This window comes from Salvelinus namaycush, chromosome 5, assembly GCF_016432855.1.
Source record: "Salvelinus namaycush isolate Seneca chromosome 5, SaNama_1.0, whole genome shotgun sequence".
Taxonomy (NCBI): Eukaryota; Metazoa; Chordata; class Actinopteri; order Salmoniformes; family Salmonidae; genus Salvelinus; species Salvelinus namaycush.
The window spans coordinates 32,658,716-32,802,894 of record NC_052311.1 but is presented as its reverse complement, the minus strand read 5'-3'; the positions used below and the strand labels follow the sequence as shown (position 1 = coordinate 32,802,894).

General features: G+C 44.6%; 4 protein-coding genes across 8 annotated transcripts; all 4 read right to left on the bottom strand.

The window, feature by feature from the left end:
• Nucleotides 1-49,888: 49,888 nt before the first annotated feature.
• Nucleotides 49,889-73,575, bottom strand: LOC120048213 (receptor expression-enhancing protein 2-like). Its single transcript, XM_038993998.1, has 8 exons — nucleotides 73,387-73,575; nucleotides 67,987-68,059; nucleotides 62,051-62,127; nucleotides 61,611-61,731; nucleotides 61,247-61,360; nucleotides 60,820-61,006; nucleotides 55,515-55,687; nucleotides 49,889-54,173 (listed from the first exon to the last, which is right to left on the bottom strand). The coding sequence occupies exons 1-8, from the start codon at nucleotides 73,416-73,418 to the stop codon at nucleotides 54,075-54,077; spliced, it is 876 nt and encodes a 291-aa protein (XP_038849926.1). The 5' UTR covers nucleotides 73,419-73,575; the 3' UTR covers nucleotides 49,889-54,074.
• Nucleotides 73,576-74,632: 1,057 nt separating this feature from the next.
• On the bottom strand, nucleotides 74,633-97,226 carry LOC120048212 (lysine-specific demethylase 3B-like). Of its 3 annotated transcripts, none has more exons than XM_038993995.1 (24): nucleotides 96,680-97,226; nucleotides 89,512-89,688; nucleotides 88,272-88,385; nucleotides 88,073-88,178; nucleotides 87,680-87,804; nucleotides 87,491-87,559; nucleotides 86,662-87,378; nucleotides 85,194-86,550; nucleotides 84,695-84,902; nucleotides 84,262-84,476; nucleotides 84,017-84,169; nucleotides 83,411-83,518; nucleotides 82,955-83,082; nucleotides 82,490-82,811; nucleotides 82,082-82,347; nucleotides 81,548-81,814; nucleotides 81,147-81,318; nucleotides 80,836-81,057; nucleotides 80,496-80,615; nucleotides 78,111-78,134; nucleotides 76,584-76,723; nucleotides 76,093-76,269; nucleotides 75,739-75,873; nucleotides 74,633-75,506 (listed from the first exon to the last, which is right to left on the bottom strand). In XM_038993995.1, the coding sequence occupies exons 1-24, from the start codon at nucleotides 96,890-96,892 to the stop codon at nucleotides 75,426-75,428; spliced, it is 5,616 nt and encodes a 1,871-aa protein (XP_038849923.1). In that variant the 5' UTR covers nucleotides 96,893-97,226; the 3' UTR covers nucleotides 74,633-75,425. The 3 variants fall into 3 exon arrangements, with proteins under 3 accessions (XP_038849923.1, XP_038849924.1, XP_038849925.1); XM_038993996.1 differs by having other exon boundaries at nucleotides 82,490-82,808; XM_038993997.1 differs by lacking the exon at nucleotides 78,111-78,134.
• Nucleotides 97,227-98,139: 913 nt separating this feature from the next.
• On the bottom strand, nucleotides 98,140-110,344 carry LOC120047504 (spondin-2-like). Its single transcript, XM_038993035.1, has 6 exons — nucleotides 110,100-110,344; nucleotides 105,554-105,778; nucleotides 103,212-103,432; nucleotides 100,320-100,511; nucleotides 99,779-99,950; nucleotides 98,140-99,637 (listed from the first exon to the last, which is right to left on the bottom strand). The coding sequence occupies exons 2-6, from the start codon at nucleotides 105,768-105,770 to the stop codon at nucleotides 99,450-99,452; spliced, it is 990 nt and encodes a 329-aa protein (XP_038848963.1). The 5' UTR covers nucleotides 105,771-105,778; nucleotides 110,100-110,344; the 3' UTR covers nucleotides 98,140-99,449.
• A 6,530-nt stretch (nucleotides 110,345-116,874) lies between these two features.
• On the bottom strand, nucleotides 116,875-136,359 carry LOC120048211 (C-terminal-binding protein 2-like). 3 transcript variants are annotated; one of them, XM_038993991.1, is made up of 11 exons: nucleotides 136,216-136,359; nucleotides 134,753-134,793; nucleotides 133,818-133,984; nucleotides 128,285-128,439; nucleotides 127,299-127,443; nucleotides 126,865-127,071; nucleotides 126,440-126,654; nucleotides 123,737-123,867; nucleotides 121,724-121,851; nucleotides 121,208-121,328; nucleotides 116,875-120,996 (listed from the first exon to the last, which is right to left on the bottom strand). In XM_038993991.1, exons 3-11 carry the CDS (start codon nucleotides 133,873-133,875, stop codon nucleotides 120,828-120,830), a joined length of 1,329 nt encoding a protein of 442 aa, XP_038849919.1. In that variant the 5' UTR covers nucleotides 133,876-133,984; nucleotides 134,753-134,793; nucleotides 136,216-136,359; the 3' UTR covers nucleotides 116,875-120,827. The 3 variants fall into 3 exon arrangements, with proteins under 3 accessions (XP_038849919.1, XP_038849920.1, XP_038849922.1); XM_038993994.1 differs by having other exon boundaries at nucleotides 120,895-120,996; nucleotides 121,187-121,328; XM_038993992.1 differs by lacking the exons at nucleotides 133,818-133,984; nucleotides 134,753-134,793; nucleotides 136,216-136,359 and adding an exon at nucleotides 130,809-130,918.
• Between the last annotated feature and the right edge of the window lie 7,820 nt (nucleotides 136,360-144,179).

Here is a 144,179-nt window from a genome sequence, read left to right as displayed (position 1 = left end):
CCCTAACACACACTGCCCCCCCCCCACATCCTCCTAACACACACTCTAAACCCCCACCCCCCTAACACACACACACTGCCCCCCCCCCACACCCTCCTAACACACACTCTAAACCCCTACCCCCCTAACACACACACACTGCCCCCCCCCCACACCCTCCTAACACACACTCTAAACCCCCAGCCCCCTAACACACACACGCTGCCCCCCCCCCCCCCCACCCACTCTCCTAACCCACACTCTGACCACCCCACCCCCCCAAAACACACACTCAGGCGCTCACAGTGATTAATTCATTAGGTTGGGATGGGTGGGGGGGGGGGCTCAGTACTGTAGATCATGAGAGGTGACAGGATCTGTCATCATCAGGCTTTGGGTTTACCAATGTGCTGCTGTTACTATGACACTATTAACCTAACTCCCTGGGCTGTCAAGGTTTTTTTTTTTTTCTCTACATGTTGTGTAGCTATGACACTATAGCCTGTGTCTTGGTCCGCAGCACTCTTTGTACCATTCCACACAAGAAATTCCCTCGCGGGTACAATAAAGTTATTTGAATGTGATTAGAATTGAGTTTAAATGTGCCCCGTGGAGTGTTGTGTTGTTACTTTAAAGCTTTTGTCTGGGTCCACGCTGTTCCGTTTGTGTTATTGTTGTTTTGCGTGAGGAGTAACTTTTTTGTTGTTGTATTTCCACCATGGGACTTGTAGCGAGGAATCATTCGGGGATTGTACTCTCCCCTTAGCTATAAGTATGGAACCCAGTTCATACTTATATTTTTACTATTTTACAAGTACCATTACCATTTCAAAGAGATTTTGGGGGGGAGAATTTGGATGACAGAATCATGTCCAGCAGCTTTGCAGTCTTCGTTATGGAGTCTCTGAGTCCAGTTCTGATGGAGCTCACCTCAGAGATAGCACAGTGTGTCCAACATGAGGAGGGAGGCCCGGTTATCTGGGAGTAGGCTCCGGTCCAGACCTCACAGAGAGGGAACCACCCTAGCCATCTGTGGGTCTCCACATCCACCTGGCACCTACCTCACCCTCCTACCCCATTCACAGAGTGAGTGAGCAAGAGTGAGAGAGAGAGAGAAAGAGAGAGAGTGCAAGACAGAGAGAGAGAGACAGAGAGAGACAGAGAGAGAGAGAGAGAGAGAGAGAGAGAGACAGAGAGATACAGAGAGACAGAGAGAGAGACAGAGAGAGACAGAGAGAGACAGAGAGATACAGAGAGAGACAGAGAGAGACAGAGAGAGATACAGAGAGAGACAGAGGAAGACAGAGAGATACAGAGAGATACAGAGAGACAGAGGAAGAAAGAGAAAGACAGAGAGATACAGAGAGAGACAGAGGAAGAAAGAGAGATACAGAGAGAGACAGAGGAAGAAAGAGAGAGAGGGGATATTTGCACATTGTTACAACACTGTACATAGGCATCATATGACATTTGAAGTGTCTCTATTCCTTTGAAACGTCTGTGAGTGTGATGTTACCTGTTCATTTCTGATTGTTAATTGAACTTTTGTTTATTATCTATTTCACCTGCTCTGGAAATGTAAACATATGGTTCCCATGCCAATAAAGCCCTTTGAATTGAATTGAGAGAGAGAGGCAGCGAGAGAGAGGCAGAGAGAGAGAGAGAGAGGCAGAGAGAGGGAGGCAGTGTGTACGTTTGTGTAATTGTGTGTGTACGTTACAAGGACGGGAGAGATGTGAGGGAGTGCATGTGTATGTTCGTAGCGAAACGTTTATGTCAATATTTGTGAATGTTTATCTGTTGTTTACGTGAATGAGAAAGCCTTTCTGTTTGGGTGTAGTTCTCCATCCATCCGGCCCTCTCTCTCTCCATCTCTCTCTCTCTCTGTCTCTGTCTCTGTCTCTGTCTCTGTCTCTCTCTCTCTTGCTCTCCCTCTCTCTCTCTCTCTCTCTCTCTCTCTCGTTCGCTGTGTCTCTCTTTCACTCTCTCTCATTGTCTCTCTCTCTCTCTCTTTCACTCCCTCTCTCATTGTCTCTCTCTCTCTCTCTCTTGGTTGTGGTCTGGCAGCCAGTAGTCCTGGGTGGTGCAGTCGGTCAAGTCGACCTTCTAAAGGGAAGGGCAGGAGGAGACCCCGCACCCCGGCCCAGCCCTGCAGAGAGGCCATCTGGATGGGGGAAACACACGCAGAGCACCTGGCCAGACTTCGAGCACTGACTCACACACACACACATAAACACTGAACCAGTGCCTCGTTGAGCTCATTCATTGCGCTCTCTTACCTTCACATACCCTCTCACCCACACACCCACACATATTTGCCTTGGCATACGCAACTCTCCTCCTCACCCTCATCACATGCATCATAATAACCAACGCCATAACCCGTATTTCACATACATATACACACACCCTCTACCCTAGTTACCCCAAACCCTCACCCTGTAAGACCAACAAACACCCGATTATAACATGCACACACACACACACACACCTACACACACCTCACACACTGTCTGATCTGTTCAACCGTTTTCTATCTGCTTCAATGTGAGTGCTGAGCTCTGATAACTCTGCATGAACCAGCCTAGGTTGGAGAGCTCCAGCTACATTTGGTTAAAAGCCATTATTATGGTAATGTGAGGATGCTTGAGATAATGGCAAGATAAGAGCCACTGTCTCTGACATCATAATCCCTCTCTTTCTCTCCATCCATCTTTTCGGCTTTTTCTATATCTATCTATCTCTCCCTCCATCTCTTCCTTTATCCCTCTCTTTATTCGTCCCCCCCCCCCCCCCCCCCCCTGTAACATTGAGGGGTAACAGGCGTCAACCCGGGGGAATCTAAACGGGTGAGTCCACGGAGAGACTTGAAGAGGGGGGGAGGGGGGGAAGGGGGGAGGAGAGAGAAAAATAGAGAGAGAGAGAGAGAGAGAGAGAGAGAGAGAGAGAGAGAAGGAAGGAAACTAGATGAATCATAGGAAATAGTTTTCAGGTAACTAAACACCAAAAAAAAGACAAAAAGGGAGAGAGGGACAGACAGATATAGAAAGAATGTGTGGGAGGGAGGGAGAGAGGGAGGGAGAGATTGAGAGAAATGTAATGCCATGCACATCGAATTTCCCCTAATATGATTTTGTGTTCTGTGTCTATTCAAGTCAGCTCTGATTTGGTTGTGTGTTGTAATCGCATCAGAGCAGGGATTTGCACTGGCTTTTTGACTGTTGTTGTGCCTCCTTCCTCTTACTGATGCTGGCATCAGCCTACATGACACAAATCCCCTCTGATAAATTTAAAATGATTGATTCGGAGTCAAAGATGGAAACTGCACCGTGGGGAGTGTGTTGATTTTTGTGTGTGTGTGTGTGTGTGTGTGTTCATGCGGGCGGGCGCGTATGTGCGAGCGCATGCATGCAGGGTGCATGTTTGCATGTATGTACGTGCATGTGGGTGTGCATGTGGCCGTATATGTGCGTGCATGTGTCTGTTGGGGAGGGGGATCTTTGCGGAGGGATTTATCACACACTAAAGAAATTAGTGGAGAGGAGATATCCAATGGTTAAATGGAGTAGCAACATCGAGAGCTACATTGGCTTCATTGTGCTATAGTATAGCTGCATACAAGGACTTAGATGAATAATGCTTCTGTCACGTCAGTGCCTGGGCAAGTACTCGTACCTTTAATCTGACAACACCAGTGGCGACCCGTCATTCAGGGCAGGTGGGGCAAAAAAAAAACGAAAACATGTATAAAATCCTTGAGTTAATAAAGCCGTATCCAAACATGGTCTCTTGAATAAGGCAGGTCCAAAATGCAGGCGTTTCAGCCCAACTCCAAGCCTTCTGTGGTGCAGGGGCAGCCAGCGAAAGCACAGAGGGTAGGAGTTGGTCACTTTCTTTAGTTGCGCCGTGATTGGCTCAGTGTTCTGTCACTCACGGGGACATTACATCACCGCAGAGTCTTCAGGGAGAGGTAGTCAGTTCAAGCCCCCTTGGGTGCTGCCACAGATTTACATTAGAAGTGCCTGTCCACGAAGGCTCAAGGTCATTGGCCACAGATAAAATGACGTCAAATCACGTCATATCTACCGCAGCTTTGATTGGACTGGGCCAATGGCCAAATAACAAGTATCCTGTTTCAGGCACAATGTATAGACAAATTCCTCCCATGTCTCTGACCCATTGATCATTAATTCCCTCTTGACCTTTAGTCCTCTGCGTTGTGTATTATCTTAGAATCTTCTTACACAAGCTAGCTAGCTAGACAAGCAGTCATCATCATGTTTTGTGTTGACAATCTCCTGGCAAATCCTTTTCAAACCTTGTCATATAAAGAGAAACTATAGATAAAGCGTATTGGTGCTCGGCCATTGAACATAAATGTTACACAACAAGTCAGAAATCTCAAATTCAACAACGGAAGGAAGGAATCAGTCACTAACTGCGATGCAAAGCAATCACTATTTTGCTTCCCCTGCTTGCAATTCGGTGGAGAGGGTGTGTGGTACAAGTCTGGGTTTAAGGATTTAAAACATCTGTCTGAAAGGGTTTCTTTTCCAAGCTTAAAAGCATAAACATTCACACGCAACACCATGAGCCAGAAAAGGTTGAATACATTGGCCATGCTGTCTATCAAGCATGACTTCAGCCGGGTTCAAAACGACTAGGAACTCAGAACTCTCCGACTTCGGTGCATTCAAGACAACTGGGAACTCTGAAATAAACAAGCTCCAACTGGGAAAATAAGTTTTGAACAGTCATCCAACTCAGAATTCCAAGTCAGGAACTCGAGTTTCTTTCTAGAGCACCGACTTTCCGACCTGAAGATCACTGACGTCATGATTCAACCAACATTTTTTCTGAGTTCCCAGTTGTCTTGAAAGCACCACAAATCCAGAGAATGCCAGACTTTGATGGCAAAGCTTGATGACACCACGCCACCTTCCTGTGCAAGTGGGCACAGCACAACAACTGTGAGTCCAAAAATAGGCCTATGTCTTGTATGCTGATGATGTAACATACCAGGGATATGTATGTACTGTATACTGTAGCTAAGAAAATAATACTAAGTTCATGTTGTAGCCCATGTGTCTCACCCAAAGAATTTGGTCCCTCTCCCCCTATGGTGGTGCACATGTAGCCTATAGCCACCTATGGTGGGGCACATGTAGCCAGTTTTAGAGAAATGTCATCATTGAATAATGTAAAAGCTTTCATTGTCTGCTTATAAGCCCCCGTTATTTATCCTATTTTTCTGACTTGGTGTACAGGGAGAATACTGTAAAAATGGCCCATGTTCTGAATTCTGGTGCTGTCCATTTCAAAAGTGCTGAACAAATAGGCATATCGTCCGTCTGAGCTCGCTAATTAATGTCTTCATCGAAATGACGTCTTGCCTCTTCTCCACTTATCGTTCCCTTATGCCATAGTTTGTACATCTCAAGTGTTATATTGCTTATATAGATCTATCTCATTAGTATCTTATTCATCATTTTAGGCAATATTGGAATGATGCATTTCTTGTTTTGCTTACTTTGTGTATTATAATTAGCTTGTGACTTTCTCCACAAAGAGAAGATGCTATAATGTTGTTAGGTCTGTAACCATGTTTGTCAGTGAAAGTTCAGTAAAATACCCATGTAATTCCAGTTGATATTGCAAGGGTTGTTTGCGCAATGCACTGTCTGTGCTTCGGTATAGGCCTATTGTCTATAAAAGTGGATCCTTGTGATTGCATTTTCCTACAATTTTTAGACCACATAGGCCTAATAAAATACTTTGAAATGGTAGGCTCCGCCGTCAGGACAGCTTTATGTAGGCCTAACTGTCATTATGATCTAAAAGGCTAAACTGATCTTAGATCAGCACTCCTACTCTGAGAAAGTGTGAAAACGTATTCAATACACTGGGATCTTGATGAGCATAGCTACCACATGGTCACTGTAGCCTACTCAAAGGCTTTCTGCACGGAAAAACAAGCAAGCATTTACTTATACATTATGCACACATACACAAAATATACCCTACAACACACACACAAACATATACACATCACACACAGGTCATACGACCTTACACACATGCCGTGCATGCACAGTGTGTAAACGCATGCACTTACACACAATCTCACATGCTCTCTCGCACGCACATATGTATGCACGCGCACACACTTTCTCTCTCTCTCTCTCTCTCTCGCAAGCAAGCATGCATGCACGCACACGCACACACACACACATGTTGCGGGCTCTCGCTCCCCCAATTAGTGTTGTGGAGCGTCGTGTCGGGGGATTATGCTTTCTTCTCCACTGTCAGGTCCCATCACAAAGACTACTGCTGCTCATTAGTGTCAACCTCAGCTGTGCCACCACTCTCTGCCTCCCTCTCTCGCCCTCTATCGCTCTCTCCCTCTCTCTCTCTCACTTTACATCGCTCTCTCTGGAACACCCTCCATCTCACTCTCTCTGTACCTCTCTTTCTCGATCCATCTCTCACTCTCTCTCTCTCTATATATATATATATATATACACACACCTCTCTCTCAACCTCTATACAGTGCATTTGGAAAGTATTCAGACACATTTGATATGTTTCAGCCTTATTCTAAAAAGGATTACATTGTTTTTCCCCTTCATCAATCTACACACAATACCCCATAATGACAAACAAAAAAAGGTTTTTAGATATTTTTGCAAATGTATTAAAGATAAAAAACAGAAACACCGTATTTACTTAAGTGTTCAGACCCTTTGCTATGAGACTCGAAATTGAACTCAGGTGCATCCTGTTTCCATTGATCATCCTTGAGATGTTTCTACAACTTGATTGGAGTCCACTTGTGGTAAATTCAATTGATTGGACATGATTTGGAAAGGCACACACCTGTCTATATAAGGTCCTACAGTGTATGTAAAAGCAAAAACCAAGCCATGAGGTCGAAGGAATTGTCTGTAGAGCTCCGAGACAGGATTGTGTTGAAGCACAGATGTGGGTAAGGGTACCAAAATGTTTCTGCAGCATTGAAGGTTCCCAAGAACACAGTGGCCTCCATCATTCTTAAATGGAAGAAGTTTGGAACCACTAAGACTTTTCCTAGAGCTGGCCGCCCGACTAAACTGAGGAATCGGGGGAGAAGGGCCTTGGTAAGGGAGGTTACTCAGAACCCGATGGTCACTCTGACAGAGCTCCAGAGTTCCTCTGTGGAGATGGGAGAAACTTCCAGAAGGACAACCATCTCTGCAGCACACTCCAGCAATCAGGCCTTTATTGTAGAGGGGTCAGACGGAAGCCACTCCTCAGTAAAAGGCACATTGTAGCCCTCTTGGGGAGGACTCTCAGACCATGAGAAACAAGATTGTATGGCCTGAATGCCAAGCGTCACATCTGGAGGAAAACAGGCACCGCTTATCTCCTGTTCAATACCATCCCTACGGTGAAGTGTGGTGGTGGCAGCATCATGCTGTGAGGATGTTTTTCATCGTCAGGGACTAGGAGACTAGTCACAATCGAGGGAAAGATGAACGGAGCAAAGTACAGAGATATCCTTGATAAAAACCAGCTCCAGAGTGCTCAGGACCTCAGACTGGGGCGAAGGTTCACCTTCCAACAGGACACCGACCGTAAGCACACAGCCAAGACAGCAGAGGAGTGGCTCGGGACAAGTCTCTGAATGTCGGCAGGTAGCCTAGTGGTTAGAGTGTTGGGCCAGTAAACGAAAGGTTGCTGAATCGAATCCCTGAGCTGACAAGGTAAAAATCTGTCGTTCTGCCACTGAACAAGGCAGTTAACCCACTGTTCCCCGGTAGGGCGTCATTGTAAATAAGAATTTGTTCTTAACTGACTTGCCTAGTTAAATAAAGGTTAAATTAATAAATGTCCTTGAGTGGCCCAGCCAGAGCCCGGACTTCAACCTGATCAAACATCTCTGGAGAGACCTAAAAATAGCTGTACATTGACTCTCCCAATCAAACCTGACAGAGCTTGAGAGGATATACAGAGAATAAATGGAGAAACTCCCTAAATACAGGTGTGCCAAGCTTGTAGCATCATACCCAAGAAGACTTGAGTCTGTAATTGCTGCCAAAGGTCCTGAGTACGGGGTCTGTATACTTATGTAATTTTTCATTTTTATTTTATTTTAAGTAACTGTTTTTGCTTTGTCATTATGGCGTATTGTATGTAGATTGATGATTGAAAAAAACAGTTTAATCCATTTTTAAATAAGTTTATAACATAATACAATGTGGAAAAAGTGAAGGGGTATAAATACTTTCCGAATGCACTCTATATCTCTCCCTCTGTACCTCTCTCTATCCCTCTCAGTCTCTCTCTACCTCCGTCTATCTCTCTCACTCTCTCTACCTCTTTCTTTCTACTCTCTCGCCACCCTCTCGCTCCTCTGCTCGTCATCACGCTCTCCATCTTAAGCCCTCTTCTTCTCTCTTCACATCTTCTCCTCTCTTCCTCCATTGCCCCACACTTCATCACCTTCCCTATATCTCTCGTCTCTCTCTCTCTCCAAAGCGCATCGTTCTCCCTCTCGATCTTCATCTGTATTTTGCTTTACCCTGCTTCATCTTTCTTCCTCGCCTCCTCCATCTCAACCCATCTCCTTTTCTTTCTCCCTTCATTGCTATGTACATCCAATTTTCTCTCCTCCCCCACTTCCTCTTTCTTGATCTCGCTGCCTCTCTGTGTCCTAAAGTGTTTGTACAGTACAGCTGAAGTGAACACCAAAGCTTGCAACAGGTTACTGTATCCAACTGACAAGGCCATACGCTACCCTTAGCCTGGCCCACTGGAGTACTCCACTGCGCATTTTCTATTTTACTTACAAGTGTTTGTGCAACTACTGTCAATCAATATTTCCACGCTAACTCTCATGGGGAAAGACAAGAAATGTCAATAGCCCTATTTTAATGACAGGCATAATCAGCTACTTAGACCAAAACAACAGTAGAAACAAACCTGAAGAGCAACATGTTCATAGGAAGCCGAGATCATTAGAAAAACTCACAGAGGAATTCCACGAGGAAAGAGCAAAGAGTGAAAAGATGATGAAGGATGGCTTTTGTTTGTTGTTGAGTTCCGTTCCTCCTAATCAACACATAACCCCCTACCCCCTTATCCCCTTGGTCCCTGCTCTCCAGGCACTCTGCTACTCTCTAACAGCAGATCTTCACATTAAAAGAAGATCTTTGATTTGAACTGAGGAGGTCTCGTCTCCGGATGCAGTGTTGGGAAGCAGAACAGAGAAAGTTAGGTCTTTCGCTTTAGTGATGATGATCCGCTCCCCAATTCTCAGATTCCCCTAACTGAGAATGGATGGGGAGCCCTTATCTCTCTCTCTCTGCTCACTTTAGTATCAAAGACATGATAATTAGCCTCAACAGAGGGTTCAACTCATTTCTATTGTATTCCTCTTTAATTAAAAGTGTGTATAATAATGACAGAGAATATTTCTTAGCACACAGAACTTTAAACCAAATTCTGAAACACTGTACAGATAAAAGGCAGTGAGTGTCAAAAGCTCGCAAACTTTCTCTCCATCTCTCTCCCCCTTCCTTTCCTCTTCTCCCCTCCCCGCTCTCCTTTCCTCTGACTCCTCTCTTCTCTCCTTGCATGCTTCTTTTCATACCATTTGTAGCCAGCTAATGAGGACATTTCTGTCATGAGACTCAATCACAGGCACAGCTGCCAGCCCGCGGTACCAGTCCCAGGTATCTAAAAGTCCCCACACATCACACTTTCCCCTAGATAAAGAACAACAAATAAACAAATAAAAGCACATTTTATTCAGTGAGATGGTGGGGGAGAAAAGGGGGTGGGTATATAAGAGGGGAAGACTTAAAAGGCGACACGGCGCGAACAGAACTAGGCTGAATCCGGTAATCTCTAAGGAGGCATGAAGTGAACATGCCAACCACCTTGAGCTCACAGAGGAGAATTGAATTCCATTGGTTTGGCAATATTAAATAGGATTTAAGATAGGATGACATAGCAGTGTGTGTGTGTGTGTGTGTGTGTGTGTGTGTGTGTGTGTGTGTGTGTGTGTGTGTGTGTGTGTGTGTGTGTGTGTGTGTGTGTGTGTGTGTGTGTGTGTGTGTGTGTGTGTGTGTGTGTGTGTGTGTGTGTGATACATGTATGTTTGCGTGTGTGCGTTCAATGGTTCTATACAAGTATAAATGCGTGAAAGACATCCCTCCAACTACCCCAGAATCCTTTGCTGTGCACTCCTGTTGACTTATCTCCCAGAAACAAAGATGGGCTGTCAGAACGCTTATTAAAACATGTTCACAGACCCAGCTGCCACTCCACAGAAGGAAATGGCTTTCTGGGCTGAGGGAGATTGACAGACCACTGAAAAGAAAATAACATCCTCATTTAGCCTCAGTATACCGGACATGATTGCTTGTTTTAAAGCCGGGTGTTCTTAGCGTCACTTTTTAATTGTTGAGCGGCTTCTTGTAAAAGCTTAAAGCCTCATATTCACCGGCCCAGGCAGTGAACACTGCCGTTTCAATCCGTAATTACTCTCCACGCTCGTCCCCTCATTTCAAACAATCGCACGATTAAATGCATCTACAGAACACGTTTACCAAAGCCCACAATGGCTCTTTCTCAAACACCTCTAAAAGACGTTCAGTTCTCATTTGTTAGTGAGGGTTTTGTTTTCTTTTTTACTGTTGAACATTTTCATGCAGGGCTACACAAACCAGTTAATACACTACAACCCCGACAACTGGGGGTCTGAACGCACTCTAACCACTATCACAGTATCACAGAGACTGAATCATTTCAATAGATAGCGCCTCGCATCAACACACACTGTATACCTTTCAGCTCCACACCACCAGCGGATGAAACTCTGGCATCTTAAAGACATCCACCAACCAGTGTTTCTATTTCTATCTGAGATGTAGACAATGACAGGGGGAGCGAGAGAGAGGAGAGGAGGAGAGGAGAGGCTTGGCAGCTCATCCTGTTTCTCCTCCCTGCGCTGGGAGATAAGCCTTGTTTTATGAGCCAGTCACAGCACATGATACGGTCGAGTGTCGACAGCTGGAACACGGGAGGGTGAAGAGTGAAGAGGGGGAGTTTTGTTCACTGATTTATGATTTATGTTTTTAATAACTAGAGGAACTAGCTAGAACAGAACAGAAAAGGTGTGTTATTACTGTATAATCTTCTCGCTTTGGATCTTCGCAACTGCTTTGAACTGATCGTTAGTAGTTGCCTGCTGGTGTGAACTTATGATCTTCACTGGATTTCTCCTTAATGAAAGAAATGTTCAAACTAGCCGACGCTCTTAGGCTCGGCATGTTTTCTCGAGCCTGTCCTGAGAAAGCAGTGTGGTGGTAGCACGTGGACCGCGGTCCCACACATATGCAGTAGTCTGAGCGAAGCTGCAAATGACATTACGCAACGGAATATTCCCCATCTCTCTCTCTCTCTTTCAAAGTTTCTCTCACACTTTCAGATGGTGGCCAGCAAAGGTAAGTAGGCTTTGAAGGCCTGGCTACAGCAAAACTAGTCCCTCTCCCTCTCTCTCTCCTTCTCATTCTCTTGTTCTGTGAAGTTGTGCCAGAGTGATAGAGATAATCTCCAAGAGAGGAAGAGAGGAGTGGAGGAGTGTGGTGAAGAAGGGATGAAGAGAGAGACTGCCAACCCATCAGCTCAGTGATTGGTTACGTAAAGATTCCTCCCAGGTTTCCCTTTTCTCAGATGTTCCAGAGGCTGAAGTGACATTAATGGGACTTTTAGACAGCAACGCCAGCCCAAACATACACACACACGCATGCGCACACACACAAACAAACTCACACACACACATATTTATCTGGGAGAAAGGGGTTGGAACAGAGTTGTGGGAAAGCAACCAATTTAGCACAACTAACAAATTCCAATACAACCTTTGCCTCCCTCCTTGTTTCCTTGCCTGCCTGCTTGTATAAGGCAGGCGAGGTGAGCACAGATGAATCCCTGGGCTCTGGGAGGCAGATCAATTGATCACAGAGCGTCTGATCGATGGAGGCTCCATCCAAGCAGCAGGCTAATGAAGCTGTCTGGGAGGGACTCCTGACATTCTTACCCAGCCTAAAACACCCGACCGACACACCTCAACCACTCCCCGCTGTATATGAATATGTATAGGACTATGTGTATCAGGCCTATGAGCCTATGGTTCTGCAGTCAACTTGAGTTAGGTCTATGGCTGTATTAACATGTTGATAGGGTTCTGCTGTCAAATCATTCGGATTGGTGAAGGATTCATGTCTCACACACATACAGTATACACACACACACACACACACACACACACACACACACACACACACACACACACACACACACACACACACACACACACACACACACACACACACACACACACACAGTCCTGTCATTAATCATAGCTGTCAGTATCGAACACGGCGCTATCTTTAGTGTGAAACAGGGATCATCAACTAGCCGGGGGGCGATTTTTTCTTGAGCGATGACTAGATAGTTGTTATTGTTGACAGGGGCCGGAGCATAACAAAAAAAAATGTCGACTACAAATTGGCCGCAAGAAGCCAAAACAGATATAATATTTGACTAAAACATAATCATGTAAAACCTTGCTTACATTTGTATACGATCACATACAGTATCTCTCTCTATTGTGCGAGGGAATACATTGAAACAGATTTCCAAAATGAAAATCACTTGGAGCTAATTTGCTAGTGTTATAAAATGAAATGAGAAATTGCTCAGAAAACTTGGGGGGGCCAGTTGGGGAACCTTGGTCGAAATGAATAGCATGTTTACCCCAAACAGCTTGTCTCTCTGTGTCTCTAAGGATAGAAAAGCTGTGGTCTGTTTCCTGCCACTGATGCCTGCCAGAGGGGACAGCAGCTCTATACAGCTGCCCTACCCTGTGCCCTCTGGATTCCCACCCTGCCCACTACTCTGCCCGCTCGTGTGGACATCTGCCATTCTGACCGGTGTCAACACGCCTCGCATCCCTCCGTCTAACGCTAGCTGACACAGTCACCCCGAGCAGCGCTCCGATGAGCGGCAGCATCTCGTTTGTGGTGGAATTAGAAACCGTCAAGACACGTTGACCTACTCTTTTAGCTTTGGCATCAATGTCAGGCCCTATCGAGCGACAGTCCGCACCACCACGCTCGCTGCCTTCGACCGCCGAACACCTCCAGATAACCCAACTTGACCGTCCTCGCCAAACATCAAAGAGAGGAATATAAACAGCTCCGCTCACTAACACACCCCTGGCAGAAGGACCGGGAGTTAACACTTACAACAGAGCACCAGTGGGACAACATCAAACGTGGCCAGGGGGTATGCTTTAGTTTAGCATGTTGCTAGGAAAATGTTAGCTAGCCCAACACTAGGCTACTCTCTGTCACCGACTGCCTGCCTACAGTAGTTGCTATAGTGACAGATGAAAAGCTGAGGAATGTAGAGAAGAAAGAGAAGAGAGAGATGGTCACTGGTGATGGCTTGGTGGAGGTTTGTTTGACAAGGATAATTGTTTACCTCAATATTTGATGTAACCCTGGCACAGACACTGTCTTTATGTTTGACAGACAGTTGGGTCCAGAATTATTGGATCCCTTGATAAAGATGAGCAAAAAACACTGTATAAAATAAATAATACAAATACTGAGCTATATTGTATTTTAATTTTTTTACAGAACATTTGTACTATTGTATACTAACACAATACAGTGAATGTATTCTAGCACCTCCCATATTCCATTCCTCTTCATATTGGGTTTAATTTTCGTTTGACTTCGGTTTGACTTCCAGCCCATCACGATGCGTCGTTAACTCAGGGAGGGAGGAGATGTCGCTAAAAATATTGATCAAATTTGTTGAAACACCTAAATGACATTCACATCATTTTTTAAGCTCCATCAAAGCGTTGGGAAATTGGAAGAACATTTTGGTGTGGATACTTTGGATCAGATGGCATGGCTGTATTCTGTAAAAGGAGGCACCTGCCGCCGGCCTATTGCTGTGCTCTACAACATTTGACCTGGCTGCTATCAACGCACGTGTGTTCAAGCAGTGCATGAACAACACCATGCCCGGGAGAGACTTCATTATGAGTCTGGCATACGGGCTACTTGAGAGACATATGAGGTCCAAGGCAGCAGCAAAGATTCCAGGCGAGCGTTTGCGCGAGCCAAATTGCGCACAGCTCCCGGGGAAGAGACAGTGCCAGGTGGCCAGATGCACAAATAACAGAACCCAAGACACCTGTGTCACTTGCACGCGACGTGTTTGTGGGAAGTGTGTCAAGCAAGTGTAAGTGGTGAAGATTTGTGTCTACTGTTTGACAAGGGATACCCGCTAAATGAAATCCAACTGATGCCATTGCGCAAAAACGTACAACATGCCTGCTGTCAAATCGACACTTATATTCATTAAATGCCATTATTGCTTTTGTGATGATTTTCACTATTTTCTCAAGCACACTTGGCGATTGTAAAGATGTTTGGGCTACAGTTTTTATAATATGAACGCACGTTTTTCTGTCTTTGTGGTTGGGGTGTTTTGTAAAAAAAAATATGTTATAAATATGTTACCGTCTTCCAACAAATATGGTTTCTGTTTCGTAGTGGTAAAAAAGTCACTCCCAGAATAAAATTGATTGAACAGTTGAATGTGTTTTATTTTATTTTAACATATAGCCTACAGCAATGTAAACTAATGAAAATGCAATTTTGTTAAAATCGTATTTTAACCTAATACCTTCATGAACACAACCAAATGATTATTTCAGTGAAAGCCTATATGAAATGTATTAATTACACTGTTAGAATGTTGCCGTCAGAATGACTGCTCGTTAGCTTGAAGGGAGGTCCCTCAAGGCCCAGCGGTTCTAGTGTTAACGTGTGTTTCCACATCATTACCGCTAACGTAAACTCACTCACTTTTGTACATCGCCTTAGTCCGTACAATTTACCTTATTTTAGCGCCCCAAAAACGTAATACTTCCAGATCAACTGTAATGTCAATACCATTGTAAAGCACAATTTCTCCCCTTTCCAACAGAATCAATTACATGACCCCCAGGCTGCCAGTTTCTGCATGATTCAAGAAGGCAATGAGCCCCATCGGGTCTTTTTAAAAATGGCGGGTGGGGAAGCGAAACTAATGCATGATAGTGAGAAGAAGAGATGTTGTGTGGGAAAATTGCTTTTTTTCACTCGATCTGTCCAACTTATCACCTTATCGCCTCTAAAATATAAAGAAAACACTATAAAGAGTTTATATAATGTGTGATTACATACCTATTTGAAGGTTTGCGTCAAATTTGAATTGGGTTTTTAGGGCGGTGCTAAAGTGATCTTAGAAGTAAACAGCGGCTTTGAGAATGATGATCGCATGCAGTGATGACGCAAAAAAAGACTAGGTATCCCCCCTTACCCCCGTCACTGTCCATTTCTTGTTTTAAAAGGATGAGAGAAGTGCTACACCTGGTGGAGAGAGATTGTAAGACAGTAATAGTTGCTTTATGCGTGCTGTACGTTACGGCATGACACGTCACGATGTAACGGAGGGTCAGTTTTTTTCAACTTTTCTCCAATACTATAGAGCCATTACCCTGTCGATCAACGCTTGAATAGAAACGTAGTTCACACCCCTGATTTTGAAGTCAACACAGTCGCTACTGTACCATTTCTTTGTAGCCTCGTTTGAATGTTGCGGTTGCGCACATTTGTACGGAATGGGGTGAGTTTACGTTACAAAGCTGACGCTAGCTAGCTAGCTTATTTTTTATTTATATAACATGGCTGGTTAGCTAGCTAGCATTAGAGCCTCATGGCTAGCCTGTAACTTATGGTTGTTATTACGTTGTGTAAATGAGCAAAAGGTCTATGTACTTGGTTGAGACTAACATTAGTTTAAGTTGGCTAGCTAGCAAATGTTTTTAGGAGAACAGGCTAGCTCCCTTTACAATCTAGACAAGACTGGATGGGGAAGAAGATCAACTGTGCAGTTGCTTCTGAATGGCTGTTGCGGTGCCCAGACGAGGTGAGAGCAAACTGCTACAGAGATAAAAGGGTAAGATCTCTCAGATTCTATCTTGATTATCTATGTTTCAATGTTGAACCAATCAAAAGATAGACATTTTATTGCCTTCCCAAATGAACTGCTTTTCCTGAAAATGTCTATCTGATAAAGCTAGCTAGCTGTTTGTTGTTCTGATGCAATGTCCATGAAACGTTACAGACACAACATCATAAGCAAGTAGTCAAGCATCTGCAGACCAGCGAGGAGGAAAGCCTATATAGAGAGCAATAACAACTATCTAGTTATTTTTTTACATTGGCATTTCAGAAATTTAGGGTTAAATGCCTTGCTCAAGGACCCATCAACAGAATTTTCTCCTAGTCAGCTCTGGCATTCGAACCAGCGACCTTTCGGTTACTGGTCCAACACTCTTGACCGCTAGGCTACCTTTGTGCCCCCGTTATATCAGATAGACATTTTCAGGAAAACCAGGGATAGAGCAAGCTATTAGTAGTAACATTATTAATTGAAACCATCACATGCTATATCTGTATTATATTCCATATTTTGTTTAAATCTACAGTTGAAGTCGGAGGTTTACATACACTTAGGTTGGAGTCATTAAAATGTGTTTTTCAACCGCTCCACAAATTTCTTGTTGACAAACAATAGTTTTGGCAAGTCGGTTAGGACATCTACTTTGTGCATGACAAGTAATTTTTCCAACAATTGTTTACAGACAGATTATTTCACTTATAATTCACTGTATTACAATTGCAGTGGGTCAGACTTTGCATACACTAAGTTGTCTGTGCTTTTAAACAGCTTGGAAAATTCCAGAAAACGATGTCATGGCTTTAGAAGTTCTGATAGGCTAATTGACATCATTTGAGTCAATTGGAGGTGTACATGTGGATGTATTTCAAGGCCTACCTTCAAACTCAGTGCCTCTTTGCTTGACATCATGGGAAAATCAAAAGAAATCAGCCAAGACCTCAGAAAAAAAAGAATTTGGACCTCCACAAGTCTGGTTCATCCTTGGGAGCAATTCCCAAATGCCTGAAGGTACCACGTTCATCTGTACAAACAATAGTATGCAAGTATAAACACCATGGGACCACGCAGCCGTCATACCGCTCAGGAAGGAGACGCGTTCTGTCTCCTAGAGATGAACGTACTCTGGTGCGAAAGTGCAAATCCATCCCAGAACAACAGCAAAGGACCTTGTGAAGATGCTGGAGGAATCAGGTACAAAAGTATCTATATCCACAGTAAAACGAGTCCTATATCGACATAACCTGAAAGGCCGCTCAGCAAGGAAGAAGCCACTGCTCCCAAACCGCCATAAAAAAGCCAGACTACAGTTTGCAACTGCACATGGGGACAAAGATTGTACTTTTTGGAGAAATGTCCTCTGGTCTGATAAAACAAAAATAGAACTGTTTGGCCATAATGACTATCGTTATGTTTGGAGGAAAAAGGGGGATGCTTGCAAGCTGAAGAACACCATCCCAACCGTGAAGCACAGGGGTGGCAGCATCATGTTGTGGGGGTGCTTTTCTGCAGGAGGGTCTGGTGCACTTCACAAAATAGATGGCATCACATGAGGACGGAAATGTGGATATATTGAAACAACATCTCAAGACATCAGTCAGGAAGTTAAAGCTTGGTCGCAAATAGGTCTTCCAAATGGACAATGATCCCAAGCATACTTCCAAATTTGTGGCAAAATGGCTTAATTAAGGACAATAAAGTGAAGGTATTGGAGTGGCCATTTCAAACCCTGACCTCAATCCTATAGAAAATCTGTTGGCAGAACTGAAAAAGCGTGTGCGAGCAAGGAGGCATACAAACCTGACTCAGTTACACCAGCTCTGTCAGGAGGAATGGGCCAAAATTCACCCAACTTATTGTGGGAAGCTTGTGAAAGGCTACCTGTAATGTTTGACCCAAGTTAAACAATTTAAAGGCAATGCTACCAAATACTAATTGAGTGGATGTAAACTTCTGACCCACTGGGAAAGTGATTTACTAATGTTTATTGCACCATATACAGCAGTATTGTTCTTTTCCATACAAGATATACGGTTGGGTAACCTCCTCTCTGTCTCCCAACCCCTGTGTCTCGATCCCCTGTAATTATGCTGCAATAGCTTATGTGCCGGGGGCTAGGGTCAGCATTTCTTATCTGGTGTAGTGTCTGTTCTTAGTCATGCTCCCACTAATCCCCCTCTCTGTGTCAACCCTCCCGGACGACCTGAGCCCCTGGTCGTGCTGCTGGTCCAACTGCAGCTGCTGACCCCTAGCCTGATTTCTCCGGACGCACTACCTTGTCCCGGACCCCTGCTGATTGAGCTCTGCCAGGTAGTAACTGTGATTCTGCCTCTGCATTCCTTGCTCTTTGTTTGTTTTTTGTTTTTTGACTGGGTATTTGTAATGCAATTTGTGACAACTGCTGATGTAAAACAAAGGGCTTTATAAAAATACATTTGATTGATTAATAATGAAACCCCTTCATTGGCTAAAACGAGTTCGCAAAACATTTCCACCGTTTTCAGGCCTATGTACCACATGCACCTGTCTTGATTAATGGGAGTTCCACTTCTCTCTTTTGTTGCAGCTTGGTGAGGGGCCCAGTAGCTTTTCTCTGTGCACAATGGTACCTGTATGAGCTGCCCACATCTTGCCAGCCCATATCCGTGTGTGAGTACCTACCACCATGTGTTTATTCAAGTGTCACCGTGAAACGATCACAATAGTCATATGCATTTGTAACAAGAACAGTGAGTGTTATGTTGGGGTTGTATATCCTTATTTTGCAAATGTAAATGTTTAGCTGATCTGGACGTCATTCTAATGTAAAAGATTCTCTTGGATGACTTAACATCCCTCATTATCAATAACTACCATCCACATGCAATCCACCACCTGTTTCCTAATGAACATTCCTCCTCAATCAGCATTTGTACACATGGATCAACAAAGTTTTCTACCTATTTCCGATGAATATTTCCTTTTGTCAATAACCGCTTCTATACATCATGGCAACATGCTTGATTGAAAATCTTGAAACATGTCTGTGGACTTTATGGAGGTTATGGGGGTGATGCTGTTGTCTATCAGATTACATATATTATGCCAATAGGTAAAAGTTCTCAATTGGGAAGATGTTGCTGTTCAGAATGACATGTCCATGACTGTGGGTGTTCACAGAACTCTCCAAATGCTGTGTTGAACTAGCACCACGGATGAAGGGGGAGAAAAACAGCAAGTCATCCAATGTTTGCTTCATGAACAATTGTTGCATCCAAAATAAATACATCATTCATTTTGTTTATTTTGTTTCTAATGTTTTTTTTTATGCTAGATGCGAGTAATTTAGCAGTTATATAATCAAATCAAACTTTATTTGTCACATGCGCCGAATACAACAGGTTTCCTTACCGTGAAATGCTTACCTACAAGCCCTTAACCAACAGTGCAGTTCAAGAAAGAGTTAAGAATTTAAAAAAAATATTATAAAAAAGTAACACAGTAAAATAACAATAACGAAGCTATATACAAGGGGTACCGGTACCGAGTCAATGTGCGGGGATACAGGTTAGTTGAGGTATTTTGTACAAGTAGGTAGGGGTGAAGTGACTATGCATAGATAATAAACAGCGAGTAGCAGCAGTGTAAAAAAAATGGGGGGAGGGGGTCAATGTAAATAGTCCAGGTGGCCATTTGATTAATTGTTCAGCAGTCTTATTGCTTGGGGGTAAAAGCTGTTAAGGAGTCTTTGCCTCAGTGACGTACTGGGCCGTTCGCACTACCCTCTGTACCGCCTTACGGTCAGATGTCGAGCAGTTGCCATACCAGGAGGTGATGTAACCGGTCAGGATGCTCTTGGTGATGCAGCTGTAGAACTTTTTAAGGATCTGGGGACCCATGACAAATCTTTTCAGTCTCCTTCACGGCTGTCTTGGTGTGTTTGGACCATGATAGTTCGTTGGTGATGTGGACACCAAGGAACTTGAAACTCTCGACCCGCTCCACTACAGCCCTGTAAATGTTAATGGGGTCTGTTAGGCTCACCTTTTCCTGTAGCCCTCAATGCAATTGGATGAATCCTGGAACATATTCCAGTCTATGGTAGCAAAACAATCCTGTAGTGTAGCATCTGCGTCATCTGACCACTTCCATATTAGCGAGTCACTGGTACTTCCTGCTTTATTTTTTGCTTGTACGCAGGAATAAGGAGGATAGAATTATGGCCAGATTTGCCAAATGGAGGGCGAGGGAGAGCTTTGTATGCATCTCTGTGTGTGGAGTAAAGGTCGTCTCAAGTTTTTTTTCCCTCTGGGTGCATATGTGACATGCTGGTATAAATGAGGTAAAACGGATTTAAGTTTGCCTGCATTAAAGTCCCCGGCCACTAGGAGCGCTGCTTCTGGACGAGCATTTACTTGTTTGCTTATGGCCTTATACAGCTGGTTGAGTGTTGTCTTAGTGCCATCATCAGTTTGTGATGGTAAATAGTCGGCTACAAATAATATAGATGAGAACTCTCTTCGTAGATAGTGTGGTCGACAGCTTATCATACAGTACTCTACCTCAGGCGAGCAATACCTCGAGACTTCTTTAATATTAGACAATGCACACCGTTTGTTATTGACAAATAGACACACACCCCCGCCCCTCGTCTTACCAGACGTATCATCTCTGTCCTACAATATAATGTATTGGTTTGAAATGTTTATAAAAAATATATTCAGTGACAAGTCACTTGCATTATTTTATGTTGCCTTTTAGAATGTTTGCTAAAATTATGTATTGTTACTTTGTAGACGCTGAAACCCTTTTAAAAATGTTGTTGAGTGAAATTAGCACTGCTTCTATTCGTTTTTTTGCTACTGTCTGGTGAGGAAGTGGGCAATATGGAATACATCAGAGGAAGGGAGAATTAATGAGTAATCAGGTTATGGATTTATAAATGGAGGGCATCAAATAAAAGACATGAACAATGTCAGGGAACATGCAGAGAAATAACATTACTTAGGATGGCATATTTATCTAATATCTAATTGTATGTACTGGACAGGGGGCTAGCAAGCTGTTTTCAAAACATTAGACCAACTTGAGGAACAAGATCTCAGTTTGCTAGAAAGCAAGGTCAAACAATCAGCAAGCAATCGTTTTGTAAGCGACATAGTACATAGACCTATTTCTCTGTAAAACAACGTTAGATCCAGTCTATGATATTAGCCAGAAGGCTGTGACGCTAGCTAGCTAACCAGTCAAGTCTATGGAAGAGGATCAGCTTTGTAGTGGTTATACTATGTTGAAACACTTATTTTCAAATGATCTTACATTTCTCTCACAAGCAGATTAATGTAGCTTTTAAATTCTGTGAATGTCATTTAGTAATTTTAACAAATTGTATCCATATTTAAACGGGATCTTCTTCCTGTTGGCAATGCCTGACAACGCACCGGAAACGGCTCCCCCAATATGAAGAAGGCTTGGAACGTTCGCGTGTGGAATATTGCTCAGAGAAAGAGATTTTTGTTTAACAAGTAATACAAACAAATCTAGATTATTGGATCCCCCTGTTTTCAATACTTCAGCACCACGAGGATAATGACACAACCTTTTTCTCAAATGTTTTATGAGATTGGATAACACATTGGGAGGGATCTTAGACCATTATTGTCTTGTTGGAAGATTCACTTGCGGCCAAGTTTCAGCCTCCTGGCAGAGACAACCAGGATCTTGGCTATGGTCAAATGACACGAAAATACAGGTCTTGGGCCGCACACACAAGCGGTGGTTTTGGCCTTCGAAAGAACAAGGCATATGCAGAAAATACCTAATCCCTACTATAAAATATGGTGGTGGATCTTTGATGTTATGGGGCTTTTTTGTTTCCACTGGTCCTGGGGCCCTTAAGGTCAACGGCATCATGAACTTTACCAAGTACCAGGACATTTTAGCCCAAAACCTGGTTGCTTCTGGGCCGCAAGTGGATCTTCCAGTAAGACAATAAGCCCAAGCACACATCAAAATCCACAAAGAAAGTGTTAATTGACAACAAAATCAACATTTCGCAATGGCCGCAGCCTCTGGACTTGAACCCCATTGAAAACCTTTGTTTTGATTTGAAAAGGGCATTCCATAAGCGCAGACGTAGGATTTCAGGGATCTGGAAAAATTCTGTATGGTGGAATGGTCTAAGAACCCTCCCAATGTGTTATCCAATCTCATAAAACATTTTAGAAAAATGCTGTGTCATTATCCTCGCACGGGAAGGTTGTTGGAGTATTGAAAACAGGGGATCCAATATCATTACACAAAATCTCTTTCTCTGAGCAATTGTATTAGTATAAAATAGTATTATATTTTTTGAGCATACAACCTACCACAGCATTTGAATGATTATTTCTATAGTATTTTTTCCTCATCTTTATCAAGGGATCCAATGATTCCAGACCCCATTGTATGTCAGTTAGCAACTTTACATTGACCTTTTTGGGTGTACATTTGCAGCGCCTACAGGCAAAAAGTGACTATGGTTGCAACATTTCTGGTCATTTACCCCCAAATTACCAGGTTTTCCCAGAAATGCCAGTTGGAATATTCTCAGAATTAGGAGGGAATAAGCAGGAAATCTGGAATCCTCAAAGCAGGATTTCTGTAAAACATTTTGGGAAAGTTACCCGAATTCTGCAACCCTGGTCCGGCAAGAGCAGAAGTAATATGCAGAAGAGTTCATTGTGGTTTCACAGACAAGCAGACTATGCTACTGGAACCCATCAGTAGCCTTGTAATAATAGATCCCAGTGTTCATGAGCAGCATTGTTCCTGGCCTTTGCTCTAGTTCTACGCCTATTTTACTGTCAAGAGTATGTCGTAGGCGTTAGCCCGAGGGCAGCTCACACACTCCTCTCTATCTCTCCTCACTGACATCTCTCTGTATATTCTCTTTCTCTTATAGTCTTTGAACCCTAAGAGCTTCCCTTGTTCTTGCACAAACAGACTACAAATGACCACTGGTTAGTGCGTACACTCTCTCTCTCTCTCTCTCTCGTAGTGGTAGTGTTGCCGGCATATGAGAGTTTATAGTCATAATTGCCACTTTGACCTGTCCAAGTCTCCGGTATGCAGTATTACTTTATTAGTCCCAGGTCCAGCAGGTAATGTCTGTCTATTTAGACTCGAATTGTATTCTCAGCATCATAAACTGTGTACATTGTGAGACTCAGGCGCTCTCCTGCCATTTAGATGTAATATGATCTACCCCCCCCCCCCCCCCCCCCAGAGAGAGAGGAAGAGGGGAGGGAGGTGACAGAAGAAGGGAGCTAGGTGTAAGAGTGCACAGCGGAAGATGAGTGAACACAGAGTGGCCTCAGAGGCTTGGGACTGTGGGAGTCTTATAGGAGATTACTTCCTTATTGCTCTGAGACTCTCTTCTCTGACATAAGCTGTGTTTCCATAAGATTGCCTGACCCTACTCACACACACACACACACACACACACACACACACACACACACACACACACACACACACACACACACACACACACACACACACACACACACACACACACACACACACACACACACACACACACACACACACACACACACATTCACGCAAGCACACAGACATACACATTCATGAATGTACGCAAGCACACAGACACGTGCACACATTCAGACACTCAAGCACAGACCCACACGTAAGCATACTGGATGTCTTCACGGATCAACCTGTACCCGAATACCCAAGACCCAATAGTAGTATCAGGTGTGTGTAATTCTAGACAGAGAGCAAAGAGGTACATCTCATAATTTATGCTGCTGCTGCTCTTGCTTTTCACAAGAGTGGGGCGTGGTGCGTTTAGCTTGTTGATGTTGTAGGCCAATCATAAGTCCTCAAAACCGCAATAGGCTACAGTCATAGAGCCTCTGTGTGTGGCAAAAGATAGGGGATATCTAATCAATGGAAGATTTCATTCCGTTCATTCCGTCAAGGAGAGGCTACAACAACCAAGAGCCAAAGGGTAGGCTGCTACTTAATATTCTGAATGAAGTTGTTGTTATTTGTAACTGTAGGATGAGAAAGCGCATTCACTGCAGCCTCAACTAGCCTAGCTAGCTAACGTTAGCTAGCTTAACTAGCTTCTCCCAGTTTGGTGCAGTCAAGACTGGTACTGCGTAATCATATTTGATGATAAATAACCTAGCTATGGCAGCTATTAGTCTACTATAGCATGAGTCGGCTTGGTTGGTTGCTGTTCTCTCATCTCTCCCTCCCTCCCTCCTCCCAATGTCGCATACTCACAGTACGGTCCCTCCCCCACCTGCTAGAGCTGCACCTCTCTCTCCATCCTCTCGCTCTTTATCAGCTCCGGTTAATAAAGTAGCTTAACAAATTACTTTTCTGCTGCTTCCCTCACTCGGATCAGACTGGGTCTGGGACTAAACAAGTCTACACTGAACAGGTCTAGTTGTCCTCGGGTCCGTTCAGAAAGGGTTTCTATATTTTTTTAAATTATGCATATCAGGTCCGGGTTGGAAAGCCCCGGGTCCATTTCAGAACGGGTATAACTTATGGCACCCGTGAATACCTCTAAAGCACACGGATAAACACACACACACACCCACACACACTACAGTACAAAATCCTACCACACACTGTGTACTGGAACACACCTACACCCATACACACAGAGCACATTCCCTGAGAGGCAACAATAAATTGGTTCAAAAGATCGAGCACAAGTGGCAAAGAAAGAATAGCAGGAAGTTTGAGGAAGAAAATAATAAAGAAAGGGAAAACACACTGGAACAGGGAGACAGTGAAGAAACAAGAAAAGAAGCAACAGCAAGAAAAATCAGAGGGAAGCAGAGAAGATCAAAGCTGAAAGACTAAGAGGATGGATACAGCGAGAGCGCTTCGTATGTGTTCCTTGTGCTATGTGTGGGATCGGTGTAAGGCGTTAAGGAGGGGTGAGGAAGCGAGTGGGCATTGAGGTTTGGGGAGAGAACGGGAGCTCTGAGCAGCCCGGTGGGTGGAGGCGGCGGAGAAGAAAGGCCTTTCCCTCAACCACCGAGGAGAGTCACCGGAAACCTCCGTCAGAGAGAGAGAGAGAGAGAAAGTGAGAGAGAAGGGAGGGAGAGAAATAAATAAAAAGAGGTAGTCCCATCGCCCCCTCTAACAGTCAGAGAGAGAAGGAGAGAGACAGGAAGAGAGAAAAAGAGAGACGGAGAGAAAGAGGTAGCCCCATCGCCCCCTCAGACAGACATAGAGAGAGAGAGAGAGAGAGAGAGGTAGTGCCATCACCCCCTCAGACAGAGACAGCGAGAAAGAGAGAGAGCGAGAGAGAGGTAGCGCCATCGCCCCCTCAGAAGACAGAGGGAGAGAGAGAAAGAGAGAGAAAGACACAAAAAGAGAGAGAGGTAGGCCCACGTACCGCCCCCCTCAGCGAACAGCATCAGGGCAGGAGAGCCTGCGTAACTAGCCACCCACAGAGCAACAGTAACCAGGAGAACCCTGCTTCTATCCTCTCACTCTGCTGCTGCCAATACCATCACCATCCCATCCCTCCTACAGCAAATCAAACGAATCAAATCAAATTGTATTGGTCACATACACGTGATTAGCAGATGTTATTGCGGGTGTGGCACTAAGGACTGTAGGACTAAGATACAGTAGAATAGTATAGAATACAGTATATACATATGAGATGAGTAATGCCAGATATGTAAACATTACTAAGTGAATGAGATACCGTAGAATAGTATAGAATACAGTATATACATATGAGATGAGTAATGGCAGATATGTAAACATTATTCATGTGACTAGTGTTCCATTTATTAAAGTGTCCAGTGATTGGGTCTCAATGTAGGCAGCAGCCTCTACTGTGCTAGTGATGGCTGTTTAACAGTCTGATGGCCTTGAGATAGAAGCTGTTTTTCAGTCTCTCGGTCCCAGCTTTGATGCACCTGTACTGACCTCGCCTTCTGGATGATAGCGGGGTGAACAGGCAGTGGCTCGGGTGATTGTTGTCCTTGATGATCTTTTTGGCCTTCCTGTGACATCGGGTGTTGTAGGTGTCCTGGAGGGTGGGAAGTTTGCCCCCGGTGATGCGTTGGGCAGACCGCACCACCCTCTGGAGAGCCTTACGGTTGTGGGCGGAGCAGTTGCCGTACCAGGCGGTGATACAGCCTGACAGGATGCTTTCAATTGTGCATCTCAACACAACAGACACAGTTTCAAAACAGTACACCTTCTGCTTTCTACACAAACCCACATTAGATAACGGTTCCTTCATACAGGCATTTGTTTTAAGGTGGGACGGGTATAGCATGAGTACTGTACTTTTCACAACGATGCATGCTCATTTTTAACCCATAGACATACCCTCTAACTCATAGACAGCTACAAGTTCAGTGTTTATCATCATTGGGTACTGGTGAATTGGGCTTTCTGCCATAACAGAGATACATTACCTCGCTGTAGCCAGACAACAGACTCCAACGTGTTACCTTTGCCCTTGGATTAAAGATCACAATACATAGAGAGAGGAAGATAAGGAAACATAAAACTGATATTGACTGGGAAAAGAGAGACATCAACAGATCTTACGTCTGAAGTGTGCTAGTGAGGACACACACACACACACACACACAGACACACAGACACACACACACACACACACACACACAAAGGGCTTCCCCCAGCAGTAACAGCTGGGGGCACCTGCTATCACGCAAAGCTATCAGAAGAAACCTCAATAGCAGACCTCTATGTTTTTATGTTTGTGGTCATGGAGAGGCGAAGATGAGGAGGAGTAGAATCAAATCAAATCTATTTATATAGCCCTTCTTACATCAGCTGATATCTCAAAGTGCTGTACAGAAACCCAGCCTAAAACCTTAAACAGCAAGCAATGCAGGTGTAGAAGCACGGTGGCTAGGAAAAACTCCCATAGAAAGGAGAGGATAGGAGCGCCAGGTTGGATAACAAAGGGGGTGGGGGGCATTAAGGTCATGGACTATTTATGAAGTCTGATCAAGAGATTCTTGTCAAATGAGTTACAGGTGGAAGGGGGGCAAGGGGGTTGCATGGAGGAGGGAAAGGGCAAGGGCTGATGAGGGGGAAGGTAAATCACTTCTGGTGATAATAGATTGCTGTAGAGCTGAGGGTGGGTTGAGAAGGGCTTCCCCGACTGACAATGTGCATGCGTTACATAAACTAGGGTTTCACACACCCACACACTGACAAACAGACACACATACTCAATCACACTCACACACACCTACACACTGATACACACACCTAAATAACAAAAGATGAATCTAAAGCACACCCACATAGAGAACCGTTATATAAACACAAAACAGGCATACAGTAACTTATGCACACTACCAGTGAAAGGTTTGGACACACCTACTCATTCAGCGGTTTTTCTTTGTTTTTAATATTTTCTACATTGCAGAATAATAGTGAAGACATCAAAACGATGAAATAACACCTATGGAATCATCTAGTAACCAAAAAAGTGTTAAACAAATCAAAATATATTGGTTGAGAGAATGAGCGTGCAAAGCTGTCATCAAGGCAAAGGGTGGCTACTTTGAAGAATCGCAACTATAAAATGTATTTTGATTTGTTCAACACTTCTTTTGGTTACTACATGATTCCATATGTGTCATTTCATAGTTTTGATGTCTTCACTATTATTCTAGTAAAAATAAATCACACACACACACACACACACACACACACACACACACACACACACACACACACACACACACACACACACACACACACACACACAAACACAGGGTTAATAGCAGTGTTTGCTTGCTGTGTCTCTATGGGCCCTGCAGCTGGGGGTGGCATTCTCAGTTCGTTCTCTCTTCCTCCAACTTTGCTCTCCTTTATTATTGATGAACACTGCAGCCCCTGGTTCCTCTAGTCCTGGTAAAACACTGTGTGTGTGTGTGTGTGTGTGTGTGTGTGTGTGTGTGTGTGTGTGTGTGTGTGTGTGTGTGTGTGTGTGTGTGTGTGTGTGTGTGTGTGTGTGTGTGTGTGTGTGTGTGTGTGTGCGCGTTGGGGGCTGGGTAAAGATCAACGTGTGTTCATTGCTCTGGAATGAGGAAACAAATTGGTTTGATTTCACTCCTCCGCTCTGTACCCTGTGAGATCTTCGAAGCAACTGTCAGAATGCAGCTGTGTCACTCACACACCCTTAAGCAAGCATCCCTCGTGTGTGTGTGTGTGTGTGTGTGTGTGTGTGTGTGTGTGTGTGTGTGTGTGTGTGTGTGTGTGTGTGTGTGTGTGTGTGTGTGTGTGTGTGTGTGTGTGTGTGTGTGTTTGAGAGAGAGAGGTATGCTGGACTCTAACTAAGAGTATTAATCTCCCAGACCACAGCGGGCAATGAGGAACGTCTGACACGACCTACAGAGAGAGGAAGAGAGCGATGGGGAGAGGAGAGTTGATAGGAAAAGGTGATACATTTGGGAATCCCACCTACATTCTCAGTAAATAAGTGAGGCCAGATCTGTGAGGCTGTGTCCAGTCAGAACAGTAGGTTAAAGTCTACAGTAGCCTCCAGATTTCCTCTCTCTGCAACACCTTATATCTAGCCTCTTTATGTGACGCTCTAAAGGGTTTTTTACTACCAGCTATTGACATCGTATAGGTTTGTGCTTTGATTTAGCCTGTGTAATTATTGTTATAGGATCAAGCGGAAACCTTTACCCTTTCCAGGCTTTTCCGTTCTCCTGCACGTGTTCCCATAGTGCTCAGCTCCTAGCCACAACATGGGGGAAACCTAGGTCTGCCCTCATTCCCAACCTCCCCTAGTATGCGCACACACACAAACACTCCCCCTCCCACCCCTCCCTGTTTATCTGTGTCAGTTATGTAAAAAGCAGCGGTGAGGAGTATGGGAATGGTCCCTGGAGACGGACGTTGTCATCATACATTAAACAGCACCCCGGGTCTGACTAAACAACCGCTCATTAATAAACAATGAAGAGCTGTTAAAAATAGATCTTGCCCCCTCCCTCTCCATCACATATGGAAAGCAGAGGCCACTTCAGCACCCTGGAGAGCGTCAGTGTAAGGGGTGAGAGAGGGTAGAGCGCAGCCGCACAGCACGGCCCAACTGGAAGCTTACACGTGCGTGTGCGCCCGCCCGCGCGCGTGTGTGTGTGATGGCAGTACGCCAGGTGTCCTCTTAGTATGAGTTCCACAGTCAACATAGTGAGAACGGTCAACACAGCGGCTGATGGCGGCAAGGACGTCAAACCCACAGCTGACCTCATCTCCTCTAAACACTCTCTCGTTCTCTCCATCCCATCTGCCTCTCCCTCTATCTTTCCATCCCCTCTTCCATCATTCACTTGATCTATCCTCTCCTTCAGAGAACTTTTCCTCACAATCTCCCCATCCATATTCCCCACCCTCTCTCATGCCTCCCTTCTCTCTCATCCTCCATCACGCTCTCCCTTGCTCTTTCCATCCCACTTCCTCGTTACTCTTTCCCCCTTTTCTCTTCAACCATATCATGAACGGTAGCACTCCATCACTCTCTCCATCCTCTTCTCTACTAAACGTTCTTACATTTTCTCTCTCAACTCTGTCCTTTCCTGAAATACCGGTCTCTCTCCATCACCTCCCTTTCCTTTCCCCTGGTCTTCTATCCATCCACCCCTCTCTCTGCAGCATTGTTTCTCCTCTCCTTCCTAAAGGGCAAATAGATCTCTTTTCATGAGACCAGAGAGAGAGGGGAGGGCAGAGAGATAGAGGGAGAGAGAATCTGAGACAGAGTTAGGAGGAGAGAAAGTGGAGGGATGGGAAAGATGGAGAGACGGATGCAGAGATGAGGTAATAAGGGAGCCAGGTAGACATAGACAACAGACGAATTGACAGATTGAGAATTGGATTGACAGACAAATATATAGCGAGATTAATGGACATACACTATTCCAGAGGCGCAACTTTGGTATTAGAAGTGGGGGCATAATTGTTGTTAATAAAAAAAAATATCCGGTCGGATAAACACTCCAAACAACCTACCAGGCCATTCAAAGGTGCCCGCATGGTCCTAAAGCACACCTTGCCTCGTTTTGTATCATATTCCAATGATAAAGACAAAAATGCAATTTCAGAATGTGGGGGGGAATTTTCCCCACGGTCCCCAGTGAAAGTTGCACCCCTGCACTATTCTCTACAGTTATGTGAAGGTAAGGACACAGTAGATAAGGACACAGTGCACAAGGACACAGTGCATTCTAAGACTGGGTCTCTATGTCAGGATTATCTCTCCATCCATCTGACCAGATGCTGCTGAGAACACCTACAGACTGTCAAGGTCAAAGCTCCACCACTGGGTGGCAGCCAGCTGTCTATCTGGCCAATCAGGTGGGTGGATGGGCCACGTTGTGTTCTATCTTTACAGTCAGGGATTCATAGAGATAAGATATAAGTAAGTATAGAGAAAGTAGAAGGCTGAAGAAGGGTGTAAGAGATGGATAGGGGAGAGGGGGTGGGGTAAGGGGTAGAGGTGGAGGTATAGGCGCAGGGATGAGGAGGGAGAGAGGAACTGGGGAGAGGGAGAGGGTGGAGGCGGGGGCGGAGAGGAGGGAAGCCAATCGTCTCGCTCACTTGACCCGTCCAATTACCACGGTGACGGTTAACTAGCATGGAGGTAAGGTCTAGTAATTACAGAATTGTGTCTCGGACAAGAGGTCACACACACGCACGCGAACATGCACGCACACACATACTCGCAGCTCGCACACATGTTGCTATGGATACCTGCAATCCACTCTGCGTTGGCACTGGAAGACAGAAAGCGAGAGAGAGAGAGGGGAGAAGATAAAGAGATGAGAGGAGAGAGGAAAGCAAAACCAAAGCGTACAAAGGCGAGTGCGATGGAAACAACCAACATAAGCCTACATTAGCGGCGTGGTGTGTCTTTGGACATAGTGTCAGACACTTAAGAAGACAAACTTAAAATCTCTCCCTAAAAACAACATCTCTAAGGTTAGGGGGAAAACACGGTGAACTAACCATCAGACATGAAAACAGTATGCTGTAACAGCTTTTAACTGTTAATCCATAGCTATAATTTGCATTATATTGAAGGTTGGGTTTGGATTACAATTACGTCAACAATTCATGCCCCCTTTTACCAAGCGCCACTCGACTCCTATGAAAAGGACACGCCATCATGAGGCCTCTGATAGCGACCCGAGTTACTGCCCGGTTGACACAGACGGCTTCATCAACAATAACAGGTAATACATGTTATGTCAAATGTGAAAAGTTGTCAACAAAAAAAAAATACCCAGCTTGATAGACTAGTAAGCTAATTCCCCAGCCAAGCAGATACGACTAGTAGAGTAATTTTGGTTGTGAAGTGCATTAGCAAAAAACTTGGTCCTTACTTTAGAACAAAATGCAATTGACCACTTGGCTATCTATTATATCACCCTGTCACAGGCCCTCCCAGTCAACACCACCTCGTAAGATTGTCTGCTGCAGTTGTTCGAGAGATGTCCAGTTTGCAGCCGAACATGCAGCATAGAGAATACCAGCAAGGGGACCCTCATCAGCATCATGCAGACATGCCCTCGCTGTAAGCATTCCTATAAACGGAACAGTCAGCCACATGCTTGCAAGCATCCAGCCAGCAACCTTCACGTGTCAGCAGCAACAGCTTTCACAGGCTCATAACTTGTACACATTTTTTTATTTAACCTTTATTTAACTAGGCAAGTCAGTTAAGAACAAATTCTTATTTACAATGATGGCCTACCAGGGAACAGCGGGCTAACTGCCTCGTTCAGGGGCAGAACGACAGATTTTTACCTCGTCAGCTCAGGGATTCGACACAGCAACCTTTCGGTTACTGGCCCGACGCTTTAACCACTAGGCTACCTGCCACCCCAAATACAGAAGGACACCCCAAATACAGAAGGCCACCCCAAATACAGACGGTAACCCATTAATTTATGTAAACTGACATATTTTTTTATTTTTTTTCAACTTTTTTGATGCATACAGATGTCGGATCTTAACTTGATACCTTCATTGTCGCAGAGAATTTCACTGCTGCATCAGGAAATTCAAATGAGCCTCGTGAGTGGCTGAAATTGAGCAGTTCTCTTTCTGTACCTACGGGGGCAGTAGAGTCATTGGGATCAGAGCTTGCTATCAAAATGATGTTCTAGGTCGTACTACTGCAACATTCAAATGTACAAAAATGTATCTGAAATGCAGCCATAGACATCAACAACCGTTGTTTTCTATACACTATACTGTATATACAAACATATGTGGACACCCCTTGAAATTAGTGGATTCAGCTCTTTCAGCCACACCCGTTGCTGACACGTTGCAACACCAGCACAATAACTGTTCGTCGGGAGTTTCATGAAATGGGTTTCCATGGCCGAGCAGCCGCACACAAGCCTAAGATCACCATACGCAATGCCAAGCGTCGGTCTAAGTAGTGTAAAGCTCGCCACCATTGGACTCTGAAGCAGGGGAAATGCGTTCTCTGGAGTTAAAAAATCACGCTTCACCACCTGGCAGTCCGACGGACGACTCTGGTTTTGGCGGATGCCTGGAGAGTGCTACCTGCCCCAATGCATAGTGCAAACTGGGTCATGGTTCGGGCTAGGCCCCTTAGTCCCAGTGAAGGGAAATCTTAACACTACAGGATACAATGACATTCTAGACGATTCTGTGTTTCCAAATTTGTGGCAACAGTTTTGGGAAGTTTATTTTGCCACCATGCACAAAGCGAGGACCAAACAGAAACGGTTTGTCGAGATCGGTGTGGAAGAACTTGACTGACCTGCACAGAGCCCTAACTTCAACCCCATCGAATACCTTTGGGTTGAATTGGACCGCCGACTGCTAGCCAGGCCTAATCGCCCAACATCAGTGCCTGACCTCACTAATGCTCTTTTGGCTGAATGGAAGCAAGTCCCCGCAGAAATCTTCCAACATCTAATGAAAGCCTTCCCAGAAAAGTGGAGGCTGTTATCGCAGTAAAGGGGGGACCAACTCCATATTAAAGCCCATGATTTTGGAACCAGATGTTTGACAAGCAGGTGTCCACATACTTTTGGTCATGTAGTATAGTTTAATAATACAAGATAGATATTGGTTTCCACTAGGCTATGACATACAAGTGTCAAGGGTATGGTAAGGTCAACATTGAGTTCAATTGTGGCCTGGGGTCGTCTAGCAGTTAGGGCCACTATATTCAGCGTGAACATATAGGCCTAACACGTTGGCGTGAGTTTCATTCCGCCCCACGCCCTTCTGGCACAAATAACTCAATCCCCCCGATTGACAAGATTAATTACACATTTTTCTCATGTTGACAGTCCAGGGATATTTTACCCCTGATCTTGATAAGAAATGACCATACCAGACACTTTTAGATAGCATACATAGGAAATGAATAAAATAATAACAATAGGCTACGCCAACATTAGTTTCCATTCATATAAATTGTCAGGTAAGATGCCACAGTATACTTTATTTATATTGCACGAAATGATTGTCGCATAGATAAATCACCCTTAGTCTGTTCAAAAAGGACAATTCCCCCAACCCCTCTTTTACGCTGCTGCTACTCTCTGTTTGATCATCTATGCATAGTCACTAATTAGACCTACATGTACATATTACCTTAAATAGCCCAACTAACCGGTGCACCCACACATTGACTCTGTACCACCTGTATATAGCCTCGCTACTGTTATTTTTTACAGTTTTTTATTTTTATTTCTTTACTTATCTATTGTTTACCTAATACCTATTTTTTCTACAAAAAACTGCACTGTTGGTTAAGTGCCACATTTCACTGTAAGGTCTACAACTGTTGTATTCGGCGCACGTGACAAATAAACTTTAATTAGATTTTTTTGTTCCAATTTCGATACCAAACAGACGGCGAACATATCTTGAAAGACTTTGGTTGCAAGCAGGACTAAAGTTAAGGTAACACCAATATCATCTTTTAGGGAACGGTAATGAGGTGACCAATAATGGTTGCTATTGAGATCAGCTGTGCGGGTGAATTTAGCATGTATCGATGGTTTAACAAGACCAGCTGGAGATAATCAAGTGCCATCGCTGTTTGCAATAGGCTTCACCTTTGTTATTTGATTAGATTCCAATCCGTTAGCCTATCCATTGTCACTGTTTGTGTTTCCCTGGCTGAGTTGATGAGCTGATTTGGCCCATCAGATTGACAGATGTAGGCCTACTGTAGAACGATCAACTTTCCTCCAGTGTGGATGCTCGCCAAAGGTTTTATAGTTAAAGCTATGTATAATTTGTCAATATAGTTATGGTCTTTAGTCGCAATTGAAAGCGTGTATTGTGTGACTTTAATATTTTACCTCATAAAGCTGTCAAGATGTTTATGCCTTGGAGCCTATCCAAAGACGATTTCGTCGAGCTAAGACACTTCTTTGATATGTAAATGGTCAGACTATTCGTTTTACTTCTTGAAAGCGTTTAAATAAACGTAATTAACCATCGGGCCTAATGTAGGTTCAGGCTGGTCACTAGATTCGGAGCCGGAGCGCACTGCTTAGACCACCGCGAGCACTACAAATACTAGGATACATTTTTTTAAGCCTTCCCCAAACCATATCCCTAACCTTAAGCACTCGGAATGAATGCCTAAGCTGTTAACCTTTGAGTTGTTTCTGTCTTAACCTTGTCACCACAAGGAATTAATAGACATTCATCCATGAGTCAAAGGGCAGTGGGGTGGATTCAACCCATGCCGTCTCTGACATATGCGTGCTGGGGTCAGTGGCTGTAAGCGCAAGACCACACAGGCACTGAGGCAACCAAAATAATGCATTCTGCCTATTGCTTGCCTTCCACATAAAATAAAACAATTCACAGATTTTCGAAAAATACATCTACAACTATGTCAATTTATTGTAATTCACATAAGAATTCACACGAGAAGCGCTGTAGCCTGCACGTAGCTTACATAAGGTAGACTACAATGTAGGTACGGTACTGCATTGTATACAAATACCGCTTCAAGCTGCCCCTGGCGGCGATTCAAAATATTTCTTCAGATATTCGAATCCTCCTGAGTGAAAAGGAGTCGAATTAAGATCCGACATCTGTATAAAATACATAACGTAGCCAGGTGGAACCAACCTGATCACTGTGTTCACCATTCTATTTCACGTCACATTTTATATCTGAAGTGAAAGTGAAATAAAAAAGGTGAAAGCATCGATCAGGTTGGTTCAGCCAGGCTGATCATAACCACCATTGATAATGTCATCAGTGCGCTGTGTGTATGCTTGTGTGTGCGTGTGTGTGTGTTTGTATCTGACTGACTGATCAGTATCTTTGATGAAGGGCCAGACGCTGATCAACGCTGCTATGGGGCTCTGACAAAGACTTCACCTCTTGCCTGCTCACCAACGGTCGTTGATGGGGAGAACAGAATTAGGTAGGTTTAGTCTGACCTGTTCAAACTTCAACATAGTATCTGTTTTTGTGCCAGACGTCACCTATTCTAAATGTCATTGGTAAAAGAACAGTGACTATGTGTGTATGTGTTCACAGACACCTGTATGGAACCAGCACTTGGGAGACTTTCAAGATGATATGATGGAGTCCAGAATGACAGACGGGCTTGTTGCTCATGGCTCTGAATGGAGAGAGACCGTGCGCTCAACAATTATGAGCGTGTTTTGTTATTATTGAATCAAATGGTATTATCAATGGTTGAATGGTGCAGTATCTGTATCGACTGTGAATGACAGAAGTTGAAAGACGAGTGTCATATTTTCACATTGTTATATTAGCAGAACACTGCTTCCACAGTATTCTCTGAAGGACGGTGTATTCTACATGGAACTGTTACACTTGAAAGTTATTCAAAAGACTTTCTTTAGAACATCTACATTGGTTCAGCAATTGCTACTCGGTATGAGAACACAGAACGAGAAGAGTGCCATCCCCCTGCCTCTCATATCTGCCTGAAGTTATTGTACCCTGCCTGCTGGATCCATGAGACAAACTTTGTCATATCCAGGATGGAGTGTCATGCACTCCACCCCTCCTGCCACCTGACTGCACATGTCCATAACCTGTAAAACATTACCCACTGGAGACTTGAAGACAGAACTTCACCCAGAAGGCTGTGCATGTCAGTGTGTTAGACAGCCAAATCCTTAGATTTGGACAAATAGACCATAGAAATCGAAATGCCAGTCTAGTTCTGGCTAGACAGCTGAAGTTGTACTCTACACACAACTGATGTTGATTTGTTAGGTAAACCTGTAGGCACACTGTCTTTATAAGCACATCAATATCATATTTACAGCAAAAAAGTTGTGTCTTTGCAACACAAACACGTCCATACATTATTTTTTGCTGATGTATCTACACTCAAGCTGGGTGCTGTTTGTGCAATGTCCACATGTAGCCTACACCAGTAGGTATATTCGTTCTGAGATTTGTCTCCCGGGAAAGATCTAACAGCGGACATAAGGCGAGACAAAACTAGCCAGTTATAGAATATTGCGTTGTAGAACAGCTGAGCTGACTGAAGACCACAGGCATTCAACTTGCAGTAGTTGATATCGTTTCCACGGTAACATGTATTTACAGGATGCGAAATGTTGAAACTAATTTGCAAGCTACTTTCATAGCAAGGTGTTGTAGACAGAGATTCTTATGAAACACATTCCAGACACTGGCTCTTGCTAACTTGCCATAACTGATTTGACAGAGAAATATCAGATAGATTGGATAGCCAGCTTCAGCTATCACCAAGCTATGCTAGCTAACTGCTGTGAGCTTGGCTAAACACAAGGTCAGCACAGGCTTTAGCCTACACATAGAACTGAATTAGCTGACCATCCTGAGATGGCGAGTCAGGAGGGGAGAAGTCCTCCACTTCAAAACTTTGTTCTCTCCATAGAAAAGATAGCTCCTCTTACCTCGCTGTACTCACTACTGCACTTGTTTGTTGTGATTGAATGACAGACACACCCAAGAAACACCCACATTAAATGAAACCCCAAAGAGAACTCTGTTTGCCAAATCAGGACCTTTAAACACTTTTCATTACCCCTATTTTTCTCTGTCCCTTTCCTCTCACAGCCCTCTCTCTCTCTGACACACTGACTGATGTTAGTTGGCAGTAGGTGTTGCGCGGCCCTCCACAGCAGAGCCCAGTGGTTGATGGGATAGGACAGAGCAGACTACACTACCGTAACTCCACTACATGATGCCAAGAGCAACCAGAAGGACTTGTCTTGAAGTTTCCAGAGCAAAACTATTCAACCAGATACACCCTGGCACATTGACCTTACCCTGCAAACATCACTACAAACACCCAACGCACATATACACACACAAACACCTCTGAACTTCAGACAAATAGGTCTTGACACTCTGACCCATCTCCTTAGCCCATTGCCAACACCCTTAAACACTAGTGAACGCACACACGGTATGGAGCTTGACACGTTACATAAGCCGTCACTGAGCATCTCTCTCCAATCCGTAGTGTAATGGTAACAGTACCACCACACTGCACTGAACAGGCATTGAGGTGCAGTTCTAGGAAGTCTATGGCCTACTAAACATGGCTTTGCCATGTGATGCTTGTGGGGTATTTTTAAGGTATAAGAAACACAAAACTTGGCTTAGATCTTAGTTGGTAGGTTGTGGACAATGTTTTGGGGGTAGAAATCTTTTAGGTAAAGGTTAGTTAGACTAAGAAACAAAAGATGGTGTAACATACAAAGTTCCCATTTACCCTGTTCTTGATCCAAACGTCCTGGTAATACAGAGAGTAGACTGTTTGAGGGGACTCGTTTCATCATTCCAGAGCAGACACTTGTTAGGGACTTTGTCCAACATACTGGATGTGGGGATAGCACATGCCAGGGTATATACCGCCACCTAGAGTCTACATCACTTCCCTTCCAACTCGTCTCCATTTTCTCTCCCATAAGCAAAGAACGCCACCCAGCGTTCACTCCACAAACTGAGTGATGTGCACCGGAACTGAGGCTTGGGTGATTCAGTCAGTACAGAACTGTATTTTCGCTCATTCACTCCTTTATGTTATTATAAGAGTTTGCACTAGTAATAATGGACTACCAATGGAGTTTGCACTACTACCAATGGTCCTAGATGATGAGATGATTTTGAGCAGAACCACTGTACCGTAGAGCTGATATGTACAGTTGAAGTCGGAAGTGTACATGCACCTTTGCCAAATACATTTGAACTCAGTTTTTCACAAATCCTGACAATTAATCCAAGTAAAAATTCCCTGTTTTAGGTCAGTTAGGATCACCACTTCATTGTAAGAATGTGAAATGTCCGAATAATAGTAGAGAATGATTTATTTCAGCTTTGTCCATTGTCCATTTGGAAGACCCATTTGCGACCAAGCTTTAACTTCCTGACTGATATCTTGAGATGTTGCTTCAATATATTCACATAATTTTCCAGTCTCATGATGCCATCTATTTTGTGAAGTGCACCAGTCCCTCCTGCAGCGAAGCACCCCCACAACATGATGCTGCCACTCCCGTGCTTCACGGTTGGGATGGTGTTCTTCGGCTTGCAAGCCTCCCCCTTTTTCCTCCAAACATAACAATGGTCATTATGGCCAAACAGCTCTATTTTTGTTTCATCAGACCAGAGGACATTTCTCCAACAGGTACGATCTTTCTCCCCATGTGCAGTTGCAAACCGTAGTCAGACTTTTTTTATGGCGGTTTTGGAGCAGTGGCTTCTTCCTTGCTGAGCAGCCTTTCAGGTTATGTCGATATAGGACTCGTTTTACTGTGGATATAGATACTTTTGTACCGGTTTCCTCCAGCATCTTCACAAGGTCCTTTGCTGTTGTTCTGGGATTGATTTGCACTTTTCGCACCAAAGTACGTTCATCTCTAGGAGACAGAACACGTCTCCTTCCTGAGCGATATGATAGCTGCGTGGTCCCATGGTGTTTATACTTGCGTACTATTGTTTGTACAGATGAACGTGGTACCTTCAGGCATTTGGAAATTGCTCCCAAGGATGAACCAGACTTTTTTCTGAGGTCTTGGCTGATTTCTTTTGATTTTCCCATGATGTCAAGCAAAGAGGCACTGAGTTTGAAGGTAGGCCTTGAAATACATCCACTGGTACTCCTCCAATTGACTCAAATGATGTCAATTAGCCTATCAGAAGCTTCTAAAGCCATGACATAATTTTCTGGAATTTTCCAAGCTGTTTAAAGGCACAGTCAACTTAGTGTATGTAAACCTGTGACCCACTGGAATATTGATACAGTGAATTATAAGTGAAATAATCTGTCTGTCTGTAAACAATTGTTGGAAAAATTACTTGTGTCATGCACAAAGTAGATGTCCTAACCGACTTGCCAAAACTATAGTTTGTTAACAAGACATTTGTGGAGTGGTTGAAAAACGAGTTTTAAAGACTCCAACCTAAGTGTATGTAAACTTCCGACTTCAACTGTAGTTCTCTTTCATACACACTCACACAAATAGCCCACTGGGCACAAACTGGTTGAATCGTGTAAGCGTAATTTGTCAATGTATTTTACCTTGGAATCTACGTGGAAAACACATTGGATTTGAAAAAAGTAATCAACGTAATCTGTTGTTTCAACCACGTAATTCAGTCATCATAGTAACCAAATTTCAACATAGACAAACCTTGTATAAAATATGTTGAATTTGTATCTTTAAAACAATGTCAGATATTCAACGTTATATCCACTATTAAAAAATATTAATAAATATAGGCTGGGCGGGTGGGTTTAATAATCCACATACTATTGACTGGGGGTTATTTTGACCCCAGAGGTATATTTTTGATCACAGCCCAAATGTGGAATATAAAATTCTTCAATATTTTCATGACTTTGCCAACTAGTTCTTAATCTAAATCACTGTTTAGTGTTTCTGTACCAATAAAGACTTTGACAAAATTCAAGACCTTCGGGGTCATTTAATAGATAGGACCTTTACCTGAATCTAGGTTTCTCTGGAGACATTATAACATGCTATACATACCATCAGGGGGTCGAAGACGATCTGTATCAGTGATTTGGACCAGATAGACAGATCATCTGCACATATATAGCTCCCGAGTTACTCGCCTAAGATTATCTATACCATTTTGTACAATCTGCCAATGGTATAAAACGTCTGCCAATGATAGAACTGCAATACAGAACTCTGAATTTACACTCAGAATTTTTTTGATAACATTATGTAAATGTCAAATGATGTTTTGATAAGAACTAGGTTGATATTTTACTATTATAGTTGCTTTTTCTAATATTTTTTTTTTTAGGATCAAAATTACCCAAGTGGATAATCCATGTATGTAAATATAGTACCAGTCAAAAGTTTGGACACAACTACTCATTCAAGGGTTTTTCTTTAATTTTACTATTTTCTACATTGTAGAATAATAGTGAAGACATCAAAACGTTGAAATAACACATATGGAATAAAATAGTAACCAAAAAAGTGTTAAACAAATCAAAATATATTTTAGATTTTAGATTCTTCAAGGTAGTCACCCTTTGCCTTGATGACAGCTTTGCACACTCTTGGCATTCTCTCAACATGCTTCAAGAGGAATGGTTTTCCAACAGTCTTGAGGGAGTTCCCACATATGCTGAGCACTTGTTGGCTGCTTTTCCTTCACTCTGCGGTCTAACTCATCCCAAACCATCTCAAATTGGGTTGAGGTCGGGTGATTGTGGAGGCCAGGTCATCTGATGCAGAACTCCATCACTCTACTTGGTCAAATAGCCCTTACACAGCCTGGAAGTGTGTTTTGGGTCATTGTCCTGTTGAAAAACAAATGATAGTCCCACAAAGCGCAACCCAGATGGGATGGAGTATCACTGCAGAATGCTGTGGTAGCCATGCTGGTTAAGTGTGCCTTGAATTCTAAATAAATCGCTGACAGTGTCACCAGTACAGCACCCCCAAACCATCACACCTCCTCCTCCATGCTTCACGGTGAGAACCACACATGCAGAGATCATCCGTTCACCTTCTGTGCGTCTCACGAAGACACAGCGGTTGGAACCAAAAATCATAAATTTGGACTCATCAGACCAAAGGACAGATTTTCACCGGTCTAATGTCCATTGCTCATGTTTCTTGGCCCAAGCAAGTCTCTTCTTCTTACTGGTGTCCTTTAGTAGTGGTTTCTATGCAGCAATTTGACCATAAAGGCCTGATTCACGCAGTCTCCTCTGAACAGTTGATGTTGAGATGTGTCTGTTACTTGAACTCTGTGAAGCATTTATTTGGGCTGCAATCTGAGGTGCAGTTAACTCTAATGAACGTATCCTCTGCAGCAGAGGTAACTCTGGGTCTTCCTTTCCTGTGGCGGTCCTCATGAGAGCCAGTTTCATTATAGCAATTGATGGTTTTTGCAACTGCACTTGAAGAAACTTTGAAAGTTCTTGATATTTTCCAGATTGACTGACCTTCATGTCTTAAAGTAATGACAAACTGTCGTTTCGCTTTGCTTATTTGAGCTGTTCTTGCCATAATATGGACTTGGTCTTTTACCAAATGAGATTATCTTCTGTATACCCCCCTACCTTGTCACAACACAACTGATTGGCTCAAACACATTAAAAAGGAAAGAAATTCCACAAATTAACTTTTAAGAAGGCACATCTGTTAATTGAAATGCATTCCAGGTGACTACCTCATGAAGCTGGTTGAGAGAATGCCAAGAGTGTGCAAACCTGTCATGAAGGCAAAGGGTGGCTACTTAGAAGAATCTCAAATACAATGCTCAAAAAAATAAAGGGAACACTTAAACAACACAATGTAACTCCAAGTCAATCACACTTCTGTGAAATCAAACTGTCCACTTAGGAAGCAACACTGATTGACAATAAATTTCACATGCTGTTGTGCAAATGGAATAGACAAAAGGTGGAAATTATAGGCAATTAGCAAGACACCCCCAATAAAGGAGTGATTCTGCAGGTGGTGACCACAGACCACTTCTCAGTTCCTATGCTTCCTGGCTGATGTTTTGAATGCTGGCGGTGCTCTCACTCTAGTGGTAGCATGAGACGGAGTCTACAACCCACACAAGTGGCTCAGGTAGTGCAGCTCATCCAGGATGGCACATCAATGCGAGCTGTGGCAAGAAGGTTTGCTGTGTCTGTCAGCGTAGTGTCCAGAGCATGGAGGCGCTACCAGGAGACAGGCCAGTACATCAGGAGACGTGGAGGAGGCCGTAGGAGGGCAACAACCCAGCAGCAGGACCGCTACCTCCGCCTTTGTGCAAGGAGGAGCACTGCCAGAGCCCTGCAAAATGACCTCCAGCAGGCCACAAATGTGCATAGCTGTTTTCAGGTCTCTCCACAGATGTTCGATCAGGTTCAAGTCCGGGCTCTGGCTGGGCCACTCAAGGACAATCAGAGACTTGTCCCGAAGCCACTCCTGTGTTGTCTTGGCTGTGTGCTTAGGGTTGTTGTCCAGAGTCTGAGGTCCTGAGCGCCCTGGAGCAGGTTTTCATCAAGGATCTCTCTGTACTTTGCTCCGTTCATCTTTCCCTCGATTCTGACTAGTCTCCCAGTCACTGCCGCTGAAAAAACATTCCCACAGCATGAAGTTCTCACCACCATGTTTCACCGTAGGGATTGTACCAGGTTTTGTCCAGACGTAACGCTTTGGCATTCAGGCCAAATAGTTCAATCTTGGTTTCATCAGACCAGAGAATCTTGTTTCTCATGGTCTGAGAGTCCTTTAGGTAACTTTTGGCAAACTCCAAGTGGGCTGTCATGTGGCTTCCGTCTGGCCACTTTACCATAAAGGCCTGATTGGTGGAGTCCTGCGGAGATGTTTGTCCTTCTGGGAGGTTCTCCCATCTCCTCAGAGAAACTCTGGAGCTCTGTCAGAGTAACCATCGGGTTCTTGGTCACCTCCCTGACAAAGGCCCTTCTCCCCCGATTGCTCAGTTTGGTCGGGCGGCCAGCTCTAGAAAGAGTCTTGGTGGTTCCAAACTTCTTTCATTTAAGAATGATGGAGGTCACTGTGGTTCTTGCTCTGACATGCACGGTCAACTGTGGGACCTTATAAAGACAGGTGTGTGCCTTTCAAAATCGACTCCAATCAAGTTGTAGAAACATCTCAAGGTTGATCAATGGAAACAGGATGCGCCTGAGATCAATTTCGTGTCTCATAGCAAAGGGTCTGAATACTTACGTAAATAAGGTATTTCTGTTATTTGTAATAAATGTGCAAACATTTCTAAAAACCTGTTTTTGCTTTGTCATTGTGGGGTAGTGTGTGTAGATTGATGAGGGGGAAAAATAATTTAATCAATTTTAGAATAAGGCTGTAACGTAACAAAATGTTGAAAAAGGGAAGTGGTCTGAATTATTTTCGAATGCACTGGATTAGAGGTCGACCGATTATGATTTTTCAACGCCGATACCGATTATTGGAGGACCAAAAAAAGGCGATACCGATTAATCGGCCGATTTTTATTTTATTTATTTGTAATAATGATAATTACAACAATACTGAATGAACACTTATTTTAACTTAATATAATATATCAATAAAATCAATTCAGCCTCAAGTAAATAATGAAACATGTTCAAGTTGGTTTAAATAATGCAAAAACAAAGTGTTGGAGAAGAAAGTAAAAGTGCAATATGTGCCATGTAAGAAAGCTAACGTTTCAGTTCCTTGCTCAGAACATGAGAAAGCTGGTGGTTCCTTTTAACATGAGTCTTCAATATTCCCAGGTAAGAAGTTTTAGGTTGTAGTTATTATAGGAATTATAGGACTATTTCCCTCTATACAATTTGTATTTCATTAACCTTTGACTATTGGATGTTCTTATAGGCACTTTAGTATTGCAAGTGTAACAGTATAGCTTCCGTCCCTCTCCTCGCTCCTCCCTGGGCTCGAACCAGCAACACAACGCCAACAGCCACCATCGAAGCAGCGTTACCCATGCAGAGCAAGGGGAACAACTACTAGAAGGCTCAGAGCGAGTGACGTTTGAAACGCTATTAGCGCGCGCTAACTAGCTAGCCATTTCACTTCGGTTACACCAGCCTCATCTCGGGAGTTGATAGGCTTGAAGTCATAAACAGCGCAATGCTTGACGCACAACGAAGAGCTGCTGGCAAAACGCACGAAAGTGCTGTTTGAATAAATGTTTACACGCCTGCTTCTGCCTACCACCGCTCAGTCAGATACTTAGATACTTGTATGCTTGTATGCTCAGTCAGATTATATGCAACGCAGGACACGCTAGATAATATCTAGTAATATCATCAACCATGTGTAGTTAACTAGTGGTTATGATTGATTGTTTTTTATAAGATAAGTTTAATGCTAGCTAGCAACTTACATTGGCTTACAGCATTCGCATAACAGGCAGTCTCCTTGTGGAGCGCAACGAGAGGCAGGTCATTATTGCGTTGGACTAGTTAACCGTAAGGTTGCAAGAATAGATCCCCCGAGCTGACAAGGTGAAAATCTGTCGTTCTGCCCCTGAACAAGGCAGTTAACCCACCGTTCCTAGGCCATCATTGAAAATAAGAATGTGTTCTTAACTGACTTGCCTAGTTAAATAAAGGTTTAAAAAAAGAAAAAGAAAAAAAGAATTCGGCAAATCGGCGCCCAAAAATACTGATTTCCGATTGTTATGAAAACTTGAAATCAGCCCTAATTAATCGGCCATTCCGATTAATCGGTCGACCTCTACACTGGATGTATTGATATGTAGCTATGTGTGCCATTTTTAAATGTATGTAGTTCTGTTCTTGAGCTGTTCTGGTCTATTAATGTTCTCTATTATGTCATGTTTCATGTTTTGTGTGGACCCCAGGAAGAGTAGCTGCTGCTAACGCAACAGCTAATGGGGATCCTAATAAAATTCTAATTAAAAATGAACTAAATACTTTCCACGACCTATTGGATTACTAAAATGTGCATACATGCTGCATATTCATTTATTAAGGTTGAAAGCTAAAGATTAATTTTAAAAGGGAACTGCTTCCTAGAAACAACTTCTCTGGTTATAAACGCCCTATGTAGCATCGATATAAGTCCGAAACATAAATTATAATGTCAACATTACTACAAAGTGTAAATACGATAATTTGTTCCATGAATTCAGCCTCGTCCAAAACAAGATTTGAGTATGGATGGGTTGGGTGTGGATTATTTACATGCCCACTTTTGCTAATGATGTCCAATTGCCTAGAGACAATAAGTTGCAGTCTGTCCCCAGGTGCCATGTGTTGTGGACATGTTGTCAAGTCTGCAACGCACTCAAATGGGCTTCCATAAAGTTGGTGCAAACTTCTAATGCATTCAACAATATTGCGCAAGATGGCAAGGATTGGACTACATACAACAAACGTACGACATGATTGCTGTGTCCGGTTTGTGGTGAGTAGCAAGCTAGCCAGTTAGCTAACTATGATACCAAAGATTTGATTAACCACAGACCACAGCCTGTCGTTTCCAATAGATACACACGGCGAGGCATGGCTTAACGTAACCCGAGGAGGGTATGGCCAAAGGGTACTCCCGTTACTACTATGTTAAATTTCCTACTTTACTCATAACCCGACAATGATTGTATTATTTTTTTAATTATCTTATAAATATTTTGATTGGTCATTTTTACCATACTTCCACGATGTCTTAAATCAACAAACTACATCATACCTAAAAACACTTTGTCTAAACGTAAAAATGTTAGCATGAACAGAGACTGCCGCATGGAATGTACGTCACGATTATCAGCCAACGAGATGATTCCAACAGACTTTCTTCAACTAGCTAGTTAACCCTGCTTTTAAGATGCTGAAAAGTTGTGTGTCATTTTGTTAGACGAACTTCATGGTTTCAGGCTATTACACCGCAATGATGATGAAAGCAGTGAGCTCCAGTTACACAAGTCATTTATGTGTGTTCGAAGCACTTTATCACCGATAAGTCGCTAACACTTATTTGTATCTAACTAGCTATGCATATTGATAAAGCTAGCTAGTTAGCTTGTAGTACGAACTAGTGAGCTATATCTGTCCAAATAACGACTATAATATTCTTATGCATTTGTATATTACGCAAACCTGGAGATTCCACCAAGCAGGTGCAAATATCACCAAAGGCTGCTTTATTTGGTAGGGTTGTCTCCCCAGCTGGTCTATGGCAAGTTGAAAGGACATATAGGCAAGCAAACAAGAATCAACTTTTCTAAATACGTAGACAGTTCAAGGGCAGGCAAAGACTGGAAGAAGTAATGCAACATATCTAAGACTAGCGAATTAGACTGAGATTAGATAACTGGTGAAAAAGCTAGGGGTAAACAAACATACAGTCAATAATACAGTAGGAAAAAAAGTCTATATACATAGTGTGCAAGTGAGGGAAGATAAGGGAGGTAAGGCAATAAATAGGCCATGGTTGCGAAGTAATTACAGTATAGCAATTAAACTCTGGAATGGTAGATGTGCAGAAGGTGAATGTGCAAGTAGAGATACTGTGGTGCAAAGGAGCAAGATAAATAAATACAGTATGGGGATGAGGTAGTTGGATGGGCTATTTACAGATGGGCTATGTACAGGTGCAGTGATCTGTGAGCTGCTCTGACAGTTGGTGCTTAAAGCTAGTGAGGGAGCTATGTGTCTCCAGATTCAGTGATTTTTTTGCAGTTCGTTCCAGTCATTGGCAGCAGAGAACTGGAAGGAAAGGCGGCCAAAGGAGGAATTGGCTTTGGGGGTGACCAGTGAGGTATACCTGCTGGAGCGCGTGCTATGGGTGGGTGCTGCTATGGTGACCAGTGAGCTGAGATAAGGTGGGGCTTTACCTAGCAGAGACTTGTAGATAACCTGTAGCCAGTGGGTTTGGCGACCAGTATGAAGCGAGGGCCAGCCAACGAGAGCATACAGGTCGCAGTGGTGGGTAGTAAATGGGGCTTTGGTGACAAAACGGATGGCACTATGATAGACTGCATCCAATTTGTTGAGTAGAGTGTTGGAGGCTATTTTGTAAATGACATCGCCGAAGTCGAGGATCGGTAGGATGGTCAGTTTTATGAGTGTATGTTTGGCAGCATGAGAGAAGGATGATTTGTTGCGAAATAGGAAGCCGATTCTAGATTTAATTTTGGATTGGAGATGTTTAATGTGAGTCTGGAAGGAGAGTTTACAGTCTAACCAAACACCTAGGTATTTGTAGTTGTCCACATATTCTAAGTCATAACCGTCCAGAGTAGTGATGCTGGACGGGCGGGCAGGTGCGGGCAGCGATCGGTTGAAGAGCATGCATTTAGTTTTACTTGCATTTAAGAGCAGTTGTGGAGGCCACAGAAGGAGAGTTGTATGGCATTGAAGCTCATCTGGAGGTTAGTTAACACAGTGTCCAACGAAGGGCCAGAAGTATACAGAATGGTTTCATCTGCGTAGAGGTGGATCAGAGAATCACCAGCAGCAAAAGCGACATCATTGATGTGTACAGAGAAGAGTCGGCCCAAGAATTGAACCCTGTGGCAACCCCATAGAGACTGCCAGAGGTCCAGACAACAGGCCCTCCGATTTGACACACTGAACTCTATCAGAGAAGTAGTTGGTGAACCAGGCGAGGCAATCATTTGAGAAACCAAGGCTGTTGAGTCTGCCGATAAGAATGTGGTGATTGACGGAGTCGAAAGACTTGGCCAGTACGATGAATACGGCTGCACAGTATTGTCTCTTATCGATGGCGGTTATGATATTGTTTAGGACCTTGAGCGTGGCTGAGGTGCATCCATGACCAGCTCTGAAACCAGATTGCATAGCGGAGAAGGTACGGTCGGATTTGAAATGGTCAGTAATCTGTTTGTTAGCTTGGCTTTCGAAGACCTTAGAAAGGGAGGGTAGGATAGATATAGGTCTGTAGCAGTTTTGGTCTAGACTAGAGTGTTTCCCCCTTTGAAGAGGGGGATGACCGAGGCTGCTTTCCAATCTTTGGGAATCTCAGACGATACGAAAGAGAGGTTGAACAGGCTAGTAATAGGAGTTGCAACAATTTCGGCAGATCATTTTAGAAAGAGAGGGTCCAGATTGTCTAGCCCGGCTGATTTGTAGGGGTCCAGATTTTGCAGCTCTTTCAGAACATCAGCTATCTATTGTCCCCAGGACAAGGTGCACCTGTGTAATGATCATGCTGTTTAATCAGCTTCTTGATATGCCACATCTGTCAGGTGGATGAATTATCTTGGCAAAGGAGAAATACTCACTAACAGGGTTGTAAATAAATGTGCACACAATTTGAGAGAAATAAGCTTTTTGTGCGCATTACATTTTTGGGATCTATTTCAGCTCATGAACCCAACACTTTACATGTTGCGCATATAGAGAACCAGTCAAAAGTTTGGACACACCTACTCGTTCAAGAGTATATTTTTACTATTTTCTACATTGTAGAATAATACTGAAGACATCAAAACTATGAAATAACATATATGGAATCATGTAGTAAACAAAAAAGTGTTAAACATATATTTTAGATTCTTCAAAGTAGCCACCCTTTCCCTTCATGACAGCTTTGCACACTCTTGGCATTCTCTCAACCAGCTTCATGAGGTAGTCACCTGGAATGCATTTCAATTAACAGGTGTGCCTTTTTAAAAGTTCATTTGTGCAATTTCTTTCCTTCTTAATGTGTTTGATCCAATCAGTTGTGTTGTGACAAGGTAGGGGTGGTATACAGAAGATAGCTGGTAAAAGACCAAGTCCATATTATGGCAAGAACAGCTCAAATAAGCAAAGCGAAACGACAGTTTGTCATTACTTTAAGACATGAAGGTCAGTCAATCTGGAAAATATCAAGAACTTTCAAAGTTTCTTCAAGTGCAGTTGCAAAAACCATCAATTGCTATAATGAAACAGGCTCTCATGAGGACCGCCACAGGAAAGGAAGACCCAGAGTTACCTCTGCTGCAGAGGATACGTTCATTAGAGTTAACTGCACCTCAGATTGCAGCCCAAATAAATGCTTCACAGTGTTCAAGTAACAGACACATCTCAACATCAACTGTTCAGAGGAGACTGCGTGAATCAGGCCTTTATGGTCAAATTGCTGCATAGAAACCACTACTAAAAGGACACCAGTAAGAAGAAGAGACTTGCTTGGGCCAAGAAACACGAGCAATGGACATTAGACCGGTGGAAATCTGTCCTTTGGTCTGATGAGTCCAAATTTATGATTTTTGGTTCCAACCGCTGTGTCTTCGTGAGACGCACAGAAGGTGAACGGATGATCTCTGCATGTGTGGTTCTCACCGTGAAGCATGGAGGAAGAGGTATGATGGTGCTTTGCTGGTGACACTGTCAGTGATTTATTTAGAATCGCGCATTCGTGAGTGCAGTTCACCTTTAATCTTGGAATGCATGACGAGGTAATCTTTAAAAAGAGGGATGAAAGTAACATTAAACAAGGTGCAATATGCAGAAATCAGTTTGTGACATTGTAGAGAATCATTGTACCATCTAAACTTCTGCGAATTATAACCAAAAATATCTTTTCAGCTGGTGTACAAAACTGAAAGTAAAACACGTAAAAACAAAACTTAATGGGAAGCATAGAAAAAGCACCCATAGAACAGATCTACCGCTTCGTAGACTTGCTTTCAATGAGTGACAGATCTAGAACTCATTTATGAATATGGTAGTTACCCAAAAGGTTACATATAAATACCTTTTTAAATAGAATCACTTTTTAAAAATTATTAGTTACAAGTTATTGGCAATAAGGTAAAATAATCAAAAACACAAGATAGATAAGGAGTGTAATATGTTTTCTTTATTAGTAGCAGTTATTGGTACATGACTGTCATCCTTAATTACAGTATTGATAGTATTGATAGTTGGCACAAACAATATTAATATCCAGAATATTCTCACAATGAGACTTCCTGTACACAATAATACTGATTATTGATTACTGATTCCAAAAATAAATATCAAAAAAATGAAATGAACATTAAAATGTCAAGTAATGTTGTCATGACAACTAGAAAGCGTTCAATAGGGTGTGCCATCTTTTCTTCAGTGCAAACTGTAGCAAATTAAAACAGAATAGGAAAAAAGGACACAATCGAATTGCCTTCGTGGAATATGCAGCCAGCCTGACAGAAAGGGGGGAGCAGACACTGTAAAAGAAAGCTTGGGGCTCCATGACTTCAGTTTGGACGTTACCAAAACACAACATTTTCAGAATACCAGACTGAGAAATTCCCATTCTCTGAGCAAATTCCTACAGGACTGGGACAAGGAAATCAACTGTTATTGGTAGTTCACTGACCAATTAAAATGCCTCTTCTTGAGACAGAAAAATCGAGAAGAGATTAAAAAAAACACAAGTAGCACTCTTCACAGCATAAGGCTTTACAGAGAGGTTGAGGTGCCTCCTCTTAAGGAAATCCAATATGATTTAATTTTAAAACCCCAAAAGAATACAAATCAAGTCTTAAAAAGCAACAAAAGAAGAAAAACCTATGTATTCATTAAGAGTAAGGCAAGCAAGCTATTTTATACAATCAGAAAATTACTTTTACATAGTGTGTACATGTAGGTAACTTCAAACAGTATCTCTAAAACAGTTGGAGTATGTCTCCCACTACTGGTTCAAATCAGTGTCACACTGCAGACAGCAGCAACACACAAGTGCAGTAGTCTCATGCTTTCAATTTAGACTCATTAAAGGGAACTCCAAATAAAACCTGCACAAAGCAAAAAGGCCCCCTTAAAGCACACCCAGTCCAAAAATCAACTCCTTTACATTCCAATTAACCCAACACACTCCTAGATTATGAGAGGATCAGATAGGTGTAAGACAAAGCACAACATGGTGGAAACTCAACCTAACCTACAAGGAAGCTAGGTGGCGCTCTTATCACAGTTTCTTTAGCTAATCCCATGCAATCCTTTACACTCTATCCCAGTATCTAGGGGAGATTGACAAGGTGTCTGAGGGTAGGGACAGATTTCAGACAAGGCAATAGTTTAAAGGGCATTGATTAGATGCCCTAAAGAACACTTGTCCAAAAACCCACCTTGTATGCTATGTGTGTATATATATATATATCTTTTAAGTAAAACACTAGCAGGGCACATCGTTTTAACAGCTTTAGACACAATTGGAAGATCATTTATCCACAGTATCCTTCCATCTATCTAACAGGGTAAGCCAGTTTCCACCATGTTTGAGGTGGCTACTGTCAGAGGACAGGTGACGAGGATATGCTAGTTTAGCTGCTCTCCTTATGGTTCAGAGAAACAATGATATATGATCGAGACCCTAGATTAACAGACATCTGGGCCCCCGTGTCCTTAAAGCGTCAGCGTCTCAGTGTGGGAGTGCTGATCTAGGCCCTTCAGATTTGATTCCTTGATAAGATTATACGGACAGGTAGGGGCCCGATCCTAGATCAGCACTCCTACTCGGAGACGATTTGTGGATACGGGCCCTGAAGTAGAGATATCAGTCATGGATAACTAACCTAGTCAGGAATATACGTAGTGTGTGACATAAGTCATATAGTCTACAATAGTTGACAACACCTAGTGTGACAATTTAGGACTATGATAGTAGTTGATCCCTCAGACATTTCACTAGTCAGACTGGGGTGCTCACCCAGGTAAGAGCCAGACAGCCTGAAGGTCTTCCTAATAGGGTACAACACCACCACGTCCCGTGTGTCCGCCAATTTAGAGTAAACAAAAATAACCCTAAAAGCACAAGTCTAACACAATTCAATTAAAATGTTTGGTTATCAGACACAGGAGAGTACAGTATAGCTAGGCTAAGCGCTGCAGTGTAAGACATTGATGTTATTGATGGTTATAATATTATGATGATTATGCTTATTGGTTCTGTGGTTGCCATGGCATCATAACGTAGCCGAGGCAAAGAGCTCTAAATATTTGTATTTATTTTGTGGGTTTTGACTGCTCTATATCCTGTGGTCTTGACTCTCAGAGTTGCAGGATTGTGATGAAAAGTCTATCTTTTGGCTTAATTGCTAGCGGTTTGTCTGGATTCAAAATAATCAGGCTTTTTGTTTAATCCGTTTGGAAGTATTACAGCAAGAACTGCATTCTGTAGCCAGAGGTAGCAGAGGAAATTCAGGGACTGTTCAGGGAACGCTCCTAACCACTGTCAAGATGTAGTGGCTTTTCAGCAGCCGTGGCCTCACCCAGGTGGGCGCTAAATCCCTGACTCCAATAGAGTGACTGACCATTCAGAAAAGCAGGTGGTGTGCTGTTGTAGAGCTCTGAGCCCGTTTTTTCAGACTCTCTTTGTTTCCCCTTGGCTGTCCCGTCGATGCCCTCTCCTCTAAACCTACAATGACTTTCCAGCTCAAATTGCCTCAACTTCACCCCAAAAACAGCAGATTTTCAATCTCCATAATTTCAATGTTTCACTTTTTATGCGCTTTGAAAAGCGCTATACAAGTAATAAAAAAAAGAATACATTTTATCTTTAACCCAAGTATGCCTAGTAGGCTAGGTCTACTGTGTAGCATAGGTCTACTATGTCCTGTCTGTACATGCGAGTCATTTAATAGGACCATTAACTGTCATCCTCAATGATTTTAAACGCATTATCAACACGTGGTTGTACTGAGTTAAATGAAATCAAATATATGTTTATGTGATAAGTGAATGCTAAATGTCATTCTGGCTCTATGCAGTTGGGTCAACAGAGGGGGAAAACAGAAGTGTGGTCACGTTCCAAAAATACACACACACACCAATGCAGAGACACAACACACACAAAAAAGGTAACGAAGCCTGAATTTGTGGGTCTTTCTGCTGGACTTTCTGTTCTGCACAGAGTGAGGATGGGTGGAGTTGTTCAGAGGGAGAGGAACAGAGAGGGGGGTACACACACACCGATCTGTTCATCGCTCTGCCAGCGTGTGACCCAGTGTTTATCAGTCGATGGGCACTACTGCTCCACAACAGCAGAGTGAATGATATGAGAAACCTTGGCATGGGCTTAACACAGTTAGAGACCTAAGTGCTCCCAGAATGTCCTCCGTTCTCCAGAGACGACAACACCGCCTCCATGTACAGACAGACTTCCCAAAGGGGATAGGGGCCTGGCCCTATAGACTTCTACAGACAGCGGTGAGACTGATCTCTGTAGTAGGGACATGTTGAGCAGAGCTAGTCTGTCCGGTCCACAACTCTTTAGCACCCCTCCCTCTCTCCTCTCTTCCCTGGCCTCCCTGCTTTCTCTTCCAGACATGCCTAGTCCGCTATAGTACCTTCCCCTACATGGCAGCCTCAAACTACCTTCCAATAGAGAGAAGATAGCATTCCAATTAGTATGTTGCCCTTAAAACACTGATCTAAGGCCAGTTTAGCATTTCCCTTCACTCTGGATAACATAAGGACTCAGGTAGGTTAAGCTGATCCTGAGAAAAAATGCGTCTCCAATAATCCAGCAGGAATCTCCTGGCAAGACGCAAAAGCCCTCGCACAGTGGGTGAGTGGAAGAGCCAGGGTGGATGCCCTATGCTCCCAAAGGCCCCAAGAGGATTAAGTAAAGTCAATCCCGTGTGAGGCTTTGGATAGACAACACAGAGAAGGCTGTAAACAGTACAGGAGGAAGGAAGCAACACATTTTCAGTTCAGTTAACAGGCCATCACTGCCATTACCTCAAACAAAACATGCACTTACATACACTGATGTCAATGACTATACAGCCTAAAATGTAAGCAGCAGGTTAAATAAAAAGTGCTGTTGACATGAAGCTGACCATATATATATTAGAACTAAACCTGTGAGTTGAAATGAAGCTGGGCATATATAGTAGAACTAAACCTGTGAGTGGCGCTTAACAGGCAAGAGTGACTGTCCAGAGGTCCTTGGCTGTGTGTGTGTGTGTGTGTGTGTGTGTGTGTGTGTGTGTGGTAGCGTACAGTAGGGTGTAGATCGGGACAGCAGATACAGGTCTCATTGTGACTCGCCGTTGTTGCTGGCTATAGCTGTAGTGGTAGTCTTCTTCTTTGGCATCTTTTTCACCGTCTTAGTAGTAGTAGTAGTAGTAGTAGTCTGACAGGAGGGAAGAGAGGCAAGGAGTTTACCGAAGAGAAAATTTGAAAAATAAAGAAATGACAACAGAGATCAAAAAAAATGAGAGAAGTAGGTATTCAGAGAACTTGGACAAGGGCTTAGCGTCCTAAGTGGGTGGACGCCTCGCACAAGAGCCGTCTAACAACCGGCACACCGCATTCCTGAATTAGTCCACGGCGCGCACACAAATCTTCCTATACACAACCATGTACTATTGAGCCGTATATACAGTGCCTATAGAAAGTCTCCACTCCCTTGAACTTTCCACATTTCGCTACCTTAAAATGTTTAATGTAAAAAAAATATATATTTTTAAAAAAGGGATTCAATTAGATTATTCCTACACAACCAACTCCCCTTTTTCAAAGTGAAAGGAAGTTAAAGATTTGCTAAATACATTTTTACAAATCAACTGAAATATCATAATTGAATAAGTCTCCACCCCCCCTCGAGTTCATACTTGGTGGAAGCAATTACAGCTGTGAATCATTTTTCATAAAAAAATGTTTTACCAACTTCGCACAACTCTCAGGCCAACCCAGTATATCCATCGTTTTTGTCCAAATTGCTCAGTAAATTTGGTTGGGGATTATTGTTGGACAGCGACACCACATTTATTTCAGCACCCAGAGAACAGCTCGAAATTACACAGAACAATGTCGTGTGTAATTGCGGGCTATTCTTCCGGGTGCTGAAATCTGTCGTTTTTTGAAACGTCATTTTATGTGACGTCGGAGCTCCAGTACGTCCACATTAGTCGCTGCTAAACTCCATCGTAAATCGTGGAGGTGAATAAAAAATAAAAAAAGGTTTTAAATCGGCTAGTGCTGGAGTAGAGTAGGATGAGGTTTCCCCTTACACACTGATCTAAGGCAAGTTTTGCATTTCCCTCCACTAAGATTAAAGACTCCGCTGATCATAGAACTGTGTCCAGGGCAGCTTCTACACAGCTGCTGGAGATGGCGATATTCATTCATACATGATAATATATGAGAGTATTTCTATTGGAGGATTATACAGTTATACTGTGGGTGACCCTGTGACTTGCACACACTTAAACATATTAGGAGTCAAGAGTGGGGCGAGACTGCATTGGCTTCATCCTTCACTAAGGGTTGCGCTGTGACTCCTCAAAACAGAGTGGTATGTGCACTTTTCCTCATTGATTTCCACATTTACACTCACAATACTGGCACGCACACCCAGTGCACTTAAAACCATCACTTTTCTGACTCTCAGTGCAGAAGAAGCAGTCACTCTCCTGTCACAAATAATGCATAAGCCGAAGTCCCACTCCACTCTGTGTGTGTGATCCCCTACCTCGGTCTTGGCAGCGGCAGGTTTTTTGGTTGCCCTGACGCTGGCCGTGCGTTTCACGGGGGCCTTCTCCACGTAGTCCTCGTCAGAATGCTCCGTGGTGATGCTCCTGGTGTCTGATTGGTCCGAGCTGTGCTGCGATGATTCGTCAAGAAGAGGAACCATGGAGGAACGAGCTGTGGGATTGGACAGAGGGATTGTGGGCTGTCATGAGTGAAATTATCATCATCGTCACATTCCCACTAGTGTGCCAGGGGTGTATTCATTAGTTGCACGCCGCAGAAACCGTTTACTCCAAACAGAAAAAGTTTTGCAATGAAAACAAGTTCATGTAGGTCCCTCCCAGTTTCATGCCGTTTGCTTCATAGAGAATACATGGCAGGTTTCTAGGCTCTCCTATCAGACATGTGGTTGGTGAATGAGACGAGAGTACATGCCTCTAGCCACTAACAGGAGCTCACGCGCTAAACACTCCAGTTTTGGTTACAGACATATTCAATCTCTCCCTATCCCAGTCTGCTGTCCCCACTTGCTTCAAGATGTCCACCATTGATCCTACCCAATAAAGCAAAGGTTACTGAACTAAATGACTATGGACCCGTAGCACTCACTTCTGTCATCATGAAGTGCTTTGAGGCTAGTTAAGGATCAGATCACCTCAGAACCACTTAGAGCTGCCCTGCCCAATTAACTCACAAAATTTGAGTTTGCTATTCACAAGAAGCATTGCCTGATGTGAACCATGCCCCGAACAAAAGAGATCTCAGAATATTAAGAATTGTTGCCTTGCATAAAGCTGGAAAGGGTGACAAAGGTATCTCTAAAAGTCAGTTCACCGTAAGACAAATTGTCTATAAACAGAGAAATTTAAGCACTGTTACTACTCTCCCTAGGAGAGGCCGTCCTACAACGATGACTGTAAGAGCACAGCACAGAATGCTCAATGGGATTAAGAAGAATCCTAAAGTGTCAGATTTTACAGAAATCTCTGGAAGATGCTAACATCTCTGTTGACAAGTCTACAATACGTACACCACGGAAGAAGCCACTGCTGTCCAAAAAAAAAAAAAAAACATTGTTGCACATCTGAAATTTGCAAAAGTGCACGTGGATGTTCCACAGCGCTACTGGCAAAATATTCTGTGGACAAATTAAACTAAAGTTCTGTTGTTTGTAGGGTTGCACATTTTTGGGGAATATTCAGGTGTAAACTTTCCGTGGGAATGAACATTAACACCATTAAAATGTATATGTTTTTTGCATTGGATATATTTACCATATATGGAAAAAGAATCACCGACGAGACAGCCTATAGGGAGGAGGTCAGAGACCTGGCCGTGTGGTGCCAGGACAACAACCTCTCCCTCAACGTGATCAAGACAAAGGAGATGATTGTGGACTACAGGAAAACAAGGACCGAGCACGCCCCCATTCTCTTCGACGGGGCTGCAGTGGAGCATGTTGAGAGCTTCAAATTCCTTGGTGTCCACATCACCAACAAACTAACAAGGTCCAAGCACACCAAGACAGTTGTGCCCTCATGACAAAACCTATTCCCCCTCAGGAGACGGAAAAGATTTGGCAAGGGTCCTCAAAAGGTTCTTCAGCTGCACCATTGAGAGCATCCTGACTGGTTGCATCACCACCTGGTATGGCAGCTCGGCCTCTGACCGCAAGGCACTACAAAGGGTAGCTTGGGGCCAAGCTTCCTGCCATCCAGGACCTCTATACCTAGCGGTGACAGAGGAAGGCCCTAAAAATTGTCAAAGACTCCAGCCACCCTAGTCATAGACTGTTCTCTCTGCGCAGTCTAGGTCCAAGATGCTTCTCAACAGCTTCTACCCCCAAGCCTTAAGACTCCTGAACATCTAATCAAATGGCTATCCAGAATATTTGCATTGTGCCCCCGCCTCTTTACACCGCTGCTACTCTGTTGTCATCATCTATGCATAGTCACTTCAATAACTCTACCTACATGTACATACTACCTCAACTAACCAGTGCCCCCGCACATTGACTCTGTACCACTAGCCCCCTGTATATGGTCTCGTATTTCTTTTTTTACTGCTGCTCTTTAATTACTTCTTATTCTTGTCTGCATTTTTTTTTACTGAATTGTTGGTTGGGGGCTTACAAGTAAGCATTTCACTGTAAGGTCTATACCTGATTGCTGCGATAACTTGAGGACCCTTCACATACCTAACCACTTCCTTGGCTCTGTTGTATAATGTATCCATTGCTTTCAGTGCGATGATGTCTTGAGGAGCAGATTCAACGCATGAGCAGCACAGCCAATGGGTGTGATGTGAGGGAAGGACTCCTCCACTTTAGACCAAGCAGCCTTCATGTTCGCAGTATTGTCTGTCACCAGTGCAAATACCTTCTGTGGTCCAAGGTCACTGATGACTGCCTTCAGCTCATCTGCAATCTGTTGTCCCTTGTGTCTGTGCTCTTGTAGAATACTGGTTGAGGGGTGGAAATTATGTAGTTACGTATTCCTTGCCCACGAACATTCGACCACCCATCAGAGATGACCATAATACAGTCTGCTTGACCTTCACTTGAACTCTGTTGAACTCTGCATCCAGCAAATGAGTAGATAAAGCATGTCTGGTTGGAGGGGTGTATGCTGGGTGAAGAACATTCAGAAATCTCTTCCAATACACATTGCCTGTGAGCATCAGACGTGAACCAGTTGTATACACAGCTCGAGCAAGACATTCATCAGCTTTTCCCTGACTATGTTTCTCCTTTGAGTAAAAAAAACTGATTCCAGGAGGACCATGAGCTGTTGCAATCGATGAGGTGTCGGATTCACCATTTTCACCTCGAATAGAAGTAGAGGGACTTTTGTCAGAGGTTGCTTGTTGTAAGCACGGAGGGAACTTTATGCACTTGGCCAGATGATTCTGCATCTTTGTTGCATTCTTCACAGAGTATTTGCAAATGTACATAGCTTCTCCTTCTACATTAGCTGCAGTGAAATGTCTCCACACATCAGATAGTGCCCGTGGCATTTTCTTGTAAAGATCAGGGGGAAAAAATGGAGTAAAAAAAATAAAAAAATACAATTCCATGTACAGATTAAACAACTCTTTTGTAAGATAAATGTTTTAAAATGAAACATATGGAAACAGGTGTATTAACACAGTTAGCAGGCCCAAGCAAGCTAAAACCCACATGGTAGCAAAAACGAACTAGCGGAAATTATTTTAGAACACACTTTGCTGTAGGCTACTATTTACTAGTTAAAAAAAACATATGTCATAAAATATTTTCACCCCACCCAGTATGTAATCAAAGCTTACCAGAAAGCATGTAGTCCTTGGCTCAGACAGTGTAGTAGTGTGGGCTCAATAGCATCTTATTAGTGTGTAAGATCTTTAGAATCAGCTGTACATTCGATGGAAGATTGCACTGTGCATGCAGAGGGATTGAATTGGGGATAGTTTAACCAAAATATGCCACAAGACCTAGAATTGCCTTGTGTATCCCACAAAAAAAAGTCACACTTATAAGCTAACTTGTTTGATGTATTTAAGCAAAATTAACTTCCAAATGGAAAATTTCCTGAAAAATGCAGGATATTTCCCGACCCTTTGCAACCCTAGCTGTTTGTAAGGAACACACAACACTATGTGTGGAGAAAAAAAAGGCACAGCACACCAACATCAAAACCTCATCCCAAATGTAAACTTTGGTGGAGAGAGCACCATGGTTTGGGGCTGCTTTGCTGCCTCAGCGCATGGACAGCTTGCCATCATCGACAGAAAAATGAATTCCCAAGTTTATCAAGACATTTTGCAGGAGAATTTAAGGCTATCTGTCCGGCAATTGGAGCTCAACAGAAGTATGGTGATGCAACAGGACAACGACCCAAAAGACTGAAGTAAAACAGCATGGCTTGAACAGAAGAAAATACGCCTTCTGGAGTGGCCCAGTCAGTCCTGACCTCAACCCAATTGAGCTGCTGTGGCATGACCTCAAGAGAGCGGTTCACACCAGACATCCCAAGGATATTATGGACTTCAACAGTTTTGTAAAGAGGAATGGTCCAAAATTCCTCCTGACCGTTGTGCAGGTCTGATCCATAACTACAGAAAATGTTTGGTTGAGGTTATTGCTGCCAAAGGAGGGTCAACCTGTTATTAAATCCAAGGGTTCACATACTTTCCCCACCCTGCACTGTGAATGGTTACACAGTGTGCTCAATAAAGACATGAACAATTATAATTGTGTATTATTCGTTTAAGCAGACGGTGTTTGTCTATTGTTGTGACTTAGATGAAGGTCAGATAACATTTTATGACCAATTTATTCAGAAATCCAGGTAATTCTAAAAAGGTTCACATACTTTTTCTTCCCACTAAATTCTATTCAATGTCACTTCGATATTGCTCGTCCTAATATTTCCATTATTTTACTTTTAGATGTATGTATTGTTAGATGCTACTGCACTGTTGGAGCTTGGAACACAAGCTTTTCGCTACACCCGCAATAACATCTGCTAAATATGTGTATGTGACCAATAAAATTTGATTAGATTTTTTTGTTGTTACCGTTTCCTGGTCTGTCTCATCGCTACACTAGTTCTCCTCTTTCCTGGCTTTCATGCCATACTGCCCATTAACTAAATGTATTCCCTTTCTCCATCCTCACTCTCCTTTTCTACCTCAGTGTTTCCCCCTGTATTCACAAACTGCCAGCCCCACAGAGACAGCGCTGTGCAGTCAGACACAAAGACCCCCCACTGACATCACATGCTCTCTCTCCCCCCATCTCCTCCCCTTCTGGAGCGTTTCCTCCCTGGCATCCTGCATTTTTTTTTTTTTTTTTTTTTTTTAAATCACATGACTTCACCACCTCCCTCCCAGTACCGATAAGAGCTGTTCGACAACGGGCACAGAGTACAGCCAGTATTACAGTACGCTGACTTGTCTATGACTAAAATGGCTGTCATTTCTCGACAACCTTTTTGACCGGTGATCAGTTCCACATACCCCAATATTCACAGTGATCTGTACGCATGCATTATATACTCTGCCGTATGGAAGCAGGAAGAGGACTGGCCACCCCTCAGTCTGGTTCCTCTCTAGGTTTCTTCCTAGGTTTTGGCCTTTCTCGGGAGTTTTTCCTAGCCACCGTGCTTCTACACCTGCATTGCTTGCTGTTTTAGGCTGGGTTTCTGTACAGCACTTTGAGATATCAGCTGATCTAAGAAGGGCTATATAAATACATTTGATTTGATGGCGCAAGCCAGCATTTGTGTGTGGGTGTGTGTGTGTGTGTGTGTGTGTGTGTTACCCACTCTGGCGTGTGGCTTTGGCGCGGGGCAGTGTGTTAGATAGCGTGCTACTTCCAGTAACCATGTCGTCCATGGCGTCTCTCCTCATGCGCGGGTCAGAGGAACGCAGGCCCAGCTCCTCCCCATCGTTGATCAGAGTCAGGTCCTGCATGCTGAAACTACGCAGCTTCTCCGACAACACGCCCTGGCCCTGCACAGCACACACATCGCTCAAACACTGCAGGCTCTAGATGTACGCATATACAGACAGACGCCCTACAGCATTCCAGTGCTAAGGCACATGAAGTGAGCATACAGTAAGAGCACACACCTCAAACGCCTTGGGGTGACAAAGACACATATGCACATTGTAAGTTCCATCCTCTCTCGCACACGGAAACACCATGTGCACACAGACACACCCCTGGTCGAGGCCCGGCGCCTTGCTTACCTTGCTAGCTGCAGTGACGGCGGCCGTAGCAGCCAAGTTCAGCCCCCTCTTTCCAAACCTCATCATAGTCTCATAACTACGGTCTTTGGCCTGGGTGATGTACTCGTCTATTTCCTACAGGACAGAAGATGGGTAAAAAGACATAATAAAAAAAAAATTAAAAGGAAAGAGCAGGAGAGAAACAGAAAGACAGCGCAAAAGCAGGTGACAGTCACGCAAAACAAAGAGGAGACAAAGAAAGATGAGTCATTGCATCTAACCAGTAGAGAATTGACAGGCAGACAGAGAGCTAGATCTCATTGTGACCTCTAACCCTCTCCTTGTTGGACCGGGTTAGAGTTCATGGTTAAGAGTTACACGTTACCTTCTCCTTGTTGGACAAGGTGGGGTGGACGAACTTGCGGTAGAGCACGCTGGAGCCCTTAGTGTACGGAGACAGGAGCCAGATCACAAAGGCTATCTTCAACTCAAAGTAGAAAGGAAACCTGCATGGACAACCACACCAACAGGAGATACTTAATAGGCAGGAAAGGAGAATGGATCTAGGCCTCTCAGGGACCAAAGGGTGTACCAAGCGTTTGCTCCGATATCTTGGTACTTTTCAGAAGGCAATAGCCTACCTACACCATGACAAATGTAAACAAACAAAATCAAAGTTGATTTAAATATAGCAATCCTAGTGAGCACATCTTTTCAACCATGAATACGTATTCTCAAAGTATTTTGATCCTAGGGGTAGTCCTAGGGACTGGTGTTGTATCGTGGCTGTAGGGCAGTGGTCAGAGATGACCCACCAAGACTCACCAGGACATGAACAAGTCGGTGAGGGTCTCCACTGTGGTGAATAACGCAAATACTATCCAGTACATCATCCATTTCACCTGGACACACAAACGATGGAGAGAGCGTCACAAAATGTAGCACAGGAAAGCGCAGCCTACAGTAAATCGGCCGTAAAAATGTGACAAGACGCATGTACAGCATTCGCCGTCTCCCGCACACACAAGCATGCACGTTACAGCCCTTATAGACCGAATCAGTATGCATGGTTTATCACTGCCAAAGGACGGGCAAGGAATAAAATCCAGTCAGTGTGTGAAGTGTACCATCAATTACTGCAATATAAATAGCAAGACGGTATGGATGAATCCTAAGACACACGGACAGAGTGCAAACATGTTAATACAGTGCCCTTTAGGACGTATTCAGACCCCTTCCCTTTTTCCACATTTTGATACGTTACAGCATTATTCTAAAACGGATTAAATTAATGTTTTTCCCCTCAATCTACACACAATACCCCATAATGACAAAGTGAAAACAGGTTTTGAAATGGTTTGCAAATGTATTAAAAAATATATAATTAAAATACCTTTTTACATAAGTATTCAGACCCTTTGCTATGAGACTCAATTCATCCTGTTTACATTGATCCTGTTTACATCCATCACCCTTGAGACATTTCTACTTGGAGTCCATTTGTGGTAAATTCAATTGATTGGACATGATTTGGAAAGGCACAAACACCTGTCTATATAAAAGGTCCCCAGTTGACAGTGCATGTCAGTGCAAAAATCAAGCCATGAGGTCAAAGTAATTGTCCGTAGAGATCCGAGACAGGATTGTGTCGAGGCACAGATCTGGGGAAGGGTACCAAAACATTTCTGCAGCATTGAAAGAACACAGTGGCCTCCATCATTCTTAAAATGGAAGAAGTTTGGAACCACCAAGACTCTTCCTAGAGCTGGCCGCCCGGCCAAACTGAGCAATCGGAGGAGAAGGGCCTTGGTCAGGGAGTGAACCAAGGCCCTTCTCCTCCGATTGCTCAGTTTGGTAGAGTGGCCAGACGGAAGCCACTCCTCAGTAAAAAGCACATGACAGCCAGGTTGGAGTTTGCCAAAAGGCACCTAAAGGACTCTCAGAACATGAGAAACAAGACTCTGGTCTGACAAAACCATGATTGAACTCTTTGGCCTGAATGCCAAGAGACACGTCTGGAGGAAACCTGGCACCAATGACGGACTGGCCATCTGGAGCACCGAGAGTTTTCCCGGTGAGCCGCTTGACAATTGGGGCCGATGCAACGCAAAATATAAATAACCCCGGCCCCCGCTTAAATAAAAATAACCAAGTGCTGTGTGTCTGACTGGCCCCACTGCGGTTGGGTATTACATCTGTCAGCCTCTCTCCCCCAGCCAATTACTTGTGGTCCAGTCCATTCTGGTCCAGTCCATTCTAACTTTACCTGGGCCCCGCCCCTTTCCCATCTCTGTTAAGTGGTGACATTTGGATAAATAGTGGAGTGGAGCAAGATGGACAAACAAAACGAAAAACGTAAAAAGGTGGTGCTGAAAAGCAAAGAGTTTGAAGTCCCTTGGGACTGATGCAGCCAAACGTTTTAAAATAACAAATTATTCATTTGGCGCCGTTACCAGTCAATCATCTCAGCCGAGTGAGCCTGAAGGCACTGGCAGGAGAGAGAGCAGCCCATTGAGTCCAGCGATAGCAGTTCAACTGTTAGTCAATGTTTTGCAGCTGAAGTGGTAAGACAATAGGGATAAGATAAGCAATGTTTGGGTTTGGCTAGGTGGCCTTCTGTTGAAACAAGCGCTTGTCAATGTCACTTTTCGTGAACTGACCAATCACAGCCTGGATGGGGCGGGACATTAAAGGTTGACGTGCTACAGCAAACTTTCGAAATGTTGAACTCATTGTTATGCATGAATTGTTATGATTATTGACAAGTTAGTCTCTTTGTTAATGCTAAGTACTAACAACCAATGTAGACCATTTTTCTTGCACAAGGATTTAATGACGGAACAAAACCTATAAAAATTATAAATGTTGGTTGTGTATTGCTTAAACTGCTGTATTATCCAATTGGAATTAATATTATACTAGCTGTATTTAGTATACTATTATTATATTAACATTACTTTTTATTTAATGTTATAATATTATACTAAATTACTCATCCAGGTTGAGGATACTGCATCTGCAGTGGACAGACGTAGATTGAGCCAGAGCCAGGATGCCACTGCCACACCAATTTTTGATTATTTTAAGAGGCCGAAGGGACCTAGATATGTTTTTCAGTTTCCACCCCCAACAAAAGTGGGAAAAGTGTGGTGCAGAAGGTGCTCTTTTGTAAAGATGGGACCAACAGGAAGTGGCTGTCATACAGTGACGAGAACCATGCTTTATTCAGCTTCATGTGTATGGCATTTGCAAAGCCCACAGAGAACAGCCCTTTCATGAATAGAATGGCAGACGGGAATCATATCCATCACAGAGTGGAAGAGCATTATGCATAGAGGTTATGCCGAGGCCTACTTTCTAACGTCCTCCAAAAGGTAACATTGAGCGCCTCTTCATCGGCAGTCAGATGTCTGCTCATTGAGAGCAAGTGCACAGTAGAAGGCAAGTGCTAGAGCGCATTAGATGTTGTTAAAGTCATAGGGAAAGAGAGGTCTGAGCTACAGAGGCATGCAGTCTGAAGCAGCTTGTACGCTAGATGACAGCAGCATTGCCCATGGCAACTTTTTAGAGATGATCATTCTGCTGAGTACGACCTGTGTATTTTTATTTATTTAACCAGGTAGGCCAGTTGAGAACAAGTTCTCATTTGCAACTGCGACCTGGCCAAGATAAAGCAAAGCAGTACAACAAAAACAGAGTTACACATGGGATAAACAAACGTAGTCAACAACACAATTGAAAAAGCTATGTACAGTGTGTGCAAACGTAGTAAGATTAGGGAGGTAAGGCAATAAATAGGCCGTGGTGGCGAAGTACTTACAATTTAGCATGAACACTGGAGTGATAGATGTGCAGATGATAACGTGCAAGTAGATATACTGGGGTGCAAAGGATAAAAAAATTAAAAAACAATATGGGGATGAGGTAGTTGGGTGTGCTATTTACAGATGGGCTGTGTACAGGTACAGTGATCGGTAAGCTGCTCTGACAGCTGATGCGTAAAGTTAGAGAGGGAGATATGAGTCTCCAGCTTCAGTGATTTTTGCAATTCGTTCCAGTCATTGGCAGCAGAGAACTGGAAGGAAAGGCGGCCAAAGGGAGGTGTTGGCTTTGGGGATGACCAGTGAAATATACCTGCTGGAGCGTGTGTTGCTATGGTGATCAGTGAGCTGAGATAAGGCGGGGCTTTACCTAGCAAAGACTTATGAATGTATGAAAGAGCATCTCACTGCCTGCATAGAGAAAAGCAAAAAAATAAACTCTGAGCCTGGGTCAAGAGGGGGAAGAGGCTCTCTAATCACTCTTATCAAAGACTACCACCGATAACGTCATTACCACCATCCGACGCAGGCCACCATAACAAGTGAAATGCAGGAAGCTCGTATGTTCAGTCCAGATTGACACTACAACACAAGATCAATGCTCTGTCCTAGTCAAATGTGTGACGAACGTCATGAGAGGCTTGTGGCTGTGGTGAAATGCGAGGCATCCACTGGACAATACTTTGTCCAGGTACTGAGTGAAGTAGTGGAAAACATGAAGCTTGACACCACCAATCAAGTGCATGGGTGGTGCTATGTACACATCTTGAACCTTGTTTTGGCAGACACACAGTGTGTCTTGGCAAGTGGGTCACTTTTTCTCTCTCAATAACAACATAGCTGTGTTCTTCAGTGAATCCTACTAGAGGACGGACATTTTGGAGAAGGAGAGCAAGGACCCAAGACAGACATCTTGCTCCAACTGGAGAGACACGCTGGTGGGCTAAAGACAGTGCCTTAAACGTCTTTGGAGCTTTTGGAAATCCAGATGAGGGTCTGTATGTTGAGGTCCTTCTCACTCTTTCAACCATACAAGATCAGAAAAACAACACTACTGCACGGGTCAAGGCACAAGGATACATTGAGGGAGTTGCTGAAGTATGAAACAATACTTAAAACTCAGATATTCCTCAGAATATTTCAGGTCACCTCACCAGTCTCAAAATATCTTCAAAACAAGTGGAATGGACATTCTGTCCGTGCATCGTATGGTTGTGTCTACAGAGGAGCAGCTGAAAGGAATGGCAAGAGATTTTGAAAAAGTCAAGGCAGCTGCAGACACATTTGTTCAGTGGGCCAACAGGAAGTTGCAGGAACGGGATGAGGAAACAGAGCTGGAGTTAGAGACCACTCGGCCAATGAAAAGGGCTCGAAAGAAGAAAACCGTGCCTGGAGAGATGGCACAAGATGAGACTTTTACTGGGGTAGAGAGTGCATACAAGAGTGGGGTCCATAATCAAATTTTGGATACAGTTATAGATAGCATCCATCGGCGATTTCTGAGTAATGGCACTTTGTATGCCGACATTGCTCTTATAGACCCTAAAAACTTTAGTCAGCTAACATCCAGTGCCAGCGGCTTTACACAGACAGCCCTTCAAGAACTAAGCAAATACTTTATCCCTATTTGTTCTATTGTTCAGTAATCTTGTTTACATAAAGTGTGGCGTGGGTGGTGGTGTATCACTGGAGGGATTTTTGGTGGGCCGGTCTGAGTCAAAAAGTCCAGGTACATTTTTCGTTCTCAGTTCGTCCCTGCCTGCACCATCCCTACGGTGAAGCATGGTGGTGGCAGCATCATGCTGTGGGGGTGTTTTAAAATGGCAGGGACTGAGAGGATTGAGGGAAAGATAAACAGAGCAAAGTACAGAGAGATCATTGATGAAAACCAGCTCCAGGGTACTCAGGACCTCAGATGGGGGGGGGGGTTCACCTTACAACAGCACAACGACCCTAATGCAGGAGTGCCGTCGGGACAAGTCTCTGAATGTCCTTGAGCGGCACGGCCAGAGCCCGGACTTGAACCCGATCTAACATCTCCGGAGAGACCTGAAAATAGCTGTGCAGCGAAGCTCCCCATCCAACCTGACAGAGCTTGAGAGGATCTGCAGAGAAGAATGGGAGAAACTCCCCAAATGCAGGTGTGCTAAGCTTGTAGCATCATACCCAAGAAGACTTGCACCAAAAGGTGCTTCAGAGTAAAGGGTCTGAATACTTAAGGATAATAAAAATGTATCACATTTACATTCGCAAAAATGTCTAAAAACCAGTTATATCATTAAGGGGTATTGTGTGTAGATTGAGGGGGGGGGGGGACCAATTGAATACATTTTAGAATAAGGCTGTAACGTAACAAAATGTAGAAAAAGTCAAGGTGTCTGAATACTTTCCGAATGCACTGTATGTCTATCGACATATAAACAATTCAAAGTACTAAACCCAGCTAGGGAATGCAGTGAATAGCCTGAGAGGTTGAGTCACATTTTGGGGTGGGGGGGGGGGTGAGAAATAAAACCAACAGGGCTAAAAATGGCATCCTCCTCTGTATCTCTCCCTCTGTCAGTCTGCATGTGCCCCCACTCAGATATTGAGAGTGGGGTTTCTATAGCAACCAGAGGGCGGAGACTAAGGAGAGAGCTTGGCAGAGGACCCCTCTTCCTTCTCTTTCTCATCCCTCTGCTCGCTGACAGGGATGAGGTAAGCTGGGAGGTTCCCCTTTTAAACGGATACAGTTGAACTGCTCTCGCATCCTCAGAGACAATGGAAACTTGCAGCATCCATTGGAGAGAGTAAAATCCCACACCCCATTTTAAAAAACAGTCACTTTTTCCAATAAGAATATGAGCTGGCTACAAAAGACACTTTAAAATGTTTATCCTACACTAATATACTGGAATAATAATTTTTAAAAAAATTAAAAAAAATAGGTACAGTACTCACATATTCCTTCACATTCTTCGTCTTGACAGCCTTGTATGAAGAGTAGGCCGGGTAGAGGGTCCCGAAGGCCAGGCTGAAGGACGAGGAGACATGGGTCAGAGGTTACGGTACAGTAAACAACATCACCCGGGCAACATGACCTCAGGATGCCAACACTGAACAAAATGTTTCCCTCTGTTTCAATATTTATCCAGTCAAATGTTGCTTAACACATGACTCGAGTCTAAAACCCATGATCTCAGTGTCAACATAAATAGGTTGCGTTCAAAGAAAGTAGGCCATATTCTGAACAGGCTCTAAAAATGTGCACTCAAAAAAATAAAAACACTGTTAGCCTACTTAGGGTACCAGCTGTATTGCGATAATACATGGTGACATTTAGACATAAAAAAACAGGCAGTGGTTTGTTGGAACAAATTCTCTCTCCAGGAAACAGAAGATTGGAAAACCATGGAGAGCGGTTCTGCTACTGTACTGATAGAGGGACAAAACACAAAAAGGGCTAACGACAGGTCACCCACCGTATGTGAACCTGCCTGCAACACACACAAAAAGGAAAAATAAATCCAGTCACACACACACAGTACTCTGTCCTGTCGGCGCGGCAATTACTGCTGATGTGACAGGAACTGAATGCTGAGCGAGGGGAGATCTAGGAGGACCACGCCTTACTGTGTCTGTCTGCCTGCCACACACAGCCATCAGAGGCTGACTGCTACCAGTGTATGTACGTTATGTAAACAACATAGCCTCAAATGCGTACATTGTGTGGGGGACCCTGCAAAGGCCTCTTTCCAGAAATCTCTTCTCTGAAGGCATTCAAAATGCAGCTTGTGCATTCACTTTGTGATATGGCTACAGTGGCAGGAAGAGGGGGGACAAGAATGTGGCACCAAGGCGTGTGGACCGAGTGGGTGATGTGTAGAAACGTCCTTTGGGTGCTCTATGTGTTCTGTGCCACTTTGCAGGATGGGGCCGTGCTTCCAGAAGTTCCATGACATGTTGTAGGCTAAATGCAAACACTAAAGTGACAGTGTGAAATATGAATTTGTCCTACAAATATTGTGTATCTAATACTTGTTGCATTCACTGAATAGTTGTCAAAGTAGGCTACTATTTCAACATTTTGTCTCAGGCCTGGACTAAATCTTGAGAGTAGTTACCTACGCAGTTACAACTGTAACGCAGCTTCTTCCCATTTCGCGGCAACATCAAAGACAGTTCAATATGTATAAAGTCTGGGGACTTACTGTCTATATGCCAATTTTCACATCGATACACATATATTTAGTTAAGACAATAAGGTTTTAACATGCCCAGAATGAGTTTGTTGTAGGAGAAACTGACCTTGGGCAATGATTTCTCTTGAAACAATGAGCCGTCTTTCGGCGCTCTGAAAGCTCGGAGCGGACATTCATTACATTTCTGAGATAGTCTCTATTTGTAAGCTGGCGAAGGGATTTAGTGTGTCGGCGAAGGGATTTAGTGTGTCGTCAAAGTGCTACGGATCGGGAAAAGGGTCTAACATTGCCATGTTGCTCCATGATGTTGTTTGCTATGGGGAAAGCTCAGAGAAACCTTTTGTAAACAAACAATGGATATTTCACTCACCCTTTTTGTGGAATTAGTTGTCTTTTTATAATGGAAGAATATATTACTGCATAAGATATCCCATTAGAATTTATACAACATGCCTGAACAAAAAATTGCTTGCTAACATATGCTTGTTTTCAGATGAGACCACTAGTGCTGCCTCCTCAACCACCCCCAGCTGGGCCCAAGACACCGGTTACACCTCCTATCCCAACCTTTAAAAATAGTTATCTTTTCTAACCATTTAACCCGATGTAAAATGCTTAACTGTGCTAGATACATCATGGTTAAATAAATTCTCCCAAAAATTACATCAAAGCCAAAAACCAGAGTGCGTGTGGCTGGTGCAAGGGGGAGGTGCCTACCACCCGGGAGATGTGTCCTCAGGGCATAAAATGTACTTTTTGAATGACCTCTGCCAATAGAAGAATAACTTTCATCCGTTCCAATTATTAGCTTTAGTCGAACAGGGCGAAAACGGTCTTCTCCATGCTGCAAACCGTTCTGCAGCCTTGCGAAGCACATCAAGTATGGAAAATGCAGGCTAGACATCTGACAAAAACAACATATGGTAAAACGCATGTGCAGCTGGTGGACATATGGCATTAAACGCTCTACACACTAAAGGTAATAGTTGCTTAGATGTTATTATTGGTTATGTAATACAATGCAAAGTCAGACAGTAGGCTACATCATTAGCCCTATTTGCATGGGACTAGTATTACTACAGATTGTTGGTTATGTAATTATTAACCCAGAATATCCGTTATTCCAGAGGACGATTCGGAGGGGCCTTCAAATTAGTGGATTTGGCTACTTCAGCAAGACCCATTGCTGCCAGGTTTATAAAATCGAGCAGACAACCATGCAGTGTCCATAGACAAACATTGGTAGTAGAATGGCCTTACTGAAGATCTCAGTGACTTTCAACGTGGCACCGTCATAGGTGTCCACCTTTCCAACAAGTCAGTTGCTCTGGTCAACTGTAAGTGCTGTTACTGGGCAGTGGAAACGTCTAGGAGCAACAATGTCTCAGCCACGAAGTGGTAGGCCACACAAGCTCACAGAATGGTTCCGCTGAGTGCTGAAGCACATAAAAGTCATCTGTCTTCGGTTGCAACACTCACTACCGAGTTCCAAACTGTCTCTGGAAGCAACGTCAGCACAATAACTGTTAAATAATTGTTCGTCGGGAGCTTCATGAAATGGGTTTCCATGGCCGAGCAGCCGCACAAAAGCCTAAGCTCACCATACACAATGCCAAACGTCAGCTGGAGTGGCGTAAAGCTGAATTGATGAATCATGCTTCACAATCTGGCAGTATGACTAGGTTTGGCAGATGCCAAGAGAATGCTACCTACCCCAATGCATAATGCCAACTGTAAAGTTGGTTGGAGGAGAAATAACGGTCTGGGGCTGTTTTTCATGGTTCGCCTCCCTCTTCATCTCACCAAAACATAATTGGTCTCACCCCTTATGAAACAGCACCACTGTCACAGTGACAGCTCCATGATAACACATTACACCCGATGCAAGTGCTTTTTGTTTTGCCTGATGTTAGGCTGGACAATAGAACGAGTCAAAATTCACCCAAGGCTGAAAAACGGCTTTAGAACGTTGGCTAAGCTGGAACACTAGCGCGAGCGCATAGCAAATTAATGGAATCAAACGTTCGCAGAGACAGTTTTGACTGAAGTGAAGCTTAAAAATGTATCCCTTTTAAATTTTACTACTACAATCTGTTCTTAGGACGAAACTGAAAAAGAACAACTCGTGTAGAAAGTAAACATCCACACCTCAATGGTGCCAAGTGTGCTTATGTCTGCATAACGAGGAAGTAGGGAAAAAATGGCAACTTCTGACTATTTCTGGTCTCGCGTTTGATGACAACGAGATACACATTGCGAGATATTTGGCGAAATATACCAGCAGCGTTCCAAGGGCAAACGGTATTTCGAGGCTAGCGTTTGATGACAACGAGATACACTACCCAGCCTTACATAATTAGAAAGAGGAGATTCTCGTGATTAAAATGGTGTCCAATTTATTTATTTTTTTAAATCTAAATATACACATTGCGAGATATTTGGCAAAATAGACAGACACCTATATTTCCCTATAGTAAACAATGGGACGACCTCAGAGTAACGAGTAATTTTTTGTTGTTTGCATTTTTACTATAAACAACGTGAGCAGGTCTCCATTGCCAACTATAGCGAAGCAACCATTGTGACAGTACAACAAAATGGGATTAGAAAGTTCGGAAGGCGAGTTGGTGCCACAGTGCTCAATAGAACTAATAGGCGCTGGCAGGGTGAAACACTTCCTTAAAATAACGCCTGTTTTTCGTGATTACTCAAACTACGGCAGGCAGCTGGGGTATATGGTAATATTATGAAACTGGGCTCCACAGCGGATGCAATTAACTACTTTTTATTAGAAAAAAAAGCATTGTTAAAAATGTCATATGTCCAGCCTACTGATGTCTAGCCCGCATTCTTCGGCACTTGACGCATGTGCTTCGCTTTTCAACTACCTAAAAGCGAGCTGGTTGGAGTCTGTGTACTTCGGTTTGTAACACCGCACGAGTTGAAAATTTTGAACGCATGCAGTGCACAACAGCCTAGTGTTGTGGACTGCTCCATTGACAATGAACGAATTCCGCCGGAATGCAAACAGTGAAGCATCTGGTGGACATGAGGCGTTAAAGCTTCAATGTGTAACTTTTTTGAGCGACGGACCAAAATCACAGAAATTAGTTCTAGATCTGTCGTTCTCATCGAAAGCAAGTCTAAGAAGAGGTAGATTTAAACTATGTACATTATTTCTATGCTTCCTGTTAAGTTTCGGTTTTATATACCAGCTTCAAAAAGCTGAAAATACAATATTGTTGGCTATTGAAAATATATTTAACAGCTGTTTACTTGGTACATGGATTCGTGACACAATGCTAGTTTTGTCAAAAACAAATTAGGCGAACTATTCGAATTTTAGCAACCAGGAATTTACGAGCCATTTCTGCATATTGCACATTTAAGACAACTCATGAATGACAAAGATCAATCATGTAAAAATATTGACTTGATCTTGGTTGAGGTAACATTGGGATAGTGCATAATCCTGAATAGTGCAGGCCTGGCTTCTATGATCATCAAAACATATGACCGCAACTGCACTGCTAGCATGACACACGACAGCCAGACAAATCAAAATTATTTGTCTGGCTGTCAGCGTCATGCTAGCAGTGCAGTTGCTGCCATGTTTTGATGATCATAGCAGCCGGGCCTGCATTATTCAAGATTATGCACGATAAGCGATATCCAAGAATAAAGCATTTTTGCATTACTGATTTAGCTACACAACCGATATATGAATTCGTAAATTTACTTCAATAGATGGCATTAGCAAGCTTGTTAGCCATTTAATGTATTCCACCTTCACTTCAATTGGCTAGCAGCGTTGTCATTTCAACTACCCACATTAGCTAGCTAACGTTACCTTGCCAATTTTGCACTGGCTAACGGTGTTGCTGTTTGCCTACCATCCTGGCTTTATGAAACACCAGTGGTCAAAACGCACATTTAGACACCATGGGCTATATATAAACCAACGACAATTTAATTGCTAGAAAATTAGTTCGCTCGCTAGCAATCTTGCTATCAAGACAACTGTTCGCCTGCGCTCTGGGCACAAGCCATGGCATCGAACAGATGACAGCGCGAGCTAGCGTATGTAGCTATAGAACACGATGTGGGCTGACAAGAGCCGATAGCTACAACAAACAGACGCTGCAGAATGCATACTCACACTACCATCCTGGAGATAATCCACGACACCATCTTAATTGGTTGATTGTAGTGAGCTTTTCCTTATTCTCGGAAATCTAACTAGCTGGATACCCCCCCCATTCCTCCGTCCACGACCGTGTGGTTGTGATGCAAGTGCAGTTAGTTGCCTGCTCCTGCTCTTGAATGCTCTATTTTACTGGCAGGTAGGCTACTGTGGATTCTGAATCTGCAGCATTCAAATCGCTGGAACTCCTCTTCTCTTAAAGGGGCAGGTCCACACTGTTTTGTCCAGTCCGTAGAGAAGGCAAAAACAACTGGTTACTGCCACAATGAAATAGGTCCTATGAAGGCTGCCACTGACCCAATTAGCTGAATTACGTAGGCCTAGCTAGATAGACAATACCAAAAAGCTCTGTACAGTGAAACGTCAGATGCACTGATGTCCCAGACCATGTCTAGGCCAGGGCTCTCAAACCCTGTTCCTGGAGAGCTACGGTCCTGTGTTTTCACTCCATCCTAATCTAGCACATCTGATTCCAATAATTAGCTGGTTGATAAACTGAATTAGATTAGTTATGACTGGGGTTGGAGCAAAAACCTACAGGGGTGGGTAGCTCTCCAGGAACAGGGTTGGTGAGCCCTGCTGTAGGTGCTAGGCAGCTGCCACAACAAGTCTGTCTTCATTCATTCCCTCATAAAAATATGGCAGGGTATTTGTGCAAAGATTATTGCACACGATAGTTCGATGGCATTATGTAATTGATTATGTTAATATTCTATGTAATACAACAGCTGTTTGGTAATTGAATTAGGACCACATTAACCTATAACTAGCACGTGAATACACAAGATTTGCCATCAAGTATTGGCTGGTTCTCTGGGAATAGACTTCAGTGGAAGGATATAATAAGAGACTGCCTGACTTATTGCTGCCTGCCTTATTGCTTATTGCTCATGCAGGTGAGTCAGGAAGCATAAGAACACTGGGTAGTGGCCTAGGGTGGTCTAGCGATCTAAGCCCGCTGCCTCCGGATAACATATACTGCTGCAGCATGGGTAAAAATCCATCCAAAACATATGTGGAGTGGAACTTTTTTTTTTAAATGAGCTAAATCATGCTGATGCGTTATATGGACATATTGTTTACATCATCTTTAGCACCTGCTACATACACGTTACAATGTGAAGACATGTAACAGTTGTTCAACAATTGAGTCCAATGACACACAACAATAAAGTTGTATAAAATCACCTGAAATGACCAGTACATTTAATTTGTGAACTTTATTTTGAAAAATCAAACAGACTGCTAAGATCATCAACATATATCGATACACTGTTAACGGCCAGTAGTTTCTGTTCAGTTGGAATTGTGATTCTTTTACAACGTTTTGAAGGCTGCAGTTCATCCATGCAAACCTTGGGACAACAAAGATGACCAAATAAATGGAGACATTTCTCTAAGCCACTCTGTCAAGCATTCAAAAAGCCATTACTCTGAAATACCCTCCGGCGTATAAAAGAAAACATGTTTAAGAAGTCCTTGCTTTTAATTAAAAATAAGACAACTAAAAATACAAAACTTTGGTCTAGTTCACTTCGATGCTTGTTACTTGCACAAGTCTCAATTCCACCACTAAAGATTAAAACTTCAACAACAAAAAATATCTAAAAACAAGTGAACCCTCTCTTCTAAGGAAGAATAATAATATCAATGGTTGTCGCAAAAGGAAACATAGCCCAGTGCTCACATCTAGTCAGACGCTACACAGAAGCTGAACCGCCTCACGTCACATGCTCTCCTTCTCTTCCACACACACAAACAGGACACACTGACCTTAAATACAGAGTTAATCAGAAGTGAATTGGAAAACAACTAAGACGTGTAGAGCATGTCGTGTAACAGCGATGATGTAGTACTGCCTTCATCCAAGCGCTGACTATAGACCCCCCCCCCCACAAAATAAGAGAGTTGTGAGCACATCACCGTGCCTCTCTCTGCACACTGAGACCTCTACTCTATAACTGCAGCTTGTGTGTGTGTGTGTTTAGCGGGCACTAAGAGCGTGCTAGCTTGGGTTCGTGGGCCCTCAGTGTCCCCACAGCGTCCTTTACGGCATGGTAGATGATGTTCTTCACCTAGAGAACAGAGATCAAAATTACCATCAAATCCCGTCAGAATTACAATTGTACCACAATATGTTACTGATTGTTTAGCTGACTGATCGATTCAATCCTTTATTCGTTCTTTCAAATAACTGGCCTACACTATAGTGGAGTCATAGTTATAAGTGATCTACTTTTGACCAGGGTCAAAACTAGTGCACTACATAGTGAATAGGGTGCCATTTGGGAGGCGACCGAAGTGTACCTGCAGCTTGTCCTCGTGGTTGGAGTGTGTGGTGGACAGGTGTCTGAACTCCTGGGTCAGTCTGAAACAGTGCTTCACGTGCTCAGGGGACACAAAGTCCTCCGCCACCTTGATACAGCTGTACAGGTTATGCACCTTGGGGGCACATGAGAGAGGAGAAAGAGGTGAGCGTTTGATTTGTCATTTTAAGAGGGCGAGAGAGAAAATGTGTGAATGAAAAGAAAAGCAAGAGTATAGACATCATATAGCTAAAAAGAGAAAACATAAGGGTACGCTATGCCCCTATGTAACCATTAAACACAAAAAAGTCTCAGTCTAAACCTCGACTGGTACGTCCAGTGTTTCCCCTAGTACCTGGTGGGGAGCCCCGGCGGGGATGAAGACAGCATCTCCCAGGAACTGTACGATGGCCCAGCCCTGCACGCCGTACTCCTCGTACAGCCTCCTGCGCAGCACCCCGTCCAGGTACCAGCTCTGGTCGTGGATAGGGTCGTGGTCCGGAGGGTTCTCCTGGCCCTGCTCCTCACCCACCTACCACAGTCAAAGGATAAGAAGATATGGTAAATCATAGTAACATGGTATGGTATATCAGAGAGACAATGTCTACGTCCAAAATCGCACGCTAATACCTATATAGTGCACTACTTTTCATCAGAGCCCTATGGGGCCAAACGTAGCACACCTATATAGGTAATAGGGTGCCATTTGAGACTGATTTTATCGTGGGAACAGTAGAACTAAAGAAGTCCAGCCACCATTTTAGATTCTTTCCTGATATAATGCATTGAAAGAAAATGAATGTGCATATTGACATTTCAAGGAATGTGGTGATAATGAACCCTGACCTTGCGGAGCAGCTCCCGGATCTTCTCGGCGTCCTTGGCGGCGTAGATGTGCCACAGCGCCCCGGGCTTCTCCTTGGCCTCGTACACCCTCCTCTTGGTCATCTCGTCTACGTCACCCTCCTCGATGGTGCTCATCACCTCTGCGGGACCAGACACAGAGAGAGACAGGGATGAGCAAACTCCAGCACCGGTCAGTCACTGACAGAGTCCATGTTCAAAGGGAATGACGTAGGAAAGAAGAGGTGCAACACGAAACATCACAAAGCACAGAAGTACCGCACACCTTCACATCCTACAGTTGTAGACACAGGAGGGAAAACACTACAATCCTTCTAATCTATACAAGTGCTCATTCACTACGTCAGGATCACGAGGCGCCATCTCAAACGACACCCTTTACCTATTCCCCTATGCAGTACACCATCTTCTGACCATAACCTTGTGGCCCCTAGTCAAAAGTAGCACACTACAGGTGGAACAGGAGGAATAGGGTGTCATTTGAGACACAAGCCTCTGTGAAGTGCTGATTCATCATCAGTCATCCACAACCAGAGGGGCGCTCGGCTGGCAGGGGGAAATGGAATCTCCCTGCTATGACATCATTGTTGGCCGGTGGCAGCTCTGGGTTCAACCACAACACAGAGGTTCCAAATGGCACCCTATTCCTTCTGCAATACACTACTTTTGTCAAAATGGGTACCATTTGGGACGCATTCAGAGTTGCTCATCATTTACTATTCCAGTAAACATTTAGGTGGCTAGTGAGGAACAGGACTAAACAACACTAACGGAGCTACATGTTTTATTCAAATTCCGGTCAATTGGACAAATTATCCCGAGATTGCCATAGATCAAGTTGCCTGCATGTGTGTGTGGAAAAGACTGTGTGTGTGTGTGTGTGTGTGTGTGTGCTCATTTGCTCTGACTTTGATCTCGGTTAGGCATAGAGTCCGGTACAGCTACATATGCCTGTCATGGTAATGTGTGTTTATTTTATAATCTCTCCCCCTGCATCTCTCCTCTAGGAAGAGATATCAGTCAGGGGGGAATGTGACTCCAAAGATGGGCAGCTAGCAAGTTGCTGCTCTTTTCTCTCCTTGAGAGTCAGTGAACCTGTGCAGGGATACAGACAGTACCTACACCTTCATACATCTAGTCTTCCCCAACAGTCAAGGCCAGAACACCAGTTGTCCCAGATAACAGAAGATGTAATGCAAGGAAAGACTTACTAACATCTAACAGCATGAAAATAAAAACAAAGTTGTTGTGTTAAAAGGGTTTAAAACAGAGTTCGGCTGACTGACTATCAGAGCATTACTGAAGGTCAGCTCTACACTGGAGGGAAGACCGCAGGCAGACCCCACTCAGACCACAAACAGACAGATGAGCCACCGTAGTGTTCTGGCCCCAACCGCACAGGGAGAGGACATGAGGATGGGGGAGTGGGAGAGAGAGAGAGAGAGAAGGGAGAAGTTAGTCAAGAAAAAAAGGCATGCTAAGGAGGTGATGTTATAAAAATGCACAGACCTTTACATCCAGCGATATCCGTCTCTGTGAACGAGAAATTTTACCACAATCAACATGTGAGACCCATTAAAGGGCCTTTCCAGGGTCCTGTCCATTGATGCATGGGGGGGGGGGGGGGGGGGGGGGGTTAGCCTCATTGGGCTTGTTTCACCAGAGTAGGATAGAAAACAGCATTTCTTACCTTTAAAAAATAATGGGTCTCTACTAAGGTGCAGGTGCCTTAATATGCATTTATGATGTGTATGTCATTGATCCTCGTCTAGTCCTTCTAATCATTGATGATGCTAGTGTTGATATAACAATGTCCCAAGTTGGGATGAATAACATTATAATCTAGTCAGAGGCCTCTATTATTATACACTAGTGTGGGAAACTTAGGAAAGTCTATAGGACTGACTGAAGACAGGCTTAAATTTAACATTTACACCATTATTCTGTCTCAATGCTGAGGCATGGCTTCCTGTCCATAGTTTCCAGAAACTGGAAATGCTGAATGGGACAGTAGAGGGCATTTGATCTTTGTGTGAACCTATCGACTTTCCTATAGAAAACTTTGGAGCGCCTTTCAAATCCAATTATATATGAGTGGGTCATTTCGGAGCCCATGTGATTTTAACAGTTAACATATTTTTGGAAGATTTTGCAAAGTTTTTTTATTTTATATACTCTTTAGACCAGGTTTCCCCAATTTCCGTCCTCGGGACGCAAAGAGGTGCATGTTTTTGCCCTAGCACTACACAGCCAATTCAAATAATCAACTAATCATCAAGCTTTGATAATTTAAATCAGCTGTGTAGTGTTAGGGCAAAAACCTAAACATGCAATCCTTGGGGTCCTGAGGTCAGAGTTTGGGAAATTCTGCTTTAGATGTAAGGTGTTATAACCTGTCATAATAAAACTACTGAAAAATACAGTGCAGTAGTCAATGGAATTGAAAACATGTCTGTTCAAGGACAAAGATCCAAGGACCATTTTTAATTTACCTCACAAAAAACTCTATGAATCTTTTATGAGTGTTGCTGGAGGAAAGTGGTAATGTCAGTGTGAGTAGTGCCTTACTGAAACATACCACTCAGTGCTAAATGGACACTTGTAATTGCTACCATGTCAATACACACTTGTGCTAATTGCTAGCCGTGCTAAAGGTTACATTGTTTAGTGCAGGGGTGTCAAACTCAATTACCGCACGGGCCATATTGAAAAAGACAACGAATTCGCGGGTCAGACCAAAAAAAAAAAAAAAAAAAAAAAAAACTTGCATACAACTGCGACCCAAACTGGCAATCGTTTTATTTTTTTTAAATATGCCCTTTTATAATGTCCACTTAACTTATAGGATGCTGTATAACATTTTAACAAATAAAACTAAATAAATATTATTTGTCCAACCTTTGCTGCTATGCAAAATATGCTGCGACCCTAACCAAAAAGTTTTTTTTTTTTTAAACTGCAAATAACAAAGTAAGTCGTTTCACTAGGTTGTTGTAACATTTACACTTAAAACACGTTTTAAATGTTTCGCTCTGCATGGATCACCAGTGCGGTTGAACGCGGCATTGCTGTATGGTGCGCATGAAATGTATTGCAGCTAGGTTACTGCTCAAATGTTGCTGTAATAGGCCTACATGTTTCCCCTTTGCGTGGTGTTTTGTTGCAAGTTTGTTGGTTATTCATTGTCAAGCTTTACAAAACAAAGCCGGGCCACAACATTTTAGTAGCCTGGGACTTGTGGCATGTATGTGTCTGTGTACTTTCCCTCCCCTACACGCTATAAATGAGACATGTAAAGCAGCGCAATTGACGTTGAACACACCGATGCGATCAAGTCAGGCTGTGTAATTTCATGTAGATGACTCAACTGTTGATTAATTTATAGTCATAGTGTCCTTTAGTACAAATTTATATTAGCATGCAAATCCTTTACCTAATAATTTTGACAACAAATATGCCATTTCCTGTAGTACAGCAATGACCAGTTGGAACCGAAACTTGGCATCAACATTTAGCCTCCAACATTTTTTAATTTTCGGTCCGTGCCATTAAGGAAAACAGTTGGGCTGCTGCAAATGTAATATGATACAGCGCACTGGCTGGCTCGTGGGTGGGTGTGTGTGGCAATGCACTGCCATTGGCGCGCAGGACAATGGCAGTGCTTGCTGTGACTTGTAGTGCAGCGCGGACGGAATGGAAACGGGCCAAAATGAATTAAAAACCCAAATCATTGCGCGTGCCGGACAGAAATGTGTCACGGGCCTCGTGTGGTTTAGTGTGATGTACGTCAACGCTGGAATGAGTCAGCTGTGCGAGTCAGTGTTGCTGTGAGTGTGTGTGTGTGTGTATTAAGTTCCGCTTCACTGTGCGAGAGTGTGTGTTGGTCCTACTCACCCTTGACGTGTTCCCCCTCTCCCTCGGGAATGCCCACGTACACCATGACGTTGACGGCATCAGACACGTCCAGATGCAGGTTGGTAGTGCCAACACTCCGGTCTTCTGTCTCGATCAGACCTGAGAGTGGGAGGGACGGAGAGAGATGGAAGGTGAGAGAAAGGGGGGGTGAAAAAGGTGTAATAGAAGGAAGCATGGAAAGTATCAAGAGGGAAGAGGTGTAAAAAGAGAATATAAAAGGAGGAGATAGAAACAGAGATCAGAGACTGACATCCCATTAAAAGAGTAAATTGGCTCATTACTAATCTTGCATATTCTCCATCTCTGCTGTCTCTCTCACCGTAGGCATTGTACATCTTAGGCCCCAGGTCTGGCCTGACAAAGAAGTTGGGCAGGCGGGAGGCCAGGTTCAGACGACCGTCTCGCTTAGTGTACTCTGGGAGGGGTAGGTTCTCCATCAGATCATCAAACCGTGTAGGCATCATGTCTCTGAAGTCTTCTCCGGGAGGCCAGTCCTTCAGCTTCAGAACCATGGGCTGACCATCACTACCCTTCAGACGCTCTGGAGAGAGAGAGATAAGGCGAGATGAACGAATGAAAGAACAAATAAATGGACGAATGAATGGCTGAATGAACGATCCCGTTACTTACTGGAGATGACCTGGAAGCCGTCCCAAAAGTCACGGACCTTGACGTCAGAAATGATGGCACAGTTCCGACAGTTGACCAAGTCAACATCCTGGTCCCCAAACTCCTCACTGAAGGCCTCAGGTCGCCACAGACCCCCCTTCAGACGCTTATGGATACCAGACACCAGCACCGGCTGGAGAGAGGAGGGAAAGAGTTCAAACAGAATCATCATCACCTCATCTCTCACAGTACACATCTCCCTCTTCCAAACTTCATCCCCAACTACTCTGTCCATTTCCATACCACCATATTACTCACACCGCCTTAGTACTACTCTCGGTGAGCACATATTTCTTTATTAAAAATCCGTATTTAAAAAAATTATTTATCGCCTTTCTACCCCACAGAGAGGTCTCTCTCACCTGGCCCTGTTTCCAGCACTCTCTGAAGATCTTCCAGTTGTTGGTGTTGGAGGGATCCTGCAGGCAGAGCAGGCGTCCGTCACAGAGCCAGGAGTGGGAGGTGTGGGGGTCCAGCACGCTGAGGCCCATCACCCCGTCCCTGCGGCCCACCCCGCCCAGCTCGCTGCCCCCCTCGCCCGTACGACGGCCCTCCGCCTTCTTGGTCTCCACCACCGAGGCGATGATATGGTCCAGGAAGTTAGGCAGGCTGCCCTTCATCTTGTCCCCCTGAGAGAGGGAGGGGTTAGACCTGCAGTCTAGGGCTCACATAGGGCTCTGGTCAAAAGCAGTGCACTATATAGGGAACAGGGTGCCATTTGGGACACAACCTAGAAATTTGTAGAATCTAAGAATTCTGGAATGGTCCCCTGTAATGTCCCTATATGTAGGCATTATGGAAGGATCCATATCTGGGCATTCTGACATTCTACATTTGAGCATTCTGAAATTATCTGAATTCTCCTAGCTAACTGAGGAAAGCTGAAAGACACTCACAGCGGCTGAGGTGGAGAAGACTGAGGGGAAGGGTATTCCAGTGTCTCCGGGGGCCTGGGGGAGCCTCCCGGGGCCAGAGTTGAGCAGGTCTCGGAGGCTGGAGCCCTCTGGTTTGGGCTGGGTGTTGCTGGAGCCCAGCAGCAGGCTGTTGAACAGTTTAGGACTGGAGGAGGAGGAGGACGAAGGCTTGGACAGGGCGCTGAACGAGTCAAGGCCGAAGGGAGAACGCGTGTCCCGGCCCATCGCCGAGCGCAGCGACCCAGAGTCTAGAGGGGTGGGGAGGAGACGATGGTTAGATGGTCTAATCTAAACACATGTACGATACATTTAGAGAGTATCATTGAGCATATGAGTTAGGATTGAGACAAGAAGATGAAGTGAAAGAGATGATATTCTCCTGGCCCTCACCTTTAGTGTCCTCCACCTTGGCTTTCTGAGTGGCCAGGTCTGCCAGCCAGTGCAGGGCGGTGGAGTTGCCCTCACCCGTGGAAGGGCGGGGGTCCTTGGGGGCGGCTGTCTGGGCAGAGTTAGGGGGGGCACTGGTACTGTTGGTGGAGTTAGTATCAACCCCTCCTGCCGCCTCGGATGACGTTGTGCTGGATGTAGGCTGTGTTTTGACCACTGTTGTCTCCCCCCCCTCGGGTTTAGGAGTGGTTGAACCCGCTGGCCCCCCACCACCTGTGATTGGTCCACTACCACTGCTCCCCATGCTGGAGGACACTGCAGACTGCTGGGACAACAAGGAACATTTTACTGCATTCTAATGAAGCCCTTGACAAGCAATATGTAAAACAAGTGAAAACCATGCGTGGATGGTAAAAATGTAAAATATTGATCTTGGTTTGACATTTTAAAAAAGGGGTGGTGCATTACCTGTGAGATGCCGTTGGGGGCGCTATGGCGCACTAGGGGCCTGTGGTGCCGGCTGGTGCAGGGGCAGTTTGCCTTGATGCCCCATTTGCCCCGGGCTGAGTGCACCATATCCCCTATGTTATAGAGAGCTGAGGGAGAGAGGAGAGAGAAATGTCAATATGGGACAACTCTTATGGAGATACACAACATAATAATTGGATGTTATAGTTAGGGCTGGGAGTTTGTCCAGACCATGTGACATGAGCAGGAAAGACTCCAGGCCCCAGTTCTAGGCCCAATCCTATTTGAGGATTTGATTGGTATAAGGAATGTGGTGAAACTTCTACTTAGCCTATTAGAGGGCAAGGTGGAGCTTTTACCATATTGCTTACAACTGTCAAATCCTCTCTCACATCCACAAGTGCTTAGGGGTCCATTTGGGCCCTAGGCTTCTATAGGTATCCTGCTCCATGTTACCTGTTCCAGGTATGATCTGTGTGGGCATGAGGCTCTGGGGCTCATGTCTCTGGCCTTTGACACACTTCAACCAGGAGAACACCTCGTCATCAGGCCCCTCGTCCACCTCTGAGACACAAAAACAGGAAGGGTAATTTGTAAAGGGCTCTGCACTGCAGCTGACCCATTGCTTCCAGCCACTCTGGGTATACAGGGGGGGTTGGGTTGTTCATAAATACAAAATGTCCATTCCCTGTAAGTTAATGGACAATAAAGTACATCATATACCGATTCTTTATTAACAATTAGTAGCAGCTAAATCTTTACTACTTCAAAACAAAAACAAAAATCACTGAAAGACCACTACAGGCAAACACTGCTGGTGAAATGGACAGGGCCCCCTCAGTGTTACCCCAGCCCATCCCTGTGTGTTGAGTCTAAGGTGGCAACATTCCGGTAACTTTCCCAACATTCCCCAGTATTTCAGAAATCATAGTTGGAATATTCTCAGATTTGCTGCTTATTCCCTTAGAATTCCAGGAATCTTCCAACCAGGACTTCTGGAAAACCGGAAAATTTCGGGAAAGTCACACATTCTGTATGTTCTCTAGATTCTATGACTCTCACCCTCCAGAGGGCGGTTCCTCCGTTGCCGGTAGCAGTCCAGACACACCCCGAAGCCACACTTCCTGCAGACCCAGTGGATGTTGAAGAGAGTGGTCTCACACACATCACACATCTCTCTGACGCCGCGCACCGCCCGCTTCCACGCCACTTTCTCTGTAGGACACAGACAGATTGGGCCCGGGTCAAAAGTATTGCACTATTAAGGGAATAGGGTGCCATTTTGGACGCAGCCTAAGAGCACTCACGGTGAGGCTCGACCATCATCATGGCCTCCTTCTCAGACATGACGAGCTGACAGAACTGGTCTCCCACGTTGGCCAGGATGTACTTTGAGGTATCCAGGTCCAGGCCCTCCTGTACGGACGGCGAGGGTAGCCACAGCCCCATGGCCATGGCATCGCTCTGCTGGGGGCTCAGGAAGCCCTCCACACGCAGGATGCCCTTACGCGTGAACGCCAGCCTGGTTAGGAGGCAAAGGTCAGAGGTTGGAGGACAGAGTAGTGCAGGACGCGTAGACGAGTAGAACATGTTGGATTATAATTGAGGTTGATGAAATGACCAATATTCGTTGTCGCATTCCTTGTAAGAGGATACACACCCCAGCCATTCCTCACACACACACACAGTGCGTGGACACGCACGCAGGAATACACACAGTCTTTGGTACACAGACGGTACCTGCGAAAGTGGAAGAAGCGGCAGGCCACGTTGGGGTCGTCGTCGTCAGGCTCCTGCTCCCGGTACTTCCTGTAGCGCTCCATGCGACACTCGCGACACTTGTGGAGGTGGGGCGCCACGTTGATACAGGAGCCGTCCTGCAGGAACGACTCTCCTGACTGCTTCAGACGACGCACCTTAGTCACGTCCTTCAGCACTGACTGGCCCACTGGAGAAAAAGGAAAGACCGGAGAGTTTTAATTAGAATATGAAGCGATACAAAACAACGCAATGACAACCTATTCATCAAAGAGTGTAGGAAAGGGTAATTGATTCATTAGGGAAGAGTTGGTCAGCAACTTTTCTTTACCATCAATCTTGCTAACGTTTCATGACCCTGACCACAATCTAACTTGCCTCAACATTGACGAATGAAATGTTACGAATGATTGAGAACCGCATTGACGTACAGTAGGAATACTTTATTATCAGAGCCCTATCCCGAGGCTCCAGATCTTACCTTTGAAGGGCTTGTTGCGTGGCCGGCCCTTGGCTACCCCGGGGCCTTTACCCTTCTGCAGCAGCATGGCTCCCTCCTTGACGGGCCCCGGGAGGCCCCCAGGGGCCTGCCCTCTCTCCAGCCCCTCCTCAGTCTCACTCAGGTCTGACAGGTCACTGTTATCGCTGGAGTCAGAGTCACGTTTAGATACCTGGCCTCGCTCCTCCAGGGCAAACTTCTGGGCCTGGCCCTGGTCAAATGGCATGGGCGCATCCTCACCACTCCCCCCAGGGACAGCGCTCCCAAACATGGGGTAGCCCGAGGTGGAGCTGGGCCGGTCATCCAGAGACCCACCCTCAGCTGAGGAGCCCTGTTCCCCTGTGGAGGCGCCCTCCCTGGGCTTGGAGGGGGCATCAGACTGGGGCCTCTGTATGAAGTCGGGTCCTGGGGCTGGGGAGGAAGAACTGGAGGCAGCGGCGCCTGTGAGGGAGGCGAAGGGGGAAGACAGGATGCCTTTGGGCGGCTCGGCCATTGTAAATAGGTTGGGTTTGCTCTCCGAGGCGGAGGCAGGGCCCAGGGTCTCAGGCTCCAGAGGGGATGGTTTGCCGCTAAAGGGGCTGTGGGAGAGCTTCTCCCCATAGGCCAGGAAGGGGTTGGAAGGCTCCTTGGAGCCCTGGAGGAACAGGTTCTGGTGGCTGTCTGTCTTGGTGCTGAAGCCACCCACCGCGCCACCGTTAGTGCCACTCCTGTTAGCACCACCCAGAGATCCAGAGGCCGGAGCCAGGGGGGTGCCGATCGCAGCCATTCCCAGAACAGAGCTCCTCATCCCCCCAGAGCCGCCGCTGAAGGAAGACGAGAGTTTGTCCCCTCCGAAAGGCTTGTTGAGCACTCCGTTGCCTGCCGGCTGGGTCTCAGGCACTTTGGACTGCTCTTTGAGATGAGCTGTAGCTGAGCCAAACAGGCCAGTTGAAGCGGGGGCCAGAACAGTCTTTTTGAGTCCCTCTGTGGAGGCGGAGGGCTTGAACAGGCTAGGAGGCTCCTTACTCAAGCTCTCTGACACTGCTGTGAAGTAGTTGGTGTCTTTAGCCTGGCTCTGACCCAGGCCTGAAGTCTGGTTCTGATTAGAACCACCAGGGTTCTGGCCAGTCTTCTGACTCATACACTGGAAGAATAAGTTCTGGTCTTGCTGCTGCGGTTCGGCTTCGTTGTTCTTGGCGCCTCTGAAGGAAAAGCCGAAGGGTCTGGGGGTGTCCTGGGAGACTGACGCTGTGTTGGAGGAACCGTTGGTCTGGGAGCTTACCTCTCCGAACACAGAAGCACCAGCAGGCTTGGACTGGGGCAGCCGGAACCCAGCCGCAGCCAAGATGGGCTTAGAGCCCTAAAGAAGCAGGATAAGGAAATAGCATATTAGTGAAAACAATTATAGTTAGTAGTTACAGTGTTACTACACAGGTTAAGAGCAAAGTCAAGTTAAGTGTTACTAATTCACCTCCGTCTGGTTGAGTGGTCCTGTCCAGGCGGTGGGTTTGGGGCTGAAGCACAGGGGGGCAGAGAGGGCCACGCTGGGGGCACTGCCCTGCGATGGGGACGAGATGGTCACCGGGCCGGGGGACACCAGGGCAGCCGTCTTGGGGTAGGTAGACTGGGATGGCTCCTCGCTCTCTGGGGTCGGGGCTGCTGGGGAAGGCTTGGCGGCCGGAGCTCCAGGGACAAGGCTGGGCATCTGGCCCAGAGAGGGGAAGGAAGTGTTGGAGAATGGGGAGGGGGCTGGTTTGAGGGGGGGTGGGGTGGGTGTGACTGTAGTGGTGGAGTCAGCAGACCCCTGTCTGTCCTGTGTGGAGAGGGAGCGTCCGTTTTCCTTGGGGTACCGCGGCGGAGCTTTTGATTGGTCCATGTGGGAGGAAATGCTGTTCGGAGTGGCGTGACCTTGTGTGACTTCAGAGGAACTGCTGTTATTGTTGGTAGTGCTGTTCACTCTGCCTCCTCCACCCACTCCGTCTTCTCCTCCGGTTGCTACCTCCTCACCCCACGTCACCATCCCCTTGGTGGAGCCGCTCCCGTTCTGTCCCTCCGCTGCTCCCTCTCCCGCCCCCTTAAAACGCTTCAGAGTCACGTCCTCCTCGCCTTCCGACGATGTCCTCCGTCTACGGCCGCTCTCGCCCTTCACGCCATCGCTCTCCTTCCTCCGCCGAGCATTCCTCCCGTTCTGAAAGGATGAGGAAAATGCAAACTCAAACAAGTCGACCAACAAACTCATAAGTATTTTGGGGAAAAAAGCAAGAAGGGAGGAGTAGGACTGTATACTTTATCCAACTTACCTCATCAAAGTGATCTTCAGCTAGTATTACGTGCATTACCCGAGGATCCACCACCTGGGTCTCCTCTGCCTAGAACACAATAATAACACTTAGCTAACAGCTGTCAACACCTCCGCCATATTACCGAACATCAAAAAGGTACTACGAAAGGCACATCCAGGCAGCGGGTGTGTGTGTGTGTGTGTGTACCTGGTCCATGGTGATCTCCATGATGTGCGAGTTGGGGTCGTGCCGAGAGACCAGGCCCGGGGCCCAGTGCTCGTCAAACTCACACTGGTAAACCTGAACCCTTCTGCCCTGGATTGTGTAGGAGCCTGGAGAGACAACACAACCAACAGGACAAGGCTCAAAGACCCGTGGAGTGGCGCGCCAGAAGGATATTACGGAGGGAGTGAAAAGTGAGAAGAGATGACGGTAAGAGAAGAGGTTTGAGAAGTAGCTGCTAGAAAAGGCCAGGATTGAGAACGGCGGTGTAGGAAAACATGGGTGAGCAATGAAAAGGCAGGAGGAAAGTCAAAGCGCGCCGTACACAGCACAATAGGTTTCCATTCGTTCCAGAGATAAGTCTTAACAAAGACTCACCCTTCCTGAGGATCTCCTGCAGCTCAAAGTCACTGTGCCAGCTGGACACCGCAGCCTGCAGAGATGGCTGCCCCAGCAGGAGAGAGTGCCCCACGTCTTTCTCTACCTACAGAGCAAGACAAAATACAGACATTCACAGAGTGATACCACACACACACTTCAAATAAAAGTTGACACACACAGCCTTGAGTAAACCCACCTCAAATCTCTGGAGTGAATTCCCGTCAGGGAGGAAGTTGAGGGTTCTGTTCCCGAAGAACTCCACAGGGACCAGGGAACCCAAACCCACACGGTCCACTAGAGACCGGAACGCCTAGCGGACGAAGAGGAACATCGTTAGGAAAAGAACCACTAACTCTGAAAGATATTATGTAGGCTAGCGTTCCTATCTTTTTCCCACCCACCTTTATTTAACTAGGCAAGCCAGTTAAGAACAAATTCTTATTTTCATTGACGCCCTAGGAACAGCGGGTTAACTGTTCGGGGGCAGAAGGACAGATTTTTACCTTGTCAGCTCGGGGATTCGATCTTGCAACCTTTCGTTTACTAGTCCAACGCTCTAACCACTAGGCTACCTGCCACCTCTGTTAATTGGTGGAGTGGCTGGAGAACGATCTCTAATCTTATCCTCTGGCAAAGCATGAGGGAGAGCAGAGAGCAGGTTGCTGCGTGTGTGCTTCTTATGTAATGATAACAGGTCCTCCAGACATCCCTTGCTGGGACAATTGCATTTCCACACGCTGGCCTGGCCTCAATTCAAGATGCAGGTGTGCCTCGGAGTCAGCCAGGGAGTGTGAGAGGAGAGTGCATACATCATACATGCACCCTCTGAACTAACCTTAAAAGGAGAGTGTAGTACCTATTTCTCCATGCCAGACACGCATATAATAGTAGCTTAGAGCACCCCAAGAAAACATTCCCAGATTACAAATACTAAAATCAATCGTTATTATATTATGTCGTTCTAAAAGTTAGGTTTGAGGTTCTCCAAATCAGCTCTTACTTCGGGAAACAATCCCACTTCGCAACCAATGTATATTAGTTCATATACAGCACCAACTACATACATATCTGGAATGGTCCAGTATATGCTACCAGGACTTTAACCCCATTTTACAGCCCATGACCTAATAGTCTCCCCCAATAGATGTGTTTGTAGATGACCTCCCATCATGCTGTTGGCAACCGGTCCAGATCAGATCACTTAGCTGTGGTTCTATGTATTTTAACTATCCCAGAGCTAGCACACCTGATTACATTTGTCAACAAATCATCAAGTCCTTCAATTGATGAATCAGGTGAGGTAGTTCAGGGCTACAACAAAAGTGTGAAACTTCTGCAGGGTCAGAGAGGAGAGGCTTGAAAACCACTGGTGTGGCTCAGTGTTACAGTCCAAACATGATTTGGTAAACCCTAAGCCAGAGGAGGTGGCTACTCACCAGGGCAGGCCAGGCTGTCCCAGGGGCTCCTCCAGCCGCAGGGTGGTTCTGGTTGGGGTCGCTGCTGCGGTTAGCCCAGACGATGGAGGACTCGACCAGTACAGCTCTCACCTCCTCCCCGTACACCTGTACCCAGGACCGCCTGCGCCACGCACAGTCCTCAAACTCCACAAACACCTACAGGACGGGGGGAGAAGGGAATGGAGGGGAAAGATGGTGGGAGAGTGGTGCCATTTCTGTAAGACTAGCTATATTAACTTAGGCTCAGTGCCATGTTAGGAGTATATTTTCAAAAGAACTGAGGTAAGACAAAACACTGACAACGTTGAAGAGCAGCCACAGACAGACTACAGACAAAGTCAGCAGGACAGGCCTTGGTAGGATCATACAGTCAGCAGAGCCCGGGCAGCACTAGTGACTCAAACACAGCATGTCTACTCCTCAAAGTCTGGGCAAGGCGCCATCTCTCTCGAGAAGAGCAGTCAATTATTAGAAATAGGCAAGACAATTCAAAACCGGTCTCACTTTCTCATTTACCCCTCATTGTCAATAAGTAGCCTAGTGCGACATTATTGATGAGAGGATTACAGGGAGTACGGTTGAATGCACACAATGCGATTGTGAATAGTCAGACTAATAGAAGAGTTTGATTTAAACATTTAGATGCTTTGCAAGAACAATTCGCTCTAATAATCCTGTTTACATGGACACATCTGAAATCAAATCAAAGTTTATTGGTTGCGTATAGCGGCGTTATAGCAGTGCAGCGAAATGCTTATGTTTTACTAGCTCCTAACAATGCAGTCAAGTCAAACAATTTAAAAAATATATTTTTCTTTACATTTTAACAAAAACAGCAAGTAAATCAAGAATGAACAACCCAAATAGCACTGTAGCAGTATCAAAATGCAATCTATATATAGTGCATTTGGAAAGTATTCAGACAGACTTTTTCCACATTTTGTAACGTTACAGCCTTATTCTAAAATGGATTCAATTGTTTTTCCCCCTCGTCTACACACAATATCCCATAATGACAAAGCAATAACAGGGGTTTAGACATTTTTGCTAATTTATACAGTACCAGTCAAAAGTTGACACAGCAAGTCATTCAAATGAGTTTCTATATATTCTACAGTGCAGAATAGTGAAGACATCAAAACTATGAAATAACACATATGGAATCATGTAGTAACCAAGAACAAAAAAAGCTTAAATTAAAATACATTTTAGAATCTTCAAAAGTAGCCACCCTTTGCCTTGATGACAGCTTTGCACACAACTTGCATTCTCTCAACCAGCTTCAAGAGGAATGCTTTTCCAACAGTCTTGAAGGAGTTCCCACATATGCTGAGCACTTGTTGGCTGCTTTTCCTTCACTCTGCGGTCTAACTCATCCCAAACCATCTTGGGTTGAGGTCAGGTGATTGTGGAGCCCAGGCCATCTGATAAAGCAATCTACCACTCTCCTGCTTGGTCAAATAGGCCTTACACAGCCTGGTGGTTGGTTTAGGGTCATTGTTCTGTTTAAAAACAAATGATAGTTCCACTAAGCCCAAACCAGATGGGATGTTGTATCGCTGCAGAATGCTGTGGTAGCCATGCTGGTTAAGTGTGCCTTGAATTCTAAATAAATTACTGACAGTGTCACCAGCAAAGCACCATCACACCTCCATGCTTCACGGTGGGAACCACACATGCGGAGATCATCCGTTCACCTACTCTGCATCTCACAAAGACACAGCGGTTGGAATCAAAAATCTCAAATTTGGACACAGACCAAAGGACAGATTTCCACTGGTCTAACGTCCATTGCGCGTGTTTCTTGGCCCAAGCAAGTCTCTTCTTATTGCTGCCCTTTAGTAGTGGTTTCTTTACAGCAATTCGACCACAAAGGCCTGATTCATGCAGTCTCCTCTGAACAGTTGATGTTGAGATGTGTCTTACTTGAACTCTGTGAAGCATTTATTTGGGCTGCAATATGACGTACAGTTATCTAATGAATTTATCCTCTGCAGCAGAGGTAACTCTGGGTCTTCCTTTCCTGTGGCGGTTCTCATGAGAACCAGGTACATCATAGCCCTTGATGGTTTTTGCGACTGCACTTGAAGAAACTTTGAAAGTTCTTGATATTTTCCAGATTGACTGACCTTCATATCGTAAAGTAATGATGGACTGTCATTTCTCTTTGCTTATTTTAGCTGTTCTTGCCATAATATGGACTTGGTCTTTTACCAAATAGGGCTATATTCTGTATACCACCCCTACCATGTCACAACACAACTGATTGGATCAAACGCATTAAGGAAAGAAATTCCACAAATTAACAAGGCACACCTGTTAATTGAGATTTCAGGTGACTACCTCAAAGCAGGTTGAGAGAACGCCAAGAGTGTGCAAAGCTGTCATCAAGGCAAAGGGTGGCTACTTAGAAGAATCTCAAATACATTTTGATTTGTTTAACACTTTCTTGGTTACTACATGATTCCGTATGTGTTATTTCATTGATGTCTACACTAGTATTCTACAAATGTAGAAAATAGTCAAAATAAAAACCCTGGAATGAGTAGGTGTCCAAACTTGTGACTGGTACTGTATCTCTGCAGATGCTCTCAAGCTCTGTCAGGTTGGATGGGGAGAGTCGCTGCACAGCTATTTTCAGGTCTCTCCAGAGAAGTTCGATCGGGTTCCCGTCCGGGCTTTGGCTGGGCCACTCAAGGACAATCAGAAACTTGTCCCGAAGCCAAGACAACGCAGGAGTAGCTATGTGCTTAGGGTCATTGTCCTGTTGGAAGGTGAACCTTCACCCCAGTCGGAGGTCCTGAGCGCTCTGGAGCATGTTTTCATCAAGGATCTCTCTGTACTTTGCTCCGTTCACCTTAACCTCTATCCTGACTAGTCTCCCAGTCCCTGCAGCTGAAAAACATCTCCACAACATGATGCTGCCACAACCATGCTTCACTGTAGGGACGGTGCCAGGTATCCTCCAGACGTGACGCATGGAATTCAGGCCAGAGAGTTCAATCTAGGTTTTATCAGACCAGAGAATCTTGTCCTTTATGTGCTGTCATGTGCCTTTTACTGAGGAGTGGCTTCCATATGGCCACTCTACCATAAAGTCCTGATTGGTGGAGTGCTGCAGAGATGGTTGTCCTTCTGGAAGGTTCTCCCATCTCCACAGAGGAACTCTGTCAGAGTGCCCATCGGGTTCTTGGTCACCTCCCTGACCAAGGCCCTTCTCCCCCGATTGCTCAGTTTGGCCGGGCAGCCAGCTCTTGGAAGAGTCTTAGTGGTTCCAAACTTCTTCCATTTAAAAATGATGGAGGCCACCGTGTTCTTGGGAACATTCAATGCGGCAGAATTTTTTGGTACCCTTCCCCAGATCTGTGCCTCGACACAATCCTGTCTCGGAGCTCTACGGACAATTCCTTCAACCTCATGGCTTGGTTTTTGCTCTGACATGCACTGTCAACTGTGGGACCTTATATAGACAGGTGTGTGCCTTTCCAAATCATGTCCAATCAATTGAATTTACCACAGGTGGACTCCAATGAAGTTGTAGAAACATCTTAAGGATGATCAATGGAAACAGGATGCACCTGAGCTCAATTTCGAGTCTCATAGCAAAGTGTCTGAATAGTTAGGCAAATATGGTATTTCTGTTTTTGTCTTATTTCTAAAAACCTGTTTTCACTTTGTCATTATGGGGTATTGTGTGTAGATTGATGAGCAAATCATTTTATTAAATAAATGTTATAATAAGGTTGCACAGTAACAAAATGTGAAAAAAGTCAAGGGTCTGAATACTTTCCGAATGAACTGTATGTACACCGGGCGAATTTACACAAAACAAACTAAAAATTATATGTACACCAGTAGATATATTAGTGAGCTATATCATGAATCCTGTATAAATAAATAAGCAGTGTGTAGAAACAGTAACTAAAATATTAGAATAGACTGTCAGGGATACATTATTTAAAATACACCATGTGAAACATTAAGTGACCAGTGGTTTAATGTCTCTATAACATGGGACAGCAGCGTTGGCTGCGTGTGTGTGTTCATAAGGTGTGTGTGTGTTGTGTGAGTGAGTATGCGTTGCCTGGTGGACAGCTAGTGATGGCTGTTCAACTGTCTGATGGCCTGGTAATAGAAGCTGTTTAGTCTCTCGGTCTTGGCTTTGATGCACCCGTACTGTCTCCGTCTGTTGGACGGCAGCCGAGTGAACAGTTGGGGGCTCGGGTGACAGAGGTCCTTGATGATCTTCTTGGCCTTAGACACCGGGTGCAGTCAATGTCCTCGAGGGCAGGCAGCGTGGCCCCGGTGATGTGCTGGGTTGTCTACAACACCCTCTGGAGAGCCATGTGGTTGAGGGCGGAGCAGTTGCCGTACCTGGCGGTGATGCAGCCCAACAGAATGCTCTCACTGTTGCATCTGTTGAACTTTGCGAGGGTCTTAAGGCGTCAGCATACTTTGGTTCGGCTGGCGCCAAGCGGAACTTGGCTAGGCAAACCCGAACGAGTGTGCTCGCAGAAAAAAAGCAGCAATAGTACTCTGTCCAACTTGAGACGATATAGCCAGAATACACTTCTTCAAAAATCAGAATTCATCTAAGACACCGCAAGAAATTTGCCATTAATTTTGATGTTTTTCCACAGGGGACCTTAGTCGCGCAATTTTACATCTAACTAAGATGTTTGGTGCAGTATTTCTCAAGTTAAAAAAATATGCATGAAAACAAACACCTCATTGAAGAATCCCTACTGTCGACCAATCCCAGACGAAAGGGGCGTAGCCCCATATACTACCCACCACTGTATGCTCTCGTTGGCTGGCCCTCGCTTCATATTCGTCCCCAAACCCACTGGCTCCAGGTCATCTATAAGTCTTTGCTAGGTAACGCCTTAGCTCACTGGTCACCATAGCAGCACCCACCCTCCAGCAGGTATATTTCACTGATTTCACTAATCTTACCTCATTTGCACAAACTGTGGTACGTTTGTTTATGTTGGTACGTTTGTTTATTCCATGTGTAACTCTGTGTTGTTGTTTGTGTCGCACTGCTTTTCTTTATCTTGCCCAGGTCGCAGTTGTAAATGAGAACTTGTTCTCAACTGGCCTACCTGGTTAAATAAAGGTGAAATAAAAAATAAATAAAAAGATGTCGGCTTCCGACTTCAGCTTTCCTCGAAAGAAAAATGTTGAGCAAGAACAGCCACAAAAAACCTTGCCTAAGACCAAAAACCTTGGCATAATATATCCATGAACTGTTCCGGATGGGAAGCATGCCAAATTTTTTCAGCCATTTAAGGTTGTAGAAACTCTGTTGCACCTTCTTCACCACAATGTTGGTGTGGCAAGACCATTTCGGGTCCTGAGGGATGTGGAACTTGAAGCTTTTGACCCTATCCACTGCAGCCATGGTCGATGAGGATGGGGGCACGCTCCCTCTTCGGTCTCCTGTAGTCCACAATAAGCTCTTTCGTTTTGTTGATATTGAGGGAGAGGTTATCAGGCTACTTGATCTGACTTTGATGAATGCAGAAAATCGCCATCCAAATAAACGTTCCAACACAGACCATGTTATTTTTGTGAAGTCTATTTGATTGAGTTCAAAAACATAGTTTGTATGTCAAAACTATTTCTAAAGATAAATACTTTGAGTTTATCCGAACTCACATCACTCGTGCAAAAGAAGGAAGCTTGCGCTGCTTGTGCTAGCACGTGCAGAGCAAATACTCCACGGTAACTTGGATTAAGGCATTTAAACGCCCGAATTATTCTAAAGATTGCGCCGAACACCAGGTGGTTTAATCGGCGTATGCTTACTTCGATTATGACCTCAGTACACCGATTAAGATAAGCAGAGTAAGGTGTTAACATGACTAATGCCATACTCGGCCTACAGCCATAATCAGTTTAATATCAAATTATTAGTGTGCATGTAAACATACTCAGTGTAACAATGGATTGCATTTATATGGGCTAATGCTCTCTCTAGGTCTCAAGACAGGGGCAAGATGTGTCAGCAGAAGTCCATTTTAAATGTGAAACTTGCTGACTCACTCAGCATACAAGCCCAACATGGACAGCCTTGTGAATTTGAACTGTATGGTTCTGTGAGAGGTGAAACAAGTGCTGTGATTTGAAAAATGCCCTCCTACCAAGACCAGATAACCTGCACAGAAGACATTGATGATCAACACATAGTCCATGCAAAAGCAAAAACATACAGACATTTATGTTATTTACACACAGTAACATATCTCCTCCCAATAGAAACAAGAACAGCAGTGGAGAGCGCTGAGCAGTGTCTGTAGTTACTATCTGCACTAGTTAAAAAGCCTATTTCCCAAAAATGGTCCTGGAGACTTCCTTGAAAGCTGAATAAACTACTCCAACCAACACCTGTCCCTTTCTAAAAATCTGGATTTGGCATTTGCTTTGGTAGAACAACAGAAAAGACACCTGACATTATTTATCCTCTGTAATTCTAGTTCTGGATGTTGGCATGCCTTGTAATCAATCACAGGCTGCATCATCAAGTCAGACAGAATTTTCAGATGTATTTATATTCTCAACTGCAGAATCTTCTAACTACATCCTCCCCATTAATCAATGAAATGATAGGAACACATAAGGGGTCACGCAATTACGAAAAATTACTTAAGAATGAAAAATATACACTTGGTATCATGACGTTGAAGATAATACACGCAACAAATTACACCTAACTATGTAGGCCTAACGTTAGCTGTATCACCATCAATATCTACATTCGGTCATTTGAGGCAAGCAAATCTAATACACCGACGTTCACATTTTAATGAGGCTATGCCTATTGCACATGAATTTCATTCTGGAGACTACGGTAAAGTTGGCTAGCAAGCTAACTAAGTTCAAATCTGTCGAAGGCCCAAAATCCCCGGGTTAAATTATGGGGACAATGGCTATCTGGCAAGCGCAACACAGCGGCACGATTGGCTAGCTTTCGCTATTCATAATGTGTTAGTTGGATAATATAATTTAAACATAAACGGACCATTCATTATTTGTATGCTTTCTCTTTTCAGTTGAGTTAAATACGTAGCTAGCTAGTTAAATCATGCGTTTAGCTTGTTAGCTAGCTAACGTTAGTTGTTTTTATTCACACGAAAACACTGACCGTCAGCCCCGCAGCTGCAGTTGTTGTCGTCGCTTCTCCTCCGCTCACCTCTACCCCTGGGCTGGCCAACCCTATGACGCTGACCGCCCGGACAGTCCCCCGGAGCCAGTCACGAGTCCAGGCGGCCTGTTCCGCTTCGGATCCGGCTGCGGACCTGCCATCGTTGAGGAGCAGTAGAAGTCGCTTCCCAATCAGTTCAAGAGAGTCTCCCATATTTAGCTAGCCACTGTGAATTGCAGGAGCAACTTCCTTCGCCTATATTTCTGTTGGGAACTCCGATGCACTTAGCTAACGTTAGCTAGCCAGCCAGCCAGTTAGCCAGGTAAAATCGGCCTAAAATAAGTAACAGATTGAAACCTCAACTACCGCAACTTTGCTGCATGCACCGGAGTCCCCTCTTCCGTAGGATGCACGGGAAAATACGACGGACCAAGTCACGCCACAAATAGAGAAGTACCGAGATGTTATTGTCCGCAAAGCCGCTATCCTGCTCTATCCGCCATTGAGGCTGCAATTGCAAAAATCAAACACACTCCTCCTCGTACTAGCTACAAGGCTCCACTGCGGAGATAGCTAGCGGGCGTATGAATTGCTACAGCGACTTATGCTGGCTCACCAGTGTACTACACAGAACCCGTTCAATCTGGAATGCCAAATAACAGTGTCTGGATATCTGAAAAAAATACAGTTGGCCTAAATGGAAATCATTTTTTTGGGGGGGTTGCGCAAAACTACTTTTGCTCGGACACCACAGATATGCTGTATACTCAACACAATGCAGATACACACATAATTTAGTAGCAGTAGCCAATTCTTCCCCATATGCTCTCCTTCGCCCACAAACAGTATCTAACAATTTTGTTCACAGTCTACCGCATGCATTTTAGTGTTAGATTTTAATCATACCGGTTGGAGATTATATGACTTTGAAACTCTGTATTAATTCACTGAGCTGAATGGACCTCCAAATCTGCTGACGTCATAATTTAGGGGCCCCATAAATCTGTGCGACCAGAACAAACCATAGAACTAGTTCTAGTACTACCGTGAAGCACCGCTTGTGTGCACTCTGGTAAAGAATACATTTTCTTCCTTCGCCTTTTATATTTTATTTCCATGTCCTGTTTGACAGTGATTACTTTGCACACTTTGGCTCTTGCATTACATTGATTGAGCTTGACTACATTGATTGAAAAAAGATTGAGATTGTCGTCTACTCGCAAATTCACGTGTCCCTATGTTAACCACATGGGGGTGCCACAGCATTTCAAAACGCACTGTGTCCAAACACCACACAACAGCATAGCAGGATGGAAATAATAAAAGCAAGATATTATTGCATAATTCAGGAATAGATGGTTGAGAATTAATTATTGGACTATGAAGAGTGTTTATTATGTACAAGGTTTTTTCAAACTTTTTCAAATGTTTACAGCCAGCACTATTAGGGTCGATTATTGAGCTTTGAATAGCGCTACAGACTCGCATCCTGTGCAGTGGGTGTATTTGTACATCATTCTGGCTTGGACAAGGCTTAGGCCTACTTACTTGAATAGTGCTACAAATGCATTTTATTTCATTAAGCATTAAGAGTGTAGTGATTTGCCCTCTTGTATTTCTGTTGATATGACATAGCCTTCATGGTATCAATGTCCATGTTGTTTAATGATATTTATGAGTGACTCCATGTCTTTATTTAGTAGCCAAAGGCCTTGGCCAGACCAATGAAGAGGTTTCATTATTGTTAAAATTACACTCTGGCATACAAGACACAAATAAGTTCATGTCATTGTGGATTACTGGAACTCCTAATAGACGTAATTCAAGGGCGTTCTTCAGTGTGACAGCAGTTTCACATTTGGACAAGGCTTTTACATAACTAGCATGTTAAGACTGTTCGGCTCCTTTGGCAGAAGCCAGATAACACAGAAGGTTCTATTTGCAGAAATCACCTCCATATTTATTTCATGAGTTACACAAGATACGACGGATACAACAGAACATACAGTATATACAAAATATGTCCTACATATTAAAAGAGAGAAAACAGATATAACTGCTCTTGTTTTTTTAAACCTGTATCCCTTTTTTCGTTTATGAAACCGCCTCGCTCCATATTGGCTAGGTTGTTCTGACATGGGGTACCGGGCTATAGTGAGCCATCATCAGTTGTGTCTTGTGAAAGGGGTATTTATAAATCTGTCTGTGTGGTTATGTTGAATGATGGCTGTGCACTGAGCTGAGCATCGTATAGGATTCCCATGTAAATCAATGCCCCAGTTTACACAAAGTAAGAGTGTATTATTTGTGTACAAGGGCATGTGTGTGTGTGTGCCAGTGAAGATACTCTACATAGTTGTCTGTCTCTCATGTCCACTGATAATGTCATTGTGCTCCTTTGTCATGTGGGTACTTGTCAATCAGTCAACAACAGTGTTTCTCAATACAAGTCAGGACTAGTTGGTCTTTAGATTGCCAGAGTACTCCATAAAGACCACACCAAAAAGTCACCGCCACTTAAGACTTAACTGGGTCTAGAGATTGTGCGTTCTGCAGTGAAAGAGTCCATTGCTTACATTATTGTGGTCTGTGTATGTTTGAGTCCCAGTGTTACCATGGAGACCGCCAGGGGTGTGGCTCCAATTAGAAGTTCCCCCTAAGCACAGATCTATGATCAGCTTACCGTCCCGAATCCTAACCTTACTGGCCTAAACCTAAAACTGACTTTAAATCAGTGTCTTGGGGCAACTTCACCCTATTCTGTCGGGGGTCACTGGCGCTTCAGACAGTTGTGTGGTGTGCACTCGGTCTGTTCTTCCAGCTCGGGACAGGGGGTTCCGGCGTTAGCCGGCCGCAGGAGGATGTAGCGGGTACGATGGCGGACCCCTCCCCTGGAGCAGGGCCCCAAACACAGACCCCAGGACGACCACATAGACACCTCACAGTCTAATGGTGTCTCTGAGATAGGGAGGGAGAGGGGAAGAGATGTGGTGAATGAATAACACAGAAATGCAGTGAATCGAGATAATCACAGAGAGAGAGGGAGAAAGAAAGAGAAAGTGAGGGAAAGAGACGGGGGATGTGTGCATGTAAACCTACCTGAGAAGCGTTGAGGGTGGATAGGGTGAGGCAGAATGTGATTGGACATGGGAGTTTGACGGGCAGATGAACGGCTCTGTCTGGTCAGCCGTATGGAGGCTATGGGCGGGAGCTCTGTGAGACGGGGGTAGAAGAAGGAGTTGGCTGGGTGGTTGGGCATCTGGGAAGTTATCTGGAGGGGGACAACAACATATAGAAAACGGTCAACAACAAACCCTAAGACACACACTAAAACACACACAATAAAACATACACTAATCACAGATTATTACCGGTACATCTTAACATTTCAAAGCTGTGTGCTTTAACTGTGACTTTATGTTAGTGGAAAAAGTTCAATTACACTTTCAAGTCTTCCATGTTAGGGGAATGTTAGTAGCATGCCTACACCATAGGGGGCTTTAAGAGGTGTCCAGTTTCCCCTATATAGGCTAGAATAGGCTTATTTAAAGCCTAGTCATTATAGAGCAAGGGGCAACCTCCGTGGCCCTCTTTCCCCCTTAGGTGAAAGTTAAACGAGGGGAGAAGTTGTCTGTCTCACCCGTGTGATGTTTTCCTGAGGGACGGTGGGATAGTTGGGTGAAGAGAAAGTGAAGCCGCTGTCCGTCCCAGAGTCCAAGGGTTGGAGGTCAAGGGTCATTTCCTGTTTCCACTGGCCGCCCTCACAGAGGTTAAGACTGTCCACCCCCACAAACCAATCAGGGCTAGGGATCACCTTCACCATCAGAGAGAGCTGTGTCCATAGAGTGGGGGAGGAGAGGAAAGGGGAGGAATGAAATGAGGTGGAGAGAGGAAATGAGAGAGTTTAGTTACAGTACAGTATTCAGATCATGTGTGTGTAATATTGGCTGTGGTAATAAGACAGGATTGTAGCTGAAGCTAACACATGCGTGGACAAAATCGGTCATTGGCTTTACACATCCTGGTTGTGTAATAGCCTGATGTGTGCGTCCACCCGTTCCAGCACACCCGCTGTTTCCTGTGTGGGGTTAAACTCTATGCTCCTCTACTCCCCTCTCTCCTCTGTGATGGATGTTTCCTGAAAGGCAGTGACCTCATGCAGGAAGCGTCCTGGGAACCGGCTCCGGGGTGGCAGGCGCCCAGAAAACAGCACATTAAAGACCAGGAAGGGAGCACAGCCTCCCTCGGGACAGGACGCCTACTATTTGTGGATCTGGGCTGAGTTGGGACACGATGGGGTAGAGTGGACAGGCTTGTATGGGGTGGGATGGGGCAGACATCAACGTGCACTAGGTGCATTAGGGTGGAGTGGCGTGGAGAGTTTGGCCTCTGGGAAGCAGCAGCATCAAGCAAATGAGGATGACATCAGTGGTGTGTTTCTATCCTGTGACACACAGTGAGGGATGAGGATTAAACAGAGAGACTAGAGAGACTACCGACTAGCCCAGGGGCATCTCTACTATTCCATCCGCTTCGAGAATTATCCTTCACTGACCTCCTCCTTCCTTCGCTCACATCTCTCCTTCCTTCCTTCCTTCCCTCCCTCCCTCCCTCCCTCCCTCCCTCCCTCCCTCCCTCCCTCCCTCCCTCCCTCCCTCCATCCTTCCTCTCATCTTTCTAAACCTTCTCTCAAACGGTGGTTTTTCCAGGAATCCCTCCTGCTATATCCATTTCATTGGCCTGTGCAGCGAGTGGGAAGGCAGCGTATCTATCTTAACACGTTCCGGCTTGATCTGTCCACCGCGGGGGCAGCGGTTTTTACTTGAAGGCCAGAGACACTCGCTGACACACACTGATACCCACTTATAGTCCCATAATCACACTCACACTCCATTTAGGCATGCTCTCCCCAGGGCCCACGGAGGAGTCCCAGGCCCAGAGAATGAAAAATCCCCAACCGCAACCCGCCCAAACCTGGCAGTACCAGAAGCTTAAAGAAATATGCATAACTGGTCACACTAATCTGTCGAAATGCGGTGGTTTCCTAGTGCAGAGTAGACTCGATTGGTTCTGGTAGTTGGTGAATTGTTTGATTTCTGTCTGGTTCCAATTATGTGCTTGACAGAAATAGAATGGGGTTTTATGAATATGGAGATGAGAATCATGTGGGGATGTTTGGAGCATTGCAAATGTGTTTGCTTTGTGGAAAAGAGAATGTGTGTGTGTGTGTGTGTGTGTGTGTGTGTGTGTGTGTGTGTGTGTGTGTGTGTGTGTGTGCGTGCGTGCGTGCGTGCGTGCGTGCGTGCGTGCGTGCGTGCGTGCGTGCGTGCGTGCGTGCGTGCGTGCGTGCGTAATAAGCATAAGCCTACATGTGTATCTCTTTGTGCATTTCCAGAGAAGGACAATTTGAGCCATCATTGTCACGTTCCACACAAAGACACACACACCTCCATGCCCCCATTCTCCGCCTTGCTACCCACTGATCTAAAAACAGATTGGCCAGGCCAGCACAAACACACACACCACATACCTCACATTTAGATCAGAGAATGCCAGACAAACGCCAGCCTTCAGTATGGGGCAGGCAGCAGTGGAGAGAGATGCTTTTCATGGGGGTTGTTTGCACAACGCACTCCAGGTGCAGGCAGGCAGTGGAATTACTAATAAACAAAATGTAGATCACCAGCTCCACTCTGTGGCCCTTCTATTTCCAAACCCCCAGGAGCTACCCTCCCTCCCTCTCTCTCTAACCCTTTCTCCCCCTCTCTCCACTTCAGTCATCAACTAAGTGCGAGGGCAAAGATAAACAAACAGACACAGGCCCCAGGCAGCCTAGAACCCACCTAGCCTGGCTAGCCTCCTGCCCAGCCTCAGCCCCAAACCCAGCCACAGCCCAAGCCACAAGCTCCAGCCCCAGCCTATCGTTCCAGCCTCACTCCCATATCCAGCCCCTGCCCCAACCCCAGCCCAACCCCAATCCACAACCAAAGCCCCAGTCAAAGCCCCAGCCCTTGCCTATTGTTACAGCCTCACTCCCAGCTCCAGCATCAGCCCCAGCCCCATGAAGACCCCGCCCGGGCACTGAGTTCAGCAGGGAAGACAGCAGACATAGTCCAGACCAGGCAGGACGGATGTGGGCGTTTGTGGCCATAGGGCTGGTTGCTAAACTTAGCCTGATTGGAGCACTGTAAAAGAGTGATTATGTGTTTGGCCAGGGAGGGTGGAGTGAGTCAAGGGGTTTGCCTGTGGTGGGACCGGGTCATGAGTTGACAATGGATTGAGTTAAGGAGTGTGTTTGTTGGTAAGGATTTGTGGTTGTAAGCGGAGAGCAGAACGGATGGTGGAAAGGTTGTGAAGAGGTTTATGTAAAGCAACGAAGTGTGTGTGTGTGTGTGTGTGTGTGTGTGTGTGTGTGTGTGTGTGTGCGTGCGTGCGTGCGTGCGTGCGTGCGTGCGTGCGTGCGTGCGTGTGTGTGTGTGTGTGTTTGTGTGTGCATGCATTGCATGCCTGCGTGGGTGTGTGTGATGCCTACCAGTGGGCTCCGTGGTTGCAGCAGCAGTTCTGTGGAGCTGTGCCCGATGCCAGTGGGGATGCCCGCTGTTCTGTACATGGCACCGACCTCCCGTCTCTTCCTGGCATCCTTCGCCCCCTTCACCAGCTCCACAGTTACCCCCACCTCAGCAAAGTTCTGCACCCCTATACTCGCCAGTGCCCCCTCCTGAAACAGCCGATGCTGCCCGTTGTGAGTGATAGCTGTTGGGAGAAGACAGGGAGGCAGTGAGGTACGTTTCCAATGCTCTGAAAATGCATGTGTTTTTCCTTTCTCCTTGCCTTGATGCCATCACTCTAATCTAGAATGAGTTCATCTCACTGCATTCATGATCTCTTTACACACACATATGACTTGCCTAGTTAAATAAAGGTTAAATATAAAAAAATATTTTTAAAAACTACAAATTCATTTTCTTTCTCTTTTTGTCTCTGCTTTTTCACTCCTCATACCGTTTACCTCCTTTACCTCCCGCTGTTTTCTTTATGAGGGATTGTTGCCTTTGTTCTCGCTTTGTCCTGATTAAGAACTGATTCTGAGTCAGTTGTCTGTTCTTTGTTCTGTCACTCTCATTATAAGCCACACTTGGCCCCGGATCAGTGGTTCTAAGGCTAGCAGAGGGTCAGTCAGACTAACTAACAACCACACAGTCTCAGTCTCTTTTATAACATCTCTGCCTAAGCTAACCTCAGGATCCATTCGCACACACACACACACACACACACACACACACACACACACACACACACACACACACACACACACACACACACACACACACACACACACACACACACACACACACACACACACACACACACACACACGGGCACGTGCATACACACGCACACTCCCGGTGCACCCAAAAAAAACACACTTCATACACTATCCTGTTTCTCCTCAACCTCCTCACTTATGCACTTAATTGAATTTCCATACTAGCAGGTTTCCCACAAGCGTCAAGTTCCTGAAACCCAATAATACAGATTAAGATTCAGATTCACGTAACGTTTCAATTTCTTCTCGCAAATGAACGACCGCCCTCCTCAACTCCCAGACCCAAAATGAGTCATGTTTTTCTTCTTCAGTGACTAATAACGCACTTATATAACTGTCTTCCCTGGGCTCATTGTTCCTGGCCCCCTACAGTCTAAGTCATCACAGGCGTGTCCATGTCCCCAGGGCCTATGTGCAACGTTACTGTCTCTATATGCAGCAACAGGCCATCGCCCACTGGCAGGCTGACAGGGCATGGCTGGAAGTTCTGGAAGCCAGACAAACCCACAGCGGCCACAGACAGTGATGCAGAGATCAAGTCTGGCACACGCACACCTCTGCCATCCATCCACGCTGGCAAGGCAGGGCAGAGCCAAGTAGAGCCTGATGCCCCTTTCCTCCCTCCTTTAGTGAGGGAAGACATCTGACCCCACCACACTCTAAAAACCACCATAGCCCCTATTTGCCTCCAGGACCCCAGCAGCCACAAAATTGAGAGGAGGCGAGGGAGAGTGAGATAGAGTGAAGGAGAGAGAGTAAGTAAGAGAGAGAACCTGTGGGGTACCCGCCCTGTATCATCTGGTAGCGTTTAGCCTCTCTCTCTCCCCCTTGTGTGTGTGGAGATGGACTGGGAGCGCAGGGCCGGGCCATGGGGGGAAGGGGAGGCCCGGAACAGGTTAACTGGCCAGCTGTGAGCCCTCAAACCTCCAGCACATGATCAGGTGAAGAAAGGAGCAGGCCGAGCCAGTATCCCTGTCAAGCCTACTATCCCTGATCTGCTCCCTGACCGCAGGGGGGAGAGGATGAGGGAGAAAGCCAGCAGGAGAAGGGAGGTGACCACAAATAGAGACATGCCACTCTTAAGACTGCTGAGTACAAGGCAGCCTTTGTATTTTACCTGGTCTGTCAACTCACCACAAGAGTTCCTTGAGCATCTCTCTCTCCCCATCTCTCTCTGTAACATGGTTTTCTCTAGAGAGTATGGAGAACTGTGGGTGGTCTACTCTCTCTCTCTCTCTCTCTCTCTTTCTCGCGCGCGCGCTTTCTATCGATCAATGTCTGTGTCTCTGTTGTTTAAAATAGCCTCGCTCCTTCATCCTTTTTCCCTTGTGAGCCCTGATGTGAAAGGGCTTTATGGGTGAAAAGTAACGAGTGTCCTTTCCATTCACCAACCAGTTGTCATGAGGGGAAAAGGCAAAGAGAGGAGGCCATTATAGGTCATTGAGACTACTATAAGGAGTATACGCTGTGTCTGTGTTCTGATCATCATCATGTCTAGAGGTAGTGGTTAGGGCCTGATTTTGGACTGAGCTGGTGGTTCATCTCACCTATGAGTTTGGACCACTGTGCAGGGGGTCGGAACAGTGGGTACTGTTTAGGGAAAGTCTGGGGGCTCCAGTGACCCGTAAATACCAGGATGTAGGAGGCAGGACCTCTGGCCGTACACTCTGTCCCATTGGTCGGTCCGGCAAAGGATAGGGTGAGCTTCAGAAGCACCACCAGCAGCTGCTGCAGCCAACCGCAGGACAGGAGCTTCGATGACATAATCTAAACTGGACACAGAGGGAAGAGAAGAAATGTCAATTAAAAGTGTTGTCAACAGAGTAGGATGGAGTTTCATCAAGACACTGACTCTAAGTGTCCAGGTCAGGATGTGTGACAGTTAGTTAAACTAGTTTCCTTGTACTCTACTTTATACTGTATCATCCCAGTACGTCGGTCAGGGCAGGGGCAGTCAGAGGGCAGGGTAGAGGGTAGAGGCCATCGAACTGTTAGCATTCATCAATGTCACTGTAATGTCTGGATAAGACCCTGGTCCAAAATAAACATGGCCGACATTCTAAGGATAGACATAAAGCCTGCTGAGTGCTGACTGACCTCACTGACTGACCATCCTCAAAACATCCTGACCCTGAATTGCGTGCGTGCGTGCGTGCGTGCGTGCGTGCGTGCGTGTGTGTGTGTGTGAGAGCGTGTGTGCGTGTGTGTGAACGTGTGTGCGTGCGTGAGCCCCAGTTCCCTGTACTCTGCCACTGTACATCAGGGCTTAAGGGGGATTTACAATGCTCCCGGAGATGAGTGTAAATCAGCCGTACTGCCAGAGCCACGCTGCCTGTTCTGTGTCCCACTCCCCTCAGTCCTCTGCCCTCACCCCTACCTCACCCCTCCTCACCCCCTAGCCCCCTATCCTGATTTACCGCCCTGTTTATGAGGCTGGTAGAATTAAAATAACAGAACAACAGCCTGGCAAGGCTATTTTCAGTGTGTGTGTGTGTGTGTGTGTGTGTGTGTGTGTGTGTGTGTGTGTGTGTGTGTGTGTGTGTGTGTGTGTGTGTGTGTGTGTGTGTGTGTGTGTGTGTGTGTGTGTGTGTGTATGTTTGTGTGTGTGTGTGTGTGTGTGTGTGTGTGTGCGTGCGTGCATATGCCTTCTGTCCCCACTAAGGTGTGTGTGTGCAGACAACATGGTTTCTGCTCTGTACAAAGAGGGAATAGACTATGACTGCATTGGCGCTTCCTTTTCTCTGTTATAGTCTGAACACTGAACGTCCTGGACCAAAAAGGGACTAAGAGGGTACAGTGGTTTTGCAGCTCAGTCTCAGACTGCCCTCAGAATGTGCGGGTGTGTGTGTAGGTGTGTGTGTCGCCAATGTGACCAGTCCCTTCTTCCTGCAATATTGGTACAGCAGAGCTGCAGCCGCTGAGATGATCAGATGACAGAGCTGGCTCCTCTCTGCCTCCATACTCATGGTATTTTTAACATGCCTGTTAAACTTTGCGGTTGTAAATATAAGTTTAGAGGAGAAAGTAAATGGGTAACATGCACACTGACATATACAGCTGCAGCCTACTCGTGATATGCCACCAGCGATGTAGTGGTAAAAAAAAAAGAATAGGTGTGATCGCCGATCGGGGTTAAAAAAAAAGCAATGCTCCCTTTACTTTAAATGCATTTCTCCGCAAAAGGGGGATAACTGTCAAGCAAAAAAAAAGTGCGTAAACGCGGTTTACTTGCATTTACCCTCCACTACACCACAGTACGCCATGAGAAAAAACTTTGAGTAGAGTTTTGGAGCAGCCTATATTAGAGAGGTAACAGTATCCACAACTGAAAATAGGCTTCAGGGACAATGTGTTGTGTGATATGTGTGTGTGTGTGTGTGTGTGTGTGTGTGTGTGTGTGTGTGTGTGTGTGTGTGTGTGTGTGTGTGTGTGTGTGTGTGTGTGTGTGTGTGTGTGTGTGTGTGTGTGTTCGTGTGTTCGTGCACGCGTGTGCTGTTCGACTGGCCCTGTCTGCATTCTGTGCCTGCCGGCCGCATAGGGGCACAGATACTGTAAGTTAACCTATAGAAACATCATATACCATGCAACAACCTCTCAACATCACTCGCCCCTTTCCCTCTAGAATCTAGACAGACAGTGTCAATGGAAAGCTGTTGGGTGCTCATCTCTCGACAATCTTTGGCTGCCCAATTCTGGTTTTTATTTCACTAATTGGTCTTTTGACCAATCAGATCAGCTCTGAAAAAGAGTTGACTTGGAAAGATCTGACGTGATTGGTCAAAAGACCAATTCGTGTAAAAAAACATGACAATTGGGCTGCCTGTGTAAACGTAGCCAGTATGTCAAGGTATGGGGCGGCAGGTAGCCTAGTGGTTAGAGCGTTGGGCCAGTAACCGAGCTGACAGGGTAAAAATCTGTCGTTCTGCCCCTGAACAAGGCAGTTAACCCACTGTTCCCTGGTAGGCCAAAATTGTAAATAAGAATTTATTCTGAACTAACTTGCCTGGTTAAATAAAAAAAACATAATGAATCTCTTTTAAACTAAGGTTAGACATATAAGGGCTGGAAGTGCGTCAGGGCAGTGGGGTACAGTCAGTACACAGCGGAGAGGATGAACAATACCACTGACTGACACGTCGAGATTAACATGGCACTGACTACTCACTGTCAATCTCCATCAGTCACATAGACAGAGAGAAACACAGGCACAGCATATTGTAGGCACGTTCATTCTCATCAGCGTAGAGACAGCACAGGCTGGAAACACACAGCACGTTAATTATCATCAGTCGACACAGACATAGCCCAGACACAGCCTCATGCATAGACACACAGCTAAATACACACGTAAGGATTCATCAGCTGACACAGACATAGCCCAGACACAGCCTCATGCATAGACACACAGCTAAATACACACGTTAGGATTCATCAGCTGACACAGACATAGCCCAGACACAGCCTCATACATAGACACACAGCTAAATACACACGTTAGGATTCATCAGCTGACACAGACATAGCCCAGACACAGCCTCATACATAGACACACAGCTAAATACACACGTTAGGATTCATCAGCTGACACAGACATAGCCCAGACACAGCCTCATGCATAGACACACAGCTAAATACACACGTTAGGATTCATCAGCTGACACAGACATAGCCCAGACACAGCCTCATGCATAGACACACAGCTAAATACACACGTTAGGATTCATCAGTCGACACAGACATAGCCCAGACACAGCCTCATGCATAGACACACAGCTAAATACACACGTTAGGATTCATCAGTCGACACAGACATAGCCCAGACACAGCCTCATGCATAGACACACAGCTAAATACACACGTTAGGATTCATCAGCTGACACAGACATAGCCCAGACACAGCCTCATACATAGACACACAGCTAAATACACACGTTAGGATTCATCAGCTGACACAGACATAGCCCAGACACAGCCTCATGCATAGACACACAGCTAAATACACACGTTAGGATTCATCAGCTGACACAGACATAGCCCAGACACAGCCTCATGCATAGACACACAGCTAAATACACATGTTAGGATTCATCAGTCAACCCACTAGCAGACTTAGACACAGCAGTTTTTCTGGATTTCTCTGGTGCACGAGACACAATAAAACAAGGGGATGTGGAGTGATGCCAAACATATTGCCTGTGAACCTACGCTGTGTAATTACACCAACCTCATGCAGTGCAAGGCTCACACACGCGCACGCACACGCACACACACACACACACACACACACACACACACACACACACACACACACACACACACACACACACACACACACACACATACACCATGAAAGGAGGTCAGATGATTCCTCTCTTCCAAATGCAAGCTGAAGACAAACCACAGTGATGCCAGTGTGGGAGGGAGTTACGAGAAGGAGAGAAACATGAAGATGAATGCAGGGTTTGAGAGAGGGACATATGCTGAAGCATTCACCAGATACCCGGCTTTATTCTTTTATTCTAAACCCTCAGCAGAAAGAGAAAGAGTAGAGAGGAGGGAGAGAAGAGAGAGAGGCAGACAGCACTATCACCTTTGCCTTTTTGGTAACAGGAGCATACACACAAATACATACCAACTCACACATCATGTAAAAACAAACTTACACACTAAGGGATGCACAAATAGAGATGTTCAGTAGGGACCAGTACATACACATATACCAAACCCAGACCTGGGTTGAAATACTATTTCAAATATCTCAATTACTTTCACATACATTCAAAGTAAGTATTTAGATATATATTTTTTGAAAAGACAAGTAGTTGAATATTTTCATGTATTTGGAAATACACTTAGAAAGGTTTTGAAAAATTCTAATACACTGACTCAAATACACTCCCAGGCATTTAACCCAGCTACTTGAAAATATTATTTGAAATAAGTATTTGAATATACTGTCAAAGAAAAAGTATTTGAAATACCAAATACACATTTCTTTGAACCCGGGTCTGACAGAACCACACACTCATGCACACTAATACTCATGCACATACTCAGAGTGTCTGAATCAGGGTTGTAGATTGAGTTTCTTACCTGGGAAGGACGACTCAGTAAATGACAGAGGATATATCAGCAGGACAGAAAGACAGCACGACAGCAAGGAATACTCAGCTCCAGTCACTCGCTCTCTTTCCTTTTTTTTCTCTTCCTCTCTCTCTCTCTCTCTCTCTCTCTCTCTCTCTCTCTCTCTCTCTCTCTCTCTCTCTCTCTCTACTGGCACAGTCCGTCTGGTTGCGGGAGGCAGGGTGCCTTATCACAGTCTTCCTTCCTCACTCCACTCTATCTCTCTCCAAATCTCCCTTTCTTCCACCCTCCTCCCTCATTGTATCCCCTTCTACCCCCCCTCTCTCTCTAGCTTTCTCTCTCCCTCCCCTTCTTTTCTCCCCTTACCTCTCCTTGTATGGGAAGGCAGTGCACAGCACCCCCCTTCTCCTCTATAGTATCTCTCCCTCTTTCTTCCGCCCTTTTTCTCATTCTCTCTCTGTGTGTACACACACAACTTCTCCCACTGTCTCCGTGTTGCTCTGAAAATTCAGTTACCCCTAACCTCATATTGCTGACAAGGTAATCAACACCGTGTTACCCACAACTTAATAGATCTTACTTGGCAGTCAGTGCATTCCGATTGTACAGTGTTTACGTTTTCCCTGAACTGTTTTAATTATTACATTTGGGGCGGAGAAATCCCAAAAGTCTGGTTGTTGAATAATGACAGATCAGCAGTCTGGCTCTGGAAAAGGGAAGTGCTTCCATCCAATAATGAATAGAACAGGGCTGAGCCTTAGTGGTCAATCCAGCTAGTGATTCCACTGGACAAACTTCCTCTGGTCAGTGAAGTGAAGGAAGGAGGGTGTATTAAAGCCCTGTCTGTCTGTGTCTTGACATAACTATTCCCCCACAGCCACAGCTGGTAAACACATGGGCAATTTAGGAGGGGCTCCATTACCGAGCTGGCTATTGATCCACGTGTTGGGGCGCAGTGTGAATGAGTGTGTGTGTGTGTTTGGTTTTACTATCCTTGTTGGGACCAGAAGTCCTCACAAGGATAGTAAAACAACGAAGTGGGGACATTTTACTGTTCCCCACAATGAAAAAGGCTATTTTAGGCTTAGGGGTTAGGTTTAGGGTTAAAATTAGGGTACACACACACACACACACACACACACACACACACACACACACACACACACACACACACACACACACACACACACACACAAACAAGCCCACCCACTCAAAAGCATCTCTGAACAATCATGTAGGCTACCACAAAGACCAGGGTCTCAGACTAGGTTTATCCCAAAGCTAAGGACGTTCCTTCCCTTAAGCTGTTCTGTGAAGGGATGACAAGAAGAATGAGGTAGCATGGAGAAGCAGCCTGGGTTACCTGGCCACTATGGCCTCACCGTGAACCCTCTAGAAACCTTTCAGGCAATTCAGATTGTTGGTAGAGGACCTCTTCACAGAGGAATGCACTTGTTTTATCAGATATATTTTTTGGGGTGTGCTCCTGCCTTGACTGTAGTATCTGTTGCAGCATTTTATTGTGTCATTTGCTGCTGGTCTTGTCATGCAGAGCTCCCTTGGAAAAGAGACCTTGGTCTCAATGGGACTGCCTGCCTAAATAAAGGTGAACATAAATAAATAACTAACTGGAAGGGAAAAAAGGAGAAGGAAGAAGAAAGATGGTCAATGACTTAGTTCCAAAAGCTTCTTGCCTCTTATCTTCCTTACCTCCTTGTTTCTCTCCCTCTCTATTTCAATTTCTGCTCCCTTCACTCCTTCCCTCTCTCTCTCGCTTTATCCCCTCTTTCCATCATTCACTATCTAGCCCTCTCTCACCCGGTCTCGGGTCTTGTAGCGTTTCCATGAAATGTGTCTGGAACATTAATATCTTCTATTCCCGAGAACACGGCAACCATGTTCTGTGTATGTTTGGTGTGACGGTGATGGAATATTATCGTAAACTGTACACAGGAATGTTCTTGCAATGTTCCCATGAAACGTGTCTATAACATTATTATCGGTTATTCTGAGAACACGGTAACCAAGTTCTGTTTGGCATTAAGGGAATGTTCTCCTAACTAACGCCAGAACATGCTAAATAGTAATGAAGAGGTTTTTGCTAACATACAAGGAATATTATTCTAACTAATGGAAAACTGGACACTTAAGCATGCCGGATACATTACGGGTAACATGACAAAAACGTTCTCTCCCTAGAATTGTTTGCAGTGTTCTGTTCGACAAGACATGTTCTCTTGGAATCAGTTCTTGCACATCACTGGAACATTCATATGGAAACATAAGGTAATGACCTAATGAGACTCTTAACCCCTAGAGCAGTGCTATTCAAAGTCGGGGTTGCACTGCAGTGCGGTCGCAAAAATATATATATATGTATATATTTTTTAAATATATAATGAACAAAAATGGAAATGCAACATGCAACAATGTCAACGATTTTACTGAGTTACAGTTCATATAAGGAAATCAGTCAATTGAAAGAAATTCATTAGGCCCTAATCTATGGATTTCACATGACTGGGCAGGGGCGCAGCCACGGATGGGCCTGGGAGGGCATAGGCTCACCCACTGGGGAGCCAGGCCCACCCACTAGGGAGCCAGGCCCAGCCAATCAGAATGAGTTTTTCCACACAAAAGGCCTTTATTACAGACAGAAATACTCCTGTTTCATCAGGTGTCCGGGTGGCTGGTCTCAGATGATCCCTCAGATGAAGAAGCTGCAAGTGGAGGTCCTGGACTGGCGTGGTTACATATGGACTGCGGATGCGAGACCGGTTGGAGGTACTGCCAAATTCTCTAAAAATGACGTTGGAGGCTTATGGTAGAGAAATGAACATTCAATTATCTGGCAACAGCTCTGGTGGACATTCCTGCAGTCAGCATGCCAATTGCACACGCCCTCAAAACTTCAGACATCTGTGGCATTGTGGTGTGACAAAACTGCACATTTTAGAGTGATCCCCAGGACAAAGTGCACCTGTGTAATGATCATGCTGTTTAATCAGCTTCTTGATATGCCACACCTGTCAAGTGGATGGATTATCTTGGCAAAGGAGAAATGCCCACAAACAGCGATCTAAACAGATGTGTGCAAAACATTTGAGAGAAATACGATTTTTGTGCATATGGAACATTTCTGGGATCTTTTATTTCAGCTCATGAAACACGGCACCAACACTTTACATGTTGCATTTATATTTTTGTTCAGTATATTTTTTAGGAACAAAAAATTAAGAGTACAGATTTTTGTATAGTACAATATACAAACGCTTTAAAAAATATACTTTTTTTTGTAAAAACCTTGGGGAAGTAAATATACTGTGTATATATATATATAGCCTTACTGCTATTAGCCCAAAGAAACACATTGAATAAAAGATTCATACATGAAAATACATCAAAAGGAAGTATGTTTTGAAGTGTCTGTTCTATATCTGAGAGATATAAGAAAGTTCAGGATTTTTTTTTTTTTTAATTACAGTGGAATGACCCGTATACCTTTGACATGGACATGCCCCATTCACTTCCATTCATTTTTCGGCCCTGTACCGGATTACCTTCAGACGAGTCCTGTGACACTTGTGGGGGTCGTAGAGCAAAACAGAGAACACCATCGGAGAACGGAGAACACAATGTGTTTGTGAGACTCTCATCTTTCCATATAGGGGTCATATTACTGTGTAGCCCAAACCATTCAGACGCTACAGATGTTTTCGTGATGAGACCGATTTTCGGAATGCCTGCTGGTCTGACAAACACAGCTGTGGAGCTTTATTAAGACGCAACCCATGCAAAAAAAACAGATATCTCTAGTTTAAACGGACGGATTTTGATGGGGATGTGTTATTATGCTAATTAGATTTGGCCGTGAACATCAACTCTAGGGGGGGGGGGGGGGGGGTGTTCTCTAAAGTTGTGGGAGCTTTTGTTGTTTGCTGGGAGGTTACAGGGAGAACCTAGACTTCCCCTGCCTGCTGATTAATGACAGAGAGCTGGGCGTCAACACTGGCTGGCTCGCATTAGCATAGAGGAGAACGTCTCACACTCTCTCACACACACACACACTTAGATTTACACATTGAGCCAATTGCGAGAATAATATTGAAGAACAACGGCGGGTACCATAACCACAGCAGCTGGGTTTGTGCCATACCAGCTCCAGCTGGAGTTTAGGGTTTATAACTCCATTATTGAGACACCCTCATAAGGGACACCAGGGCTGGAAAAAGTAGGCCCAATAAATACTGTTCTATCTCTATTCAGACACTGTATACAAAATATATTGACCATCTACTTGTAATGTGTCAAGTTGATCCATTGATCTAATAGGCTACACACACACGGCACAGAGTGAACATACAGTACGTACCGTACTCAGGACTATCGGAAATAAACAGGGAACTCTACCAATATCACCCCTTATGATGCAATCTCCAAGTCATCCATTCATTGTAAAGACTAATATTTAGATGGGAATGAGAGCATGGGTAAATATTTGTTCGCTTGTCTTTGGGTTGCTAACACAATCCTTTGATTGAGCATGAGGGCCTGTGGAGTCTCTTGTCGTGGTTAATTAATTCCACATAGACATGCACAGAGATTACGTGAGCTCGTCTTCTGTCGTGTCAACAAGGAACACTTTTAATCCCACTTAAGGACCACACCACACTAAATGTTGATCTGCCGCTTGTCTGCCGATCATTTGGCGCACTGGGTTTCAGGGACCGACCTCGCTGGTGGATGTCTGACTCCCAACATTTTCAAGTGATTCTACATGTAAAATCGGTTTGCACTCGGTTGGAAAATTACAGCCGGAACTCTGTTCAGAGGTGCTAAGTACTCTCGGCTGGCAAACGCTATTGGTGTGTCCGAGCCTAGACCAGCATTTCCCCAACTCCAGTCCTCGAGTATCCCTTCATTGTACAAATGTTTTATTATAGCACTGGACAAGCAAACCTGATTCAACTTGCTCTCGATGAGTTGAACCAGGTCTGTTTGTCCGGGGCTACAACAGAAATGTGTACCGTTGGGAGGGTACTCCAGGACCGGAGATGGGGAAACACCGCTTGAGACCATACAACCTTCCCTAGTTACCTCATCCACGGGGCCTGGAGTTTTCCTGACCAGGAAAAACTCCCGTCACCACACTACACCCGCGAATCCCAAAAAGTCTATTACTCTGACCTACCTAAGGGTTATGCGAGGAACTAAGCTTGCAAGCTTTTTACAAGTAAAGCTTAGTCAACAAAACAGACGTTTTTAGCCAGCAGGATCTAGTCCGGTCTTCAGCGATGACCCCAAAACAAACACCCCATTTCCCATCGTATGACCTCAACCCACCATGACAGTAACCAACAAGCTTCCCTCTAAACTCAATTTTTACAGGTCCACCTGTGTATTTCCAGGTTGTATTGATCCCCCTTCCCCATCTAACACAAATGAGGGACAGATAAATATCTCCATCCAGGGCCAGTGTGGGGTCTGACAGGGGAATGCAGCACAGCAGCTCAGCCTGTTGCACAACAACCAGCCCCGAGTAGGAAACAGTGAAACACAGAGACCAGTGAATCAGCCTGGTAAAAAGCTGGTTTCTGTTGAGTAAAAGTATTTTCCCTTCTAGAATCTGCAATATGCTGTACATGTGCCTAACAGTAACTGACTTGAGTTCCTGAAATTGTTTTTGTCTACCGGTCTATGGAAAATGCAGTTCCTCGTGAGGAAGGAAAACAATACAACTGTAGGAAAACAAACTCTACTCTTAAGTGTTGGACCAAGGGCAAAGGATTCTGAGGAAAAATTATTCAAAAGGGAGTAGGGAGTACAAATTAAAAACAGCTAGTCATAAAGTGTATCATGTTGGGGCCTCCCGGGTGGCGCAGTGGTCTAGGGCACTGCATCGCAGCGCTAGCTGTGCCACCAGAGACTCTGGGTTCGCGCCCTGGCTCTGTCGCAGCCGGCCGCGACCGGGAGGTCCGTGGGGCGACGCACAACTGGCCTAGCGTCGTCCGGGTTAGGGAGGGTTTGGCCGGTATGGATATCCTTGTCTCATCGTGCACCAGCGACTCCTGTGGCGGGCCGGGTGCAGTGCACGCTAACCAAGGTTGCCAGGTGCACGGTGTTTCCTCCGACACATTGGTGCGGCTGGCTTCTGGGTTGGATGCTCGCTGTGTTAAGAAGCAGTGCGGCTTGGTTGGGTTGTTTTTCGGAGGACGCATGGCTTTCGACCCACGATAGCGTACTCTTACGGGTGCCTTAGCTCAGCTTAGATGGGCAGAGTACATCCATGGGGGGGGGGGCTTTCCTCCAGCAATGGGACCAAAAGGTTTAGACTGCTTTTTATGAAGAACAGTCTCATCAGGGGCTAGGGATGGTACATGTGGCAATTTGGCGGTTGGCATTCCCCCCTCCCAATCTCTGTGGTGCAATGACTGTACCCATCTCACCTGCCTGCCTACTCATAAAGCTGCTGTGAGCTCTGGATCGCTTGGCACTGCATCACTCCTGTGCCCGTATAGACAGACAAGCAAGGATTGTAAACAGAGTTGGTTAGGGAGCCGTAAGTTTGTAAAACTTGCTCCTATCCCAAGGGCTGCACTTTATAAACAGGAGAAGAAGAAGGCAGCACACCTGAATCAACACTGCTATATAGCAAACCTTGCACTATGCACGCATGAACATTGCACACACACGAGAGCAACGGTCAGTCAAATGAGTTAAAGGTTTGACATGTGTTTCACACAGAGCGAGAACACAGAAGAAAGCAGGGCGAGAAAGCAAAGGGTACATTTTTTGGATTTTATTAAAATACGGTGTGGAGTTTACCATCGGAAATTACCATCACAAACATGATTGTTTCTAATAAAAAAAGTAAACAAAACAAATATAAAGCTTAAGAGCCTAGTTACAGGAGACGTTACAGGAGTCTGGTGAAAGTAAATCAATGAATTCACGACAACGGATGAGTGAAAGACACCACCCCCCCCCCCAAAAAAAATAAAAACTCATGTTCACATGTTGTAAAAATACATTTCCCAAATTCCAACATTACACACAGCTCATTTAAAACATTTATTCATTCATTGCTAGATGAAGGTTAGATGTCAGTGCCAAAGAACAGAAGGTAAAACCAAACACAAGAACTCACGGTGTACAAATGAAGGGAGAGAATGGTGAGGGCCTTCTGGAAGTCAGGAGACTGCTCAACATTCTGAGGAGCGCGGGAACACAGAACAGACAGGGGGGAGAGAAAGAGGCTGCGGGAGGATATGTGTGCATTTCAACCCTGAGAGAGAAAAGTGACCAATTCTATCCATCATTTTCAGCTGGTCTGACAGACAACATCAGTGTCCGCTGTTGCCCCCTGAGACTCGGGGCTGGCCATGAAAGACTTTCAGAGCGCCCGGAGCAGGGGGGGGGAACATTCTCACACCTCAGAGTGAAATATCAGATGGACTTTCCTTCAGTCTGTAGCACTGACAGTGACCTACATGTAGGGGAAATTCAATCAAAATGGCTCACCTGGTTAACCCAGAAATGTTCTTTCTGGACTGAGAGAATGCATATTTTGATTGATGTACTCAACAAAAGTACTTCACATTTGCAGTGTGAAACTTAAGACACTCAACTGCATGTCAAATCAAAATACCCTTTTTAGCTCTGTGGAGAGAATGTTATTTTTGACTTATCCGGGAAACCGTGTCACCAGTGTTTGATTGAATAACGTCCTTACGGTGTGAGTTGTTAGCGGGGTTTCGTCTGACTGTGTCTCTCCTACCCCACCTACTGTGGTCAACTGTGTTTAAGGCAGTGAGTGTTTCCATGGCAACTCTACGGCTACTATACAGGGAGAGTTAACAGTTACTATACAGGGAGAGGCTAAATACAGCAGGGCAGCTAAGACAAAAAAAAAAAAAAAAAAAAAAAAACTCAAACGTTTGTTTCTGAAATGTTTCAGTACAACATGTAGAACACAGCGATTACAGATGAAGAGTCAAAAAAATTAAATGGATTTGAACACATTGATGAACTGAAAACAACCCAAAAAATGTCATCAATATCATCAACGGCAATTTACGGTCACTATTTAAGCTCATAATTCAAACTATGGGGGATATTTAAAAAAATATATACTCATCACATGACACAGGAGCCTATAATGTCCTCATGTCCATGTCCTCATAGACTCTGGTAGGAAGGGGAAAAAACTGTACATCACTGGTTACTGACCACCACAAAATGGCAACTTGGGTTAAGGGTTAAGCACTGGGGAGCAAAGGGTGGACAACAAGATGACAAGCTTTAGGCCAATAGCGGTTGCCCTCCAAAAATACCCCACATGCACAATAGCTAGAGCAGCATGACATTAGGGAAAGTAGAAAGGCGTATATAGTTCTACATTCCAGACAAAAACGGTTCATGCTGACACTTTGAAATCGAATCCAAGTTTCACTGTGCTGTAGAACAGGAGCTCGAAGAAGCTTGTCAGATCAACTGGAATCTGATGTCGAAATGTAGAATCGCGGGAAAGCGGTGTGCTCATTTTTCCCCCACAGAGAAACAAATGAAGTATAACATTTAAGGTGAAGACGAGAGATAAGTAACTGGTCTCGGTGCCTGAGATTTTTGACAGTGGGAAGAAAAGAAAAAAACCCGCAGAGAAATCCTAAAAAGTTGTTTGGTCAATTCGGTTATTGAGTGGGGTGTTTTTTATCATCGTCATTGTTACCATTTTTACAACCCTTCTGGTCAGGAATAGCAAAGGGGTCTCTACAAAAGCTGTACAAAAAAGAAACGGGTTTGAACGTACATTCAATATCTGTTACTGAGGTACTATAAAAAGGTATTCCCTTGAAACAACGAGAGACGACGGCGTTAAGAGTTTCTCGTAGGGACTACTCTTTCAGAAAGACAACGACTTGTCAATACAACCAATGGGGGATGGGAGGGGTCCACACGCAGACAACACGGTCGCCTTTGAAAAGCCACTATGATTATGTAAGAATAAAGACTCCACACACTCTCCCTTTGGTCTTAACGGGAACGGTGAATCTCTGTCTTCTTAAAGGGATGGTTGAACCAACTCGCCGGCTACACTGCCGAATCTTAAAGGGATGGGTGGATCCACACTTGCTGATAAAAGCACTAGTGGAGAGCAGAGTTCTTCCAAGGGCTGGATGGGGTGAGAGAGAGGTTGGGTGGATGGACTGAGATATACATCGGAGAGGTCTGGGAGAGAGAAAGACAGCGAGTCCTTGCCTTGTCACGCGTCCTGGTTGTCTTTGGAAGTCAGCCGGTAATTAATGACGTCACGGCAAAAAGAGTTGTACCTCACCTTCCCTATGGCTGACTGCTTCGTGTGGACGTGTTAAGAAAACCCAGGGGTAGCTGCTAGGCTGGTTATACGCAACGCTGCAGCCAAATCACTGCCCCTCTCTCTGAGCACAGCCACAGACTGAGCATTCAGATGGCAATGGCACCCCCTGCTGGCCAAACCTCAGTCCTACACAGCTGACCTGTGCTGCCCACTGGGCTCAAGCTAACAATGTTGCAAGCTCGCTGTGTGTGTCTGTGTGTACTTGGTGCTAAGTGCCTCAGAAACAAAAAGGCCCTTGAACAATAGTTCGACCTTTTTTGTGTGTGGGGGGGAGGGGGTTAAAAGCCACAATCCAACTGATATGAAACTGTTCTCACGTGATCTTGAAGCTACACACCGGTTCAGGGGACAGCCTTCACAGAATAAACACTTCACATAACTGTTGCTGAGTATAAGACCACGTCGTGGGCAAGGGCCTGATGAGTGACGACACAGAGCACAACATAGGACACCATCCATCTGACCTTTCAACAGGAAGTGACTGGCGCTGGAACAAAAGGGGATATAAAAGCAGGGAAGAGAATTGTCGCCTGCCAAAGGAGAGGGTTCACCATCTTGAGGAGAAGAGACAAGACTCACAGGGTTTAACACAGCCCTTCACTGACATTATTCATCCCTACACTAGCCAACAGACAGGGAATCAGGTAGCCTGGTCCCAGATCTGTATGTGCTTTAGCTGACTTGGCTAAAGCTAGCTAGATACAGATCTAGGATCAGGCTAGGAATTATCGGGACAATAGAAGCCCGATGTGTTGTGTGTCTTACTTTTGTACACATTTTCCATATTTACTAAAATGAGAGAGAGAGAGAGAGAGAGAGAAAGAAAGAGAGAGGCATAAGAGAAAGGATTGCAGTAACATCAGAAAGCCACTAATGTACGCCGGGCCAAGCCTTCACGCCTCTCTCATGGATCATAACAGCCAGACTCTCGGTCCAGCTTTGCTGGAGAAATGCTACTCAAAACAATAACTAAATGTTTTGTTTTTTCTCAAAAGAATAAAAAAAATAATGAAAATACCAATCCAATTGAATACTTGAGAAGAAAGTTATTGCTGAAGGTTTGTTGTTGTGGGGGGAATATGGATAGAGGGGGAGATAGGGGTCCATGGGGGGGGGGGGGGGTTGAGTGGGTCCGAGGAAGGGTTACGGAGGGGGGGGAGTTTGTGGACGGCAGGTCACTCCTGGGCTGGTACTGTGTTCTGAAGGACCGGCGCTTGAACAGATCCAGATCGAACCGGATCAAACCGGAACCCCAGTGTCAATCTGCCTGAGGTCGGAGAGGAGGGTTGGTGGTGATGATGATGGTGGGAGGAGAGGGTGGGGTTGTTGGTTTCCAGGGGTGACGGAGGAATGTTGGGGTGCTATTGGTCAGAGGGGATGTCTCTGTCTGCCTCTGCCTTGCTGAGTTGCCCTGGCGATGAGGTGTGGGGGGGATGGGACACAGGGGCGATGGCGTGAGCCAGGGCCTCTACCCCTGCTCCCGCCCCCGTCAGAACCCCTGATGCTACGCTGATCAGACCCACAGGAAACCTGACGTGTAGAGAGAGCGAGAGAGAGAAAGAATGTATATCAGGGCCTTGTTCAGGAGGGAACAACATTGCAGCACATTCATCAACAACCAAATCTACTGTCAAGAACAGATATCGTATTTTGCATAAAATGAAGTATAATAATAATAATCATGATACACTTCCTGACTTGGTTGTCCTCCTGTGCTCACCTTAACCGCTGAGGGTCTCACCTGTATGCACCGCCTCCGTTGAGTTCAGGGTGGACTGTTGCAGCCTCCATACTGGGCCACTGGGACGCTGCCATCAGATATTCCTTATTCACACAGTTCTTCAGACTGTCTGGGATACGCCCTAACAGAGGACAGACAGGAGAAAAGGGGTTAGCGTGTAAATCCCCCAATCTCTGTTTTAATAACCAGGATACCATTTTCGGGACAGGTGCCGTACAAGCCACTCAGGGTGTTTTAGCTCTCCTGCACATGCATCTATTTGTATTTGTTTGGCCCATTTTAAACTCTCACCATAATGATTTGCATTTTTCTTGTGTGCAAAAAAAATATAAGAGTGTAGGTAAGATATAACACCAGACCACTCCAGAACCTCAAAACCGTACTCCGTACTCAAGCTACATAAAGCCACTGAAATAATCAATTCATCACTACGTAATAACTAATAATACAAAGTTAGGATGGCGATGGAAGCCCAGGCGGTGTTAACTAACTGAAGCTGAGTGTTAGGGGTCTTACCAGTGATGGCACGGCGCACCTCCCTGGCAGCCTCCTCTCTGGCCTCGATGGAGGCCTGCTCACTGTACCAGGACGTGTGGGGGGTACAGATGAGGTTGGGAGCATCCTTCAGAGGGCCCTGGGAGAAACTACAACAACAGAGAGGGTTAGGGTTAGAGGAGGAAAGAGAGGGGGGGGGTTGCACGGTCAAACAGAGTTGTGGGGGTTCGAAATCAGGCTAGGATCCTTTAGTGGGCTGTGTGTGTCAGTAAGGCTCGGTCTCGTGAACGACTGAACGTCCAGTGTGTGTGTGTGTGTCAGTAAGGCTCGGTCTCGTGAACGACTGAACGTCCAGTGTGTGTGTGTGTGTACCTGAAGGGCTCTGTCTCGTAAACGACTGAACGTCCAGTGTGTGTGTGTGTGTACCTGAAGGGCTCTGTCTCGTAAACGACTGAACGTCCAGTGTGTGTGTGTGTGTACCTGAAGGGCTCTGTCTCGTAAACGACTGAACGTCCAGTGTGTGTGTGTGTGTGTACCTGAAGGGCTCTGTCTCGTGGACGACTGAACGTCCAGTGTGTGTGTGTACCTGAAGGGCTCTGTCTCGTGGACGACTGAACGTCCAGTGTGTGTGTGTGTGTGTGTGTACCTGAAGGGCTCTGTCTCGTGAACGACTGAACGTCCAGTGTGTGTGTGTGTGTACCTGAAGGGCTCTGTCTCGTGAACGACTGAACGTCCAGTGTGTGTGTGTGTGTACCTGAAGGGCTCTGTCTCGTGGACGACTGGACGTCCAGTGTGTGTGTGTGTACCTGAAGGGCTCTGTCTCGTGGACGACTGAACGTCCAGTGTGTGTGTGTGTGTGTGTACCTGAAGGGCTCTGTCTCGTGGACGACTGAACGTCCAGTGTGTGTGTGTGTACCTGAAGGGCTCTGTCTAGTGGACGACTGAACGTCCAGTGTGTGTGTGTGTACCTGAAGGGCTCTGTCTAGTGGACGACTGAACGTCCAGTGTGTGTGTGTGTGTACCTGAAGGGCTCTGTCTAGTGGACGACTGAACGTCCAGTGTGTGTGTGTGTGTGTGTGTGTGTACCTGAAGGGCTCTGTCTCGTGAACGACTGAACGTCCAGTGTGTGTGTGTGTACCTGAAGGGCTCTGTCTAGTGGACGACTGAACGTCCAGTGTGTGTGTGTGTGTGTACCTGAAGGGCTCTGTCTCGTGAACGACTGAACGTCCAGTGTGTGTGTGTGTGTGTACCTGAAGGGCTCTGTCTCGTGAACGACTGAACGTCCAGTGTGTGTGTACCTGAAGGGCTCTGTCTCGTGGACGACTGAATGTCCAGTGTGTGTGTGTGTGTCAGTAAGGCTCGGTCTCGTGAACGACTGAACGTCCAATGTGTGTGTACCTGAAGGGCTCTGTCTAGTGGACGACTGAACGTCCAGTGTGTGTGTGTGTGTACCTGAAGGGCTCTGTCTCGTGAACAACTGAACGTCCAGTGTGTGTGTGTGTGTGTACCTGAAGGGCTCTGTCTCGTGAACAACTGAACGTCCAGTGTGTGTGTGTCTGAAGGGCTCTGTCTCGTGAACGACTGAACGTCCAGTGTGTGTGTGTGTGTGTGTACCTGAAGGGCTCTGTCTAGTGGACGACTGAACGTCCAGTGTGTGTGTGTGTACCTGAAGGGCTCTGTCTCGTGGACGACTGAACGTCCAGTGTGTGTGTGTGTACCTGAAGGGCTCTGTCTCGTGGACGACTGAACGTCCAGTGTGTGTGTGTGTGTACCTGAAGGGCTCTGTCTCGTGGACGACTGAACGTCCAGTGTGTGTGTGTGTACCTGAAGGGCTCTGTCTCGTGGACGACTGAACGTCCAGTGTGTGTGTGTGTACCTGAAGGACTCTGTCTCGTGGACGACTGAACGTCCAGTGTGTGTGTGTGTACCTGAAGGGCTCTGTCTCGTGGACGACTGAACATCCAGTGTGTGTGTGTGTGTACCTGAAGGGCTCTGTCTCGTGGACGACTGAACGTCCAGTGTGTGTGTGTGTACCTGAAGGGCTCTGTCTCGTGGACGTCTAGTGCGGCTCCTCGTATCCGTCCTTCCTTCAGGGCCTGAGCCAGAGCCTTCTCATCCACCAGGCCTCCCCGCGCAGAGTTCACCAGGAACGCTCCCTGGCGCATCTACACACAAAACACAGGGTTAACTTTATATACACACGCACTCCCATAATTAACTCAGGAACCACACCTATGTGGAAGCACCTGCTTTTAATATACTTTGTATCCCTCATTTAGTCAAGTGTTTCCATTATTTTGGAAGTTACCTGTACACGCATGTAAGAACGTGAATTTACAAACATACTAGGGCTGTTAACGAGTTAATAAGGTGTTAGATTTTTAAAGGCATTCATTTTTTGACGCCATTAAATCGCATTTTCATTTTTTACCGCACGGACCCCTTTCAAGCGCACGTGTTTCCGCACAGACCCTATTCCGCACGGACCCTGCACTCGGTTGCAGCTGCTGTTATGTAGCGCCGTCTGTCTCTTAGGGTGTTTTCAGACTTGGTCCCTTTCGGACAATTTTGGTGAATTCAGTGCGGTTCCCCTCATTTTTTTTGTGGCGTGTGAAGACTCCAAAAGGAACACAGTGGAGTGTGAACACTCCATAGGAACTTAGAGCCCTCAAAAGAGCGCCATCTCGAGAGGGGGTTTGAGTATGGTTCGCTTGAATTCGGAAGTCCGGTTCCCTTTTTTTTGGGGGGGGGACAACGTAAACACAAAGCTCCCCGGGTTTGCTTGTCATTTTTACCACACCACACACTGGACTACTGCAACACCGTTTCCCCTGCAATAACCCCTTCACATTGGAGAGAGAAGAAGATGTGCCGGTTCACATAAATAAATGTGTGCCGATTAGCGATTGTCAAGGATGCAGAGAAATGATAAAATGTGTGTGGAGTTTTGTACTGACACGATGTTCAGATTCTCTGTTTGCAATATGTTCACCTACAGGCTAAGAGAGGTTCATAAACTGTTTATTCCGAATGTGGGGTTTGAATAGTGTAAAAAGGCAACATATTTGGTGAGAATCACAACATGGGTACAAAATCCATTCTAGCTGTTGAAGGGTCAGTAGCCTACAGCATTATTTAATCTGCAATTAATTTACTGGTAGTTAATCTGTTACCAATAATATTTACATGTTAATATTATCTTCTGATGACAATTATTATGTCTCATCCTTTACCAAAAACGCAATCTATTAACTTCCAAAATGTAAGTAGGTATATCTAGCTGTCCGATAGCACGTTCTGATGGAACGGCTTGTCCTGTACTTTTACTAGAGTGCATTGAGTGAATGTTGGGACAAATATCTTTGGTTCCTTTCTAGAAATGCGAATGCAAAGAGGACTCAGGCCTCAAAAAAGGTGAAGTGAACTGGCAAAAGAGTTGAGTCCTCATTCAAAGGCAAGGGCAGTGTGAATACAAAGAGAACTGAGTTCTTTAAAAAGAATGTTGGTTCACTTTAAATAGGACTGACATCACTTATTTTAAATGGGGATTTATATGTGAAAACACCCTTAAAACCTCCACTTTGTGCGCAGCTTTGAGCAACAATGTTGAAGGAAAACAGACAGAAAGCTCAACCGTGTACACGTTCTCAGGTGTTTCTTTAGATAACAGCAAAAACATATTTTGGACAAAAGGAGCTAGCTAGTTATGCTAAAGCTAGCTAGCTAACCAAAACATTGTTTACAATGTCATGGTTGAATGCCTCTTGACATAACTAACTACCCACAATGATTTTAAACCAGAACAGGACATCCATTCCATTTAGGTACTGTTTTTGTTGCATTTCCCAGGTCAAAAGATTTAAGAAAATAATCTCCATTTTTGTAGAAACAGCGCGTGACTAGTTCATGTTGAAGTAGCCTAGGCTACATCGAATAGCTGTTATTACATGAACTCAGACCTGGCTGAGCTATTGTCTTCTGTGGAATTTATATCATTGTTGAACAGGTGTAAATACTCCTTGTGTCCATAGAGCCAGTTCTGTTTTCCTGCACTTAACCCTCCAAATCAGAAATTGGGAGAACACTAATTGAGAATGCCTGAAGCTTTAACTGTTTGTTTGTGTGTGTGTGTGTTCGCAAGTGTTAAACTTCAAGAACATTAATAAGAGGGAATAAGTATGTTTAAAAGAGCTACATGTAATATTTTGGGGCCCAGCAAATCTCTTGTCAAATTAACTGGGGCTGAACGATTTGTATAAAGTATCGCTCACTAACGGATTCGGTTAGCATGCGGCTCAGGCCCAGTCAATTTAACAACAAGAGCCAGTCCGTCTTTTGTTGACCAATAAGAAGGCTGCACCATTAGAATGCAATTTTGTGTGGGCCCAATCATTTTTTGGGAGGAAAAAAATATTGTGAAACACTATCATTCCACTATTACTTCAGATATGACATTTTCTGAAATTACAATGCAAAAAATATTACATGTAGCTAATTTAAACATTGAGTATTTTATTTCTTATACAGATTGTGTTTCCGTCCCTTACAATAAAAGCATAGTACGCCTGTAACTCGACAAACAGCTTTTTAATAGGGTTATTTTTTCTTAAGGGACAAATTTGAGCAAATTAAAACATTTAGATGAATTGTGATTATTTAAATCGTTTGACGGCCCTAAAACATACATCAAATGTGTGTGTACGTGTGTGTGCGATGTGTGTCTATGACATTGTGTACCTGTTTGATGGTGAAGTCGTTGATGAGGTGGTGGTTGTGTTCGTTGAGGCTGCAGTGTAGAGAGACACAGTCAGAGTGGATGAGCAGGTCCTGGAGCGTAGCCATCCTCTGCAGGCCCAGGGAGCGCTCCACTCCGTCAGGCAGGTAGGGGTCGTAGAAGATCACCCCGAAACCAAACGCCTTGGCCCGCAGAGCCACCGCCTGGCCCACACGACCTGCAGAGAGAGGAACGCACAGGGGTAACTAGTGTTTGTATTTCCATGGTGGGGCACATAGGCACCCAAAGCAAATTCCCAGGCCTCTGGCAGCCCCAATTGTCAATTGAAAACAGGCCAGACTAGGGGCCACTAGTCTAAATTCGAAATCAGCCACTACCCAGTAACTCCATCAACCTCCCTAACCTAGCCCAGATTACCCCCACTCACCCAGGCCGATGATGCCCAGCGTCTCCCCCCGGATGCGGGCAGCTCCCCCGGCCACCTCCCTGATCTGCTCCACGCTGGAGGCCCTGGTGCCCTCCCTCAGGGCCTGATGCATCCAGGTGACGCGGCGGTACAGGTTCAGGATCAGACACATGGACGTGTCGGCCGTCTCCTCCACCGAGCACGCTGGCACGTTACACACTGCGATGCCTGGGGGAGGGAGATGAGGAGGAGGGGAGAGAGGGAGATGGTGAGATGAAGGAAAGAGAGGAGTGATGGGGCAGAGCTTGGAAAGGCTGTGTATATGATTATGTGTAATATGCATCCGTGTGTGTGTGTGTGTGTGTGTGTGTGTGTGTGTGTGTGTGTGTGTGTGTGTGTGTGTGTATATACCTGTTCATCGGCATACTGCGTGTGTGTATTCGGGCATGACTCACCCAGCTCAGCTGCAGCTTTGATGTCGACGTTGTCGAAGCCACTGCCGATCCTGACAATGACTCGGAGGCCTTTGAACTTATCCAGGTCGTCTCTGGAGAGAGTGATGGTGTGGTAGAGCAGAGCCCCCACTGCCTCGTTCAGCACCTACGAGGTTAAGACACAGACACCGTTATACAGTTGGTAACACAGGGTTAACACACACCGTCAGACAAGGCCATCACACAAATGAATGCAGCCTCGTTCAGCAACCTACAGGGTTAACACACCATCATACTGCTGGTTCGACAGTGCGTTAAAGGGACAGTGCATAAATACTCAAATAAACATATGGCTGGCAGTCAGGAGGTAGTCTTGAATAACTTTTTAGAAAATCAGGAAGTGCCACTTATAGCCAAATTAACAGGAAGCTTACAACCAGACAGTGTATGTTGCCTTATAAACACTGAGTGTACAAAATATTAGGAGCATCTCCCTAATATTGAGTTGCACCCTCTTTTGCCCTCAGAAAAGCCTCGATTTGTCGGGGCATGGACTCTACAAGGTGTCGAAAGTGTTCCACAGGGATGCTGGCCCATGTTGACTCCAATGCTTCCCACAGTTGTGTCAAGTTAGCAGGATGTCTTTTGGGTGGTGGACCATTCTCGATATACACAGGAAACTGTTGAGTGTGAAAAACCCAGCAGTGTTGCAGTTCTTGACAGACTAAAACCGGTGCACCTGACACCTACTACTATATCCCATTCAAAGGCAGTCTTTTAAAAAATATTTTGTCTTGCCCATTCACTCTCTGAATGGCACACATACACAATCCATGTTTCAAGGCTTAAAAATCATTCTTTAACATGTCTCCTCCCCTTCATCTACACTGACTGAAGTGGATTTAACAGGTGACATCAATAAGGGATCATAGCTTTCACCTGGATTCACCTGGTCAGTCTGTCATGGAAAGAGCAGGTGTTCCTAAAGTGTGTGTGTCTCACTCTACCTTCTCGTGTATCTCCTGGGTGGACTGGGCATCACAGAAGGCCACAGTGGCCACGTCCTTGAGGATGGGCATCTCTATGGTGCAGTCACGCCCGTCCAGCAGGGCCACCAGGGGCCGAGGGTGCATGGGCCCGTTCAGGATAGGTGGGCGGATGCCTGCACACAGGGGAGAGGGGGACAGTTAAGACATGATTTGGCATATTATGTCACTAAATTAGTTGCATTCTAAAATCGTATGTGCTGCTTTGGTTCCAATGGCTGGCTAGGTTGGAGCATGGTGCTTGACACACTAATGGTTGTGGATTATTTTTTATTTTTTTTATGTCCATATTATAACCATCAAACTATAAAAGTGTTCACCTGACGTTTACAGTCCATTTTGAGTTGATCGTTTGCCCAGACAAAATGGCTTCCTTTGGGAATGTGTGATAAAGTCAAAAACACCGCATACGGCGCACCATGTTTTTCCAGATGGGACTGTTCACCGAGGTTAGTGATTCAACAATCTTTCTGGAGTCTCTGGATCAGGGCAAAATGAGTCACTGCCCTAAACCTTCTACACGCACCACTGCCTTGACCATTACAACACACACACGTGCACACCATTAAAGTCCCTCTGAACTTGACCAGGCATGACAATAGCCACTGGCATCATCAGTGCTGGGGTCAGAGCAGGCTCAACCTGAATAGTGAGTCTGACCAGTGACCACTAACATGAGTACTACTACCAAAGCAAACTCTCCCAAAGTGAGTCCCATGATGCTCTCTTCTCCGTCCACACAAACAGCCAGGGCCTTGTCAACACTGGGACCCTGAGGGATCAGTGGCTGCGTGTGATGGTTACGCAATGGTAATATGTAACTGGATCTGCTGCTGCAAAGAGCACATCTGAGATGACAAAGAGACAGGGGGGGGGTCCAGCACAATAACTAAACTACAACGTCAATACACGCAACCTCACGGCATTGAGACGCACATGCTATGACGACACGTGTAAGACACATTGAATGACACACCACCCACGTCCCTGACTCCAGCCAGAGTGGATGATGAAAACGCTAGCTGGCTGCAGTGCCAGGGGGAGGTCGAGTGTGACGGTTGGGGGAGGGGCAGTCGAGGGGTTGAGATGCGGGGTGCAGGGAAGAAGGGGGGAGGGGGTAGAGAGAGAGAGACTGAGTCATGACCTAAATTCCCTCCTCTGGAGCCCCCCCCAAACACGCACGTTCTGTACACACATCCGTAAACACACGCCACTGGTGCATGGCTACACTTGTCCACCGTGGTCCTGCGTCTGCATCGAAATCCTCAATCATCACTGAGCACCAAGTTGCCAGAATGCGAGACAAAGCACAAGGCTAACATCTGTGCCAAAGGTCACTAGAGAAATGTGGCCAACTGCAACAAAAGCTAACACCACCACTGATACCATCACCATAGGACATATTCGTGTGTGTGTGTGTCTTAGCCCTCTGCCTCTCCTTCACACTGAACTAATCATGAACTGGCCTTCTGAATCGGAACGCACTGCCCTTCTCACACACACACACACACACACACACACACACACACACACACACACACACACACACACACACACGTAACACACACCAGACCACACCACTGGCCCCTAGACCAGAAGCACACACAGTCTCTGCGTGACAGGTGTATGGTCTGGGGTGGGGGAGAGGGACAAGAAGGGGGGAAGGGGGTGCATGTGTCTCGCTGGAACATTCACTTGGACAGAGGGCAGGACGCATGCAGGGACAGACACACAACACAGACAGACATCCACATGCACAAACACTATGTCCTGTGTCATAGTGGGAGTGTAGGGGAGGGAGAAAGAGAGGGGGGGGGAGTAGGATAGGAACTGGTGGCAGGCAGGCGGTGGAAGACAAATATTTGTGGACGCTTCCTGTGACGTCAAAGCATTTCCCAAATGGGCCTAGCCGAGAAGGCTTAAGAAAGTGAATCTGCATCTCATTAAAAAAACACATAAAGCATTTTCCTTTATCTTAATCTCCACATGCCAGAGATCACAATGGATTCACAATTACTGGTTAACAAAAGGCAGCCTCAGAAGCGCAAACACGCAAATATTTAGAGTAAAGGACGCTTGCGTACAAGGCTTATGGAGCACAAGCATGGCCGCGCACACAATGCAATTCATTCAGCGCTTCATTCATTCTCCCTCCCTCCTTTTCTTTCCCTTCCTCCTCCTCCTTTCTCTTTCCCTCGGTTTAAGGAGTGTGTGAGAGAGAGAGCAGGGAGAGGGGGAGGGGCAGGGTAGGATGATAATGCAGCACTACTCCACCCAACCTCCAGCCAGACACACAATAACACACATACACGCAGGCGCCGTACACACACACACACACAGTTGCTCAATTCGCTACAAGGACACGCTGAGCAAAAAGGAAACGACACACACACTCGTCGGCAACACCACACCCAAGCCCATATCACCCCCTTCCATCTTCAAGCTCTCCTTCACAAACACATTTAACGACACACACACATCTAACCTTGCATTATGAAGTTTGCCAGCCTGTCTTCCTCTCTCTCTCTCTCTCGCCTCGCTCTCTCCCTCTATCGTTCTTTCTTTTCTCTCTCTCGTTCTGTCAGACTGTTCTCGGCTGGCTAGGTCCCTGCTGTCATCCACACCCAGCCCCTCCCCCGCGGCCCGGCTCCAATCACGGGCGGCTCCATTGAGGGCCAGCCAACCAGCACTAACCTAATTAGCATAGCCAGGCAGTGGCTAGGGTCTGGTTTGGCTGTTGTTGTTTTTTAAAGAGACAGCTGGCCCGTTTCCCTGTAGCCACGGCCGCGACCCCTCACCCTGCTCCTCTCAGGGGACCTGACTCTCCCAGACAACTCCCTCCATTTTATCTCAACATCACCTAAGGGCTGCATTTCGCACCAATATATTTAGTTTGGACTGAGGTAGTACAGACCAGAATTTTGTCTTATATGTCCAGAATTGAATAAGATATTTTATATGATTTCATTACCTTTTTATGACATTTGTATACACTACAAATTGAGGCTTGGCATAACTTGCAATACCAATTTATTTGTTTTACATCTAGGCCAAAGCAACACCATTCTACCTTTTCAGTTCATTTCAGTCGTTTGTCAAAAAACAAAAACACTGATCGTGTTGTAATCTAACTGGTCTATTATCCTAGCCTGTCATGTACTCAGTCATCCTCATCATTTGTACCTTGCCTTGACATTCTTCCTCACGGCTCATAGCTCAGGCACACCAGCTTGGCCACCCACTAACCCCTCTTGAAATCCCCACAGACAGTAACAGGAAGTGAGATAAGGGCATTTTGCGCTCTCTCTGACTATCCCCAACCCATCACTACACTATTCTACTAGTGATGGGGGGGGGGGGGGGGGGAATCAATACAGTCACATATCAGGATATTATTTTTGGACTATATTTTCACAATATTGCAATATTATTTTTGAGCTAGTTGGCTGTACCGGCACCAAATCTCCAGTATTTTTCCTTAATAGCTTGTTCTGCATCATCTTTTGAAATAGGGAGACAAATTTATTTTCAGCACTTTTATTTCCATGACTGATGAAAACTAATTCTCATGCTCTCTCGTCTCTCTGCAGCAGACATATGGTGAGCAATATGTTTGGAACACTGAATCACAAAACATATATAACAGCAATACATATCGTATCGCCACCAAAGCATTGTAATAATTTCCAGCCCTATATCCCATCTGCCACTCCACAAACCAATAGGCTGATCATTAATAAAAGATAATCCATATCAGCAGCTGATGTACAGGGCATTTGGAAAGTATTCAGACCCCTTGACTTTTTCCACATTTTGTTACGTTAGAGCCTTATTCTAAAATGGATTTAATAGTTTTTTCCCCTCATCAATCTACACACAATACCACATAATGACAAAGCAATGCAAAAAAAAAAAATATATATTTACAAAAGTATTCAGACCCTTTACTCTGTACTTTGTTGAAGCACCTTTGGCAGCGATTACAGCCTGGAGTCTTCTTGGGTAGGACGCTATAAGCTTGGCACACCTGTATTTGGGGAGTTACTCCCATTCTACTCTGCAGATCCTCTCAAACTGTCAGGTTGGATGGGGAGCATCGCTGCACAGCTATTTTCAGGTCTTTCCAGATATGTTCGATCGGGTTCAAGTCAGGCTCTGGCTGGGCCACTCAAGGACATTTATTCAGAGACTTGTCCCGAAGCCATTCCTGCGTTGTCTTGACTGTGTGCTTAGGGTTGTTGTCCTGTTGGAAGGTGAACCTTCGCCCAAGTCTGACGTCCTGAGCGCTCTGGAGAAGGTTTTCATCAAGGGTCTCTCTGTACTTTGCTCCGTTCATCTTTGTGACGTTTGGCATTCAGGCCAAATAGTTCCATCTTGATTTCAGACCAGAGAATCTTATTTCTCATGGTGAGAGTCCTTTAGGTGCCTTTTGGCAAACTCCAAGCGGGCTGTCATGTGCCTTTTTACCCCCTTAAAAAATGCCTGATTGGTGGAGTGCTGCAGAGATGATTGTCCTTCTGGAAGGTTGTCACATCTCCACAGAGGAACTCTGGAGCTCTGTTAGAGTGACCATAGGGCCCTTCTCCTCCGACTGCGCAGTTTGGCCGGGCGGCCAGCTACAGGAAGAGTCTTGGTGGTTCCAAACGTGTTCCATTTGAGAATGATGGAGGCAACTGTTCTTGGGGACCTTTAACACTGCAGAAATTGTTTGGTACCCTTCCACAGTTCTGAGCATCAACACAATCATTCAATCTCATGGCTTGGTTTTTGCTCTGACATGCATTGTCAACTGTGGGACCTTATATAGACAGGTGTGTGCCTTTCCAAATCATGTCCAATCAATTTAATTTACCACAGGTGGACTCCAATCAAGTTATAGAAACATCTCAAGGATGATCGGAAACAGGGTGCACCTGAGCTCAATTTCAAGTCTCATAGCAAATGGTCAGAATACTTAAGTAAATAAGGTTTCTGTTTTTCATTTTTAATACATTTGCACAATTTTCTAAAACCCTGTTTTCGCTTTGTCATTATGGGGTATTGTGTGTAGATTGATGAGGGTAATTTTTCCCCCATCAATTTTAGAATAAGGGTGTAACGTAACAAATGTGAAAAGTCAAGTGGTACATTCCGAATGCACTGGAAGTGCAAAATATTATAGACATAGGCATGTGATAATCACACATTCAATAAATTTGAAGAAAACTGCACATTCTCTCTGGAGGATGTTCTGATACACCAAATCAGACCTGTAGAAACCATTTTGAATTATGAATTTGTGATGGAGGTGTGAGAATATCATGTGAGAATACTCATTACCATATGACCATAACCTGATAAAATGAATTGTGAAATCTTAATATTCAAATGGCTATTATAGAAAAATGTAAGATGCGCAGTGTGTGTATGGTCAGTGTGTGAGTGCGTGCGTGTCTGTATGAGGTCAGTGTCTGTGTGCGCGTGTTTGAGTGTGTCGCAAAACATGGCTCCTTACCCTCACAAATGCGGTCAAGTCTTTGTCGCTTTACTTTGTGTTTGTCCATTAGAGCCATAGGCTGGCAGTCCTAACCCAGGACACAGCAAGACAACAGCACAGAGCGCTAAGGAGCCCCTTCAACAGAACACCAGCACTAGAAACCACTACTGCCCACTGAGCAACACCTGCACAGAGAGAGAGATATAGCAATTGAGAGGGGGAGAGAGCGCAAGAGACAGAGTTGTGACTGGTTAGAACTTGAAAGGTTTTATTAGTAATTTCTGTTGTACTGCTTCTGCAATATGGATTGCTTATTTCGTACAAATACAGTTTGACAATTTGAGAGAGGGAAAAACCACACTATCACAGTTAGTGTAGGGTGCAGTAACTGCTGCAGGATCTTCAGAGGTTAGTTGATGCAAATGTGGTTTCAAGTTTAGCAGCCTTAAGAAGTTACAATAACAAAGGGCACTAAGGTTTAGGCGTCTACTGAACAAATTATAATCCTATGTTCTTACACAGAAAAAAGGTGTGTCTTCTCTCTCCCTCCCAAATTCTCTCAAACTTTATTGGTACAAAATAAGCAACCCAAGTTGTTACACTTGCATTGTACAATATTGCATCAAACTAAATCGGAACTTACACCCAAATAAACACATTCCCACGTAGTGTGGTATTGGTGAGTGTGTATTCTGACTTCTGCTTTCTCTGTGGTAAATTTAAGACTAGGGTTTGTTTCAGTATTTTGAAAATGCATCCATTCTTCTCTCCCTAAAGATTATACGTACTCTGACTTGACTGGATTGGTGAAAGCCATGTAGTTGATAACCCTTGCTTTCACCTATCCAATGGTGTGAGATAAATTACCTAAACAGGAGGGACAAAGAGATGGTGCACTTTCCATTTTTCTAAACGGAAAGACTAGTGACCATATGGAGGAGTGGCTGACTTACCAGCAGGAGAATCCGTTCAGTGTCTGTCTGCTTAGATCTCACTGTCAAGCAAAAACAAAATTGTCTTATTATCCGAGGGCCTTCTTCACTCGCTCTCTCACACAAACACATACACTTCGATTAGATAACTGACAGGGGTTCTTAAACTTCTTCATCTCAAGACGCAAATTAGAAGTTGACTGTCCTCCGGTGACCCAAATCATCCTCCAAACGACCCAATATAAAGAAGAAATAGTGTGTGATTATGTACAATGTATTCTCATAACTACCGAACCACCTCTCACATGCCCAGGGCCCACTCATAACAATAACATCAGTCACTTCTAGGCCTAACCCATAAAAAAAGGTGCGTGCTAAACATGGAGTACTTTGGCAGAATGACAAAAGGACTTATAACAAAAAGTGCTTGTGGGACAGTAGTTAAGCCTTGATCACTGTTAGATGAAGACTAGTGTCTAACATTTTGGACAGGGGTGTCTGCCGTATTATAATGTGTACAAGTTATGCTTACAAACTGGACTCCAATTTAGAGAGAACAGTTAACACTAGTTGGCTACCATTTGATGACGTACACTGGCATAATGTGAGGAAGAATTAGCCAGCCTAACTTTCCCTAATTAAAAATATCCATTCAAACCTCTAACTATGAAACTTAGATAGAATCACATCATTTGAGAGGTTGTGATAACGTTCCAAAACGTATAAATGCTAAAAGTAGCGATGATTAACGTTATGCATTCCAAACTTGAAACCCATCACAATGTAATCAACAGTGACTGGGTTATGGAAACAATTGCAGTTAATAATTTAACAAGAGCAAGGTTGATACAAAGTATCCAATACAGTTGTTTGCAAGCCAAACCCATTACAACATATGGCTGATAAAGTACATTTCAATATCGAACAGTTAGCTACAAGTTTCAAAACTCTGCAGAAGCCGCCATGTTTGCTAGCTAGTTAACATTAGCAATTAAATGAACTGTATGGCTACTAATAACGACCGTTTATTATCGCATCTGGCTAGCTAGATAGCCAGTAAGCTAACATTAGCTAAGGTTAGTTGGTCAGTTAACCGTGCCAGATAAAACACATCGTTACTTATTATCGGAACCATATTTGAATTAAAGAAAACGCATTGTAAGCATCCCAAAAATACACGAAAAGTTCGACCTAATGGTGGCTAGTTTAACGTTATATTTTAACAAACATTTCAAACTACCGTTGGATAGTTAGCATAGCAAGTTAGCTTGCTTGCTAGCCTAACGTTACTACGTGTAGGAGATGCGTACTGGTGGAGCCCATTTCGTCCGATTCGTTATTAGCGAATTGCGCTACAATGTGAATATCTGAAATTCAGAAACGAAAGATCACGGAGGAAACGTGGATATCCCCAACGTGCACGTTAGGCGTGCATCATTCGCTACCCCGGTAACTGAGTAATGCACGAGCAGCGGATTATTTACCTAAATAATTGTATTTCGGTTGGATTGAGACAGTGTGCGTGCTTCGGTGGTCTTCCCTCTCTCCCGATCGCCATGAAATCTGAAAAAGAGGAAGTCGCCGGTTCATGGGGGGTCAGGCCTCCCGCCGTACCAGTGTACACAACGTGTGACGGACAGGCAGAGTGAGAGGCACTGGTAGGAGGGGAAGGCAGAGCGCCCTCAATTTCCACGGCGGTGGTCAAACAGTGCACCCAAATCAGGGTTGCCAGGTCCAGCTAAAATGTATATCCAATGACCTTTGAAAACCTGACACAAGGCCTGAAAACTAGACAATTTTTTTTTTTGCAGCAAGAGGAGTTGACACATTTGGCCCTGCTTCGAGGGCATTATCACTTTTATACAATGGGTTACCAACATATTCAAATAATGATTTACATATTTTTTTGTTATTCATACTATTTCATCCTTCCACAAGATCTTGACCCGACACAAATTTTAAGGTTGCCCTCTGGTCGGTCGTTCAGTTGCTGGAGGCTGGAAAGACTGCAACTAGCTGCACTTTGTTTTGTATTAACATTTTTCAATTGACATTTATTTGTATATATCCATACAAATGATGCTAGCTGATTCATGATGTTGACTGGCTGAAAAACGCTGCCTGCCTGTCTGTCTCATCCCGACTCCCTACACATTAATTTCTATGGGACAGATGAAGATCAAAGTTGAATATTGAAACAATGTTGCAAATGTCGGACAGACAAACAGCAAGGTTTATACAAATGACCGCTGTTGTATTTATAGTGGAGATCAAGTTTATAAAGTGCCTGGCTGGGCTGACGAGACAATAGATTGCACAGTCAGATAGGAACAGGGTAAATGGGAATTTTAAAGTCACATATTTAGCCGGTGGTAACTTGTGGAATAGACATCGACTGGGATTTGGTTTTAACAAATCAGCATTCAGGATTAGACCCACCCATTGTATAGTTAAGCAATAAGGCCTGAGGGGGTGTGGTATATGGCCAATATACCACGGGTAATGTCTGTTCTTACGACGCAACGCAGAGTGCTAGGACACAGCCCTTAGCCGTGGTATATTAGCCATATATCACAAAACCCCGAGGTGCCTTATTGATATTATAAACTGGTTACCAACGTAATTAGAGCAGTAAAAATAAATGTTTTGTCATACCCATGGTCAGCCAATCAGCATTCAGGGCTCGAACCACCCTGTTTATAATTATCCAATAAACCCCTTTTCCATAATGTTAGCGAGCAAATTAAGAAGGAATATTGATGTCATTTTTAACAACCTAGGCTAAGAAGCTAAATTCTGTTTACCATCAAAATAATAATTATTGTAAGTTTATGAATATGTTGCAAGAGAAAAGATAAATCACCCTTATTAAACTCTCCAGATCATTTTCCATCAATGGATGTCAATTTAGCTCATTTTGACTGCTATGATTAAGCAATAAGGCCCAAGGAGGTGTGGTACATGGCCAATATACCACGGCTAAGGGCTGTTCTCAGGACATAGCCCTTAGCCATGGTATATTGGCCATATACCACAAAGAACAGCCCTTAGCCGTGGTATATTGGTCATATACCACAACCCCCTGGGGTGCCTTATTGCTATCATAAACTGGTTAACAATGTAATTAGGACAGTAAAAAGTATGTTTTTGTCATTCCCGTGGTACACGTCTGATATATGATGGCTTTCAACCAATCAGCATTCAAGGCTCAAATCACCCAGTTTATAATTGTAAATAAATCCTGTTTGCGCATGTGCATAACTATAGATAAATCCTACAGGAGAGTTTGAGTGATGAAAGTTGGACAGAGGATCTGTGCAAGAAACACTTTCAATATATATTTATTGTATCAAATGGTAGGTTACAGTAGCCTGCAATGGCATAGAAATTAATAGCCTACTTGATGGCCAACAGATGCAAATGTAGCCTATCATTCTCCACATTTAATGTAATTTTAATTGTGGACTTTTTCCCACAACACAAGCACGCGAGGGAGTTCCTTAACTTACGTTTCAAATTTCCACTTGTGCAGCACTCCAGATCCTAAAACTGAGCTTGAGTAAAGCCCTTCGCTTGATACTGTTATCCATAAGAAAAGTCGACATTAGAATGCAGTTTACATTAAACCACCTCTGAGCGAATTTATCTAAAGAGCTCCAGTGCACCTAAAGTCATTGTCCAATGCTATGTCGCCATTATATCAGTTCTAGCGCATTAATGTTTTATGGAAAAAGGGTGACTCCATAGGAATGAAAATATGAACGCAACGTGCAACAATTTCAAAGATTTTACTGAGTTACAGGTCATATAAGGAAATCCGTCAATTGAAATAAGTCACAATGGGCCTCAGGATCTCATCACGGTATCTCTGTGCATTCAAATTGCGATCGATAAAATTAAATTGTGTTTGTTGTCTGTAGCTTATGCCTGCCCATACCAGAACCCCACCACCATCATGGGGCATAACCCCACCACCAACATTAGTATACCGCTCGCCCACACTACACCATACACGGGGTCTGCGGTTGTGAGGCCGGTTGGACGTACTGCCAAATTTTCTAAAAAGACCGGAGGCGGATTATGGTAGATAAATTCACATTAAATTATCTGGTAACAGCTCTGGTGAACATTCCTGCAGTCAACATGCCAATTGCACGCTCCCTCAAAACTTGAGACATCTGTGGCATTGTGTTGTGTGACAAAACAGTACATTTTAGAGTGGCATTTTATTGTACCCAGCACAAGGTGCACCTGTGTAATGATTATGACGTTTAATTATCTTCTTGATATGCCACACCTGTCAGGTAGATGGATTATCTTGGCAGAGAAGAAATGCAAAGTAAAATGGACAATATGCAATGGGAAATCACAACTGTTGTCCAGGAGTTTCATACGGTTGTCCTGATCAGTGATTTCAAGTTTGTATCGTCAATGTTTTAACAAGCTGATCATAAGCTGATCACGATAACTCCTGATAAAATTGGGTAGCTGATATTCATAGCTTAAATAGCCAAATTGATTAGTCACAGGAATCAGGACAAGTAAAGCCAATGCAATGGCCTGTTTTAAAAATGGTAGGTTTACCACATAGATTGGCATTCATAAAATTATATTTCTGTCAACACTGTAGGCTACACCTCAGTAAGCACGGACCAACTCTGACGCCTTTTGGACTTCTTTTTTTGGTGCAGTTCCGGACCGGCCTTGATTTCCACATGCACAGACATTGGTTTTTGGTCAGATTTTGTCTGGTCTGGACCAACCTTGATTTGGCCCAAAGATGGATGTCTATAAATTACTTATTTTCAACTTTCATTCAGAAACAAAAATCTGCCTGATTTCAACATCCGGAAAATACATATTTCCAACCTCTGTAAAATACAGTTGAAGTCGGAAGTTTACATACACTTTGGTTGGAGTCATTAAAACTTGTTTTTCAACCTCTCCACAAATTTCTTGTTAACAAACTATAGTTGGGCAAGTGGGTTAGGACATCTACTTTGCGCATGACACAAGTCATTTCTCCAACAATTGTTTAGACAGATTATTTAATTTATAATTCACTGTATCCCAATTCCAGTGGGTCAGAAGTTTACATACACTAAGTTGACTGTGCCTTTAAACAGCTTGGAAAATTCCAGAAAATAATGTCATGGCTTTAAAAGCTTCTGTTAGGCTAATTGACATTATCTGAGTCAATTGGAGGTGCACCTGTGGATGTATTTCAAGGCCTACCTTCAAAATCAGTGCTTTTTTGCTTGACATCATGGGAAAATCAAAAGAAATCAGCCAAGACCTCAGAAAAAAAAATAGTAGGTACCACGTTCATTTGTACAAACAATAATACGCAAGTATAAACACCATGGGACAACGCAGCCGTCATACCGCTCAGGAAGGAGACACGTTCTGTCTCCTAGAGATGAACGTACTTTCGAAATGTGCAAATCAATCCCAGAACAACAGCAAAGGACCTTGTGAAGATGCTGGATGAAACAGGTGCAAAAGTATCTATATCCACAGTAAAACGAGTCCTATATCGACATAACCTGAAAGGCCGCTCAGCAAGGAAGAAGCCACTGCTCCAAAACTCCCATAAAAAAGCCAGACTACGGTTTGCAACTGAACATGGGGAGAAAGATTGTACTTTTTGGAGAAATGTCCTCTGGTCTGATGAAACAAAAATATAACTGTTTGGCCATAAAGACCATTGTTATGTTTGGAGGAAAAGGGGGGAGGTTTGCAAGCCGAAGAACACCATCCCAACCGTGAAGCACGGGGGTGGCAGCATCATGTTGTGGAGGTGCTTTGCTGCAGGAGGGACTGGTGCACTTCACAAAATAGATGGCATCATGAGGATGGAAAATTATGTGGATATATTGAAGCAACATCTCAAGACATCAGTCAAGAAGTTAAAGCTTGGTCGCAAATGGGTCTTCCAAATGGACAATGACCCCAAGCATACTTCCACAGTTGTGGCAAAATGGCTTGAGGACAACAAAGTCAAGGTATTGGAGTGGCCATCCCAAAGCCCTGACCTAAATCCTATAGAAAATTTGTGGGCAGAACTGAAAAAGCGTGTGCGAGCGAGGAGGCCTACAAACCTGACTCAGTTACACCAGCTCTGTCAGGAGGAATGGGCCAAAATTCACCCAACTTATCGTGGGAAGCTTGACCCAAGTTTAACAATTTAAAGGCAACGCTACCAAATACTAATTGAGTGTATGTAAACTTTTGACCCACTGGGAATGTGATGAAAGAAATTAAAGCTGAAATAAATAATTATTTCTACTATTATCCCGATATTTCACATTCTTAAAATAAAGTGGTGATCCTAACTGACCTAAGACAGAGAATTTTTACTAGGATTAAATGTCAGGAATTGTGAAAAACTGAGTTTAAATGTATTTGGCTAAGGTGTATGTAAACTTCTGACTTTAACTGTATTTTCAACATTTAGAACCAAATGTATTTATATTTTTGATTTAACCTTTATTTAACTAGGCAAGTCAGTTAAAAACAGATTCTTATTTACAATGACGGCCTACCCCGGCCAAACCCTAACAACCCTGGGCCAATTGTACACCACCCTATGGGACTCCCAATCACAGCCAGTTGTGATACAACCTGGAATCGAACCAGGGTCTATAGTGATGCCTCTAGCATTGAGATGCAGTTCCTTGTACCGCTGCGCCATTCGGGAGCCCAAAATGAACCTGATTTTAACATCCGGAAAATATTTTTTTTTCAAGTTACGGAAAATATGCCTTTTCAATGTTCTCGAAAATATGTATTTAAAACACACGGAAAATACCTTTACACCTTCCATTCAGAATCTAAATTGAACCTAACATCAACTTCTGGAAAATACGTATTTTAGACGTCTTTTCAATGTCATTTTGCTTACTGGGACTATTCTCGTTTTGTGAGGGGCAGCATTTTTTGGTCTTGCGTATGGCGGCGGAATGGCACACACACCCCTTCACCCCTCAACCTTCTCTACCTTTCACTCACTCAGTAACAGCCTGCACACTGCCTGATAAGTCAGCAGCAGCAGTTCACAGTGAAATATATTAGAAGTAGCCCAAAAAACCGACACCCGCGACCAATACATTTTCATCCGCGACATCGTTTTCAAAGTAGCCTAATTGTTGGAAAACTGCGGACATAGCAACACTGCACCCAATGACTTTCTCCATATTATGTGTTCAAGTTGATGATATATTGAAGAAACTATTACGATTCATCATGCAATGTTCTTTGCAGCTAATTCTATATTTTTTACTGGGTCACTGATCTCTGTAAAGTTATAGAATATAGAGCAATGCATTGTTATATTGTTTGTGTTTTACCTTCCTACATATCTTACAGGAATTAAATAACTTTATATCTCAATGATTTGTCCAACCTTTAGAAAGTTTAGGTAACTCAGTGTTGACCGCCAGGTGACAGTATATAGTCAATAATGTCCCCTATCCTCTCAGGACTAAGGCAACATTTTGGATGTTTTCATGTTGACATTATAATCTCGCGATCAAACATGTTGCATAAAGAAATCTTATAACATATACAACAATCTTTTTTGGTCATCCCATCTGCATATATCAATATGGAAACCCAACCCATCTTAAAGGGACAGTTCACCCAAATTATAAGAACAAGTTTCCCCCCACAAAAGGGCTTTATTACAGACAGAAATACTCCTCAGTTTCATCAGCTGTCTTGGTGGCTGTTCTCGGACGATCCAGCAGGCGAAGAAGCCACATGCGGGACCAGCGGGGTTACACATGGTCTGCGGTTGTGAGGCCGGTTGGACATACTGTCAAATTCTTTAAAACGACGCCATTGGGGGTGTATTATGGTAGACAAATTAACATAAAATTATCTGGCAACAGCTTTGGTGGATATTCCTGCAGTCAGAATGCCAATTGCACACTCCCTCAAAACTTGAGACATCTGTGGCTATGTGTTGTGAAACATGGGATCAACACTTTACATGTTGCGTTTATATTTTTGTCCAGTATACAAATTGGTTTCCTTACCCTGTAAGCATTATGGACAAGGTGTGACAGCAATCCATGTTTTGGTTAGCAGTGGGGAGTGTGCATTCTTTTCTTGATTCTGCTCTGTTCAAGTTTATTTGCCACAGGTCTGGGAATCTGTGCGTGACAGTAGGCTGTTCGAGATTGCGCAGATTGAATATGCACTGTTCCAAAATGTCAAATTTGGGTTTGTATGGTCATGAAAAGTCATATGAATTTGTATCAAACTTGTTTTTAATGTAATTCATGAAAGCACACTTCTAAATATGAACAACCAATAAAAATAACTACATATCAACCGTTATCGGAATGACTCTTCAGTGCATGTCTGTGAAGCTGCCTTGTGTGCCAGTGCGAGTGGGCCGTTGCCCGAGGCGAGAAAGCGCGACATTTCAGCAGCAGGTATACAATAATGCCAGACAGACTAACTAGATCGTCAATTCAAAATATAACTTGTAGCAGTTAGCTCGCTAGTTAACTATAGCTAACTAAGCATGTGCATAGATCTCCCCTGAAACATCCATATTTGAGCCTTATATATAAACATGTCCAGTTGGATACAGTGCATTGAAGTAGCCTACCTTATCCATTTCATCCGTGATTTATTGAATGAGGGAATAATTTTATGAAGACAATAGTATTAACCACATTGTAGCCTAAAAATCAGCTCCTCAACAGGACCTTGATAAGCAGACTTGGGTGTTTCAGGGCTGGATCAAAAGCCAAGCATGCACACCCAGAAGCTCTCCGGAAGGTTGAGCACATGTTAACAACATGTGACAAACAGTGCAGTTCTATGTGTGGGGGGGGGGCTAAGTGCCTTGATCAAGGGCACAATGGTATGGGATCAGACACAGCAGCTTTCCAGTGTCAATAATGCTTTCTTGTTCATGTAGACTATAAGTCATGACAATTTGGTTAAATGTCACGGAGAAGTCGTGGAACATGTGTATTAACCATTAACAGTGAATAATCAGAGGTCTCTATAGCTATAGCATAATGTCATTTGTGAATTTTGGTGAACGTAGTCTAATGGACTGACTTGGAAAAAGACAGCTCCTGCACTTATTCCATCCCAAGTCAAGCACTGCTTATGTTCAAATCATCTATAGGTTACTTTTTTTGAGCTTCAAAATACATTTTTAGATACTTTCGGATGATTTGGACATAATGCGTGAAATATGCTAATATCGGTCCTATGACTAGAATGGGATTTGTGCCAGAAATTCTAAAATAATATCATTTGGAAGCTAAACTAAATATGGTGGATAAATAAGATATTGTAGTTTATGTGGGGGTGGGGTCAATAAGTAGACCATTTCTATTTCAAATCTTCAATCATTGATTAAGACAGGTGGGTTCATTCCCAAGTGCCGCATGTCATGAAGACACTCACCTGTCTTGATCAG

Excerpts from the sequence above, each read along its gene's own strand:
- LOC120048211 (XM_038993991.1), bottom strand. The coding sequence starts at position 133,875 with ATGGCTCTAATGGACAAACACAAAGTAAAGCGACAAAGACTTGACCGC. Across the intron at positions 123,868-126,439 it reads ACGACTTCACCATCAAACAG|ATGCGCCAGGGAGCGTTCCT; the intron begins GTACACAATGTC and ends TTTTGTGTGTAG. Across the intron at positions 121,852-123,736 it reads CACGAGACAGAGCCCTTCAG|TTTCTCCCAGGGCCCTCTGA; the intron begins GTACACACACAC and ends CTGTTGTTGTAG.
- LOC120047504 (XM_038993035.1), bottom strand. The coding sequence starts at position 105,770 with ATGTCATCGAAGCTCCTGTCCTGCGGTTGGCTGCAGCAGCTGCTGGTG. Across the intron at positions 100,512-103,211 it reads TGCAACCACGGAGCCCACTG|CTCTCTCTGATGGTGAAGGT; the intron begins GTAGGCATCACA and ends CTATGGACACAG. Across the intron at positions 99,951-100,319 it reads CTCAGGAAAACATCACACGG|ATAACTTCCCAGATGCCCAA; the intron begins GTGAGACAGACA and ends GTCCCCCTCCAG.
- LOC120048212 (XM_038993995.1), bottom strand. The coding sequence starts at position 96,892 with ATGGGAGACTCTCTTGAACTGATTGGGAAGCGACTTCTACTGCTCCTC. Across the intron at positions 88,179-88,271 it reads ATTCACTCCAGAGATTTGAG|GTAGAGAAAGACGTGGGGCA; the intron begins GTGGGTTTACTC and ends CTTGCTCTGTAG. Across the intron at positions 83,083-83,410 it reads ACAGATCATACCTGGAACAG|CTCTCTATAACATAGGGGAT; the intron begins GTAACATGGAGC and ends TCTCTCCCTCAG.
- LOC120048213 (XM_038993998.1), bottom strand. The coding sequence starts at position 73,418 with ATGGTGTCGTGGATTATCTCCAGGATGGTAGT. Across the intron at positions 62,128-67,986 it reads CGAAGAATGTGAAGGAATAT|GTGAAATGGATGATGTACTG; the intron begins GTGAGTACTGTA and ends TTGTGTGTCCAG. Across the intron at positions 54,174-55,514 it reads CTGCCGCTGCCAAGACCGAG|ACTACTACTACTACTACTAC; the intron begins GTAGGGGATCAC and ends CCCTCCTGTCAG.